At 35.5% G+C, this 144,179-nt stretch overlaps 10 protein-coding genes and 2 non-coding genes across 18 annotated transcripts; 7 read left to right on the top strand and 5 right to left on the bottom strand.

The window, feature by feature from the left end:
• Positions 1-30,322: 30,322 nt before the first annotated feature.
• LOC132621871 (probable sugar phosphate/phosphate translocator At3g17430) lies at positions 30,323-38,599 on the top strand. Of its 3 annotated transcripts, none has more exons than XM_060336340.1 (10): positions 30,323-30,666; positions 31,780-32,076; positions 33,172-33,279; positions 34,370-34,401; positions 34,482-34,532; positions 34,917-34,978; positions 35,072-35,333; positions 36,648-36,913; positions 36,990-37,084; positions 38,151-38,599. In XM_060336340.1, the coding sequence occupies exons 2-10, from the start codon at positions 31,990-31,992 to the stop codon at positions 38,307-38,309; spliced, it is 1,122 nt and encodes a 373-aa protein (XP_060192323.1). In that variant the 5' UTR covers positions 30,323-30,666; positions 31,780-31,989; the 3' UTR covers positions 38,310-38,599. The 3 variants fall into 3 exon arrangements, with proteins under 3 accessions (XP_060192323.1, XP_060192325.1, XP_060192326.1); XM_060336342.1 differs by having other exon boundaries at positions 30,323-30,662; XM_060336343.1 differs by lacking the exon at positions 30,323-30,666 and adding an exon at positions 30,714-30,732.
• An 875-nt stretch (positions 38,600-39,474) lies between these two features.
• Positions 39,475-41,528, top strand: LOC132623794 (protein CHLORORESPIRATORY REDUCTION 7, chloroplastic). Its single transcript, XM_060338608.1, has 3 exons — positions 39,475-39,743; positions 40,436-40,569; positions 40,995-41,528. The coding sequence occupies exons 1-3, from the start codon at positions 39,701-39,703 to the stop codon at positions 41,277-41,279; spliced, it is 462 nt and encodes a 153-aa protein (XP_060194591.1). The 5' UTR covers positions 39,475-39,700; the 3' UTR covers positions 41,280-41,528.
• Positions 41,529-51,564: 10,036 nt separating this feature from the next.
• On the top strand, positions 51,565-54,785 carry LOC132622523 (glycine-rich RNA-binding protein 4, mitochondrial-like). The gene is made up of 5 exons (XM_060337129.1): positions 51,565-51,720; positions 52,875-53,018; positions 53,108-53,176; positions 53,316-53,422; positions 54,062-54,785. The coding sequence occupies exons 2-5, from the start codon at positions 52,883-52,885 to the stop codon at positions 54,545-54,547; spliced, it is 798 nt and encodes a 265-aa protein (XP_060193112.1). The 5' UTR covers positions 51,565-51,720; positions 52,875-52,882; the 3' UTR covers positions 54,548-54,785.
• A 1,446-nt stretch (positions 54,786-56,231) lies between these two features.
• On the bottom strand, positions 56,232-64,397 carry LOC132622733 (protein RIK). Of its 4 annotated transcripts, XM_060337385.1 has the most exons (12): positions 64,166-64,391; positions 62,937-63,153; positions 62,422-62,520; positions 62,280-62,314; positions 62,123-62,198; positions 61,261-61,356; positions 61,097-61,183; positions 60,430-60,523; positions 60,165-60,282; positions 59,528-60,023; positions 57,293-57,533; positions 56,232-56,800 (listed from the first exon to the last, which is right to left on the bottom strand). In XM_060337385.1, the coding sequence occupies exons 1-12, from the start codon at positions 64,225-64,227 to the stop codon at positions 56,676-56,678; spliced, it is 1,746 nt and encodes a 581-aa protein (XP_060193368.1). In that variant the 5' UTR covers positions 64,228-64,391; the 3' UTR covers positions 56,232-56,675. The 4 variants fall into 4 exon arrangements, with proteins under 4 accessions (XP_060193368.1, XP_060193367.1, XP_060193370.1 ...); XM_060337384.1 differs by having other exon boundaries at positions 59,528-60,282; positions 64,166-64,392; XM_060337387.1 differs by lacking the exons at positions 56,232-56,800; positions 57,293-57,533 and adding an exon at positions 57,932-58,064 and having other exon boundaries at positions 59,528-60,282; positions 64,166-64,397.
• A 715-nt stretch (positions 64,398-65,112) lies between these two features.
• Positions 65,113-65,186, top strand: TRNAN-GUU (transfer RNA asparagine (anticodon GUU)). The gene has a single exon. It is a non-coding gene; the product is annotated as a tRNA-Asn (tRNA).
• A 3,457-nt stretch (positions 65,187-68,643) lies between these two features.
• LOC132624355 (uncharacterized) lies at positions 68,644-69,714 on the bottom strand. The gene has a single exon (XM_060339148.1). The coding sequence runs from the start codon at positions 69,712-69,714 to the stop codon at positions 68,644-68,646; it is 1,071 nt and encodes a 356-aa protein (XP_060195131.1).
• Positions 69,715-70,860: 1,146 nt separating this feature from the next.
• LOC132624356 (uncharacterized) lies at positions 70,861-74,374 on the top strand. The gene is made up of 7 exons (XM_060339149.1): positions 70,861-71,098; positions 71,183-71,300; positions 71,748-71,975; positions 72,219-72,313; positions 72,393-72,503; positions 72,742-72,913; positions 73,651-74,374. The coding sequence occupies exons 1-6, from the start codon at positions 70,861-70,863 to the stop codon at positions 72,888-72,890; spliced, it is 939 nt and encodes a 312-aa protein (XP_060195132.1). The 3' UTR covers positions 72,891-72,913; positions 73,651-74,374.
• A 15,038-nt stretch (positions 74,375-89,412) lies between these two features.
• Positions 89,413-89,484, bottom strand: TRNAP-AGG (transfer RNA proline (anticodon AGG)). The gene has a single exon. It is a non-coding gene; the product is annotated as a tRNA-Pro (tRNA).
• A 3,445-nt stretch (positions 89,485-92,929) lies between these two features.
• On the top strand, positions 92,930-105,929 carry LOC132621394 (uncharacterized). Its single transcript, XM_060335645.1, has 15 exons — positions 92,930-93,128; positions 94,066-94,217; positions 94,299-94,359; positions 94,461-95,973; positions 96,075-96,106; positions 98,361-98,493; positions 98,967-99,064; positions 99,443-99,487; positions 100,003-100,108; positions 100,891-101,017; positions 101,701-101,816; positions 102,152-102,228; positions 103,845-103,979; positions 104,677-104,745; positions 105,395-105,929. The coding sequence occupies exons 2-15, from the start codon at positions 94,072-94,074 to the stop codon at positions 105,665-105,667; spliced, it is 2,931 nt and encodes a 976-aa protein (XP_060191628.1). The 5' UTR covers positions 92,930-93,128; positions 94,066-94,071; the 3' UTR covers positions 105,668-105,929.
• Positions 105,930-115,834: 9,905 nt separating this feature from the next.
• LOC132622588 (UDP-glycosyltransferase 83A1-like) lies at positions 115,835-117,954 on the top strand. The gene is made up of 2 exons (XM_060337214.1): positions 115,835-116,338; positions 116,775-117,954. The coding sequence occupies exons 1-2, from the start codon at positions 115,858-115,860 to the stop codon at positions 117,722-117,724; spliced, it is 1,431 nt and encodes a 476-aa protein (XP_060193197.1). The 5' UTR covers positions 115,835-115,857; the 3' UTR covers positions 117,725-117,954.
• Positions 117,955-131,365: 13,411 nt separating this feature from the next.
• On the bottom strand, positions 131,366-134,980 carry LOC132624852 (microtubule-destabilizing protein 60-like). Of its 2 annotated transcripts, none has more exons than XM_060339584.1 (8): positions 133,851-134,980; positions 133,623-133,668; positions 133,444-133,536; positions 132,932-133,051; positions 132,533-132,631; positions 132,068-132,127; positions 131,879-131,973; positions 131,366-131,761 (listed from the first exon to the last, which is right to left on the bottom strand). In XM_060339584.1, the coding sequence occupies exons 1-8, from the start codon at positions 134,732-134,734 to the stop codon at positions 131,632-131,634; spliced, it is 1,527 nt and encodes a 508-aa protein (XP_060195567.1). In that variant the 5' UTR covers positions 134,735-134,980; the 3' UTR covers positions 131,366-131,631. The 2 variants fall into 2 exon arrangements, with proteins under 2 accessions (XP_060195567.1, XP_060195566.1); XM_060339583.1 differs by having other exon boundaries at positions 133,623-133,674.
• Positions 134,981-137,367: 2,387 nt separating this feature from the next.
• Positions 137,368-138,845, bottom strand: LOC132622284 (stress protein DDR48-like). The gene is made up of 2 exons (XM_060336870.1): positions 138,025-138,845; positions 137,368-137,865 (listed from the first exon to the last, which is right to left on the bottom strand). Exons 1-2 carry the CDS (start codon positions 138,712-138,714, stop codon positions 137,779-137,781), a joined length of 777 nt encoding a protein of 258 aa, XP_060192853.1. The 5' UTR covers positions 138,715-138,845; the 3' UTR covers positions 137,368-137,778.
• Between the last annotated feature and the right edge of the window lie 5,334 nt (positions 138,846-144,179).

Consider the following 144,179-nt stretch of genomic DNA (forward strand, 5'->3'; position numbering starts at 1 on the left):
AGTGCCATGTAGCAGAATGAACTTGTCTCCTGAGGAGTCACAACTAACTAAAACATAACAAAATATGCAAGCCGACAAGGCTGCCACTATATACGGGGATATCCAAACGAACTACGTCGATATAGCTGACCAAAACATATATACAACCTACACATGTCTACAGACCTCTAAGAGTATAACAGTAAAATATGACGGGACAGGGCCCCGCCGTACCCCTGGATATGCATAAGTCTATATCAAAGGATTTGTACCAAAACGACTCAAGCTCCGAAACAATGGAGCTCTCCAAGCAGCTGAGCAAAAGTCCTAGGCTGGAGGATCACCAAACTGAGGGTCTGTACCTGCGGGCATGAAACGCAGCCCCCGAAGAAAGGGGGTCAGTACGGAAAATGTACTGAATATGTAAAGCATAAGAACATCAAGTACAGATGAATCATGAAAACCAGTCTCAATAATTGAATGCATCTGTGGCTAACACCTGAGAATATCTGCGTAACTCTATATGACTGAAACTGACTTTATGGCGTATGATAGGCATAGATTATAATATAACTGATAGTGCTATGGAACGTACAACTCGATCCATATATAATACAATAGTGCCGAGGAACGTACGACCTGATCCATATATAATATAATAGTGCCGAGGAACGTACGGCCGATCCATATATTTATATATATATATATATATATATATATATATATATATATATATATATATATATATACATGTAAAACTCGGAAAAGGATACTCTGAACTTCTCTGGTGACATAAGAAGTTAATATAATAAGTCCCTAGGGGTTATGGACATAAAACATAGGAGGTCAAGGATACATATGTCTCTACACTATCTAAGAATAGAGTCTTTGGAACTCGCTTGCTCACTATGTTCGTTCATATGATAAGGATCATGCCAAAATGAAAGAAAGGGATAGCCTTAACATACCTCGTATATTATATAATGGCTTGCTAGCAAATCCTTAGCCCGTAGTCTAATCAATGTCTCGGCCTATAGTAAGAGTTACACCTTCATTAGGCTAGGAATATATTGATATATCATGCATATATTGCATATATTGACTGATCATTTGCGTTAAAATAATTCCGGCAGCATTTCCCCTATTTCTACTACATTCCCAAGTTCACACAACAACCAATCAACAATAACAAACCAATTTAATTGAAACAACTCCAATTCAGCCCAATTACAACACCAATACAATCATATGCATTTTCTTACCTTAACTTAGCTAGAACATATTCTACTACCACCTGCACCATTTGCACTACTTTCCCAACTCAACACAAGGTCAACAACATCAATAACAAGACACAACTCAAGGACATAACAAAATCAGTCCCATATTCACTATTATACACCATTGCTATACATTCTTTCTCTTTACATCCATGGAGTATAACGACCACGACAACAAAAGCGATTAATACACTTAATCCTCATGTTAATCCAGCCTCTTTAACAATATTAGAACAACCATCATGACCAGCCCATACTCCAGCAATAACAAGAGTGCAATAGACGGTATACCGAGCGACAAGCTCGTCTCATAGTTTACAACATAAAGCTTCTCTACACCTTTCTTCCTTTAGAACATATATCAGCAACTACAACAATATATATACATAATTATAACTATAATCCCAGCATTTCAACTCAACAAGAACAACCTCTAACTACAACACAACAATGCCCAACATTCGTTTACGATTTTCGTAAGTTCTTTGTTTAAAACATGCTAAAACAATTAGTTAAATCTGTAACGAAGCTAGGACGATATTAATACCTCAATAGTGGAGGAAAACCTTTCTTGTACCCTTGAACTCCTAGAACACCTACTGGAAAATTATAATTTTTCTTCCAAAAATTTGAAGTTGGCCGTAAGCTACAAAGTAGGATCCATGGCTGTTTGTAATTTCCCCTAAATGAATTTTATCAAGAAGAAGATGCATAGATACATTAGTCATCATCTAATATATTGTATGTAACCAGCCCACTTGACACGTTCCCCACTTAGCATGTCTTTGTCCATGCTCCAATCTTAATCATCCATGTTTAGTGGGGCCCACTTAGTATTTGATCATGGTTGTTAATCTCTCATTTCACTAATGCTTCCACATTAATAGTAGTTAATTAGCAAAACCATGCAGTATTCAAATTGGGATTTAAAAGTCCTTGTCTCATCTCTCAAAAATAATATTTTCCTTGAACTTATATCGATTAACTTACGACAAATTCAACGGGAAAAAAAAGGTTGCATAATGAAGGTACAAAACTACGACGTGTAACATCCTTTCCCCCTTAGAAACATTCGTCCTCGAATGTTTATAATAGGTCTCATGCTATAAAATCTTGGCAGAGTCTCCTCTATAGCTAAGCTATACCTACCAACCTGCTTTCAGCAAACCCACAAATGCCACACAAGGCCACAGTATATCATATAGTCTCATTTACCAATCAATATAGTCAAGTAAGGAATTGAATTACCTGTAGGCATAGGAAACAAGTAAGCATACTTAATCTTCATTTCGTCTTCGGCTTCCCAAGTCGCCTCTTCCCTATTATTATTTCGCCACAATACTTTGACGGAAGCCACATCCTTAGTACGTAACCTTTTAAGCCGGCGATCAAGTATAGCTATGGGCCTTTCCTCATAAGACAACTCCTCCTTTACCTGGACATCATCTACAGGAAATACTCTAGAAGGGTCACCAATACATTTACGAAGCATTGATACATGAATGATTGTATGTACTGCTTCCAAATCAGAGGGTAGGTCCAACTCATAGGCAACCTTTCCTACCCTATGAATAATCTGATAAGGCCCAATGTACCTCGGGCTGAGCTTCCCCTTCTTGCCGAATCTCATCATACCCTTCATGGGTGATACCTTCAGGAATACCCAATCACCAATCTGAAACTCTAAGTCTCGATGTCGATTATCTGCATATGACTTCTGTCAACTCTAGGCTGCCAATAATCTCTCCTGAATAAGCTTCACCTTATCAACAACTTGCTGAATCATGTCTGGGCCTATCAACTTAGTCTTACCAACATCGAACCAACCGATAGGTGACCTGCACTTCCTCCCGTATAAGGCCTCGTACGGTGCCATCTGAATACTAGAATGGTAGCTATTATTATAAGCAAACTCAATAAGTAGAAAATGATTCTCCCAGCTACCTCTGAAGTCAATAATACAGGCCCGCAACATATCTTCTAGCGTCTGAATAGTACGCTCAGCCTGTCCATCAATCTGAGGGTGAAATGCTGTGCTAAGACTCACCTGTGTCCCCAATCCCTTCTGGAACGATCTCCAGAAGTTAGCTGTAAATTGAGCTCCTCTGTTCAATATAATAGATGTTGGAACCCCATAAAGTCTCACTATCTCCTTGATGTATAACCTCGCATAGTCTTCAGCTGAATAAGTAGTCCTGACTGGAAGAAAATGGGCTGATTTTGTCAGCCTATCCACAATAACCCATATAGAGTCATACTTCCGTTGAGTGCGAGGTAAGCCTGTAATGAAGTCCATATTAATCACTTCCCATTGCCAAGTTGGGATCTCTATCTCTTGCAATAATCCACCAGGCTTCTGATGCTCGACCTTAACCTATTGACAATTCGGGCACTGAGCAATAAACTCCGCTATGTCCCTTTTCATGCCATCCCACCAATATAAGAATCTGAGGTCATGATACATCTTCGTTGACCCTGGATGAACAGAATAACGGGCATAGTGTGCCTCTCCCATAACCTGCTGTTGTAGCCCTGCAACATCAGGTAGACACAATCTGCCCCTATACCGTAGTACTCCGTCAGGTGCAACCTTGAATGGGGTCTTTTCCTTTTGAAGAGTTGTATCTCTATACTGTGCCAGAATAGGGTCCTTGTACTGGTGTCTCTTTACCTCTTCTATGATAGAGGACTCAACAACTTCTCGAATAGAAACTCCACTATCTCTAGAATTAGCCAAACGGACTCCAAGGCTAGCTAGCTGATAAATCTCACGAACCATCTCCTTCCTTTCTGGCTGCACGTCTGTCAATCTACCCATAGATTTCAGACTGAGAGCATCTGCTATAACATTTGCTTTCCCTGGATGGTATAGAATATCAATATCATAATCCTTTAGTAACTCTAGCCATCGTCTCTGTCGTAAATTCAACTCTTTCTGTTTAAAGATATATTGGAGAGTCTTATGATCCGAATAAATATCAACATGAACACTATATAAATAATGCCTCTATATCTTCAAGGCATGAATCACTGCTGCTAACTCCAGATCATGAGTAGGATAATTCTTCTCGTGCTTTCTGAGCTGTCGGGAGGCATAGGCTATAACCTTGCCATGCTGCATCAATACACAACCTAGTCCAACACCTGAAGCATCACAATAAATAACATAACCATCTGGTCCCTCAGGAAGAGTTAGAACTTGAGCCGTAGTCAACTTGTCTTTCAGCAACTAGAAGCTTTGCTCACAAGCATCCGTCTACCGGAACTTAGCTGCCTTCTGAGTTAGCCTTGTTAAAGGCGCTGAAATCGAGGTAAACTTTTCTACGAATCTCCTGTAATATCCTGCTAGCCCCAGAAAATTGCGCACCTCAGTAGGTGTCGTAGGTCTTGGCCAAGTCTCTACCGCCTCAATCTTCTGCGTATCTACCCGAATACCATCAACTCCAATAATATGTCCCAAGAATGCTACTGAAGTCAACCAGAATTCACATTTAGAAAATTTGGCATACAACTTCTGGTGCTGGAGTACCCTAGGTACCGTCCTCAAATGGTCTGCATGCTCGTCTTCTGAACGTGAATAAACCAGAATATCATCAATAAATACAATAATGAACGTATCTAGGAATGGTTTGAATACCCGTATCATCAAATCCATAAATACAGTTTGAGTATTGGTCAGCCCAAAAGACATCACTCTAAATTCATAATGCCCGTATCGGGTCCTGAATGCCGTCTTCTGAATATCTGCCTCTTTTACCCGCACCTGATGATAACCTGACCGCAAGTTTATCTTCAAAAAACACTTAGCACCCTGCAACTGGTCAAATAGATCGTCAATCCCGGGGAGGGGATACCTGTTCTTTATTGTTACTTTATTCAGCTGCCTATAATCAATACACATCCGTAGCGACCCATCTTTCTTCCTCACAAATAGTACCGGTGCTCCCCAAGGTGATGTACTAGGCCTGATGAAACCTTTTTCTAACAAATCTCTCAGTTGCTCCTTTAATTCCTTCAGCTCTGCAGGTGCCATTCTATAAAGAGGAATAGATATGGGCTGAGTATCTGGCAATACATCTATAGTGAACTCTATTTCCCGTTCAGGAGGAAGACCTGGAAGTTCATCTGGGAATTTATTAGCTACCGGGATTGACTGAGGAGCCGGTACCTCTGCTTTCATATCATGCACTCGAACTAGATGATAAATATGACCTTTTTTAACCATCTTCCTTGCCTTGAGGTATGAAATAAACTTACCCCTCGGCGATGTTGTATTCCCTCTCCACTCTATAATTGGCTCCCCTGGAAACTAAAATCGAACTATCTTTTCTCTACAATCAACGTTAGCATAACAAGGAGCCAACCAATCCATACCCATAATAACATCAAACTCAGTCATGTCTAACTCTATCAAATTTGCTATGGTATGACGACTATATATAGCCACCGAACAATTTCTATACACTTGTTTATCTACGATAGAATCTCCTACAGGTGTAGCTACCTCAAATGGTTCTATCAACTCAGGTTCTATTCCGATTCTACTAGCAACAAAGGGGGATATATATGATAAGGTGTAACCTGGATCTATCAATGCTATACGTCCCGGGAGAAAATTGATAATAGACCTGTAACCACATTCGGTGACGCCTCTTGATCCTGCCTACTAGCCAAAGCATATATGTGGTTTGAAGGACCGCTAGAACTGGAAGCTCCGCCACGACCTCTACCACGGCCTGCTGGTGTCTGAATACCCTGCCCCATAGGGCGCATAGCTACAGAAGAAGATGAACCAACAGCCGACCCCGTATGCTGAGCCATACCACCTTCACCACCTCTATAAGGACACTCCCTCAACATATGGCCTTGACGGCCGCAGGAAAAACAAGTAACTGGAGCCAAACGACATTTCCCAAAATGGGGCCTACCACACCGAGAACACCGAGGCAACGGTGGCCTCGATTGACTCGGACCCCTGCTCATCTGTGGACCTGGAGCCCTGGAGCTCTGACCAGCTCCTGAATACCCTGTGCGGTCGAATCTCCTACCTGTGAACTGTGGGGGTGCACTATGTGCTGGCTGGGAAGAATATCTAACATGCTGCTGAGGCTGCCCGCCTCGAAACTCACCAGAATAACCCGCTGATCTAGCCCTCTTATGCTGGCCTTGGTCATGATCTCTATCTAGCTGACGTCCCCTGTGTCGATCCTCTACCCCCTGTGCGTATGCCTGTACCCGAGCAATATCCATACCTGGCTGAAGAGCCACTGCCACACAACCATCAATCAGATGACGATCCAGTCCCATCACATAACGATGCACTCTATCTGCCATATCAGCTACAATAGTCGGCACATATCTAGCCAACGAATCAAACTCAAGACTATACTCTCGAACGCTCCTCCCATTCTGCCTCAAATGTAAGAACCTATCAACTCTAGCTCGCCTCATCTCTGGAGGCAGGAAGTGGCCAAGGAAGGCCTCCACAAACTCATCCCATACCGCTGGAGGAGCACCCTCGCCCCTAGATAACTCCCAAGACTCATATCAATTAACAGCTACGTCCCGCAATCGATACGAAGCCAGCTTAACAGACTCAATCTCGGAAGCCTTGATTATCCTCAATGTACGCTGCATCTGCCGAATAAACTCCTGTGGATCATCCTCGGGCTTTGACCCGAAAAACTTTGGAGGGTCACAATTCAAGAAGTCACGAACCCTCAAGCTAACAGACCTATCCGCATGGTCAACCCCTGGTCCATGCCTGCGAGCCTGCCCTGCCACTAATCTGGTCAACAACTGTACTACATTTCTCATGGCCCTATCCTCCGCCCCTGGCTGAGGAGCTGGAGGCTTAAGTACTGGGGCCTCGGGAGCTGGCGGTGGTGCTGCCCCCTGAACCGGAGCTGCTGCTGTTCTAAGCTCCTCTGGAGGTAGTGGTGTCGCAGAGCTCGCTGACTGGACTACAATCTCAGGCATAGACTGGGCATGGGCCCTAGTAACTCTCCGGGTCTGACTAGTATCTCCTGCTACTAATTTTCCCTTATGGGCAGCTGTCGCTTTCTTTGGAGGCATAGCTGAAAACACAATAATTCATCAGAGAGGGATTATCCTGATAACAAAGTTCTATCGCACGATCTAGAGTAAGAAGGAAAGATGACATCCTAAATGTCCTGTAGCTTCATGTTTATAGATGTGGTGCACAACACACCGATAAAAAAGACTCTACTAGACACGGTCTGTAGACACTCCGAGGATGAACCACTCTGATACCACTTTTGTCACGACCCAAACCGATGGGACATGATCGGTGCCCGAGCTGGACACTTGTATGCGAACCTGCTAAATATAATCAGACTGAAACTAAGGACAATGTGGAAATTTGTAAAAACATGTTGTAGACTCATAGTGCCATGTAGCAGAATGAACTTGTCTCCTGAGGAGTCACAACTAACCAAAACATAACAAAATGTGCAAGCCGACAAGGCTGCCATTATATACGGGGATATCCAAACGAACTACGTCGATATAGCTGACCAAAACATATATACAACCCACACATGTCTACAGACCTCTAAGAGTATAACAGTAAAATATAACGAGACAAGGCCCCACCGTACCCCTGGATATGCATAAGTCTATATCAAAGGATTTGTACCAAAACGACTCAAGCTCCGGAACAATGGAGCTTTCCAAGCAGCTGAGCAGAAGTCCTAGGCTGGAGGATCACCAAACTGAGGGTCTGTACCTGCGGGCATGAAACGCAGCCCCCAAAGAAAGGGGGTCAGTACGGAAAATGTACTGAATATGTAAAGCATAAGAACATCAAGTACAGATGAATCATGAAAACCAGTCTCAATAATTAAATGCATCTGTGGCTAACGCCTGAGAATATCTGCGTAACTCTATATGACTGAAACTGACTTTATGGCGTATGATAGGCATAGATTATAATATAACTGATAATGCCATGGAACGTACAACTCGATCCATATATAATACCATAGTGCCGAAGAACGTACGACCCGATCCATATATAATATAATAGTGCCGAGGAACGTACGGCCGATCCATATACTCAGAAAAGGATACTCTAAACTCCTCTGGTGACATAAGAAGCTAATATGATAAGTCCCTAGGGGTTATGGACATAAAACATAGGAGTCCAAGGATACAAATGTATCTACACTATCTAAGAATAGAGTCTTTGGAACTCGCTTGCTCACTGTGTTCGTTCATATGATAAGGATCATGCCAAAATGAAAGAAAGGGGTAGCCTTAACATACCTCGTATATTATATAATGGCTTGCTAGCAAATCCTTAGCCCTTAGTCTAATCAACGTCTCGGCCTATAGTAAGAGTTACACCTTCATTAGGCTAGGAATATATTGATATATCATGCATATATTGCATATATTGAATGATGATTTGCGTTAAAATAATTCCGACAACATTTCCCCTATTTCTACTACATTCCCAAGTTCACACAACAACCAATCAACAATAACAAAACCAATTTAATTGAAACAACTCCAATTCAGCCCAATTACAACACCAATACAATCATATGCATTTTCTTACCTTAACTTAGCTAGAACAGATTCTTCTACCACCAACACCATTTGCACTACTTTCCCAACTCACCACAAGTTCAACAACATCAATAACAAGACACAACTCAAGGACATAACAAAATCAGTCCCATATACACTATTATACACCATTGCTATACATTCTTTCTCTTTACATCCATGGAGTATAACGACCACGACAACAAAAGTGATTAATACACTTAATCCTCATGTTAATCCAGCCTCTTTAACAATATTAGAACAACCATCATGACCAGCCCATACTCCAGCAATAACAAGAGTGCAATAGACGGTATACCGAGCGACAAGCTCGTCTCATAGTTTACAACATAAAGCTTCTCTACACCTTTCTTCCTTTAGAACATATATCAGCAACTACAACAATATATATACATAATTATAACTATAATCCCAGCATTTCAACTCAACAAGAACAACCCCCAACTACAACACAACAATGCCCAACATTCGTTTACGATTTTCGTAAGTTCTTTGTTTAAAACATGCTAAAACAATTAGTTAAATCTGTAATGAAGCTAGGACGATATTCATACCTCAATAGTGGAGGAAAACCTTTCTTGTACCCTTGAACTCCTAGAACACCTACTGGAAAATTATAATTTTTCTTCCTAAAATTTGAAGTTGGCCGTGAGCTACAAAGTAGTATCCCTGGCTGTTTATAATTTTCCCCAAATGAATTTTATCAAGAAGAAGATGCATAGATACATTAGTCATCATCTAATATATTGTATGTAACCAGCCCACTTGACACGTGCCCCACTTAGCATGTCCTTGTCCATGCTCCAATCTTAATCATCCATGTTTAGTAGGGCCCACTTAGTATTTGATCATGGTTGTTAATCTCTCATTTCACTAATGCTTCCACATTAATAGTAGTTAATTAGCAAAACCATGCAGTATTAAAATTGGGATTTAAAAGTCCTTGTCTCATATCTCAAAAATAATCTTGTGCTTGAACTTATATCGATTAACTTACGACAAATTCAACGGAAAAAAAAAGTTTGCATAATGAAGGTACAAAACTACGAGGTGTAACATTATTGTTCTGTATGTTCAGTTCCTGTTTGAGGATGTCCAGGTAGAATAATTATATGGGCTATGATGGAGTGTGAGTCTAGTATATTAGCTTGCCACCCTTTAGTCTTGGTTCTGCTGGCATTATCCTTAGTCAAGGTGTGTGTAGGGGTTAGGACAAGATGGCTAATTCAATATGTTTGGTTTAGTCTTTTTTCTTGCAATTCTAGTGTCCACATTGTACTTAGTCCATGTAATTACTTGTGGGTTAAAAACAAAGCTCAATCTTGATGCACTTATTGTGTTTCCCCTTTGATCTTATCTGCATTTTTATTTAATTAAGGAGTCTCATCTGAGTTAGAGAATAATTCCCAAACTGATTAGATTGTTTTGATTTAACTTCTCAGTCTGAATCTTTGTTCATGCTTTGCACAACTAGTTAGTTCTTTTCCTAGCACCTAACATAGGCTATAATTAAGCAAATGAACCTGTCTCACTTGTACTTCCATTTAGCTTCCCTGTTTGTGCCTTTGACTGTTCAGTTGTGACTAGAGGCCTTTGAAGGTAATTCTGGGACTATAGGCTGAGCAGGGGAGAGTTAGTCTAATGTGGATTTTCTTTTGGATTTTCTTCATCTCATCATGACTATCTAAATACTTTTAAGTGTTTCATGCAAAGGGTCTAGTTTGTGGTTCATGCTAGTGTGTTGTGTTGTGAATTAAGGTTAAAATAGGCCTGTTGAAATTGTGAATGGTTTAAGTCCTGTGTATCTCATTTAATAAAATTAGGTTCATAAGACAAGTTTGAAGTCACAAGCTCATTGAGCAACCTGGTTTGCCTTATGTCCTGTTTTTTCTTAGTAAGAGTTTGTCCTGGACTGGGGATTGACAAAGGGGAAGGGCCAAGAGGTTTGTCTGAAGCAGGTTGCCCAGTCTGATCATTGTTTGACATGTGTGATTATGTGTTAGTTAAGAGTCTGATGACTTGAACCAATGGATCATGGTCTGTCCTAATTGATCACAAGTGGTATTAAGAAGTTAAGCTTACCTATGCGTGAACCCAACATGATTACTGCTTGTTAATGTGGTTATGTGTTAAAAAATAGTAAAGCATCATGTTGAGCCTCAGCCTGCTTGCTAATGTCTTACCTAGTCATATACTTGTTGGAAAGGTTGAAAAGTCTAGGTAGATTAGACTCAGTCTGGGTATCACATTGTCTTCCCTCAAATTATTTGGTATATTTGAGAGTTTGAAGTTGTCATATGTTGGACCTGGTCAGACCCTGTTTGCTCTCTAATGGTGTTTGGATTCCCAAACAATGTCATGTGTGCTCTTTGTGGATTCCTACTTATTGTACTTGGCAATTTGTTTGGCCTGATTCTTATTGTCTCACTTAAACCTTGTCTAGTTGATAAAACTGGGCACTTTGGGGTTGTAATAAGGTATATTGAGACAAAGATTCTAAAAAGGGGAATAGGGATAGTTTGGACCTCTTAAAAACTAGCTAAGTATTTCAGTTTGATCTAATTGTTACCTTGATGCTTGTGTCTTGTCTGATTGATTGTTTCACTTAAAGAATAAGTTTGGATAGGTTATGTGATCATAGGATTGTTAAGTCTCATATTGGTCAAGATGATTATTGTGGGATAGTCCTTCTTTTCTTTTTCCCTTCTCTCAAAATGATTTACTCCCCTGCTTTCCTTAAAATCCTTGTGAGTCTATCCAATAGAGATATTGGTCCTTAAGCTCAATTTGTTTCTTCTCTCTGTGTTTATGAGTTATGTGTGTCCCTGGAATTTGATGAAAGCATTTTGTGTGATAAGTTCTGTCAGTTTTGTCTCTCTTAAGACTTGTAGCTGTTCTGAGAAGTTAACTGTGAGGTTAATAGGCCCAGTTTTCAAAAAGAAACTTGTCTGATGTTTGTTTAAAACCTTGAGGTCAAAGATTTGCTAGAATACAATATGTTACTCCTAAATTTGACTTCAAATTCTTTTTCTCAAATCATAAGACACCTGCACATATCTAGGGCATAAGTAGAACTCCATCATGCTTTAAAAAACAGAACTTGTAGATGGTTAACTAGTTGCATTATGCATTTCACTTAGAGGGACTTGTTATTGTAACTTTATTTTGGTTCTAGGTTCATAACATAGGATCAACTTCTTCCTCTTTCTTATTGATAAAAGTGAAAACAAAGACATTTTCTACTTAATTTCATGGTTAAAATGCTTGATCTCTTGTCTTGTCCACTTCTGTGTAATCTACCCCTGGGAAGCTTTGCACCTGGTTCCTCTTTGCAAATCCAAAATTCTGTTTTTCATGTCCTTGTGTGATGACTGTGACACTTATGGTCTTTGGGTGTTAAAGTTCTAAGTTCTAATCTTCAAGATCCTTTCCTGAGGCTATTGTGTGATGGTGAAAAGTGATGTGTATCCTAGCTTAGTGTTATACAGTTTGAAAATGTGTGGAGTGTTTGTTTCTTTTCAAAACCATTTTCTGTGAAGTGTTTGTTTCTTTTTTCAAAGTCATTCCTGTGAAGTGTCTTTCTCTTTTCAAAACCATTTTATGAAGTGTTTGTTTTTCCTTACAAAACCAGTGTGAGGGGTATTTTTGTTTCCCTTCCCAACCATTCTGTGAAGTGCTTGCTTTCCTTCCTTTTCCTTTTCTCTACTACTTTGGTCAGAATTGTTTGTGACATCTTTGTTTGTGTTGGGCCTGTTTTACATCCGGTTGCGCTATCTTGTCCATTTTTTATCTCAAGTTGAGTTACAAAAGCTTTATGTTATTTGAGTTCACCATTGTTTCACAAAAAAACTTGTAGAATTTAATTAAAGAAACACAGAGATGATTTCCTATTTTTGGTTCTGTAACCTCTGTGATGTGTATGTGTTGGTCTCCCATTATGTGTTGACTTAGTGCATCATTTCTCTATCCCCAGGCCATGTTTTAAACTAAGTAGCACACACTTTCTCTGCTTTGTCTTGTTGTTTGAAATACTGTCGGAACCCCATTTGTCTGAGATTGTGTGTGGCTGCTTCTTTGCTGATACTCTGTCTTGTCCTCCTCCCATGGCATAGCGCTAGTACCAAGCTGTTGTGAGTTAGTTGAGGTCCCCAGCCCTGTGTTTTACTCACCCCATCCCTATGTGACATTGCCATTGACACTTTTCTATTTTGCATCTGTGGAGTGAAACCTTTTATATGATCATGCTTTGGCCTTGTCTGGGCTCCTGCATCTGTGTGTGTATGATTCATGGCCTCCAGACTCTTCCTCCAAGAGCTACATCTCTTTTCTGCATGTTAGCTTCCCTTGTAGCCTTGCCTTTGCCTCCTTTACCCCTGGGGTCATGAGCTGCCTACCCACACCACTTTGTGCTACTGTTTTCCCTGTGGGTTTTGCAGGACACTCATGTTCCTTTTGACTTGTTTTTCTTGTGTGCTTCTCTTCTTTTCTGCTTCTCCTTCTGGTTGAAACACCTTGTGTGCTTGCTTGTGTGTGATCACATAACCTCCAAGGCATTTCATTTTGCTCAACATTGTTGCCTACATTTGATCATGTACACCTCTCTCCATTTTAATATGCATGTTGGACTTGCCAGCCTATGTCTAGTCTTGTTGGGTTTTAATTGGTTGAGGTTAGCGATCCCCTGCTGGACATGAGATGCTTATACAAATATTTTTAAGGTTAGCTGTCATCTGGCTTAACTATTTGAGCCTATACAAGTATTGTGGTTTGTTGTATTTGCCCTTTGCAACTGCTTGTTTCCTTCCCTTTTGCCTTTGTTTGCAACTGCTGGGGCTGCTTGCCTTTGCCCCTTCAAAAGAAGTTGTACTTGATTGGTCAAGTGTCATTTGTGACATCAAGGTTTCCTATAATGTTCTATTTTTTTTAGTGTACATACTTGTATATTGCTCCATGGTTGCTCATTGAAATTGCATTAACTGCTAGCAGGTTACTTGCATGACCATAGCACTTTTGGTTCTGTGCTCTCTCTGTCCTCTCTCAATAAGGCCCAAATGAATCTAAGGCCAAGTGTGGTAATTCGGGGTTGTCTTAATCTCCCGGTGTTAGCCATGCCTGGGGTTCCTCGAAACCCCTTGGAACTTGTGCGACATCGGAAATACGGAATCCAGACCCAGTCCCCGTGCCATGCCTAAGTCTTAGGATAATTTGAGTTTTGTTGGAGTAGGCAAAGGGGTAAGTATGGACTTATATATATATATATATATGTGTGTGTGTGTGTGTGTGTACTTTATCTTATACATGTGTGTGTATTTATAACTTTAGTCATTTACCTTAGTGATAAGTTCAGCGGTTATAAACTAACCGTTTGTTTCTTTCTTTTTCTCTTCTCCCCCTCCTCCTACCACGCGGCCGCTCGGGTCACAAATGCATAAAACCACCCCTTGGGCCCAAGGCCCAAGTGGGAATACTACTTCAAAATAGAGTCTGGGGAGACAAAGAAGATAGTGAGGCGCGCAGAAGGCCCAGCCATGGGTGAAAATGGCCAACTAGGGGCTTGGTACGCCCCTAGTCTAACTTAGTCTCTATATATTTTGTTGACTTATTCCCAACTTGATGTACTTGTAAAAATGTGTGTACTCAAACTCATATTATAGTGGAAAAAACTTATGATTGGAATTAGATGTCTTAGGACAATAGTTCTTATGTCGTTTAGTCGACTTTAGGTCCCCGTACGCGATTTTTCAAAACCACGGACTCAAACGTGATTTCTTTCCTTTTCTTTTCTTACAACTAAGTATCAAAGTGAGACCTCTTTTCCAAAAAACTGCTTCCAAAACAAATCACTATTGATTTTCTAAGTTTAATAAGCAAATCATGTTTTATATAATAAAGTTATTTCATGAAAATGAGTTAATTAATTGAATTCCTACTCCAACTGAATTTCCAAAATCAGCTTTAATGGACAGGTTTAAACAATTGGGTTTAATTTATACAACTATCATAAATGACCAATTTGGCACAATATTGGGCCAGTTTTCAGATACTTAAACAAAAAATCAGATTTCACCAAGTATGGATCTCATTTCGGGAAGACAAACTTACTCAAATGACTACCTTATTGTAGCTTCCTACCATTTGTAGTTACCCTTTTAAATATTACCATTTGTAGCTACATTTTGGCAAAACAGTGTATGTTTTCGAGTGTATTTGTTGCCAACAAATACATGAGAACATGGTTAAAAAAAAAAAAAAAACACAGGATCCTTGATTTTAGCTTTTAACGGTAGAGCTATTAAATTAGATATTAATATATTTTTTTGATATATTTTAGTGATTTCTTTTTTTTGCTTTGATGTATTTTAGTGATTTTTTTGTTTTTTCTATAATGTATTTTCGTGTCTTTTTTTTTTATGTATTTCAGTGATTTTTTTTTTTGATGTATTTTACTGATTTTTTTTTATGTATGTCACTGTCTTTTTTTGATGTATTTCAAATACATTGTGTACATTCCAACTACATATGAAGCCAAATATATTCAAATTTTCGTGTATTTGAATGGATTTCAACAAATACATTCAGATACAAGAGAAAAAAATTCAAATGCACGACAAATACATTAAAAAACAGTGTGTTTGGCTATTACCAAAATACACTCAAAAAATACAAAGAAAAATACATTCAAACATAGTGTATTTGTGAGATGTAGATTTTTGAATGTATTTGTATTTGGCTTTTAACAAATACACACGGCGAGATCTGAGACACTACCACCACCAAAAATCCTAATCTCTCCACCACCACCAAAATCCTAATCTGAGACACCACCACCACCAAAAACCCAAATCTTAGACACCATCACCACCAAAAAACCCCTAATCTTTCCACCACCAAAAAAACCCTAATCTCTCCACCTCCACGTCATCTTCTCCGCGCTATCTCAAAACCAGTGCCATTGCCACCGCCACCAACAATACACACGGCCATATCTGTGCCATCGCCTCATCGGATAGAGTGAAAAGAGAGAGAGAGAGAGAGAGAGAGAGAGAGAGAGAGAGAGGGTGAGCACAGAGGGAGAGGGAGAAGAGAGAGAGGGGCGGCGGAGAGAGAGAAGGGTGAGCACAGAGGGAGAGGGAGAAGAGAGAGAGGCGCGGCCATGGTGTGGTGGTTGAGAGAAGGGAAGAGTGATTTTTTAGGGTTTTGAGAAATGAAAATTCTGAAATGGGTAATGATTGGGAAAAAAGAAAGATATATGTTTTTGGGTATGTATTTTTTATATAGCTACCATTTGAAATTTAGAAAAGTTAATTAGCTACTAAATATAATTAAATAAAAGGGTGGTTAATATTAATAATTAGGTCTTAAAAGAAGCTACAATGAGTAAAAATTTCTTTCGGGAAAGTGAGACAAGTGAAGGATTGTTTAGCACAAACGCTATTTTGGCCCAAAGTTGGCCCAAATTAACTTATATTTTCAGACGGGCTATACTCGTTCAAAAATATGCAATCCTTTTATAAACGATTAAAGGACCTACGCGTAATATAAAGTCTCGGATAAGACTGAAACGTACCAATACGAGTCCACCCGACCCCCGGTGTATGAGTATAAAATAAAAACAATGTTTTCCTTTATACTTATTCCTTATAAAAGAAACTATTTATACTCGGATGATATAAATCCAAAGCTATGATACCCCTATAAATAAAGGGGATATATTCTTCCAAAAAATATATGATATGCATGACAGTTCTTTTTTTTTTTTACGGGAAAATAAACACAAGATAAGCAGTCTAAACAAATACTCATACTGAAATTCAAAGGTCAACCGTAAAGTACGGATCCTTAATACTGGGGTGCCTAACACCTTCCCCAGGGGATCATCAGAACCCTTGCCTAGAACTCTGGATTACGAAGGTTTTTTCACGGTATTTGAATAAACCCTTCAAAATCGGTTTTCCTAATTTCCTAAAAATTAGGTGGCGACTCTTTTTAAAAAAAAATCCGAAAGAGCGACAACGAGTTCGTAGTAGCCTTTTTGCGCCCTAAACCCGAGCGAAAAAGCGAACCGTTATAGCAGGTATAGCTAAAATCATAGCTAGAGTAGTTTATAATAAAGATCATGCTGATAAAGTCCCATTTGTGTCCGTTAATCAAATTAGTAATACCGCATTTCTAGTAACTGATGGAAACAGAAAATGGATAATAGACACAGGGGAAACTAATCACATGGTCTCAGATATTAGCATGCTAAAACAGTCTACTATAATTGAGAATGTAAATCCCAAAACAATTGTTTATTCCTAATGGTGATGTTTCACTAGTAACACACAGGACAAAGCTCAATATCTGATGAAGTACAGTATCAGGAGTGCTTCATTTACCCTAGTTCAAACACAATCTGTTATTTGTGTCTAAACTAATTCTGCTACATTTTTTCCTGATTTTTGTGTGTTTCGGGAACTCTTCAGTGGGAAGGTTAAGGAGATTGGTAAAGAAAATGGTCTATACATGCTGCTAAATCAGGATTTAGGAAGAAATAAATATCTAGCTTTAAATACTACACGTAGTGCTCCAAATATAAGCATAGATCCATGGCATAGGAGGCTAGGCCATCTTTCTCCCACAACACTGAAGAATTTGTTTCCAGTTAGTACACATGATATTACTACTAAACTTGACAAATGTACTCTATGTCCATGTGCTAAGCAAATCAAAAATAAATTTCCTGTTAGTAGCATTCAAACTAGCAATCCTTTTGAGTTAATTCATATTGATCTTTGGGGTCCATATAGAACTGCCACCTATGATGGAAATACGTTCTTTTTTACTGTGGTTGATGACAACACAAGAATGACATGGATATTTCTATTAAAGCTAAAATCTAATGTATGTGTATCCCTAAAATACTTCTTACAGTTTGTGCACACACAATTTGGTAAAACTGTTCAAGTTATTAGATCTGATAATGGAACAGAATTTGTGCACTGAATTGTTCAAATCACTTGGGATTGTCCATCAAAGATCATGCCCTTACACCCCTCAGCAAAATGGGGTAGCTGAGAGGAAACACAGACACATATTAGAAGTAACTAAGGCCATTAGATTTCAAGGAAATATTCCTATTAGATTTTGGGGTCAATGTGTTCTAAGTGTTGTGTACTTGATAAATAGAATACCAAGTGTTGTTCTTGGAAAAATGTCTCCATATCAGAAACTCTACGACAAGAAACCCTCACTTAATCATCTAAGAGTGTTGGGATGTTTATGCTATGCCAAGATACTACAAGAATATGACAAAATGTTGTCAGGGTCAAAACCTTGTGTGCATATGGGATACTCAGAAGTCCACAAAGGTTATATTCTTTATGACCTTACTAACTGTTCTTGGTGTGTTAGCAGAGATATAATTTACAGGGACGATATCTTTTCTTTTTCTAACAAAAATGTAGAAATACCACTGTTTGTTGATACAACTCAAGGTAGAACACTATGTGACTCAAAGATGTGAATGTTCATCCTAGTGTGAAAAGAAAGTACAGATGATAATCAGTCGACTGAAGCACAACAAAGTCTGGATGAGTATGTTACTCAAGGGCCTGAAGTACAAAATGCAGAACCAGCAATTGGAAATGATGCACAACCAAAAAATGCAGAACATGCAGTAGAAAATGTTGCACAACAGCAAAATGCAGAACTAGAAGTGGAAAATGCAGAACTTCAAGTTCAACCCCTTAGGGTTGATACCACTACAAATCAAAACACCAGAAAGTCCATTAGAGGCAAGAATCCACCTGTATGGATGAAGGACTTTGTGGCACTGAATATATAGACAAAGATATTCCTTACTCACTTGACAATACATCACCTACGACAGACTATCCAACAAATACCAAGCCTACATTGTAGCTACATCTAGTCTAGTGGAACCTACCATATACTCAGATGTAGTAAAGGATCCTAAGTGCGCAGAAGCCATGCAACAAGAGATCCAAGCACTACAAAACAACAATACATGGGAAATAGTGTCCTTACCTAAAGGCAAGACTCCAATTGGATGCAAATGGATCTATAAGGTGAAGTACGAAGCTAATGGAGAAGTAGAAAGATTCAAGGCAAGATTAGTAGCAAAAGGATATAGTCAAAAAGAGGTATTGACTATCAAGAAAAAATTTCACCTATTGTGAAAATGGTAACAGTCAGGACAATTCTAGCAATAGCAACCTCAAAACAGTGGTGTACACATCAAAAGATGTATACAATGACTTCTTACAAGGGGACTTAACTGTTGAAATCTATATACAGATAATACAAGGACAATCAGGGGGAGCCACAACTATATTGCAGACTGATTAAATCTTTATATGGGCTTAAATAAGCCCCTAGACAGTGGAATGCAAAGTTGACTGAAGCTCCATTACAGTTTAAGTTTACTCAAAGTCAGGATGATCACTCTGTGTTCATCAAGAAAGGATCAGAAGGGATTACGATTGTCCTAGTATATATGGATGACATGCTAATCGCAAGCAGTAGTTTGAAACTGATTAAAGAAACAAAGACATATTTGAGTCAAGCATTCAAGATGAAAGGTCTAGGAGAGCTTAAATATTTTCTTGGCATTGAATCTGCCAGATCAGCTAAGGGGATTGTGATGCAGCAAAGAAAATATACTTTAGAACTAGTATCTAAGGTTGGGTTATCTGCAGCAAAGCCTTTTAATACTCCAATTGACACAAACATAAAACTGACTACAATACAGTATGATCAGTGTTCCAAAGATAGTTCAGAATCAAGAAAACATATAGAAGATCCACTTGTAGCTCATGTTGCTCATCAGATACTAATAGGAAAGTTGCTTTATCTGTCAGTAACCAGACCAGACATTTCTTATGGGGTTCAACATCTAACTCAATTTCTGCATAATCCAAAACAGTCACACATGGAAGCAGCTCTTAGAATTGTTAAATATATCAAGGGGCAACTTAGGCAAGGTGTATTATTATCTAGTGAAGACATCAACACAATAACTGCATACTCTGATGCAGACTGGGCAGCCTGCCCATTAACAAGAAAGTCTGTTATAGGATTTATGATCAAACTGGGAAATTCACTGATATCTCGAAAATCCAAGAAACAAACAACAATCTCAAGGAGTTTTGCTGAAGCAGAATATAGGAGCATTGCTTCTACAGTTTCTGAGCTAATATGGGTTCAAGGATTACTAAAAGAACTAGGATTGGATGCTCAGCTACCTATAGAAATGCACAGTGATAGTAAAGCAACTATTCAGATAGCTGCTAACACTGAGTTCCACGAAAGAACAAAACATATTGAAATTGATCTTTACTTCATTAGAGAAAGGCTACAATCAGGGTTCATCAACATCGAAGTACTTATCTACTTAAGAACAACCTGCAGACTTATTCACAAAAGGACTCAACAAGCTTCAGCACTAGTAGATATACTGTCCAATTTAGATGTTTTAAACTTGTTCCAACACCAAACTTGACGGGAAGTGGTGGGGCATGAAATGAAGAAAATAAAACAAGAGGGGCAGATTAGTAATTTCTTAGAGTTAGTTAAAACTGACTTAACAAGAGGGGCAGATTTGTAATTTCTCAGAATTAGTTAAAACTGAGTTACTTAAGTTAACTAACCTTTTCAAGTTATGGTTGAGATTAATCAATGTATATAAGGTTAATTACCTCATTGTAATTCTCAGATGATTGAATACAGAATACACATTTTTCTTCTTTCTAAACTCTATCTTCTTCCCCAATTCATATTCAGCATTTCCTCATGAATTAGTCATCTCAATTACAAATAATAACAAGTTTCGTTTCCTTTTTCATTTCCTCTCATTATGCCATCCGAAATAGTTTTGGTGGACTTCATCATCAAGAACATAGAGTGTAAAATTTGGTTTGAACTTTCTCCGTTGTGAACTTTCTCCGTTGTGAACTTGTTTGATTGAGTACAAAATATAAAAAGAAAAAGAAGTCTTGAATTTTGCGGGTTTCAAACAAGTTATGATGTTTCTGTGATTACGAGATCCGGACGCTAAGGACAAAATGAGAAAACTGAACTTAACTATTTCAAAGTATAGAAAAGTGTCTTTGTTTTTTCTTTTCCGGAATTATGTCAGCCTGTTTCCAATTAAATTCATCAGGAGGGTATTTTGATCATATTGATTGTTCTTTGTACATTTCTTGCTTTGTGTTAAATGCCTTGTTTTTGGGTCATTAATGTTAAAAAAAATCAGTCAACATTCTCTGAAGTGCCAACGGTGTCATGCTCTTTAGTGGTTAATCTAGATCATTATAATTTACTTGCTCTTGATCTTAAATACTTATAAAGATACCGGAGATGAGGATGCAAAGATGGATGTGTGGACAATATTAAGAGAGATTAGATTAGAAACGAAGTTATACAAGACATGATTGTAGACATCAAAATTTTAATTGAATTAATTTATACAAAATTTGGATTAAATTCTAAGTTATTGACATGTTGACAAGTCAAATTTTGGTTAATAAAATCCGATTAATAATTTAACTCAAAATTATACGACTTGAATGAAATCCAAATTGCATTTGGGTTGGTCCATTAAGTTGACAAGATAAGTCCAACCCATGTTTTTCAAGCCCAAGGTCCGCTAGAATTACTTGGAGATCAAAATACTCTCAAGCTCAAGCTCGTCCCTATATAAAGGGGTCACATACCCCATTTTGGAAGACATCTTGAGATCTTAAAAGTGGCATAGCATCTTGACTAGAGGAAAAGGAGAGCAACGACATCCACATTAGTCTTCTCCAAAGGTCTTCAACAAGAAGGAGAGTTCGAGAGACGTCTTCCCTCAAGAACAATCCAAACTGCTGCTCAAAGTTCTTCCAAGATTCAACACATCAACAGAAGTTCATCCTTCATTTTGAGAAAGACGCTATATTGGCCCTCGAATCAAGGCGAACAATATGGAAATTAGAATCAAGGGATACATCCAGAGTTGTACTCACAAACTAATCAATTAAATAATTTTTTCTTATATTTGTTTTATGATTGCAGTTTTTTATTATCTGCTAGCAAAATTCATCGCTAACAGATTTTTGGAACGCCCAGTAGGACCAACTCTGCCCTTCATCTCTTTATCTCCAAAATCAAATTTGCAAATTCTCAGATCTACTGTTGTGATGGCCTCAGAGAAAATATTTGATGTTCAATCTACAAGTCTTATTCTTGTTGCTTGCCCAAGACTCATAGGATGTTCAAAGATGGTGTTTTGGAGGGATCGAAGTGTTTCACCTCCTTGAAGACGTTAGACAAGAACAAACCGACAATGGCGACTGCAAGATTTGGGGGCAACACTTCATTTTCGTCGTCTGGAGAAGTTCCTCAAGCATGCTCTAACTTCTACGAGTCCGAAGACTTGGTGGATTCTTCAACTTCTAGCTTGGTGAGTGTCATGATGACCAATGCGACCAATGGAAAGGAACAACTAGCAACAATGATGCAAACTATTAAGGCATTGAGGAAAATCCGTACAGGACAAAGATCTTCAAATAGCCCAATTGATGAACAAGTTGGAACTCTACAGCGCTAGCGAGTCAAGTCACATCCCAACACCACAAGAAAAAGAGGTTGAATCTACCACCAAGATGCCCAACTATGAAAATGCAAATCAAGTTGATTCAGTTGCAACATTTTCTATCCAACAACTGCAAGACATGATAACAAACACCATCAGGGCTCGCATTTTGTGGAGACTTGCAGTAATACTGGTACACATGATGATCTTCTGGTTAGCAGTTTATGCATTCTTTGAAGGGAAATGCTTTTGATTGGTATACCGATCTCGAGCGAGAATCAATGATAGTTGGGAGCAACTTGAAAAGGAGTTCCTCAATCGCTTCTGATAGAATTGACAGCCACCAAGCAACGAAAGGATGAACCAGTGATTGACTACATCAACCGCTGGCGAGCATTGAGTTTGGACTGCAAAGATCGTCTCTCAAAAATGTCTACGGTTGAAATGTGCATCCAAGGAATGAATTGGGGCCCTGCATACATTCTTCAAGGACTTAAGTCACGAACTTTTGAAGAATTGACAATGCGAGCACACGACGTAGAGTTGAGCATTGCGACTCATCGAAAGGCTTCACCAGTTTTTGTTCCAAGGAATGAAGAGAAAGAATTTAAGCGACCATCAAGGCACCAAACTAAAGAAACCATGGCGGTAGGAGCAACATCTGTAAAAGTCTCCGCTAAACAAAAAATGAAGGGAAAAGTTGCAAGTCAACATCCTCCGGAAGAAAAGCGTCATCCAACATTAAAGGAGTTAGAAGCAAAAGTTTACTCTTTTCGAGAAGAAACTAAGATAGAAAAGGGCATCCTGGTGCTCCAAGCTCCCGCTATGCGCGGGGTCTGGGAAAGGACTGGACCACAAGGGTCTATTTTATGCAGCCTTAACCTACAATTCTGCAAGAGGCTGTTTCCATGGCTCCAACCCCTGACCTCCTGGTCACATGGCAGCAACTTTAAGAAACTAAGATCAAACTTGAGTAAATTTCCAAATAGTAACAGAACCACATCTCATTAACTGTGCAAAGAAGGGGTTTCCTCTACTCTTTATATGATGCTAAAAAAATGATCCCAACATATTCCCAACTTTGCACTTGTTTTGGAAACAGTTTATGCAAAGGTACCTAGCAACATTCATAATAAACGCCAACAGACACTCAAAGAGAACCTCAGGTTTTTGGTAGATGCTATATCACAAAGTATAATAATTACTGAGTCAAAATGTCCTCCCACCCTACTGTGAACTAAAATGATGTAAACCAATAACAAACATACCTGATCCCTACAATTTCATAAAATTCATCTTCCATGCTACGAACCATGTACTTATGGAAATTGTATGTAAGTGGAAGCTTATGATTCTGCATATTATTGAAGCAAGGGTCAGGAAATAAAATAAATAAGTGAGCTTTGAGAAAAACAACAGTTGCTGATTCTTGATTTGGGTAAGCAATAAACTTGCTATAAATGTGTCCTCTTATATCTGGCATTACTTATAAGTATCACCAGACAAATAAAACACCCTTTTCCACAAACACCTCCAAGCAACAAAATAGTACAACGATACTGAACTTTGGTAACAAACATAATTGATGTTCCTTCGATTCTTGACAAGTTGCTGACCCTCAAGGTCATTGAACTTCCTGCATCAAAGCGACCTCATGAAATGAATAAAGTCAATAATCCCAAGTACTGCAAATTCCATCCCATCGTGAGACATCCAAGTGAAAAATGTGTCATCCTGAAAGAGAAGATCATGACATTGGTTAGGGATGGAAATATAATCATTGACGATGAAGACACAGTCGAGACAAACCATATGAGTGCTTATCTTCACAATAAGAAGTGCCCAATGCCAGAAACTCAAAGATATAGGCATTTTGTTGTGTCTCCGAAGATTGGACAAGGAAAAATCATGCTACAATTTGGGATCTCTGAAACAGTTGAAGTTCTCACATTAAAGAAAACTCAAAACACTTGCAAGGCGGATGGCCACTCCAACAAAAAGGATTGTGAAACTTGGACATTGGTTTCTCACAAAAGACATAAGCCTAAAAAATCTTTGAAGAGTCAAATCCCAAAGGGAAAAGCAATCACAAATCATTTGCAAACATGGGAAAGCATAAAGTCCGACGTCAAGAGTTAGTGCGACAATTCTTCATCACAAAGGGTTCGAAATCCGATTACACTATTGGAGTTCTTACCCAAAATGCTCATCGATGCTCGAGCTTAAACTTCACTTCACAACGCTTCTCGACGCATGAGCCTAAACTGTAAGTTGAAATGCTTCTTTCCGCACGAGCCTAAACTGCAAGTTGTAACGCTCCTTTTCGCATGAGCTTAAACTGCACATTTTAACACTCCATGATGCACAAGTACAAACTGCATACAGAAAAAAAACACTCAAATAAAATACTCTTTTTGAACTATGTATTGACTCGATCCTCTTCACCGAGGTATGTAGGCAATTTAGAATTTCCTTCTAAGTGCAGTCACATGAGTAAAAAAAAAAACTCACCTTCAATGCGGAGTCAAAGAAAAGTTGCTTGCACGAAGTTTCCTTTGCTGCTTTTCGCACGCTTGGAGATTTTAAAGACAAACTTCTACAACTCTAGAGGATGGAACGACTTTCCATGACGATCTTCTTACATCAACTTCTTCATAGTAGATAGATTTTGGTGCATCAGCAGGTCTACTCACTCTATCTGGGGGCATATCTACTTAGTTCATGTACTCGCTCGTCATAGCTGCAACAAAAAAAAAAAAAAAAAAAAAAAGGTACTTCAAATGTATCTCTCGCCAAGCTAAAGAGGGACATGCACCATCAACTTTCTCGCCAAGGTTGCAAAGAACTACTCCAAGTGTCAATCTCACTAAGCCGCAAGGATAGGGTTCACCATGAAATTGTGCTATGAACACCGCAAGAAAAATGGAGGCTCCAAGTTGTGTCCACAAAAAACTACTACAAAGGTGGACACACCAAATGATTCCTCACAGATCACGTGGACATCTTCTTAGTCTGATATCGAGACCATTTGTGCTCCTTCATAAACCTGCAAAAAAAAAAATCCACAACGACGACACCATAATGCTTCAGTGCAGGATGATGAACATTGTGTCATTGTACTTCTCCACCAAATTTTGAAGGATGACACAATATATGCTGCGGGAAGGATGCTAGCTCTTTGTTTCTTCACTAAGTCAAAAGAAGAAGTTGTGAACACCAAAGGTTAAAGGACGATTAATTTTCCCGATGCCTTCACAAAATTTTCAGAAGATGACGTCACATGTGATTCTTTCGCCAAGTCGCAAGGATGAGATTCTCCATGAGCTTTCTCCCCAAAGTTGGAAAAGGCTACTCCAAGTATTCGCTATCAACGCTGCAAGGAAGAAGGAAGCACCAAGTTATTCTTCGCCGAAGTAAAACAAAACTCCCAAAGAAAGATGCACTAAGTTGTCTCTTACCGAAGCCGGACAGGGTAATGCAGCAAGTTCCATCGAAGTCGAACGGACAACACTCCAAGTAGTTCCTTGCCAATCAACGAAGATGAACTATCAAGGTCCTTCCATCGCTGCAGGGATTTTGTTCAATCTTATTGCTTCAAGAGTGGGTTGTGACATTGCGTGCATCTACTCAGTCTGATATCGAGACCATTTACATCCTCGTGCAAACCTACAAATAAGAAACAAAACAAAACAAAAAAAGAGCGTCCATGAATGTTGTCCGAAATAGAAGTGCCAGATTGTGTCATCAATTTTGAAAATTTATTCCAGCCAATCTGGAAGGACTTTTGTTTTGACTTTTGGATTTGTCGTAGCCATCGATGTCTTCTTTCTACAGAATCAAGTCGCTCGTCATTAGGACACTCTAATCTCAAGATATGGAGTTTTCCATCAGACTGCACAGTGTTGGGAAAAAACAAAAATGCATATTTGGAGCTGAACTTGAAAAATTAATTCGCGTCAATACAGAAGGAGTTTTGCTTTGAATTTTGGATATGTTGTATTCCTACAAGTGAAGCATCTTCAGAATCAAGCCGCTCGTCATTTGGATACTCCAATCTCAAGATATGGAGTTTTTCATGAGACTGCACATTGCTGAGAGAAGAAAACACAGATTTGGAGCTCAACTTGAAAAATTAATTCCCGTCAATCCAGAGGAGTTTCAGTTTGATCTTTGGATATGTCATAGCTTCCAATGTCTTCTTTCTACAGAACCAAGCCGCTCATCATTTGAACACTAGTACACCAAGATACGAACAATTATACATAGATGTGTAAAACTGCCAGATTAGCGGCGCAAGACTTTTTTCCTACTTGACGTTCATGACTTCGCTCCCTCACGTACCACTCCGTTATGAAAATTGGGCAGTTGATGGGATAAGAAACATTGCAGCCTTCAAATAAAACTGAAATGTGCTCAGAGCCCTTATGAAAAAGGGAAAGTGCTTACATATTGTTTGTGAATGGGCTCTTTAAATAGCTTTTCCAGACAATAGAAATTTATGGAAAACTTCACTTACTTGGAAATAAGAATATGATTTGCTGTAAGAATATTTAGCTACTTAATTGAGGAAGATTTTTAAGCACCAAATCAGCTTTATAGCCTGTTTGGCCAAGCTTATAAAAACAGCTTATTTTAAAAAGTATTTTTTTTAAAAACACTTTTCAAAAAAGTACTTTTGACTAAAAGCAGTTTGTGTTTGACCAATTAATTTAAAAAGTACTTTTGAGAAGCAATTAATGTTTGACCAAGCTTTTAAAAAGTGCTTCTAAGTGTATTTTTCTCAAAAGTACTTTTTAAAAAAGTGTTTTTGGGCAAAAACTATTTTTTTAATTTCTGAAAAACTGCTTCTGCTACTCCCAAAAGCACTTATTTTCTCCCAAACACTTCGTTTTTTTTAAAATAAGCACTTATTGAAAAAAATAAGTACTTTTGGGGGAAAAATAAGCTTGGCCAAACAGGCTATTAGTTTCCGTTAAAGCTCATTTGCAATTAAACTTTACAACATGTAATGAGTTGTACTTTAGCCATTTGATTGATTAACTGGTGGAAGATTTGGAATACATTTCATTTGCAATTCTACGGGACATTTTTTACTGCAAATTCATTGAGGACAAAAAGTAAGTTGCTAATTGCCGGAGTTACAACTTACAAGTTTGTCCTGGTTCCCTCTTGATAAACCGGACAACACGTAGTAAGAAAGAGAAATGGCTCCCATCTGCACATTTTTTTTCAACAGTGAAAAAAAAAATCACGGGTACTTCAAGTCTCGTCTAAAATTTTGGCAAGCCTACAACCCGACAAGTCTTGAAGTAGGGGGCATCTATAGACATCAAAATTTTAATTTAATTAATCCATACAAAATTTTGATTAAATTCTAAGTTATTGACATGTTGACCAAGTCAAATTTTAGTTAATAAAATCGGATTAATTATTTAAGTCAAAATTATATGACTTGAATGAAATCCAAATTGCATTTGGGTTGGTCCATTAAGTTGACAAGATAAGTCCAACCCATGTTTTTCAAGCCCAAGGTCCGCTAGAATTACTTGGAGATCAAAATACTCTCAAGCTCGTCCCTATATAAAGGGGTCACATACCCCATTTTGGAAGACATCTTGAGATCTTAAAAGTGGCATAGCATCTTGACTAGAAGAAAAGGAGAGCAACGACATCCACATTAGTCTTCTCCAAAGGTCTTCAACAAGAAGGAGAGTTCGAGAGACGTCTTCCCTCAAGAACAATCCAAACTGCTGCTCAAAGTTCTTCCAAGATTCAACACATCAACAGAAGTTCATCCTTCATTTTGAGAAAGACGCTATATTGGCCCTCGAATCAAGGCGAACAATATGGAAATTAGAATCAAGGGATACATCCAGAATTGTACTCACAAACTAATCAATAAAATGATTTTTTCTTATACCTAAATAGCCCTTAAACTTGGCAGGTTTTGTAAGATAGATACTCAAACTTAGCTAGTGACCAGAGAGACACTTAAACTTAGCAAAAGTGTATCTTTTAAACATCTCATGTTGACATGGCAAGTTGATTGTTTTGCACACACATAGTAGCGCTTGAGAACCCAAATTGTGATTCTTTTTTCCCTCAAAATGTGTATGTAATTGATTTTTTACATTTCAAAATAAAAATATTATTCCTTGTGGGTCCCATAGTTTCAACTTACTCCTTTAACTTTAAGTATTAAATCAATAAAATGATTTTTTCTTATACCTAAATAGCTCCTTAAACTTGGCAGGTTTTGTAAGATAAACACTCAAACTTAGCTAGTGATCAGAGAGACACTTAAACTTGGCAAAAGTGTATCTTTTAAACATCCCATGTTGACATGGCAAGTTGATTGTTTTGCACGCACATAGTAGCGCTTGAGAACCCAAATTGTGATTCTTTTTTCCCTCAAAATGTGTATGTAATTGATTTTTTACATTTTAAAATAAAAATATTATTCCTTGTGGGTCCCATAGTTTCAACTTACTCCTTTTAACCGTTAGTATTATCATATTCTTCTCCTTGGATCATTAGCATGTGTTCTCCATTTTTACAAAGATTAACTACTTTTTCATAATTAGGTTATTACTATATCACCAAAAAAAACATAAAATTCAAGTAGGCTATCAAATTTTATGAAAGAAAACCCAATATAAAAATAAATCTCCCAATATTTTCAAGTTTCATACTGTAAAAACCAAACATTGTGCCCAATTAATGAAGTCATAATGAAGTAAAAGGTTTGAGGACTAAGGTTGAGGTCCAATTTTAAGTAAAGCTTTCAACTCCTCATAACCAAGTTGAGTTATTTTTGGAGTTCAAGTTGGTAGATGGAGCACGAGTTAATGAGAGGGCCGGAGTTTTCTTGAGAAAAAAGATGGAAAAAGGGGGTTGGGGGAGAGGGTGGTGGTGGCTAAAGGCAGGGGAAGGGGGAACTGCCTAGCTAGTGAGTGGGAGGAGGGTTTATTTCTTTTTTCCTTATTGCAGTTTTTCTATATATGCTTTATTTTTTTTCTAATACTTTTAAGTTATATTTGTCAAATTTTTTTCTTTGAAATTACACGTGTCATTTAATAATCGGTCCACATAACACGTTAGAAGCAAGTGTATTTCACACACCTAGCCTTATGTACACGGGTGTCTGAAAGACACACTTCTATCAAGTTCAAGTGTCTATTTGATCACTAGCTAAGTTTGAGTGTCTATCTTACAAAACCTGTCAAGTTTAAGGGGCTATCTAGGTATTAAGCCTTTGTTTTATGATTGCAGTTATTTATTATCTGCTAGCAAAATTTATCGCGAACAATGATGAGAGTGACCACCATGACAATCAAGACGAGGGAAGCGAGGCACATACGTGTAATATAAAAATATTATTATAATTATTATATAAAAAGTTTAGAAGCCGCTTAAATTGGACAGAATAATCAACCAAACAGAGATACATTAATCTTATAATTTAACCGAAATTATTGCTCATTATATTCTTATAACCAAACCACACCTAAAATCAAAAGATTCGATCTTTTAATCTATTAATTACTCCTTCTGGATTAAAAAGAGTGTCCACTTAGACTTTTTTTCTAAAAAAAGAGTGTCCATTTATCAAATTAAGAAAGAATTAACCTTATCTTTTTATATTTACCCCTATTAAATGTTACGTGATCAAATCTCAAGACCTATTTAAATAGGAGCAGTTTAGTCAAATTATCTATTGTTGTCTAGGAGTTTGTATTTTTTTAAGGGGTGTGCAAATGATTAAATTGACAATCTTTTTTATCCGGAAGGAGTATAATTTAACAGCTTATAATAGAAGTGCATAATAAATAAATTTAATATTGAATCACAATAATAATAATTTTTATAAGATATTTCGTTCTTGATGAAATCCACAGGAAATATATGTGAGCGGTATAAATGTAAGATAGAGTAGAAGAGGATTGGGAGGTTAAATTGTACCGACAGGGTAAAAATACGGAGAAAGCATGCGGTGACCTGTGTTTACGTAACAAGTGTAGGTAGACATTTATGAGTTTAATCAGAGAGCGATTAATTAGTGTGGGATCCATTCGCCGTTACTTGCACCCTTCTCCTAATCCTGTGTGTGCTCGATCTCTTTGTTAGTTAAAAGTAACACTAGTACTGATGCAAGGTACTCGTAATCGTGTTTATAGGGCAAAGCAATCGAGAGAGAATCCAACCATCCAAATCAGATCCAACGGCCGAAAATTGTCGGTACGCAATCTTAGTCTTCATTTTCCTGAACTCGTGTTTGTGTATTGGTGTGAGGACATATTATGTGTATATTTTCTTATTTTTCTCCTTTGCTATTCAACTCTTACTATGATTTTCATGCCTATGTTTCCTGGAATATCACTACTTTTTGTTGTTTTCCTGTATTATTGCTATTATTTGTAGTATTTTGTTTTACTTCGGTCACATGCTTACTCGGCTTCGTTTATTTATATATTCTTCTATTGTTTTTTTAAATTTTAGTTTTGTTGCTACTGCTTGAACGTTTTTGAGTTCGCTTATATGTTTTCTGTTTATGCATTGATTCAAATATTAAGAAAATCTGATTGTTGAGAGACTTAGGACTGCTAATTTCCTGTTTACATGTCTGTCCAATTACGTTAGTTCTACAATAAGGTAAAAGTTAAGTTGCAACAACGTGAGCTTGAAATGTTTCGTATAAATTCCGTGGTGTTCGGGCGCACCTCGACTAATTCCATGGGATACCTGTCACCTCTTACCAGCAACGGGTACCACGTAACTCTGTCCGTTAAGGCTAGGACAGATGAGACAAAATCACCGAGTGTTTTTTGTCTCGGATTTGAACCTGAGACCTCATGGTTCTCAACCCACTTTATTGACCACCAGGAATTTCGCATTTACCGCTGGGTGTAGATTGGCAAATTGAGAATCCTTTTCTTAAACCCTGTCTGTCCCTAACAATTAGCTTCTTCCAGATCTTCATATGGAGTCCAAGGTTTAGCCGGATACTCTTATTATTTGCATCTGATAGATTGGCAAATTGTATTTCACAATCGGTAATATCTCATGCATCTATCGAGTGATTGCGAGTGGATATTTATAAATTGACCATTACAAGTAGTTTGGTAGTGTGTCTTCCAGCAAGCGTTTTACCTTTTCATGGAATCCCATGCCATTAAAATTTATATTTTCATCGTCATTGTGCAGTTACGTTCATTCTTTTGGAAGTCCGTATAATCCAGTTTACCAGTTTTAGTGCTTGCTTTGATTTATCAGGTTGTTTTGATAGTGACGTTAGAAAATGAAGATTCCTTCTGATAATAGTAATTTGACATGTGAAACCTTTATCTCCAGATTTTATCAGTCCATGTTTCTATAACGGCATATGCAGAAACAAGGCGGTGCATTACAATCATTTTTAAGGAATGAATACAGCCGTTGAACTGAATTTTCACCTTGTACCTGAACAAATCTCCAGGATCCGAGTTGATTGATTTTTGGATTTGAGGGAATTTCATTGTAATATAGGGAGGTGGAGCCATTTGGATCGCCAAGTGACTTACAATGATGATCAACAAACAGCTTCTATTGACTTACTTTTATCTCTTTGTCTATATTGTGCTTTCATCAGGAGTTATTTTGTATAACAAGGTATGTGCCTTTTTCCAAGTATTTGATTATTGTCTTCGACTTCATTGGATCCATGGTTCATTCTTTGTAAGTTAGAATATGTTAATGTTTATAGCTTAAATGCATTTAAGCAACCTCAGAAATAAAAATTTTAAAAAAAAATCAAACTACAATTAGATTAGAACTGTGATTCAGGCAATCTCTGAGACGAACAACCAAAGTGACAAGCTGCTATCCTTTATTGCCATGAGCTTCCAAGGAAAACTTAGTAGGGGCCAGGGGGTGGGTCACTTACATTCTTAGGAAGCCAGAAGGAGGGTAGTAAAAAAACGCAACTATTTTCTGCTAGTCCAAAATCAACTTTCATAGCCATTCCTAACTGAACAGAGAAGGGACACAAGTTTCCTTACTTTCCGTTCAACTAAACAAAAACATGAAGGGAAGAGCAAATTCTTTATGAGGAATTGATGTTTTTCATTTGAGAAATTATCTAAGACCGATGTCAGTGCAAGCAAAGCTCTTACACGAGGCATTTTGGGGATAAAAAAAATAAAAATAAATAATGTTGGAGATTTGGAATCCAATGATGTGGATGGTGAGTATTGTTGATTTAGATTTGGCCCCATTTGGTAGTAGAAGGTAGAAAATTCTTGTTCAACTGTTCTCTAGTGTTTGTTTGTGATTTATAAACTATGAAGCTATAGTGATCCTGTAGAATAAGGCGTACATGTTTCAGAGTGCCACTTCCTCACTGCACTGCGCCCTTGTCGCATAAGCATACTAGTGCCTTGTCTTTTCCGATATCATGCATTATAGGAGTGAGCACACAGCAGGGGTTGTCTCATAAACTTCATTTGTCCAAAACACATCCAAATAATTGATTTGTATGTATCTTGCCTTCTACTCCACTACCACAGCTCAATGTGAAGTGGCATTGGTCTTGGTGGGGGTAGGGGGTTTTCTTTTTTCACCAGTCTGTATTTGTGCATCGTAAGCTTCAGAGAAGTTTCTGTTGGATGCATTTAATCTATGACTTAGGTGTAATTCTTTTACTTTTCGATATCATCAATACAAACTCACTATTTTTCTTCTGCCATTTATTTTATGTTTTTGCAGTGGGTACTTTCACCAAAATATTTCAATTTCCCATTACCAATTACACTTACCATGATACATATGGGCTTTTCGGGCTTAGTGGCTTTCTTTCTTATCCGTGTCTTCAAGGTATGGTAGTTAAGAATTACTGAATTACATTGACATTTTTCTAGTACTCTTTCTCATATTTACTCTTTTGGATGATGACTTATTGCTACCTAATTATTATTGACATTGTGGTCGAAATGTTTGCTAGATTGAGATTGCTAGGTATAAGTTACATATCAACCAGCTTGCTTTCAATAGGTTAGCATGGTACCCAATTTAGATGATTTGTGTTAAAAGGTCCAAGATTTTCTTCAGATGTTGTCACATACTTATTTTGTTCTGATGTTGTTATTTCGTTGATATTATTGTATCTATAAATACACCATGACCATTCAGCTTCCTGATAAAACCATTTTGTCCCTCTTCAATTCCCAATGAACAACATGCTCTTGACCTATTCTTTAACTGCTATCTCTTTAATGCATTTGTATCTCCCTGCCAGGATAGAAGTGCCTTGCCTAGTGTCTTTTCCGATTAAAAGGTCCATAATTTATCAGCAGCTTGTTACAATACTTCGACAAGTAGAAAAAGTTATTTCTGTTGAATTATTTTTGGGGACCTAGAGGAGGAAGGTATATCTATGGCCTGAGAATTGTTTTACTCTGCATTGGCAGTTTGGTAATCCTATCTAATTTAGCAAACAAAACCTAAGCAACTCGCATGGAATTAGAGTCTAGTGCTGGATCTTAATTTGAAAGGAAAGTTCATGGACAGATTTTGACTATGTTAGATTGATCTGAGAGTTTATTGGTCTATTTTGAGGCTCATCCCTAGTCACTCTTCATCAGGATATTTAACATTGTTGATGAATTCAATTTTTGTTTGAGGAAAGTACTGTGCTGGTGAAAATTTATCCTCTTTTTACACTACCCTGTGACCTTGGAGAGAAGGTTGTGGCCATGCAAATGAACTTCCTTGGAGAATTCGTTAAGTCTCTGTTTGTGTACTAAAAGGATTACGGGTGTATGGTCGTCTTTAGTTTCTGAATTTAGTTCATTTCTTACTTTTTCTATATTGGCAAATTAATTTTTGATGTCTGATCTTAGTACTTTGATTCTCGTATTTAGGGTCATCTGGCTTTCCCTTTTAATTCATGATTATCTTTTTGCAGGTTGTGTCACCTGTCAAGATGACTCTTGAAATGTGAGAATTGCACATTTGAACTGCTTTTATTTTGAAACGCATCTTTATTCTCATTTCTCCATTTATTATCGAATTTGCAGATATGCAACATGTGTTATTCCAATCAGTGCTTTCTTTGCTGCAAGTCTTTGGTGAGCTCTCTACTTTGAGGAACTCGAATATTTGTTGGCCTTTCTTGCAGGTTATGTCATTCATGATCACTTGTGACTTGTTGGTATTATTTATTCATTTGAAATTGGAGAGGTTCCTGTTAGACGTACTCTGTTATATTTTTCTTCATATTCATCTACAGCTTAAAAGTTAGTATAATGTGCTACTAACAATGTTTCTTCATAAAGTTTGATACTGTTGACCATTAAACTTTCTTGTCTCCTTGTTCCTTGTTCCTCACACTTGGAGGTTCTTAATTTCTAGGAGAGAATTATGGTTGTGGATGATTTCTGTTTCAGTTAGTGAGTTGAGGCTATGAGGTTGAAATAGTTTATCTCTGAAAGGTGCATATTTTGTACTCACAGGTTTGGCAATACTGCATATCTATTCATTTCTGTGGCCTTCATCCAGATGCTCAAAGCTCTGAGTATGTCTGTATACTGTACTCTTTTCTAATTACAAATTCCTGTGCTTGGGAATCTACTGAATGGTTGTAGCTTTCTCTGTATTGAAATGGCAGTGCCGGTGGCCACATTTGTCATGGCTGTGATTTGTGGAACTGATAAACTAAGATGCGATGTATTCTTGAACATGTTTTTGGTCAGTATTGGTGTTGTAATATCCTCCTATGGGGAAATTCACTTCAACATAGTAGGTACAGTTTACCAGGTGACTGGGATATTTGCCGAGGCTCTTAGGCTGGTGTTAACTCAAGTTCTTCTCCAGAAGAAGGGATTAACACTCAATCCTATCACCAGCTTGTATTACATAGCTCCATGCAGGTATTCTTCCTCAATCTTCAAGGTTGACTTATCTGTTTTCATTTGGTCAAGCCCGTGTTTTGTTCAGATCTATTTGATGAGTTAGAACTTGGCTGTCAATGATTCCATGTCTTCCCCGTGTTCACCACCCACCTGGGATTAGAGAAGAAAGGACAACATGCCATAGGACCTTTCCTTAGATTGGTATCTTTTAATGGGTTGGAGTAGTTCTTGATTACTCCCGACCACAGTAGCTGCTGATACATCATATCATCCTACTGCACCTCAAGTCTGTTGAAATGTGAATCACATTATCTAAAAGCTTAAGCGGTTAGAGGAAGGATACTTCTATACACCTATTTATTTATTTTAGTTTTGCAGTATACTCAGATGTAACACAGACATTGAACCTTGACATTATACTGTATCATTCATTTGCTACAATCTTCATAAACAATAGTAAACAAAGTTGAAAGGTCTTGCGTCACGGTTAGTAGTAAACTTGGTATAGAAAATTTATGGATTTTATGATTAATGTTGTTCGCTGCTTGTGTTGCCAAAGTAGATTTATGTGTTCATAAACGACCATTCTAAATGAGGTCAAAGTTAAAAATTTAACAGATTGTCTGGTGCCAACAACATGTGCTGCCTTTTGGGTGACCATGGCACTTTACATAACATTTGTAGTCCTCATAACTTTTTTGTTATTCCGCATTCGTTTTTGATTATCGACATGGAATCGTACTTGAAGGACATATATTTGATGAAATACGGCATCTAATATTTTCTTGCTTTATTTACTTTAGAACTGCATCCTTTGTGATGGATAGGCTTGCAACAATAGGGGTTATGTTTCTTATACCATAACTTGTAGAATATATTTTCTTGAAACAAGAAATATTATCTTTAAATTTCTGTGAATATGTAGTCCTCTGTGTAAATCTCTTTCCTGCATGCCATGCATTAATATATCTTGGCATTTGTGAAGTCAAAAAAGTGCTGTTGATGTTGACAAGGTGGATATCTACTTGCTAGTTTGATTGTGGCAGTGTTGGCAACTGTAATGTGAATGGTTTCCTCTATGCATAGAGATAGAAGGTTTATCTGTATGCTGTGATATGTAATGGCTGTTTTACATATTTGCTTACATTTTCCTCCAAAGTGAGGTATAGTTTCTATAAACTACTGGCTTTGAAGGAAAACATTCTCTGTGTTCGCAATGAGTGAGACAAATTTCCTGTATTTCAAATGGCAGTCTTCTGTTGTTTTGAGTCTCATGCAAGTGATATTGCACTGCTTCTTGAGGTACTTATCATTTAATGTTTTAATATGCAGCTTCGTTTTTCTTTTTATCCCATGGTATCTTCTGGAGAAGCCTGAAATGGAAGTCTCACAGATCCAATTCAATTTTTGGATTTTCTTTTCAAATGCACTTTGTGCACTTGCTTTGAATTTCTCAATTTTCTTAGTGATTGGTAGAACTGGTGCTGTAACCATCCGAGTGGCTGGTGTCTTGAAGGATTGGATATTAATTGCCCTGTCAACTTTAATTTTTCCGGAGTCGACGATTACCACTCTTAATATTACGGGCTATGCCATAGGTAAACTTACCATTCCTTATTTATTGGAAATTTATGCTAACAATCACCATGTTGATGAAATTTTGTTTCTGGTTAGCATTATGTGGTGTCGTGATGTATAACTACATAAAGATCAAGGATGTACGAGCAGCCCAGCTTCCTGTAGATAATATCATAGATCGAACAGCTAAGGTCAGCTTTTGTTCCGACTTTCAGACCATGTCTTCTTTTTCATTTTTTAGATTTCGTTGTTTTCCTGGTCTGTTTTCTGATTTCCCAAGAGGAACATAAGCAGTTTGGATGCTACTTTTGTTTCTTAGGGAGTCGGTGTTATCTTGTTTTAAGCATCAACAGTGAAATATAAAACAGTTATCATCCTATTGTGTTTATAATATAGAGCTTGTTGCACCCAAGGGTGTGGCTTAGTGGTCAATGAAGTGGGTTGAGCACCATGAGGTCTCAGGTTCAATTCCCAGTAGAGACAAAACAACACTAGGTGATTTCTTTCCATCTGTTCTAGCCTTGGTGAATAGAGTTACCTAGTACATGTTGTTGGTGAGAGGTGACAAATATTCCGTGGAATTAGTTGAGGTGCGTGCAAGTTCGCCAGACACCACGGTTATTAAAAAAAAATAAAAAAAAATAAAAAAACCAAATACATAGGCTGCTTAGAGAAAAGCTACATTATAAATATTTCACGAATAACAGATGCTTATAAATACTTAATGCCAGCAATAGATAAGCTTACTGTTATATATTCTGCCTCTCCCATTTTTGTTTCACGCTTTCTGGTTGAGGTCAAGATTGTTATTGGCTTGTTCTATTGTTTTAGGTCTTTATCTTTTTCCTTTTGTGAGGGTCAATGGTGGGGTTTTCTAACCCAATTGCTTGCGTGCTTGTCATATTTAAAATGGAAGACCATGAAAAGAAATATTTGATTAAGTCACATGCACCCAAGGGCGTGGCATAGCGGTCAATGAAGTTGGTGAAAACTATGGGTGCACAGAGTTACGCGGTATATGTATTAGGGGGAGGTAGTATGTACCTTGTACCTGGTGAAATGTGGAGGTGCACTATTGAATAGTTGATGAACATTTTGTACCTTGGCCTGGGCACATCCTTTAAAAAAAAAAAAAAAGATCACATGATTGCTTAATTGACCGTCTTTGTTTGTGAGAGGTTCGGCCTTCATATGATTTTCCTTGGGAGTGTGTTATACTATTAAAAGTATGTCTTACCTGCATTTTACCTTCTACAGGAGCTTGAGATGGAGAAGAAGTCATCTGATCTGTACTTGCCAGATGATAATGCTGATAGTACAAAGAATGGTTCTTCAGATTCAACAGTGGATGAGGAAGCACCTTTCATACCATCAACTAGGGTCTCTCATCTTGGGCGAAGCAACCTCTCATCGTGAGCATTATAAATTCCTCGAAGTGTCATTTTTGGTGCAGTTTCAGTTGTCAGATTATAGACCAAAAGGATTGAAGAGAGCAGGTCTTGTGTATACACCACACCCTCTTACCATTTTGCCAAGAGTTGCACTTCTTTGCAAAGTGCTTAGTGCTTGCTATAAGGTCATATGTTGTAATATTTTAGGGCTGTTGACATTCAACGAACTGTTATTCTTTTATTCACATAAAACACACTCAAGCACATGCGCATATTGGTATCATACATGCAATTGGATCGTGCCTTGGCAATCTAGATTTTGGATGTGTTTTAGCTGAAAAGTCTGTTGTGCTGTTACTCGCCCAAAAATTGTCTTCAGTGAAGACACATGGCAACCAGTTGAGTTTAATAGAACCAATTTTTATTACAATATCTGTCAATGCTAATGAATAGAAATCAGTCTAACCGAATTTTACATAATCCAAACAAATTGAATCTGACTCAAGTATTCTGTTTTAGTTTTTGTAAGTGTCCCTGTAAGGTAACCATTATTACGGAAGAACAGTGTGGACGGTGTAATTTGACTTCTGAAGTTTGTTTCAGAAATAATTGTTTCAAATTGACACAGTGATTTGAAATTGTATTTCAGCTTCAATTTTTTTCGTTTTCGAACTTCCAACACACAAATTTGTAATCCTTTTCAGAAAAACTAGAACTATCTGAAAACAACTTCAATTTTCACTCTTTTTAACTTCAATTTCAATTAAAAAAATTCAGCTTCAATTTGCTTTTTGTCCAGAAGTAAAATAATTTTCATATTTGATTTCGGTTTTTTTTATTTAACCAACTATTAGAGGAAGCACCTCCAGGCTCTAGCTCCGGGTCCAATTTATTGGATGTCCCGAAAGGGCCCTGTTCTAGCTTCAAATGTTATACAGATAGCGTTTACCGACCACTTTTTGATCCCGCAATCGAAAAATAGCCATTATTATAGAGTTCAAATTCCATAAGTGAAATTCGGACAATGTCTCAGAATTTCACATATGAAATTTGGAACTCTCGTGACAGTGTATATTTTCAATTACAGGGGGCTTAAAAGTGGTTATATGTGAATTTTACCCTCAAATGTTTGTGGCTTTTTCTCTTAGTGGAGTAAATGCTCGGCCCAGAATTTCCCAAGCCTGTACACTTCACTGATTGGGAAAATATAGCAACAGTTTGGATATATATAGATGAGGCTGAAAACCATCATCTTATCCACCCCCATCGTCATCAAAGTCTAAATGCAACTATTCTGACATGTTCTTAGTCTGCTATGTTCTTAACTATTCATTGTTGTTTAATCTGCCTATTATACATCAACAGTAGCTGCCACTAACTGCTGTCAATAAAGCAGAAACTTATTTTCCTTGACTCATGGAGGCACAATTGTGGTGCAATAAAACGTACAATTGTATAGGTAAGTTCCCATTAAATCCTTGCACTTCCTTAGTTTCTTTGGGTTGAGTTTCAACCCTTTTCCCATTTTTATGTAGTTAAACAGTAACATCGGCACCTTTTTCTGCATTATTGATGATGAACTAAAATTTGTATTATGTAACAAGTTAGAACATCCACACCGGTTTAGGTAATAGACTGTTGTCTCTCGGGCAATCTTCACCTCCTGATTAGCTTTTAGTAGAATTTATGCCAAAGGTCTGTTTTCTCGACATGGTAACAAAAACAGGCACGTTCATATTCCTGGTTTACCCAATATTAGATCCAAGAAGGAGCTATAATATTAGGTACGAAATCAGACGAACCTATTAGTTTTTGCATAGACACTGTACGTATTTGTATTAGGAAATTCATTAAATATGTATACTATTTAATTGTGAACTCAGTAACTAAAATGAGCCATGAGTTTGGTGACAAATTCAGAAGTCCAATAACTTCAAATTCTAGTTCCGCCTCTGGTTAGACCTTCATTTTATATTGTTCATGCTTCAAAGGATATGCAGGATGTTAAAGCTCCACATTGATTGACATTATAAATTATTATGTCATTACATGATGTTGGATAGTTCTCACTTCACTAGCAGCCCAAAAAGAAAAAGGACCTAGCCAGTAGTAAAGTACACTCACAATAGTATTGTTATTCTTTCATGGCAGGGACAGAGACATCGAGACTTCAATATCCACTCCCATTTTTACACAGAAGTTTGCAGCTACCCTTTTTTCAGCCCTTTAATTCCTCATTTCTCCACAGTTTGACTTGTAGACCCATCCACCTCAATGCAACAAAGGTATCTTTGTCTTTCCCGCTGTATTAGAACCGATTAAATAACTTCGAAATTGGCCCAACAAGTAATTTGTGGATTAAACACGAGAAAATATTTTATATATTATAGCTTTAGTTTTGAATCCAAGACTCCAATACCATATTACATCTAATTTAACTTGTATACATGATGTGGAAAGAATATATTAACTTACTTTTTTAAGTAACTTGCCTAATTTTTCAGGTTACGAATTTCACTTTTTAACTACGAAAGTATTTTAACTTATTTTTTCGGGTAACTTGGTCATATTACTAATTTCACTTTTTATCAATGGCTGTCTACATTTAACTTTTTGTATGTACGTTAAAACTCCACTTCTGTTTATCTATCTGCAACACTTCACTCTCTTAATTGTCTCTCTTTATATGTTGTTTGTGTAAATTAATCAGACATTAGCTACAAGACGTAGAAGATCAAACATAGAGACGGACACATATGTGCTAATGGAACCTGGAAAGCCGGAGGAGTTTGTAACTGAGGACGAATTAAGGGACAGGTTAAAGGGTTGGCTTGAAAATTGGCCAGGCAAAGCATTGCCACCAGATCTTGCAAGATTTGAAGATACTGATGATGCAGTTCAATACCTAGTAAAATCTGTGTGTGAACTTGAAATTGATGGAGATGTGGGTTCCCTTCAGTGGTACCAAGTTCGTTTGCAACAAGACATGACATGAATAGTGACTAAAATGAAGCCTATATATAATATGCCAGTTACAGTTTCTTTGTTACTTGTTCATTAGTCATTGGAATAGGATATATAGTTAGTTGTTGTTATATGAGTATTGGAAACATATTCCTCCGAACCGTTTCTATATATGTATCTTAGTTTAACTGGGGACGCAGTTTGAAAACAATAAGGGAGACTTTTGAATTTTTTGATCTTACATTAAAGATGTATATATTGGATCCAAATGTTCTTTGAAGGTTGTCGTCTTAAACACGTCATGAGAAATGTTAATATTAAAGATGCATGCATTAAATATAGAAAGTGGCATTCGTATTTGAAAGAATTTAAAAAATATATATAGAGTAAAACATATACATTTATTAAAATGGAAGAAGTATTTTCTAATTCTCTAGTTATTTCCACTACTGTTTTGAAAGTGTTCTTGGATCTTAGAGAAGATTTCTTGCAATTCAATGTCGTTGTATTTTTCAATATTGGCCTCACGTATAATTATGTTATATCCAATGTCAAGTTAGGGGTGTGCGGGGTAGATGGTGTCTTGTTGTTTTTTTTTTTTTTTTTTCACTCCAATAATTTGAATTTGCACCACATAAGATTCATTGAAGGTGAAGCGCTTCCTATCCAGATTGTTTTCAATCTCAGGGTTCAAACTAAAGACCTCTAATTAAGAGAATAGAGGGATCCATCTCACCACGATTCTTTATGATATGTATGTACGCAGAAGGTGTTAGAGTGTGTCGTAGACTGGTTGAGATTATAGATTGTACTCCCTCAGTTCACTTTTACTTGTTCATTATTAACTTTGCACGCCCTTTAAGATTTAAGAAATGACGTACATATATTATTATGGAAAAATTACTTGGTGTAGGCTGTTCTAAAAGGTAATTATTAATAATAACTAACTTTTGATTTATTTATATTTAGTAGCTAAATTAATTTTCTAAATTACTATAGGTAGCTATACCGAAATACATATACCTCTCTCTATTCTCCCACACTACACATTTCAGATTTTTCATCTTCTCCAAACCGTAAAAAACTTTCTCCCTCCTTCCTATTCACTAACACAACCGCCGCCGCCCCACTACCGGAACTCCGTCGCCGCCGGTCATCTTCGTCGGTTACCATGTAAAGTCACCACGGCGACACCGCCAAATCTGAGACACCACCAGATCTGAGAAAATACAACACTGCCACACTATTTTCCGGGCACTGCCACACTTTTTTCCAGCCAGATACGCCTTTCACATCATCTATTCTCTCCGTTCCAAACTCTAACTAACGTTCCATTGTTGAACTTCCATGACTTCTGGTGTTCAAAAAATGAAGCAGAAGTTGTTCCATGGCTTCCATTGTTGAAGTTCTGTTGAAGTTGTTCTTCTTTTGCTAATGCCTATGACTACTTGTTGATGTTTTTTGGATCCGGTGGTGCTTGTATACACGGTGGTATTTTGGGTGGTATTTTGTGTATTTCTTCAATTTTTTGAGTCTAAATACAGTGCTATTTTGTATTTCACCGTAAATTCGACCGTTTTGATTGTATTCTTCCTTATTTTGTATTGTATTTTTCATTTCATCATTTTTTGAGTGTAAATACATTCAAATACAATCGAATACATTTAACCTTGCGACGCCCGCCGGCGACCTTGCTGATCAGAGCTTAAATACATTCAATTACAGCCAAAATAAAAGGATAGATTAATATATATACACTCTAAAATGCACAACTCCGTCGTGTATTTAAATGCACTAGAATATAATCATTTTGAATACACATGTTTTCAGAGAAATTAAGGTTGCATGTATTCAAATACACGCAAATACATGTGACATCTGAAATACAGTTAAATACAGCGAAATTGCCTAAATGTAGCTACGAATTGTAAATAGCAAAAAGGTAGCTACGGATTGAAAGCAAGAATTAAAATATAGTTATTTATGTAAGTTGCCCTTTTAATATAATATTCATTTTAATTGGTGTATAGTCTTAATAGACTTGGGAAATGATTTGAAAATGAGTAATTAATGTTAAGGGTAAAATAAGAAAAAGAAAATTTGTGTTTGTCTTGATATGATAAAGTGGACAAGTAAAAGTGTAAAATTTATTTTTAGTATAATTGATAAGTAAAAGTGAACGGAGAAAATAGCTTGGTCTTTTTATATGAACTTGTACATAATTAAAATATATTATGTGTTCTGATGTCTGAACAAATGCGGAAGGAGGATGACAATAGGATTTTTAATGAATTGAGCCATTTAAGAAATCATTGAGAAGAAAACTCTACTGTGAAATATTGACAGATGATGGCAGGAGATATGATCCTTTGTTTCATCAGCTGCTTTGCGTAAGACGCAACCTTTGTCAACTTGCATCACGTGTGCCGCACGTGCATTCCGTACGCTGTCGAGTTTAGAGTTTGTTATGTTGTTTTCGTAGCTGAAATACACAAATTAAGGAAGAGAAGAACCTTATTTCTTTTGTTACTGTCTACGTGTCAAGCATTTGTTGGTCCTCTTTTTCATATCAGAGCGTTTGGAAAGCAGGCTCTCTTTATTTTAAAGGGAGATTGTGACTTAACTGTTCAATAGACACATTTTAATAAGTGTTGAAGGGTCTAATAGGAACAAGCTTTAGTTTAGGTGTCAAAATAGAAAATCATGGCAACTTTGAGGGCCTGCTTATCCATTTGACCAATAATATAAAGCTAGGCATATATAAGATGATGTGACATCTCTTTATGACCAATATTCCTATTTATCTTTTCTCTCAAATTTTTGGCTTTTCCCTCTATTTTTCTACTTATTTTTCTCTTTGTCAATTATTGCACCAGTGGTGGTTACGTATATGTCTATTTATCATGTTGAAACATTTCTTTAAAGTTACATTCTAAAAGGACTCCGACATGGGTGCTGAAACGTTTCTTTAAAGGTCTATACATATTCCAAAATTATAGGTGCTTTAAGTAATCTGTAAGTGGGTGGTTTATTAGTCCAAAAATTCATACTACAAATAAAGACCACAAATGTATCAGTTTTCCTACATTCTTGTAAGCATTTGTACGTATAGGGCATTAACTTCACAAAGGTAATCACATGACAGTATCTAATCTCTTGAAAAGTTTGTTCGTTTAGCCTCCTCTTTTCGTCTGATAAATTAATCTGTGTGATTTCAAATTTTTGGGTAATTGGATGCGCCTGTCTCCTTTTCTATGTCTGTTGTTAATGGCACATATTAGATCTGTTTATTATATGAAATTTTTATCTCACTGATACTAAATTGAAGTGAGGTTGCAGAAATATCACCAACAGGTGTTGGCTTTCAGTAGAGAGTATAAATATTATTTACTCCGCCCCAATGACACATTTCAGATTTCGAAAGTCGAATACGCTTTTCTTAGACTGCGATTTTTTTATACGCCTTCTAAATATTTTGGTTTATCAATTATTATGACATATCGTATTTTTTACGTAGTTTCCAAATATGTAAAAAATATTCAAAAAGCTTAAAGATTTCATGTACGAATTTACGATCAAAATTTAAAAGTTTGACTCTCAAAATTCAACTGTGCCGCATAAATTGGGTGTTTCAAGTGGTCATAAACAGATATAACAATGAAGTTTTTGAATCACAAGAATAAAGTTTGCAAGGACTGCAAAAGGGAAATGGTCCCAGAATGGATAGAAGCTTATGTGAACTCCACGGGACTCAAACAACTATATATTACAGGAGATCCATTGTTTCAAGGAAAGTAAGCAACCTTCGATGCCTGCAAGAACTTTAGAACAACGGTTGGCATTGTCGGAACTTTAGTGGTCTAAATCTACTTCATGAATTGCACCTATAGATGTGCAATTTTGAGAGAGAATATGACTCTTACTTGGAAAGTACTTAAGCAGAACAATTGTAAGTTAGTTGTATGTGAATATGTACTACATTTGGCAAAAATAGTTGTGAAATTTGAAGACCTACGAGTGAATATAACAAATAATAAAGTTGGTTGTTTTGTTTCCTTTGTGTTTTTAGTTTTGTTAGTTCGATTTGTGTTTCTAATGCAAAGTTAGTTGTCTTTTTCTCTCTTTTTTCTTTTGGGAAAGGAATTCAATAATGAAAAATACATGTAGTTAAACTATACTCTAATTAATATCTTTGTGATTTAATCAATATAATGAAATTAAAATTTATCTACTCTATTTACACTACATTTTTTTACAAAAAATTAAATTTATTAATATCTTTTATAACGCGCGGATAAATTCACTAGTAAAGAATAACCACAAATACATTGAAGTTAACCAGATTAACTAGGTATTACAAATAGAAAAGCCAAAGATTCACTCCTTTATCTTTAAAAAAAAAACAGAGCCTTAAAGAATATTTCCATATGTTTTCATACTTATATTTAGTTCTTCATTTCATCTTTACTTTAAAAACGTACAAATAAATACTCATAGTGGTAGAATTTACGCCTACATCACGGGTTTTAGACAACATCACTTGGTGCAAACAGGGATGGCCTAATGGAATTGGTGTCTTTAATCCAAATCTGAAAAAGAAATGTCAAGTATATTCAATAAAACTAGTTTATGCGTGCGTCACACGTGCATCCCGATCGCCGCACTGTTAAGAAAGTTAATGATTAATTTGGACCACCCCACATGTAGCTATCAATTCACCTAGCTTTACAATCTTAATTTAATTTATCATATGACGACCACCCAAGTTAGATGTTAATCTATCATCACCTACCAGTTCATCCCTTCCCTACTCCAACACCTCTATATAAAGAGGAGAAAATGTTAATCTATTATCACCTACCAGTATTAAGACATTGAAAATCCTATTGTTGCCTTTTCGATCAACCCCAAGTACTGATGACTTACTTTTTTATATTTTCAACTATTCTTTAGTTGAGTTTCCGAGTCCGTTGCATTTTGCACCCCTAACGTATGTCCTCTTTTGTGATATACACCCTGTTCTATATCTTTTTATAATTCGCACCCTAATCTCTTTACTTTCTTGCAAAATAATGAAACTACTCTTTTTATAAATTTTCCACAAGGGCAAAATTGGGATACAGAAAATAAAAAAGAAAATGACACAAAATTAAGAAGAGCCCAAGAAGATTTCTTGGTGTTTATGGTTTGTATTGACATTGCGACACTTCTTGATGATCTTGAAATGGCACTCCGGCAACACCCATTACTCCCAGTGGATACAATTGCTTCCAGAGAAAATACATTGTTCATTTGTACATCTGATGCTATTATTCCTCCGAGCAAAAGGAAGATAACTCTACAGGATGCCAGGATCTATAAGACCACCACGGTTTTTAGCATTTGGAGTATCATGTTACCCTTTAAGAGAAAACATTTCAAGATTTGGAGGTGTATCACAGAAGGAAGCACATCCACTTACAATTTCTCTGCTCTCTGTATTTTTGACGTAAGCAAATATATCACAACCAACGACTTTTCCCTTGGATTTGTCGAAGAGAATAGGAAAGAAAGTACGTCGTTTCACTCTAGATTGAGTTTGTAGATCCTTCCATTAATCACAAAATTTTAATTGCACACCCAAAAAAAAATATTGCAGGACTGAATTTAGCTTTGAAGAAAGAGGCGCAAATTGTTTTGAAGCAACTGTTATTTCCTTAGCTCATAAGTACATGCATCTTTTTGTACTAACATTATTAAGATTTGATGCAATCACAAGAAGATACTCTAATGGCAACACTAATCGTAAGAGAAGTTGTACTACTCTGTTGAACTACTCCCAAATTCCATGCCAAAATCAGAGGAAAAACAAATATCAGACTATTAATGATGACGAGGGCCATTGAGTTGAGCATATTATTTGAATTCTGCATCCGTCTTTGCACCCAGGATTTGCCACCCTAACTATTAATGACGATGATGGCCATGGTCGTGTTGAAGCAGAAACAGCTTGAGTTTGTTGGTTTTTTTTTTTTTTGGATCATTTCTATTCTTATTATGACTATTCTAATTTTGCCCTCGTGGAAAATTTATAAAAGAGTGATTTCATTATTTTGCAAGAAAGTAAGGAAATTAGGGTGCGAATCATAAAAAAATATAGGATAGGGTGCATATTACAAAAGAGAACATACGTTAAGGGTACAAAACGCAACAGACTCTAAGTTTCCACCTAGTTACTATTGCTGAACAAAAGAATTTGTGAACTTTCATGTAAGTTTGCCAGCTCCCGCAGCTACTACTACTCCTTTCTACCGAAAGTTGTTCTTGATTAAGAAGAACCTTCACGAATGATTCACTCCTACCATCACATGGCTTCTTCTTTGCATCCAGATTGTGTTCTGACGAAGTGAAAGAAATGGAGAAGAAGGATGGTTTTGTCTCAGTGATGCCACAAAAGATGTTGTCCATGCACACCACACATACTCCCAATTTCTTGGGGCTGCACCAGAATGTTGGCATTTGGGAAGAATCCAATTATGGGAGGGGTGTTATTATTGGGGTTCTAGACACTGGGATTACACCAGGCCATCCCTCTTTCGATGAAAAAAAATGTGAGTTTAATGAAAACGTAACATGTAACAAGAAGCTCATTGGTGGAAGGAACTTCTTGGGTGGCTCTATTGATCCCCCATTCGATGAGGCAAGCCATGGCACACATACTTCAAGCACGATTGCTGGAAACTTTGCTGATCATGCAAATGTGTTTCAGCAATGTCAATGGCACATCAGCTGGCATGGCAGCTCTTGCTCATGTTGCCATGTATAAGGTGTTTTCCGTAGTCACTTGTGAAGAAGCTGACATACTTGCTACATTTGATGCTACGATTGATGACAGTGTAGACATTATCTCAATCTCCACTGGTGGATCTTCTCTAAACTTTTACGATAACAATAATGCTATTGATTTTTTGTCTGCAATGCGGAAAGGTATTATAGTGATCGCCTCTACTGGTAACCATAGTTTAGGCAGCCCTAGATTGTTTAACGAGGCACCTTGGATTCTCACAATTGGTGCTAGCACCCATGATAGAAAGATAGTAGCAGTAGCCTTGCTAGGAAATGGTAAAATATATGATGGTGAGTCACTTTTCCAACCTAACGACTTTCTTCGTACCTTATTTCCTTTCAGCGAAGTTATGATCCTTTGTTTCATCAGCTGCTTTGCGTAAGACACAACCTTTGTCAACTTGCATCACGTGCGTCGCACGTGCATCCCGTACGCCGCACGTGCATCTCGTGCACAACACGTGCATTCCTTGTGTGTCATGTGCATCCCGTGCGCCGCACGTGCATTTCATGTTAATTAGTAGAAATATTTTGAAATCACACACACACACACACACACATATTGTAGTTGTTAAATATGCGTGTGAGATATACATCTAGTGTAAAAGAAAATTAGTGCAAGCTCAAAATGATGAAGAATGATCCTATTTCAGCAGACTTAATAGTTAAACTCAAAATTACTGAATATTGATTAAACTTGCTACGGTTATTTCTTGGAATAGTTTGCTGCATAGTAGACAACTACTATGAACTAATTTCTAGCTTAATTAAATATCTTTTGAAGAAAAAAAGATTTATACACCTAAGTCTACTTTATTAAAAAATAGGCCCCCAAAATTTAGGAGCCTAAAGTACTTGCCTTAGTGGCTTGTGTATTGAGCCAGTGCGGCCGGGGGTGCAACTTTCTTAAATGCAACAAGAGATAAGCTCAATGAGATAGTATAGTTTATGTGAAAATCCACTTAATGGACGTTGCTTATCTTATTTTCGTAGGTTCAGTATTGTCCATTCTATACGAGAATTTTTCTTGAAAAACAACGTTAGTATTTCATAACTAGGGAATTTATCCGCGCTTCGCGCGGTCGTACAAAAAATTCTGACTTAAGAATGAATTTTTACTCTCTGATCAATAATATATTTTTATATTTTCTCTATTCTCCAACTGTAATATTATCAATTGTTCTAATTATAAAAGTTAATAGTAACTGGTAAAAGAAAATTAAATTCAACAAATTTAACATCGAATGAGAGATGATACATTCTTAAACAATAAGCTAAAATATGTACTTCCTTATAACCAATTGTTTCTGAAACACTTGAAGAACCTAAAGTTCCAATACGGCATCTATTTTCATGGATACCAGTAAGTTGGGACCTTTAAACTGCAATATATATATATATTCTAGTGCACTGTTTTTCTTGTGAGACGAAAGAGAAATGTTAAAATGATAGATGAAAATAAAATAGTAAATAAATTAATCAGTACGCACGGTCATTCTTTGTATGAATATTTGGTAAAACTCCTTTTTATATTTTGTTTTTTCATTATATTTGTTCATTTTTTAAATATTCATATCGCATTTGTAAGATTGTTGCATACTCATATTCAAATATTCATATTGGAACTTTTAGGTTCTGCAGTTAAATCTGTAACAAAAGATAAATGTTATATTAATGGTGCAAAATAACAAAGTAATAAAATTGTCAAATTTAACATAAATAATTTACCTTGATAATTACTCAAAGAAACTTGATGTGCATGATCCATAATCTTTTTTATCCATAGTAGAAATATTAAATGACAAAAAACAAGTTGTATTCTAAAGGTATAAACATATGATATTCAGTTTAATTTTGAGTTAAACTCTATCAAAACGTATCACTTTAGCTTGGAGCGTCATGTTTTACGTAAATGTCAAACACCAAAAGAATGTAGTAACACAGAGGGCGATACAAAATTACTGTTCTCGAGTTCATTTGAATTCAATATTTTTTATGCAGAGCATAGATTTATGTATAAAAATTCACTAAAATGCAACAGGTGGTTGGGATTGAGTTATAGAAGAATAAATAAAAAGAGGAAAATAATATGAATTGATGTTTAAAAAAAGGAACGGACTAACTAACCCCTTCGCTAGTGAGCACAGTGTCCACCTTTAATCTCAAAACACTTGAATTTCTTGGTGGAAGAAGACGCAGATGATCATACAATTGCTCCTTCCGTATTACTTTTATGTAAAAGAGAAATTTGAGAATTGGTAGCACAATTCTTCGGTAGAGGAAGAGAATACAATTCTATTAATTTTGTCCAGCAAGTAACTGATTTTAGTTTATTGTGGTATTTATTACTCTCTAATGGAGTAATCACAATAGAGTTAGTGACCAAAAAATATGTATGCACTGGATCATTACAATCCATATCTGTAATTGATGTAGGAAATTAAATGAATACGTTTGATCCATATGCATGGAGACGTCTGAAAGTTTCATGGAAAACAAAAATAATATTTGTAACTGTGAGAGATTAGTTGATTCTATTAACTAATGAGATTATTATTGAAAATTATCTCATAATATAAATAGTATACCGTTACAATTTTCTAAGAAGAAACCTAGAGGACTAAAGTCTTTAATTCGTCTCATCTTTAAAACGTCTCCTCATTAATTAATTATTTAGCCATTTTTATATTTTTAAGAATAAGTACTTGAACTGAAAAATTAGGAGAAAATAGCAAAAAAACCAAAAAAAGATAAATGCAATTCTAGGCCATAGAGAGATGCCACATCACCTTATCTATGCATAGTTTTATATTATATATAGATATGGTGCATAATTATTTGGCATTCAATAAGACAAGTCCAAGTAAAACAAATATATATAAAAGATGTATATAGTTAAATTTAATTAATTTGAAAATTGAATCACAATTAATTATGTCTTTTGCCTCAATTTATATAGCACACTTTTTTTAATCTATTTTTTTAAAAAAGTCACAATTTTATATTTAGAAATAGTTTAACTTTAAAATTCTCATTTTACCTTTGATGAGATTATCTGTAGTTATACAAATGTTTAAAGCTTGTTTCGGACCTTAAATTTCAAAAGTTTTGCCATTTTATGTAACACACTTTTCTTTTTAATCATTTCAAAAAAGAATGACACACTACTAAAATTACCATTAACTTTACATTTTCTATTTTATCTTTAATGAGAAGCTTTAATAATCACACAAATATTATGTCAAATTTAAGGCCACATATTTGCAAAAGTTCTATAGTCATACAAATATTATAACATATACAGATTTGAAAAATCTTTATTTTTTTTTTCCTTAAACCCAGCTCAAATTCAAACTTTACTGTATATAAATCGAAATGAAAAAAATATTTTTCTTTCTTAAATTTCACACCAATCAAATAGTGCCACATAAGTCGGAACCCATGAATAGCATAGTTTGATATTTCTAGAGGAAAGGAAAATGGAAATAAATCCAGTTTGGGACTGCCTTTCATCCAATGGCCCAGATTGTGCCAAGGTTTTATCTTTGTATGGCCAAAATATTTAACAATATTTATACCCACAAAGTTCTAAAACCCTACTGCTGAATTCAGGTTTAAGGGAAAACATTTTCTTCAACACCTAAAAGGTACGTTTCTTCTACAAATCTTCCTATATGTGTTTCAAATTAACTTAATCTTAAAAGGGTACATAGGGTATTATTATTTCAACTTATTTTAATCCTTGTTACTGTTTGTTTAGTTCTAATCAAAAGGTTAGGGTTTTACCCATTTTTGTTTGGTTTCTTGAACACCATTACTAGTGTACTACAATAAGGTATAGTTATGGACTTTTTTTTTTAATGGGATATTTTCAAAATAAAACAGCCTTGGAAAAATATTTACACCACATAGCCCAATATATACAACATTATACCTGGGTGGAAAGCATTATGCATAATGTATCAACCTTGTTTAAAGTGTATAAAAGGTGTTTATACACAAATATGTTGAAGATCGGGTAAACATACACAAAGTATAGGCTACATGGTGTAAATATTTTAAAAAATAGCCACAGAGCGTAATTTTCCCATTTATTTACTATGATAATGGAATCCTTGCCCATGTTGTGTGGATTACGTGGGGTTTTACAGCTCCTCTCTATTTAGAAATGTTAGTTTTGAGATCAGTAGTGAGCATATTGGCCTGTTGATTGCTTATTAAAACACAGTTTTTTTAAATTTAAAAAAAATTGTTAGTGGGTTTTGAATAATAGAGCGATTAGTTCATGGCCTGTTTATTTTAGTAATTTCCTGCTCTATAGTTGACAAATATGGATGAGTAGATATGTGCTCCCTTTGTGCTATTTTGTATGACTATTTTTTACTGAACATGTTAATGGGACTTAGTTATTATGTTCTTGTTAGTAGAAGAAATCACTGAAGTGTTTGATATCAAAATGAATTTGAAATTCTTGAAGTTGTGAAAGTTGTATTGAATAATTTTCTTAGTTGGATGGTTCACATATTTTGGAACGTCCTGATATGGAAAACTATCATATGAATTGGGATGCAATATGAGGTCAGAGAAAGAAGCCATCCAATTCTTTTCTTTACACTGTTTCACAAGTCACAACATCTAGTGCCTTTCACCATTCAATGGTGGGACTGATTCTATAACTAAAGATTTCTTTTGAATCTCCATTTCACAAAAAAGAAAAAAAGAAAAAGAATCTTCTGAATCTAACATCTTAACGTTTAATGTATGTTTAATGTTGACTCATGGCATTCTGTTATTTTCATAGGTTTAAAGATGGCTTTGTTCAATAGAATTGGAAATATGCTTAAACAGAGTGTTAGCAAGCACACGAACTTGGAACTGTGTGCCTCTAGAACCTCACTTTACCAAGCTATAAGAAGCATGTCTTCTTCAAAGCTTTTTGTTGGAGGTGAAATTATTTTGTTCCCAGTTTTATGGAGTTGCTATGTTCTTTTTCCATCTTTTCGCTGATCTATAATGGCCATGTGTCCACTGTAGGTCTCTCATACGGCACTGATGAAACTTCTCTGCGAGAGGCATTTTCCCAACATGGTGAAGTGATTGAAGGTATTTGACTTATGAATGTACCTCTGATAACCTAAAATTTAGCAGTGTACTCCATGTGTAGTTCACGGAGCGTATAAAATTAATTTGTCCTAAACAAATAAGAAAATTTACTAAACAATAATATCTATGGTTCATGCAGCTAGAGTTATTTTGGATCGTGACACTGGGAGATCCCGAGGGTTTGGTTTTGTTAGTTATACGTCTGCTGAAGAAGCATCAAGTGCCTTGAATGCCTTGGATGGCCAGGTAATGATGCTCAGGTTTCTTTGTGAAGGACTGGTGTCAGTTATGCTCGAAGAGTGACATACACCTTCAGTTTTTTTGTATAAGTTGGTGTATTAAGACAGGTTTTGATAAGTTTCTATAAAATGCTATCCATCTTATTCCATTCTCTCAATTACTATTGATAGTTATCTTTAGCGGAGGGGGGTGGTTCCCTTCCAGTCCCATCCAATAGATTCTGTTACGTGAAAATCTGTGACTTCATGGTATTGTGCATTTCTTAAATATTAAGAGCAAATTGGTTTTGTCACTTTCTTAGGTTAAATGATGTGAAATATTTGAACCAACTTTTTAGGACCCGTATCAGGTAATAATTTCATGTTGTTGTGCCTTTCTTTTTTATTCACCGTCTGCCACTCTGTCAATTACTTGAAGAGATTGATTAGTTATCTTTAGTGCCAAGGGGTTGTTTCTATCTAGTTCCAACCAATAAGGTTCTACTGTTTCAAAATTCCAATAGAACTTCATCTTGTTTTCCCTTCTTTTATATCTTGGCTAAATTACTTTTTTTTACTTTCTTCAGTCATTTGAGAATGAATTTTTTATTTTTTTGAAAATCTTGTGGTGCTAGTATTAGGTAAACTTTGTTGCTTAATTTTGCAGGAACTCCACGGGAGACGGGTAAGGGTGAATTATGCCACAGAAAAGCGTCAGGGAGGATTTGGGGGTGGTTATGGTAGTGGAGGTGGATATGGTGGGGGAGCTGGAGGTTACGGATCCGGCAATTATGGAGGTGGTGGTAACTATGGTACCAATAACAGTTACCCTGCAGGTGGTGGCAACTATGGTGGAGGAGTGGGGTATGGTAGTGGTGAAGGTGGAAACTATGGTGGAAGTGTCGGACAAGGTAATTTTGGAGGTGGATATGGTGGTGGGAATAGTGGAAATTACAATGCTGGTGTTTCCAGTGGTAATGATCTGTTCAACAACTCTGAATTTGGTGGGAGCTCTGGGACCTCGAACAATGGTGAGCAGCTTGGTGCAGACCAAGGGACTGAATCTGTGAACGATGATTTCACGCCAGGTGCAGAAGGAAGTCACAGAGATGACAATGATGAGCCAAATGACTATGCCAACTCTAGGGGTTGATAATATGTCCTTCCATGCCATTCAAGAACTTTGGCTTTGGCACAAGTACATGTGCTTGAGGCATAGAAAGTATATTTTATTTTCATCTGGGTTGCTACTGATTGCGTGCTTCACCTAGTTTTATGTATGTGTAGGATTAAATGATTTACTCTTTTAATATTATCGTTTCTCTGTTTTGAAAGGTGTATAATTTCATGGAGCTCCCAAGTATCGATTTTATGCATTGTGCAGTGCTGAATCTTTTGCCACTTGATCGTTTCTTCAGATGTTCAGTGGTGTTTGCAAAGTGGATAATCACAATTTTACATGATCATGTTAGAGAGATTTCATTAGATAAGCAAAGAGGCTTTTTTGTGATGACCTTCTCGTCCTTATGGCTTTAAATGAAGATTTGAGGCATTTTTGCGTGTACTTAATATGCAATTAGAACAAGAAAAATATATGTTAAATTGATTAGGAGCCCGTTTGGCTTAGCTTATAAGTATAAGCTGTTTTTAGCTTTTTGGAGTATTTGGCTGGTCAGTTTATAAGCCGTTTTGTGTTTAAAGTAAGCCCAAAAAATAAGTTGGCCCGTTTGACTTAGCTTAAAAAAAGTACCTTATAAGCTGAAAATAACTTATAAGCTGAAAAAAATAAGTTGGGCTATCTCAGCTAAAAGCACATATATGGCCGGTCGGCCGTAAATAATTCCACCCTCTAATCTAATTTTTCTCAAACTCAAATTATACCCACTACACTAATCTCATCCATTAGCCAACTTAAATAAGACAATTTTCAAATAAAAATTCAAACACAAAAATGTGTGAAGTGATTTTTATATATAATATGTGTCATTTGTGTATAAAATATGTATCAGTACCTATTTGTAATGTATATAAAATATGAATCAGTAAGGTATGTATCATTTTTGTATATAATATGTATCATTTATGTATATAATGTGTATCAGCACAGTGCAATTGTCCTGTATAGAATAGAAAATTGTATCATTTTTGTATGTAATATGTATCATTTTTTGTATAGAAAGTGTATATATAATTCCAGCATGTGTATATAAACTGTATCGGTCTTGTATAGAAAGTGTACCATGTGTATAAAAAATGTATAATAGAAACCGTATCATTGTGGTATATAATATGTATCACTATTGTATATGTAAAAAAAAAAATATCATATCATTATTGCATAATATGTGTATAATAAATGTATAATTAACGTATAATTTATGTAAAATAAATGTATGATTAATTTCAACATATGTATATAAAATATATACTTCTTGTATATAAAGTGTATCTATAATTCCAACATGTATGTATGTATGCTGTAGCAGCCTGTGCTGTTGGGCCGGCCAGCCTAGGCATTATTTTGAGCCGACCGGCCATTTTTTGGCATTATTTTGGGCCGAGCAGACTCTTGAGGGTATTAGGCTCAAATATTAGCCAAATGTGACATTACTTTGGGCTATTGGACAAACAGTGTCCTTTTCCCTTTTTTTTTTTTTTTGACTTATAAGCTGGCTACTTTTTTTAAGCCCATCCAAACAGGCTCTAGTTCCCATAATAAGTTACAGCCGGTAGAGTTACACAATCTTGGATCTCAGAGTTGTTCTGTTCCAACTTTTTCGTTTATAAACACTCATGACTTGCTGATTACCTGAGAGTTTCAGATGTCCACATATTGATTAAAAAAAAGAAAGTGGAACTACTGCCATTTCTTTGTTTTAGTAAAGTAAAGACAAATTCCTTCACAATTTCAGATGAAACTACAAGCACCAGTAGCAAATAAATTTCTGGTTTCAACTTCCAGGAGGAAAGGATAATGGAATTACAAGGTTGAGCTGTCTCTATGAATACCTAGTCCTCTGAGATGGGACATCAATTGCATTCGAGTATTACCTTCTTGGCATAATGCTACAGAACCTTCTCTCCTTTCCTCTTCCCCTTTTGGTTCCACCACCCCTCCCTCCCCTTTTTTGAGGGGGGGAGATGGGAAAGGAGGGGTACATTTTAAATATATCACAGTAGAACGAATATCCACCAGCCAATTCCTGGTCAACTATAAACTATCATTCAACTGTGCACATTCAACTTTTACCAAAATTTGCAGAGATGTGCAGTGGTCATTATCAAATGGCCCAGAATGGTTTCGGAGCTGCTAGCACACTTGAGCTGCTTTTCAAAGGTCCGTCAGTTGCTTCATCATTATCATCATCGTCATCATCCCCATATTCCATTAGCTGGACTAAAGTATCTGAAATGCACAAGTTATATCATACCATTAAATACAAACATATCGATATTCCTCAACTGAAAATGGGAGCAGACAAGTTCAGTCGGATAACGACAACAACTACTACTATGCCTTGATATCAAGCAAAATTGGGTCGGCTATATGCATCCTCACTAAACATCTCGCCCGTTTAAGCTCATCTCAGACCAACATAATACAGAATTGAAATAAAAACAAAAAGTGCAACATAGAAATAAGGGGTACAAGAAGTTCAGTCAGATCTAAGTAGTAGTTCCTATCCATGTGAAGAACAGCAAAATTTCACCAGGTAATGGAACCATTGACCGATCTATACGATGTTAATTGGAATATAGGGGTTTTCATATTTCCACTTGGTAACAAGAAATGCAAGAAAAGGAAGGGGCCAATGAAGGTAGGTAGGTCGCTGATAGACGAGCCAAGCAAGAGTTTATAGAAAACTTCAGACCAAAAGGCTTGAGTGATGGCAAATACCTGGAACAATTTTACATGGTGCTTTATTAACCATATTGTTCTCCTGCACTTTCTGCGATGATGATCGAAACTTTGGTGGCGGTGGTGGTGGAGGCATCATTCTAGGAGGTGGCGGCGGCAGCATTGAACTGGATAATGGCTGAACCAACTTTTTCGGAGCCGGAATACCAATTTTATCTCTATCACCTGCATCTGACATTCGTTCCTGAAGCATTGGAAGCTCCGGACCCTGCAATGAATTCTGGCAACCAAAGAGGGAGGGAAAGTCCCATCTAGAAAACTTAGAAATTCCAGGGAAAAAGGAGGTAAAACTTTGAGTTTTTCAAGAACATACTTGAACATTCTTTTACTTGTAAATTAGCAGGCAAGGGAAGTTTAAAATAAATGCATGATCCTAAGAATTATTTATCTCAACTTGAATAACTTGGACTTGAAGTTTAAGATATGCAACTTGACTTTTCTTCTATCACTTGCTACAAGGAGCTTAGATCATTACGTTTGGAAAATGTAAATATTTACAGATACCAATAGAAAACATTTTCTCTTTGGAGTAAAGTTGAGATTGTTTGAAAGCCCCACAGGCAGAATTTATGAGCTCGATCTTATTACCCTTTTAGTACTTGAAGCAAAGTTGGTTAATAACGTGCATTTCATATTAGCATTTAACATTTGTCAGAATGCCAAAACCAGAAGGGGCATGGTATCTTTGCATCAGCACCATAAAACTGAAATAGAACGCAGCAACCCCATGCCTCCTCCATATCCCAGAATCCTGTGAAACATACAAAGGTCCAACAGAGTTCCACTATCAGCCTGTTAGCTTCATACAAGGTCAGAGAAATTACCTGGAATATCAATAGAAAAGGTTAGACCAGAAATACGTATATGCTTTTTAACTAAAAAATATCTTAGAAATTTGAGTTTCAAATGCTCCATTTAAAACAGCAATGTCATACAAATTTAAAATAAGAACCAAAAAAGTCCTTTTCTTTAAATACACACAAATCCCCCTTCCCTCCCTCTTCCAAACCAAATTTGACAGGGAAATGTTATAAAATAATGAAAGCAACTAACGAGAAAAATCAAACCAATAAATTCCTAATTCTTATAACTGTGTGGGATATAAGGGCTCTTTAAATTAACTAGCACTTTGGAACTTTAGATCCAGATCAATATGCAGCCCATGCATTGGTACAGATGCCACATGTGGGGGTGAATAGAAACTAAGATGTAGGGTGAAGGGTACACTAAGTTTAAGAGACTCAAAAATAGGAGAATCTGATAAATCCCGATTTTGGCAGTCATCATGCTACGCAAGCTGCACATCATCACAAAAAAATAAAAAATAAAAATAAATAAATAAATAAATAAAAAAGCTGCACTTCATCCTTTCATCAATACCATTTTTTTTTTTTTTTTTTTTTTTTTGATAACCATCAATACCCTTATATAGTGGAAGGCAAAGTAAAAATACTATAATATACACAGCATACTCCTGTGCAGAAGATCACTCAAGCAGTGAGAAATAATGAAAGGACACAACTTCGGATATAATGAGGCAGATGTGCAGGCTATATCTACGCCATATAGTACCACAGTTTATGTAGGCTTGTTTCAGAACATTTTGAGAAATCACAGGAACTTCGTAAGTTGGTGAAGAGGCCCTCCAAATGAGGAATGGGAATCAATACAACTTCAGTGACCTCTCGGCGACAACTACTACAGGAAACTTGTTTCACACAAACCAACATCTTTTTTTAGTCATATCTTCATTCAAGCAGTCGATTAGCCAGATTCCACATAGTGAATGGTCAATGAATAGTTAAACAGCAGTACTTGGAGGGGCTTTTGATCCCATTCAGATTAGTGATACATGTACCCCTCAATCTACAGTACTAATTTTTTTTTTTTCCTTCCTTTTTTGAAATGATATCATCTACCATTTTAGTCGTCATCCAAAAGAAAGGCTTATTGGAGGCTTGGAGAAAGCCGTGCCCCAATGCATACCTCAGCGAGCAGAAAGAGATAACAGAGGACTCTTGAATACTCCAGTTTAGGTTCATTTGCCAGAAATTATAACAAGAAATACTTTCAATGTTCATTCCCCATCTCTGGTCAATCATGAAGGCTTTATGTACTTGACTCAAAAATGACCATTATAATTTTCTCATCAAAAGCCAGTAAAGGGCAATTGCCTGGTTATACCTTAGTATACGTCAACAAGACTAAGCGTACCTGATTTACAGTTGCTTGAGCTTTTCCAGCAGCCGGCAATTCCTGAAATTTACGCTTCTGTGCAGGGCGCTTGTCCTTCTCATAGCCTATACTTGTCTGTGAAGTGAAGCTTGCTCCTGTTGTTGTCGGAGCTACTGTGGCAGTGACTGGATAAGTCGACTGCCTAAGAGCCAAAGCAACTTGCTGCAGAGCAGTGGCTTGGGGATATATACCATCATAACCAATATAGCTTGTTCTACTTGTAACTAATTGATGAGGATAGACCCCGGTGGGAGGTTGAGATGGCACAGAATGCAATGAGCCTAGAGATTGAGGCACTGTACCCTGAGAAACAACACTAGTCACACCACCAACTGCAGTCACGGGAACTGCTGTTGCTGCAGCTAAATTGGCTGCAGGTATGTTATTGACTTTTGATTCACTTCCAGAACCCTGAACGCTAGCTAATGGTTGCAGTGGCGGCGGAACAGCACCATAAACCTTACAAGAAGAGACTCTATGGAATAACGGTCGCAAAAATGAAGATTCAGGACTCGGCCCAACAAAAGAAACAAAATAGCAGCTCACATAAACCTCTTCTGAACGAAAAGTGAACAGGTTGCAATCATAATTCATATACTCAGAGAAACAAGCATACCTGGAAGCACCACACTCTGCACAAATAGTATCCAAAAGATTTTCTGCCAAAAGCTTCGCACGCTCAAGACTTGCACTGTTATTGCTTGAAATGAGTAAATGCAGAGGTTGGTGCACATCTGCACATTAAAAGAATACATTTATGAGGAATAACTAATCTTTTCTCATAGCCAAGAAATCGACCCAGTGGCACACGGTTGAAAACTAATCTTATGACGCTAACTATGGAGCACGGGAAAAAAATGCATCATGAATCGAATAGGCACCTTCACGCTGCCCTCCATCTGGATATCCCGAACCACGTCCTCTTAGCAATACAGTTGCTCCAGTTTCATTCATAATGTGATTTATATACTGATCCTGCAGTTAAAAAAGCCAACCACCAGAACAGAAGAAAATCTCTCCAAATGGACGAGATGTCAGAGAGAGCTCAGAACATTAGAATCTCTTGGCTTTCTATCAAGAAGAATAAATTTTAAAGGAGCACATCAAACATCATAATGCATGCCAAATGAGATAATTAGCCAAGCAAGGGAAGAGGAAGAAGGGAGGAGGGGGGGGGGGGGGGGGGGGTTGAGGGGGATAGATTACACTGAAACCACTGGAAAGAAACAATCATCTAATTACTCAGACCAGAATCTGATTAATAAAGAGAAACAATTGATGCCAACATCTGATCAATAACAGATAAGTAACGACTGAATGAACTTTCTCAATATCTGAACTTACCAGAAAATCACAAGAAATAGAAGAAACTGACAAGGCAACTGGGTAGTAAATCACACAATAAAAGATTCTTGCATTTTATGTCTTTAACTATGCGAGAATTCATCCATTAAAAATTTTCCGAAAAAGTTAACCCGCGATAGGCAACATACCACAATAACTCAATAAACCAGGGAAAAGCAGCAACACTAGATAGAGGGAGCTCACATTTGGTCCACGAATGCGCACTGTAATATTTGCTGACGGATCAGCCTCAAAGCCCAGGTACACACAGGTACTCAGCAGATGATTGACCTGATGGTAAAAGAGTTAGATGGTTCCAGTAATTTTCTAGCATCAGGTCCCGTCAAACCTCAGCAGATATTACTTACCTTTAATCCATTGTTAACAGTACCTTGCTTCAGCATTTCCTCCACTGCAGCAGCAGCACGATCAACTGCTTTGATCCTCTCAACTGTTGTTTCTAGCTGAACCAACCACAGTACATGTAAATACACCTTAGTAATCTTCACTCAGTAGAGTAAAAGGTCAAAACATAAAAACTTGAAAGATTACAGATAGAAATCCCACTATAATGAATATCAACTTTTTCTTCATAATGTGACCCAAGATGAGTTCAACTTCCCTAGGGGGGAGTGCTTTATAAAATACAACATAACCAGAAACTTAATGAGAGGCCCCCTTTTTCGTTTCTCCACTCAACTTTTTTCTTTAAGTTTGTTCCTACGATAGCAAAAAGTTATTAGTGGACTTCTAACTTTAAACTTTTATGTTTTCAACTCTCACTAACTTTGCCAAGTCAAACATGAACATTAAATTTGGGCTGGATAGACAAAAAATGTAGACATATAAAAACAAGAAAATAGAAAACGTTCAGAAGATGTGAATAGGATTTGCTTCACACAGCTTTTGCTTTTAAAGAGAACAGCTATCTCAAGATTCTCCAGTCATGTGTAGTATATATTGGATTAAACAGGCAAAAAAGCTAGCAGTAAATGAACTCTTAAACTAGAGAATAGGAGCAGAAGAATATGGGTGGTAACCACTTCAATGGTAGGAAAAACAAAGAAACTAAACTCAGAGAAACAAGTTGACACAAGGCAAATGTATTGAGTAATTAAAAATGCGCAGAAAAATGATTCATTTATGCAATTTAGTGATGCACAAAACTTTATCAGCGAACTTCCTGAACCACATGGTGCATCTTAAACGCAAATAGCTAAAGTTGCTTACATGTGCCCCAGCAGAAATATGAAGGTAGAGGGGCTTTTCACCATCAGATGGTGTGCTTGGAGGCTTGTATTTACCCCTGTAATAGCCAGGTTAAATAATTATTATACTGTAAATAAAATCTAGACAATAAGCAATATAAGACCTCATGATGTACTACCTAGTTATAACCACAGCACCCGTGCTCTTCTGAATCTGCAGAAACAGTATAATAATCAATAAATAATGTGCAGAACCTTTATATAATCATTTTTGCTTCTCGACTCATATTTAGTCTTATTAAACCCATTAACAATATTCACCTCTTCTTGTGTTTGGCGCTTTGTGAGCCTGTAGCGAACAGCCGGATCAGCATCATTAATGACAATTTCTCTCGCTATCAACTCATCCTGAATTTTCGGCTGCAATAACTCATTGGAAAATCAGAAGTGACCCAAACGAAAGAGATAGCTGATTGTGAACAGCAGAAGGATAGTGGAAAAATGACATAAAGATCACGGCTGATCAGTATAAATCCAAAGGATGCATAACAAACACATTAACTGTTAATTTGCAGTAAGACAACCGCAGGAAAGTGAACCTGAGAATTTTTTTCTTTTTGATGATGATATAAGGAGGAAGATAATTGGGAAAGGTTTATTGAAAACAAAAATAATTTCTTCCACCCCCAAAGATAAGCAGCGAGAAGCAAATGTTGGCAGATATGTAAATCATGCATTTGGATAATAACTAATAGAGCTTGGTGGCAACCCTCAAGTAGTAGGGAAAAACTTTCAAACTATAAAATAATAAGCAGCAACTTCTCCAATGATCTTACCTGAATTAATTTCTGGGCAACAATGACGGGAAGCTGCTGCATCATAGTAGCACCAACAGCAGGAAGAGGATTCGTGAAAGCAGCACCTGAGACTGGAGCTACACCAGGTAGTGGGATACCAACAAGAGAACCCATGTTTGCCAATGGAAAAATTCCAGGTACCGCTACTCCTTCTGGAACAAATGTATCTGCTGGCTGATCCCATTTTCTCCTTTTCCTGGAAGATGTTGAAAAGTCATACCACCATAAGAGCTTACTCGGAACTTCTTATTAGACTACAAAGCTGTCACCTAGATGATTAACTAGGAGCATCATTCTTTTATATTAATCAATAATTTCTCCTGTGTGAGCTCACATGCCAGTACCAGGCCCGAAAAAGGCAGGCTTACTTTAGGTACGTCCAACATCAAACCAATCAATTTATGATGAATCAATCAACTATGCCTCAATCCTAAACTAGCTGGGGCCATTTAAGTGAATCTCTATATCCATTCAGGTCTACTCGGCCCCAGTACAAAAATTTTAATGCTTTATTTATAACCGTGGTGTATGGGCCAACTTGCGTGCACCTTGACTAATTCCACGGGATACCTGCCACCTCCCACCAGCAGCAAGTACCAGGTAACTCTGTCCACCAAGGCTAGGACAGATGAAAGAAATCACCTAGTGTTTTGGGAGACAAATAATGCTTATTTTTATCCTCTTCTGCGGCATAATGCAAACAATCCGGCTAATATTTATTTAGCTTCTCTAAATGGCTGAGGAAACACCTACCCTTGCGTGCGAAGATAACTACTGCCATTACCTTAATACTGGTTCTTCCTATAGAGTAACAATTTTACGTCAACAAAGTAGTAGCAATTCAGCTGCCCACCTTTTTCAGTGTAGCATCAGAGCAAAAGGACATTGAGATTAAATCATGCGAAACCTCAAACTCAATAAACAATAACCCAACTCCAGCATCAGGTTAAAAGGTTTAGGTAGATCAATCAGCTAGGCTCAATCCCAAACTAGTGAAGGTAGACAGACAACAATCAATCAAAAATACGTTCAGGAGATAGCAAACAAAATTTAATCATACATGAAAGTTTCATGGCAAGTTCGCGCACAAAATTTAACCATGCGTGAAATTTCAATTTTGACCTAAGTCAATAATATTAAGGAAACTTAGATCTAAATTGAAGTGGATATATTTTCAAAAATAAAATTAAATATAGAATTTTATGCACCTTTGCTTGGTTGATGAAGAGTTGGAGTCTATGGGTTCTCTAGGGCAATTATCCTCCGTCATTGATGAACAAATTTATAATTCCCACAATTGCAATGCTTCTTTTGATTTAACGGAGCCAAATTAGGATTTAAATTTCACACAGACACAGATTTAAGATGCATTTAATGGCTTGGATAATTTGGATTTCGGTGCCAAGGCGACAACAGTCTTGGTCCAGATTGTCCCTTATTTTGGTGGAGTAGGTATATTTTGATCCCTTTAATGTAACTCTGAGCATTTTTAGTCCTTTAAATTTGATAAAGTGGATCACTTTTAGTCCAACTCCTAAGTGGGTGTTTGACCATGAAAACCAAATTTTTTTTGCTCTATTTGAAATTTTGATGGAGTCGTATTTGGTTATAATTTTTGCAACTAATATTTGGTCGTTTGAATGAATTGAAAGTGAAAATAAGGTTTGAGGTGTTTTCTAAATTTCAAATGCAGCTTCATTTGGAATTTTCAAATAAAGTGAAAATAAATTTTTAGTTGTATTTAGAATTTTCATGATAAATGCTAATTCTCCAATAAACTGAATAAAAAAATCAAAAAAAAGTGAAAAGTTATCATGGCCAAACTGGTCCTTAAGAGTGACTACTAAAAAAGCACTAATAAAAACTGAGCTTGGTCCATTTTTTAGTTCCTAGTTTTGGGTGCAAAAAAATTAGGACCGATCGGTACAAAAGTCGGTTGATTTACCGTGTTTTTTGTAGTGTTATTTGGTAGTCCCTGTTAGTTGGACAAGAAGTATTTCACTTTAGCAAATTTAGGGGACTAAAGATGTTTAGAGTTATATTTAAGGGATAAAAATAGACCTAATCCAATAGATAAAGGACAAGTTTGTTGTGACATGCACGTGCAGTTAATCCAATAAGTAAAATTAATTTCTAATACACCAGTAAAGCACAAGCTGGAATAGCTCAGTTGGTTAGAGCGTGTGGCTGTTAACCACAAGGTCGGAGGTTCAAGCCCTCCTTCTAGCGCAACTTCTTATTTTTTGTTTTTTGAGGTAGTTGGAGTATTTCTTTTTTTCAGACAATAAGCATTTTCTAATCTTTATTGGTTAGAGCGTGTGGCTATCAATTTTATTTCTTGCAGGAAAGATATGAGCAGTATGCCATTAGTATTAATGCTGCTGGGAAAGAAGTAATAAACAAATACTAACAATTTTCTTTCAACATGTGGAGAACTACAAAGGAAAAGAATCATCCACATACTATAATTTTTATTATATTATTCTAGCATTCAACTCTTTTTATTCTTTTGATTTAATTAATCTAAAAGTAAATGTTACTTGAAGAGTTCTTTTTTGGACATTAATTATCAAGCAAATTCACTTTAATCTTTATTTTTGTTCTTTCGAACTGTCAATTTTAATTTTTATATGAGAAATATTAACTATAATGTTGCTGCAAAATAAGAAATAAATAAATAAATGAAATTCTTTGTGCAGAAATATGAAGGTCGAAAAGTTATATTATATTATTCTAGCGTTTAGCTCTTCTTTTTTCCTTCTTTTTTTGAGGGTGAGAGGAGAGCGTAAATAGTGTCACTTTTTTCTCGACAAGAATTCTCAAGTTGATTTGCTCCAATCTTTATTTTTTTTCTCTTGAACAATCAATTTCTTTTCTTACAAGAAAAATATGAGTGTTTGACTAACTTAATGTTGTTGCAAAATAAGCAAAAATAAATCCTATAAAAGTAACTACAATGTTTTTATGCACTAATTGTCACCTTGGTTATCTATTAGAATATTTTGCTATAATTTATAAACCAACCAAATAAACTTTTTACTTATTTGGTTTTGATATTTGAAACTATAGGGTTTCATCCATATACCTATAGTTGTTGGACCACACTATTTTTTTCTTTTTCACCTTCCCCCTTTTCGTTTTTCCCCAAAGTTATGGCAGTCGGCTTTGGTGGTATTTTGAAGGAGAAAAGGTGAGGAGACAAGACTGAAAGAGGGATAGTGAGAGATTTTCAAATTTTATATTGTGTGATGATGGATTTTCCAATTATTTTTGTGAATTTTGCTTTTTTCCGAGATGAAAAAGGGTTATCTTTTTTGTCTCTTTTGTGAGTTCAAAAATAGCATCATCTTTATGCTTTCTAGATTTACTGAAGGAGTTTTGATAAGGAGGATAATAGACAAGGTGGAGAAATTGAGTGAATATAGAAATTGAGGAGATGGTGCACTAATTCTGTAATGATAACAGGCTGAATTCTTTTAGCGTGAGTTAGTGTGGTACATATGATTCACTGATCTTTTAAATATAATATTTACTGCAATTCTCGATTGTTAATTACTTGCTTTTAATTGATTGTTTGCATTTGTACACATCTATCCTTTTGGGTTTTAACTCGATAAATGCTTAGGTGACATTAAGTGTTGATTAAATGCTTATATTACATGTTTCTTTCCCTTTTCCCTTTTATTTCTCTAAATATTTTGTATAGGTAAAACATAATGGTTATCTTTTTAGTAAAGTTTTTCACTACTGTGTTGTGAGCTCTCTATGATATTTTCAAGTTTGCTACTATCACATTGCGAACAACCTACGATACTTATTAGTACATGTTAGTGTACTTATACTACACTTCTACACATTATTGTGAAGGTTTGGATCCCAGCACTAGCAATATTCGCAAGTGAGTTTTCTATCGAGATCCAACTTTCAAGGATGAGCCGCTTGCATTGTTTGTCGTGGCCACCATATTATTCCTACTTAGTTTATTTTACTTCCTTTGTCATACTATGTACATACAACGACAATAACAATATCACATATACTCGGTATAATCCCACAATTAGAGTATGAGGAGGATAAAATGTATGCAGATCTTATCCTACCTTGAGGGCAGAAAGATTGTTTTCGATAGACCCTCGACTCAAGTAAAGCAGAAGCACAACACTTATGAAAACATACATAGGAACAACAACAGGATAGTAAGAAAATTAAAGTAGAAGACGTCATACTGTGTACATATTACATAAATTGTATATCTATTCTTAATTTTTCTCATGACAAGCATCACCAGTTCTTGGGTTTAGTATTTGAGTTTCGTTTCCGTATTGTATTTCAACTATTCTTCCATTTATGATATTTTCGATTATAGACTTTAATGCTTTACTTCCGCTTGATCAATTTGAGTTGATGAATGTTTTAGTTCGCATAGCTTGAAATAATTGGGTGTCATCACAACTAAGGGAATTTCAATCTTGCTAATCTCGATCCATTCTGAAGCGTGATAATTGTAGCTATGATATCCCCTAGTAACCAAATCCCTAGGTAATACCCTAAGAATAAATTCCAAACTAAAATCGCAAGAAAGAAATCTCCATGCAAAATCTCCATGAACGAAAATTCTCAGGTAAATCCCCAAGAAACAAATTCTTGCTAAATTCTTTGCAAATATTTCCTGGTAATTTCCCATGTAAGAAATTTTCAAGTGAATCTCCAAGAACAAATTCCCAACTAAAATAGCCGCAACCAAATCTCTAGATAAAATATCCCCTTAAAAAATTTTAGAAAAATGTCCTACTTAAATTTGCTGGTAATGTCACCTTGGGATTTTCCTGCGGATTAATAAAAGATTTCTTTTCATTATTTTTGTTTGTTCACTTGCGAAAGTGGTATTTGCGAATTAATTTTCTAGATAATTTCTCATGACATATTTTTGCGCTAAGTAGCTAAAGTCCTGCTAATTTTCCTAGGAAAATATTTTGCCCAAGTAATAGATTCAAGAATTTAGAAATTTTAGATTTTCGTATGAGAGTCAACTATTTGTGAACATACCATTATTCTTTTTGAGACGTTGTTAAGAATTTAATTATCATAATCTAAGTTGGGGAAAAAAATGAGTTAAGAAAAAACATACAAGTAGAGGAAAACGATTTGATTAACGATGGTTGCTTGCTTTGGAGTTTTAGATGATTGTAATAAAGGGGAGAGAAATAAATTGAGAGACTTTTATGAAATGACATAAAAGAGTGTGTGTGTGTAATACTCAAAATACTGGAAGTCATTTTTTAGCAAATAGTAATAATTTTGTTTTTGAGTAATTGCAAATAGTTAATTTCATTTGAATTTCAAGTGATATATATTTTTTTTTTGGCAAATAAAAGTTCATGCTATCTAATTTCTGCTTTAACCTCGGTCTAGTAGCACCACGCCCATGCACTTCTTGCACAATTTGCTTCACTATAGCTTCAATACTCCTCTACCTTAGTTGAAACACCATGACATTCCTTTCCTTCCAAATCTGATAAGCAGTACCAGCAAGACACATCCTGTAAATTTCGGAAGCTGAACTGTTACCTTTAGAATGTGTAAGGACCCATTGCAACTCACTTTGCCACTCCATGGGAGATCTAGCTATACCTTGCCAACTTAAAATCTTCTTCCATATAGCAGAAGACACAACACACTTAAAGAACTAATGTGCAATGCTTTCATCTTCATGGTTGCATAATGGACAGATGGTATCATCAGTGATACCCCAAGTAGCTAATTTGTCTCTAGTTAAAAGCTTCTCACAAATGATTAATCTCAGAATAAATATCCATTTGGCTGCCCCAAAGTTGTTACACACCACTTTCCTCCAAGGAACTTTTTGGAAAGGCCCTCTCAATATGACATACACCTTCTTTATGGAGAACTTTTCCATCTGGATCAAGTCTTGTTCCTGTATTCCTACATTTTCAAGATAAACCTTGGCTTTAAGAATTTTCCTTACAACCCAAGAAGCGTTACCAGCTACCAGACCCCACATTGATCTCCCTTTGCCGTAGTATATGTGAAGCCATTTAACCCACAACTTATCTTTTTTCTTACGCAAGTTCCATAATAGTTTGCATACAGCTGCTCTATTCCATTGTAGGATATCCAATATGTTAAGACCTCCTGCAGATCTAGGGTAGCACATTTTTTCCCAAGCCAATAGAGCCTTTTTTGATACTTCAACACCTTCGGTCCAAAGAAATCTTCGACAAATGGCTTCTATCATTTGGATTATCTTGTTCGGCAATAGAAATATTCGAGCCCAAAAGGTTTGTATGGAAAACAAAACACTTTTAATTAATTGGACCCTACCAACATAAGATAAGTATTTTGTAGTCCAAGTAGAGATTCTGCCAAGCATTTTATCAAGCAGAGGCTTGCACTGATTCACTGATATTCTCTTTGTGCTCAATGGAACTCCTAAATATCTGATAGGAAGTTCCCCTCTTGTAAATCCAGTTAATTCCAGGATGGACTCTTGATCAGCCATAGGGACCCCTCCAAAATAAATGGAACTTTTCTCCAAATTTGCTTTCAAACCTGAGGCCTCTGAGAATTCCTTAAAACAATTAAACAGCATCTGGACAGACAGTACATCCCCTCTGCAGAATAGCAACAAATCATCTGCGAAACTAAATTGTACTAGGTTAAGTTTTTCACACCTTGGATGATAGTTGAAGTTTGGATCTTGTTGAAGAGTTTTGAGCAATCTACTCAAATATTCCATGGCAAATACAAAGAGGAAGGGTGATATGGGATCTCCCTGCCTCAATCCTCTCTTAGCCCGGAAGGAGCAGTTGGTTTTCCATTTATCACAATAGAATAAGATACAGACTTCAAACAGTTCATAATCCAGTGGATAAAGACAGCAGGGAAGTGTAAATACTCCAGTATTTGTTCAATATAAGGCCATTCCACTGAATCATAGGCCTTCTGCATGTCAACCTTTAGCATGCATCTAGGAGAAATGTGTTTTCTACTATACCCCTTGACCAATTCATGACTCAACACAATATTGTCAGTTATAACTCTCCCAGGTACAAAAGCAGATTGCCCAATATCTACTAATCCATCCATTACACCTTGCATTCTCCTCATTAAGATTTTAGAGATCAAGTGATATATTGAAATATTAATTTCAAGATGTATTGAATTAAAAATATTGGAAGTCATTTTTTAGGAAATAGTAATAATTTCGCTTTGAGTATTTGCAAATAGTTAATTTCATTTGAATTTCAAGCGGTATATTGAAATATTGATTTGAAGATGTATTGAATTGAAATATTAATTTCACTCGTAAATCTTCAACTTTTTTTCCTTTAATTCTAGATTCAACTTTCAGAAATTATTATTTTTTCACTTCAAATTTAGATAGTAACTTTTTTCAAGGGAAAAAAGTAAAAAATACTCCTCTACTATATGAAATATCTTACATTTAGCATTTGTTATACTTTCGATTCATTCATTCTCTTTCTCTTATAAATATTTCTCATATTTATCCTTGATCTGAACGAAACTCTAACGAGTGTAGAATAATTTAAGATCATAATTTTGTCGATGGGCAAACTAATTGCAATTATGGTAAATAAAAAGATAAACCTTATTTTTTTAGTTAAGTGAAAATCAGTCTAAACAATAATGTGTATGAACAGGCAACTGAATTTACATAATATACGTAAAAGTTAAATTATGTAATCCAAATTATAGATTGTAGTATATTTATTTATTTGAACATAAACAGATTATAGTTTAATATGTCTTAAATTCAACTATTTTTTTTTAATAAATAGCATTACTTGTTTTCATCAAACATCCAAGATACAATAGAAAAAGATATCCAATTGAGGAGATGAACTACAACCTATTACGAATTATGAATTTCACTAAAGTTCTAGTGACATTTTTTCTTATTGTGACTCTTTTAGAAAATGTTAAAGTTGTTGGTGAGAATGGCTTATCTTGCAGAGGAAAATGTGTACTCGCATGTATATTTTGTGAAGTACCTGGTTGCAGGGACGATTGTATGAAACAATGTCATATTAAGACTTCTCCAGAAAATTTGAATTGTAATCTTGCTTGTTCAATTGAATATTGCTCCAAATCTAAAGAAGGTATAATTTCATTTTATAACTTTCTTTATTTTAATAATATTTTATGTTAATATCACCTAATTTGTGGCGATGGACTTTTTGTAGATTCAAAAATAATGAAAAGCTGCTTAGAAGAATGTTCAACAAAACTTTTTGTAGATTCAAAAATAATGAAAAGCTGCTTAGAAGAATGTTCAACAAAATCTTGCACCAAGAAAGACATGTATATCTTATGCTTGTAATTTTTGTAAAAGCAGAGGTAATAAAAATAAACTACAAACAAAAATATTTATGTCATCCACTACTAAAAAAATGGGCATTTTCGACCTAAAAATTTCGACCACACTCTTGGTCGAAAAAAAATCGACCACGGACGGTCGAAATTTGAAGAAGTTAATTTTTATTTAATTTTTTATAGAATTTCGACCACACCGGGTCGATTTTTTAATAGGAAAAATGCATTTCGACCACGTGTGGTCGAAATTACTTTTTATTCAAATAATAAATGGGAAAAAAACATTTTATACATAATTAAATTATATATATATAAAACAATTAATTAAAAAAAAAAAAAACTAATTTCGACTACATGTGGTCGAAATAATTAAGTCAAAGTCGGTCAAATCTGACTTAATTATTTTCGACCACATGTGGTCGAAAATTTCAAAAGATTTAGACCAGATCTAGGTCTCTTTAATTTTCTTTTCATTTCCCCCCTTCTCTTTCACTCTCTTCTCTCTCCCTCTCCTCTCTCTACCATCCCACCACCCGACTGCCCCACCCCCTCCTTAGACGGTCAACGCCGCAGCCACCGCCATTTCGGACCAGCAAAAGTCGCCACCAGACGCCGCCGCTGTTTCCGACCAGCAATCGTCGCCACCAGACGCCGCCAGCTCAGGTATTTTTTTTTTCTTCCTCAATTTCATGAACACAACCCCCAAATTGAACTAGTGCTCAAACTTGTATTTCAATACCATGTTATCAGTTACATTACCTTCTATATTTAGTAGATTTGATAACTTTATTTAGTGTTCAATAGTTGTTTTGGGGTTTATATTATGTTATTTTTTTTAGGGATTTGAATTAAAATAGAATGAAATATTGAAATTGAATGTTGTTGTTGTTCAATTGATGGTTCTAGGGTTGAAAAGGTTTTGGAAGCGGTACATATTGCAGCCAATAAGAACACTGTTCCAGGAGACGTATCTTCAATGGTCCCTGGTGGAATCAGAATGGGTACATAATATTTCCCTATGAGATTTTCTTTACCATTTCGTTATTCTTCCATACAAACTTGACGAAAATTGGTATGTAGGAACTCCTGCACTCACTTCCAGGGAATTTATTGAGGAAGATTTTGTGAAAGTTGCTGAATTCTTTGATGCTGCTGTGAAGATAGCATTGAAAATTAAGGCTGAAACCTCAGGTCAATAAGCTTCCAAATATTTCTGAATACCTGTAATGGCACAATATTAGTCCATAGACTTCCATCTCACTCTTTATGCATGTGAATCTCAAAGTACCAGCCATTTCGTTTAATTTGAGTAATGTGCACTACATTTTTTCTAGTTCTTGATTGGATGATTCTCTTTGGAGGTTGGCACCTCAGTTGCTTAACCAAAAAAAACCTCCCTTTACCATATTTCTTACCATTGTTGTTCCAGGAACAAAGTTGAAAGACTTTATGACAACACTACAGTCTAGTGCTTCCATCCAGTCTAAGATTGCAAAACTCCGCCACAACGTGGAGGAGTATGCAAAGCAGTTCCCTACAATTGGGTTTGAGAAGGAAACCATGAAGTACAAAAACTGAGAGAGTGCGTATACATACACAAGGTACATTGTTCAATAGTATTTTGTAAGTCAATAACTGCATCTTGGAGTGTGATGAATAGAAGTGCAATTTGAATTGTAAAATGCCGTTGTGCTTTATTTCTTGTAACATGAAATCATCAGGACCATTTCTTTGCTTTGAGATTGGGATGTTGGAATTCACATAGTGACGTGTTTTTATAAGGAAATTATTGCTGGTATTCACTTGAGAAATGGTTCAAAACTAATTTCAACTGTCAGTGACTCGGTGCATGTAAATAAAAATTCTTTCAGCAGTAGAAAATCAAAAGAACACTTGAACAATATTGTTTCTACTGGAAACACCCATCTGTATATTGGTTTTCTCATCATGGAATGTTAAATACACTTCCTCTCTTTTGGAAGATAAAAGGTATTGTATATTTGTATACACGATTCATTAAGTTTCTTGACATTCAAGTGGAAGATACTTGCTATTCTATGGAGGGATAAAGCACTTCAATCTAGATTTTTCATTAAGACTCCTAGGATAGAATCCAAGCAGATATTTGAAACAACTGCGGGTTTTTGGAAGTTCAACTGCTATTTTGAAGTCAATATGATTCATCTTTTATTTATTTTATGATACCTTCTGTCTCTACAAATTTGCAAAGTTAGTATGAATATTTGTTGCTTCTAGTCATTCTTTATACTTACCAAAACAATAATAATATATTTTTTGTACTATATTAGACTATTAACATTGTATCCTTCAATTTCAGAACGAATTTCAGCAACACTCTGAGGAGTTTCGAGCCACTCAGTCAAGGAGCACGCCGATGACCGACGAAGTAATACAGCAACAGTGGATTGAGAAGGTTGCTCCCCCAACAAGGCATGGGACAGTTTATAGGATGCCTAATGGAGCCTTTCGTCGATACCCGTCGGCCCTTGAAGTCGTAGGTGTTGCTGATGATGGGGCAGTTGATCCTAAGGAGTATGAAGCTATGAAGCATCAAGTTGACCTGCTAACAAGAACACTTAATTCCTCGGAGGCCAGGATGTTGGGTATGCAAGCCCAAATTAATAGCTTACTCAATTCGCGGTCGTTTGCGATTCCCCCGTGTCTTGGGGATGCTCGTAGGTGACAGACCCCTAGCCAACCCGACCTTCCCAAGGTAGACGACGTAGGTCACAGGCTGACATAGATCATGCTCTTGTCGATGAGTCTAGTGGGGAGGATACGGATCATGTCTCTAATACCGAACGTTGACCTTTTTGATTAGTGTGCTTTTGGATTCTAATTCGGCTATGTTTAAATGGATATGTATATTATGTTTAAGAGTTTGAATGTAGTTTTAATTTGAATTAGAAGTACTTTTAATTTTAAGATGTTTAAGTGTTTGAACGTAGTTTATGATGTTTAAGTGTTTGAATGGACAATGTTTAAGTGTTCAAGTGTTTGAACATTGTTTATGGTTGTTGTGTTGCATTGTTGATGAATTGGATAACTGTTTTGGTTGATGAATTTGGTTATTTGAAAATTGGCAGGTGGGATGTCAAAAACAGGCAAATGCTGGAAAAAATATTTCAGATTTTCGACCACAGGTGGTCGAAAGTCAGCCCAGATATTTCACAATTTCGACCACATGTGGTCGAAATTGTACCCAGAAAAATACAATTTCGACCACGTGTGGTCGAAATTTAGCAATATGGTTGCCAGATTTCAACCACATGTGGTCGAAAATCTGGGCCCAATTTACAATTTCGACCGCATGTGGTCGAAATTGTGAAAATAATTTTTTTTTATAGTTAAATATAAATAGTGTTTTCGAGCACACGTAGTCGAAAAAGTTAAATATATAATTTAATATAAAAATAATTTTTCGACCACATGTGGTCGAAAATAATTTTCCCTTAATTTCGGTAGAATGTGATTGCAACCACGTGTGGTCGAAAATTTCGACCTACCTGTTAGCGACCTACGCGTGTGATCGAAAAATTGGTCGAAATAAAGGCCTTTTGACCTCGTGTGGTCGAAAGTTTTGGTCGAAAATCCCGGTTTTTTTAGTAGTGATCTATCTTATTGATTACTCCAAATGCTTTGATCTAGATTTGCTTTTGATGAAGTGGAGTAACATTATTGATACTTTCATTTTTTTTTATTTTTCTTCCTCTCTCATGGAATCGCAACAAAATTAAGATTGATCTTTCACTACCATGTCCAGATTGCCTATAGTTAATCAGATTGCGTTACAATCCGTATGCTAACTTGACTTAATGGATAAGTGCGAAATTAATCATCAAATCTATATATAATATAAAGCTAGGCATAGACAAGGTGATGTGGCACCTCTCTATGGCTTAGAAAGCTATTTATCTTTTTTCTCCTTTTTTGACATTTTATCTTTATATTTCCTATTAATTACTTATTTTCCTCTTCCTACAAAAAAAAATGTATTAATGGTCAATTATAAGGGTTGTAACATTTTATTATGAATGGGTGTAATTGTTCTTTTTATTAGGAGAAGATAATGGTGAAGGGTGGTTAAGTGACAATAATTGCACACTCTTCTTCTTCCCTTTCATTTTTTTTACCACTTACTATAATTTTAATTACCCTCCCATTAAAAACTCCAAAGCTATTAGGAAGATATGATCACATTCTTGAAGACCCTGTTATGGCTTTGGACTCGGAAAGTACTGTATTTTTCTTTACTTATCTTATCCCTACCCTTATGTAATTGTCTAAGTCTTCTCATTTTTTTTTTGTTGCCACATGTTTACTTATCGAACAGGGGCCGGTAAGATTCGACGTATCTGTGCGATTACAGATAAAGGGAAAAATCTCAGACGATAGGTATGGTGCAAATTTTGTCCGAAACTATTTTTTCACCATTTTTTCTGTAATCTATGTCTCTTTGGAGCTTGTTGTTACAACTCGGAATTTCGGGTTGCTGAGCGGTGAATAGACTAACGTAATTTAAGGTGTATATGATGTCCCTACAAGTAAGAAGGGATACTTAATGGTTCTAATTAAGATTCCAAAGACATTTGAGGCAAGGGAGAAAAGTTCGTCAAAATGAAACTTCACTGCAGTTTTGCGAAAGGGGGGTTCGACGGTCGTTCTTTGTACCGACGGACGGGTCGACGCTTCGTCAATTGTGCCGTAAAATTGATTTATTGCAACAGATCGACGCTCCGTCGATCAATTCGACGGACTGTCCTTCTCACCGTAGAATGAAAGGAAACGAAAGTTGCTCACTGGAAATTTCACGACTTCGACGGTCAGATCGATGCCCCGTCGATCTGATCGACGCTTCGTCGTTCGTATCGTATAATTGCCCGACTGGTCAGATTGTTTTTATATATGGACGGCCCAAGCTTATTTTTTTCATTTATCACCTTCTCCAACCTTCTCCACACCTCTAGAACCTTCCCCACACTATATCAACATAAACCCATGATAAATCAAGACTAAACACCAAAGATTAGTAGAATCAAGTGTAAGGATGTTCTCTAGGGCTTGTGGAAGTCAAGGATTCCTTTGAAATTAAAGCTAGGGTTTTCTCCAAGTGAAGTATCTTCATTCAAAGACCGTTCCTACACAATCAAAGGTGAGTTTTATGCTCATTTCCAAGTTATTAAGAATATTGAGTGGTTGAAAGACTTGGATTAAGGAGGAAAGTAGAAAATGGAGCTCAAATGTGAAAATAATGGTATTTTTGAATAGTGACTTGACTCGAATGATAGTTCTTGACATATCATGGGTATAATCTTGTTATGAATGATATTAAGGATGTTAAAGAAGCATTATATGTGAATGAATTCGACGTTGGGTGGTAATTATGGTTATGGATGGCTTTGAGAGGGAATTTTGAGAATTGAATAATGCCCAGCTTAGCAAAGTTATTGATTATGATACTATGGATGTTGTTATTGATGTTTGGGAGTTGTTATATTATATGGAGAAAATTGTAGAAACAAAGGAAGTGCTGCCCAATTTTTGTTAGCCCTTAGTCGCCTTAGCTTAGCTTCAAGTACGTTTCCAGTTATCTAATCTTAGTACGAATTCTCTTGAATGTGGAATCGTGAACTTGGAGGGTACCGTTTAGTCGGCAAATTTAAAGAGACGTAAAGGTATGTAAGGCTAGTCCCCTTCTTTCAAAGGCATGACTCCTATATTATGATTCCTTCTCTATATTTCCATGACCTTCTTACATCCCAAAAGATGGAAGTTAAAGATTCTTAAGAGCTTCTTATGAGGTAGAGATGATCTTATGAGGTAGAGATGAGATATGTTCTATGATAATGATGATGATAATGATGCTTTCATGAGTTTGATAATCCTATTTTTATGATTTCATTGATGTTACTTCTGGTTGTTGTCTCACCTCATGATAGTAGTTCTTCCAAGGCGAGACATAGCGATGATGATTATTCCATGATGTAATCGGAGGTTCCCGACCTTACGTCACTCCGATAGAGTTATAGCCTTTACTTGAGCTCCCATGCGCGCCTCATATTATGTATATGTATGATTACACCGCGCCTATATGGCCGGGCAGTCACCACTACGACAGGCGTAGTGTGTAGCTATGATGATGATTACACCATGTCTAGATGGCATGGGCAGACACCACTAGTGGGTGGCTCGAGATATTTACTCCGGACGCGGGCTAATGATGATCACACCGTACCTATATGGTCGGGCAATTTATATATGCATACTTGATATGATGTTGTTTATTATATAAGTTAGCATGCATGACTCCGCCTTAAGAGGCAATCAGTTACAGGTTATCTCTTTATCTTGTATTCTTGTATCTTTTTATCATGTTATCATGTATGCCTTACATACTCAGTACATTGTTCGTACTGACGTCCTTTCTTTTTATGGACGTTGTGTTCATGCCCACAGGTAGACAGGGAGGCGGCCCAGATTCTTAGGAGCTATATCAGCTTATACAGGGGCACCCTACTACTCCGGAGGTGCAGCTTATTGATGCATTCTTTTGTGTTCATATTTGGGTATGATGGGGTCCTGTCCTGTCCTTATGTCTCAGTACTCCAGTAGAGGCTCGTAGATACGTATGCGTGGGTAGTAGATGTCTCATGAATACACCAGTGTATGTTTTGTATATCATTTTTGCAGCCGTGAGGGCTTATATGTATATATATGCATTGCCTTGGAGGTAATGTGTCTACAGGTTGGGTATGATTGTTAGCATGATGAGTGGTCACTACAACATTGTGTATCTATAGCTAATTATAAAAATTTCCGTGGCTAAACACTCTAGCCACAATTTTTTGTTCCGTAGCATTCGTAGCAAAATGTAGCGTAGCTAAAAGTTAGCTACAAACTTTACATGGGCCGTGGCTAAGGACTATTACTTATTGCTACGGAATTTTTTTGTGTTGTAGCTATAACGGTAAAGAGCTTCTGCCACAAAAAAAAATATACTTATAACAAGTGATTTTATTCTTTTGCCACGACAAATAAAATTTGTAGCTATCTTCAAATTGTAGCCGCAAGGTATTGCATTGTAGCAAAATATTTAATTTATTTGCCACGTAAATGCAAAATTTGTGGCTATTTGTACAGTCTAGTCTCGTGGCAATAGTACTCATATTTAGTTACGAATCAAGAAATTCATAGCTATGATTTGAAGTATTTGCCACAAATATTTTTATATTGTAGCTAAGAATCTATATTATTAGCCATGAAATATATAAAATTATAGCTAAAATGGTTCTTCATTTACTACGGAAAGTGAAATAATTTTATAGGGCAATTATATATATCCAGCTACATGTTCAACAATTCCTTGATTACAAGTTAAATTTTCCACAAGCATTGTTGATAACAAGAATTTTATAAACAAATTCATTTTTTTATTCCAAAACACGTTTCAACTTACAGATAATTGTACTTGATCTAAAAAAAAGTTACTGATAATTATATTTTTCAATTTCAAAATAGTCATAATACATAATTTTTGTATGACACCATCTTGTTTGAGTCCAAAGCTGTATAATCTTCCCCTTTCTCTCCTTCCACGGTCTTCAACTGCACCTTAGTTCGATCAACATTTGTCTTAGTTTGTCACTTATATGCTCTCATTCCACAAATCTACCTGTTAATAATGATAAATTATTTTAGCACTAAAAAACATAAACAACTAATTATATTTGTGTGGACATAGAATTCAAGCGCAAAACAAGTCTTAGATAAATCTATTACTAACAAATTTAACAGAGAAAAAATGTAAAGCAACAAAAAAACGACTCTAGTTGTTATTAATTATATATAATTTTATTATCTTTGTAAAAATTAATTAGAACTTTCATCTAATACTTATTTAATAAGAATTATATTATAATTAGTTTTCCTATGGACTTAGATATCAACCATATTAAATTATTAATTTGTGTTTTCTTCACATATTATTATATGCATATTTTTTTATCTTTCTTTAATTACTTCTTTATATACAAATTCTATAATAAAACTAACTTATATAACAAAGAAAATTACCTAGTGGAAATAATGATAAATATTATAGACTTTACTCTAAGTACATAGAAAAAGTCGACTATACGCATGACATAAATATTATTCTAAATTTTGAATTCCTTTATAGCTTTTTTCATCCTCTATGAAGTTGTTGATTTTGTTATATATTTTCCTATTTTAATTTTATTAAATTCTTAATTTCTAGTGTTTAGTTAAATTTTTGATAATTTTTAAGATAGCATTAGATCAATCATGAATAACTTTTATACTAATTTAAAATGAATATAATTACCAATCTACGTAGATAAATACATGCACATAGTTGTTTAAGTCTGTTTTATAGTCAGATATTCAGATTTAATTAAATATAACTACAAGTTATATAGTTGTTTTATAGTCAGATATTCAGATTTAATTAAATATAACTACAAGTTATATAATTGTATTTGAAAATTACAAACAATATTTTATTTAATATTAATTATGACATACTAATTAGATTTCTTATACACTCATATATTAATCATATTAAATATTTATTTTTTAAAAATAAATCTTAAAATATTTAAAAAGTGTTAGTATAAACTACCAAATAATTGTCACAATAAAAAAAAGATTATTCTTTTTTTTGGTCAAAATAAAAGATTATTCATTACAAAAATTATATTAAGTTTTCATTTGTTAGATTCACTGTATAATTTAATTTATGATAATTAATATGATCGATGACCATCATAGTGTAATTGGTAACAAATTATTGTTACGAATTAGATATAATTTATTATTTTCCAAAGTGGAGCTTACAACTAATACTTAATTAATAAGACTTATAATATTATTAGTTTTACTATTGCTTAGATATCAACCGTATTATTCTAAAATATGAATTCCTTTATAGCTTTTTTCATCCTCTGTATTGTTGATTTTGTTATATACTCCCTTATTTTAATTTTATTGAATTCTTATTTTATGTTGTTTAGTTAAATTGATGACAATTATTAAAACAACATTAGATCATAGCATGGATAACTTTTATACTAATTTAAAATCAATATAATTACCGATTAATGTAGACAAATACATCCACATAGTTGTTTAAGTCTCTTTTATAATCAAATATTCAGATTTAATTAAATATAATTACAAGTTTAACCAAATTGTATTTGAAACTTACAAACAATATTTTATTTAATATGAATTATGATATACTAGTTAGTTTTCTTATACGCTCATATATTAACCATGTTAAATTATTTACTTTTTTGAAATAAATATTGAAAAAGTGTTATAAACTATCAAATAATAGTCACAAGAAATACAAGAGTATTCATTATAAAAATCATATTAAATTATCGTTTTTTTAGATTCTTAATTTAATTTATGATAGCTAATTATGTAATTGGTAAAAGATTATTGTTATTAAATAGATACAATTTCCTGTTTTTTAAAATTATAATTCGAGCTTACATACTTATTTAATAAGACTTATGATATAATTAGTTTTACTATGTGTAAGGACCCGTTTGGTCGTTTAGCACTTTTGGTCTCGTTTTTGCTTAAATACACTTTCATACTTTTAAAAGGTACTTTTGACTTGCGGGAGTGGGTGGCACGGCGATTTAATTAATGGGTAATTTTTGAAATATATTTACTTAAAGTGTGTGAATAGTCTAGTCATATGGATTTTATTTGCACTTACATGAGGTATGAGTTGGTGCATAGGGTAATTTACTAAGTGGATAAATTTTTGCCTTATACATACCGGTTGAGTAAAAAGATTATTTTGGATCATGATTTTAGTTGGGGAGTAATAGGACAAGCCCATAATTAATTTAAAACCCTATAACTTATGGCCCATAAATAGGAGTAAATATATTGGAGTAGGGTTGAAATATTAAAAGGTAGCATAAAAAAAAAAAAAAAAAAGTTCAAGAAACGGTTTGGGCACATAATGAACGGCAACAACCACTGAAAGGGTTCCTCGTTGCAGACCAGAAATTTACTTAGAGAAATCAGGTAATTTTCTTATCTTGGGTCCTTTCACTTAAATAGCTAATGATTAGCCAATTATAATTTCAATGATTGAGATGCAGATGATGTGTAAATGAGTATGCAGGACAAAAGTTTAATGTTAATGATATTATTAGCTAATTGCTGAAGCATTATTAGTGTCATGTGGAATGAAATAAGATCCTTGGGGTCATTACACGATTTTCACTTACGTACTAGAATCGTGAGAAATTGTTGATTTATGATGGCATAATCATTACAAAATTATGTGAGGGCTAATGATAATATAATGTTTACTATTCATTGGATAATGATGGTAGGAGTAATGATTAAAGGGTTTCTACAAATTTGCTAAGTGCAGTTATGTAACTTAGGCTACAGTAATCAGAATTTCTTTTTCACACGTTAGCATGGTTGCACTTTAATTCTAATACATAGGGTATATGTAATTGAATATTTTGGTAGTGAAAAATATGAATACCTTCAGAATCATGGTATTTAAATTATGAAAAGTTAATTTTTTTTGTCCGAATTTAAGAAATTGGAGTAATTAAAGGTTTTGAGTCCTAGTCCTAAGAAAGGAGAATTAATGATTTGATAGTCCATTTATGGATGAAATTGACCATTTTAAAAATATATGATCCTTAGACAATGGGTGAAATTATTTTTCAATAAAAATTTCAATCTTGCCCTTGTGGGCCCAAGGCCACTTTTTGGGGTGCGTTTTTGGGTTTCGAATATAAATATAGCAATATGGGTGTCCTTAGATTCGTATTCTAACGTAGATCGCATATTTTATAGATTTTGATCGTTCAGAGGCTCTACGCAAAGGGAAGGAATTAGTTGATTGTTTCGTGGCACCCACTCGGCATTGAGGTAGGTTACGGTCTACTTTAGTTAGACTCTGATTAGAGAATCGTATGTAGTTGTAGAAAGTGACGGGGATAGCATGATAGGCCTTCGGGCATGAAGTGGAGGTGAATTCCAATTAGGTTGATTTTGTCAGCTGTTATGTGGGCTTGTCGCCAAATGTGTTATTTCTGTGATTATCACTTGTTTGTATCTCTGTCACATACTATTCACTCATCACATGAAAAGGAATGGTAATAATGATAATTGAACAGAGGACAGTAATATGATTTGTACTTGTTGATTTATATTGGTGATATTGTTGAGACTGATATCATGCATGACATGCTTTCCATATTATTGTTGTGATGATTGGTGAGGTGAGTGATTGAGAGACTCCGAGGTCTTTGCCGGAGATGGAGAGTGACAGAGAGATTCCGAGGTCTTTGCCGGAGATTGAGAGTGATTAATAGCCTCCGAGGTTTCTGCCGGAGAGCACGAGTGGTACATGGACTTCGCGGGTCCCCCATGGGTCATGGCTTTGAGGCACTGCCCTTAGCATGTGTGTACGAGAGTGGAGTGAGAGAGGTGACTGTTGCATTGCATTGCATTCATCCACTCATATATTTGACTGATCATTTGGTGAATTATATCTGTCTTGGTTGATTTCATGATTCCTTTACACTTTACTTGTACATGATACGTGACCATACCTGTTTGCTCTATATGCTACTTGTTGGTTTCAACTTCTTCATGCGTTATCTAATCATTGTCGGCCTATGATGCTTACCGGTACAAGTGTTGTACTGATACTACTCTTGCTGCACTTTTGTTGAGTGCAGAGTACGATCCAGGTTCCAGTTCTACACCCCGTGGTTGATACGCGAGGGTGACATCTTTCAGTCATTCAGGGTGAGCTACTTGGTCATCCGTGGCCCCTGAAGGACCTCCTCTATTTATTTCTGTTTTTCTATTCGACAGACAATATGTAGCCTTCGGGTATTTTCAGACTTATATTCCGTACTATGTTAGCGCTCTTGTACCTTTTGATCAGATTTTGGGGTCGTCATGACATCTCTAGTTATGATAAGTATTTAAGACTTGATAATTTATTTTTATTTAATTTTCCGCTTATTCAACTTGTTATTAGTAATGTGGTTCGCCTACTCGGAGGGATAGTGTAGGTGCCACCACGACTCGCAAATTGGGTCGTGACACTATGACTTAGATATCAACCATATTAAATTCTTAATTCTTAGTATGACTTAATAAAAGAACACTATATAAAATTAAATATGATTAATAATGTTAGATATAAAGATTCTGTCTTAAATTGTTTTGCATAATCTAGGGAAAAAACCATCAACAAATTTCATTTTCATCAAAAATTTATTATTTTAATATACTCTTTTTAATTTAGTGGCGCAATCATAAATTTATCATTGTTTTGTGGCTTTGTAGCTATGAACGGTTATTATCGATAAAATTATTATTATATTTATCAAAATTTGATATACCAAAACTACCGCAAAGTTCTTCAATATATGAGCACTTATAAAAAATTAAATTAGATATGCGAAATTGCTATAAATACTTAACATAACATCTCTGCAACTATTAAAGTCTTCAATATGAATACTTTTTTTCACAATAAGTGATTAATATAAGAAATTACTCTAAGCTCTTATATGAAAATAATAAAATAAAATAAAATAAAAGTAATACTGTTAGACCAATTCTCATCATGATTTTCGTAACCGATGCAAAAATATTTATCTTTTGTAGCTACAAAATTTTGGTTAAAATACTAGTATTTCAATGAGAGCCTCATGTGTATATAAAACTTATGGTTAACTATGAAGTTTATTGTCGCTGACACTCTAAATTTATGGTTATTCATTTTGTCATGACTAATAATTGTAATTATTAAACAAACTATTTTCACTTTTATCTCAAATATAACTTGAAGAAAAAATATTCATTTAGCCACTAGATTTTGTTTTGAATATTTTAGTGTGGCTAAAAGATTATTATTGCTATAATAAACTTTAACTCGTGGTAAAAAATAATGATTAGCTACGAAAATTTTAGCACAACAATGACCCTGTGGCTATTTAATTTCTTCATGACAAACTATTGTAGCTATTAGTAGACTATTGCCACGAATGTTAGTACTCGAAGCAAACAATATTTATTTAGCTACAATATTTTGTTTAAAATAACTTTCTGTGGCTAAAAGGTTAGTATTGCTATAACAAATTTCAATTTGTGGCAAAAACTAATGATTAGCTACGAAATTTTATTATACCAAAAACTTTGTAGCTATATCATTTAACTATTGCCACACTTGTTTATAATTTGAAGCAAGAATATTTATTTAGCTACGACATTTAGTTTCAAATAATTTATTGTGGCTAAAAGGTTACTATTGCTACGCTAGCTTCTATCGTGTGGCAAAAACTTATGATCAGCTACAAAACTTTATTGTAGCAATAAAGTTGTAGCAATTTAGCTAATTATTGCCACGATTGTTAGCAATTATAGCAAAAAAGAGGAATTAGCTTTGTCAATTTAATTTTCGTGGCTAAGAAATTTTACGAATTTGTAGATAGCCATGAAATTTAAATTTTTGTAGCTATTACTAGCTATTAGCCACAATTTTTGAATTCATAGCCAAAATTTCGTAGCTATACATGCATTATGTTGTAGTGGGTGCTCGGTAGTCAGCTCCGAGTACCCGTCATGGCCCACTGGTTGGGTCGTGACACATGTGTCTAACAAATCTTGAAAATGGAAGTACTTAGTGTGATACTTGCTGAAAAGGTTAGCCATCAACAAACTTCTTAAGTCTCACGGAATTGTAAACATTTTTCGTTAGTTGTACCTTTGTTCTTTAAAAATTTATCTGAATAGTATTGAGGTCATACCATAAAAAAATAAAATTTATCCGAATGATATTGAAGTTATTGCATTAACACATAGTGCAAGAGAATTTTATAAGAATCACAACAATTCTCAAGGCATATATATGGCCTGAGAAAAAGAAATCTAGAATGTAAATTAACTATAGTACTTGAGTTTGTCTTTTCTATCATTGCAACAATTGTTTCGTCTTGATTTTCATTATTAAATCTTCACTATCAATGAGGTGAAGAGCACTTTGTTATCCGCTCTTCAAATATCCAAAGCTGCAACAACGTAGCACATTTTGTTGTTTGTGGTGATTCACTTATTAAGGTTCTCTCAAGTAATTGTTAATTCTTTTTATTGTTACTTCTCAATTGACGAGTTGTCTTTTTCTTAATTTTTTTTTTCTCACTTCATTTATATGCTTAATTACACTATTCTCTTTTAATTCGTTCATAACAGCTATTAAGGGAATCATAAAGTGGTGACGGTACATGCTTGGCTTGGTATTAGGTGCTTGACTTAATATTCAGGTTCTAATGTTGATAATGTTGATTATTTGACTACATGAGCCATGAGATGCCACTGGCATTTTCGCTTGCATGATTTCCGTAGAAAGCATAACATGTACTACCTAAACATTATCCATGGAGATTTATTTGCCCCCACTCCCCTTTGCTTATCTATGCTTTAAAGTTTCTTATTCGATTTTATAGTAATGTATTTTTTCCTTTTGTTTTTTCACTATTTGTTGAATTAACTTTTTTCACTCTTATATCAAGCCACAATCAATCTAAATTTAATAATGGCGTATGACTGTACAAATAACTTGTGTGTGCTATCCTAAAGCCTCCGTAATTTGGTAACACGAGCGCGCGCATATATATATATATATATGTCATTGCATATTATATCTAAACACATTATCATAAAAGAAAACATATTATATTGATATGACCGATTATGATCCTCTTCATTCTCATAATAAAAGAATAGTGGTTTGCTTATCATTTCGTAATACTTTTTTCTTTTTAATGTTAATTATATCATCTTTTTTTGATTACTCATTTTAGTTTAAGAGTGCTCTTGAAAGAATAAAGAAGGGTTTGATTCATGGGATTATAATAATGATCAGAGATTGCGCATTTTTTCCACGGGATCAAAGTCGTGAAAGCGGTTTATAATGTCGGTGATATGTAGTAAAGATTCCGTTTTTGTGCAGTGGTGAGTGAATACTTGCAACAATCAATAATGGAAAGGAAATATCCTTTCAATTTGAAAAAACAACCTTTTATTCAATTTGATCCTTTTTCGTTGTTGCTTTTCCTCACTATTATAGCAATATTTAATGTTTGTTTGAACCTAAGATCAGTTTGTTTTGGTCTTTGTTTAAAGTACGCAGTAGATATTGCATTTGATGAGAATGTTCCCAATTACAAACAGATTACAACATTAGTGGGTTAGTTGAATATACAGTAGTATGTTATCATTAGTTAGATGTGGTGCAGCGGATGAACTGCTCATCTCTTAACCAGAGGTCTCATGTTCGAGCTCTAGGTATGGAAAAATCCTTGGTAGGAGGCGTTTTCATTCGAATGAGACCCTACGCGGCGGGAATTCGGATATAGTCGGACTTCAATGAGGGTACCGGACACCGGGTGGAAAACAAAAAAAAATCATTAGTTGAATAAATTTATGTTTTATTCAACCGCGCGAAGCGCGGATAAATTTACTAGTTATTGGATTAAAATAGTGTAAACCGTCCAAATTTTGATTCATTCATTAATTTTGCTAGCAGTAATTGCACCTCATTGTTCGGATGCTCTTGCCAATTCGTTTACAAATGCATATGCTTAGATGGATTGAGATCAAAATAAAATTCATGCCCAATTTAAACATTCACAAGTCATCTTTTCAATTTCAACTTTAATAGTTTTGTTCCTAAATTCAACTCAAATATTATCTAAATACATTTTTTGTTATATTAGGATGGGGTGAGCATCAAATCATTTGTCTGGACGCAAATTAACAGCGACACACACTCGACATTCCTCTCTAGCATGCTATTTCTATATTTTAGATTACCCTAATACAAAATAATATCAACATAGACGACGAATCAATGGATTTGTTCCCCCACTGTGTGGAGACATAAAGGCCTAATCCAAATCCGGTTTAGGAGGAATCACTTTCATATTTTAAGCCAACCAGAAATTGTCCAAATACAATAGATGGATTAATAAAATATGTCGAGGGTCATCCCCTTGGAATTAGTTCAGTCTTTAATCCACATTTATAACCTTTGTAATCTATAGCACATTATGAGAACTAATCTGCCATTATTATTTCTTGGCCATGATGTTCGGATTATTCTTCCTATATATTTCATTTTTTCTAGAGAAATACACTTAAAAGAAATATTCTTCTTTCTATTTTTTGAGCTGTGGGTTCTCTACCAATATAAAAAAATTCTTAGTTTCTGCTCCTAGTTTTATACTAGAAGAGCTTGTTGAGTCCTGAAGGATATGCCTACACCGCCTGAAATATCCTTAAAGATAGGGTCATAGGAACACCTCAAGCTACAAAACATTCTGCGATTTCCAATAATTTCCAACAAAAAAATGAGTGGAAGGTGCTTCGAGTTGCTGCGATGGCGTATGGTTGGAGATTGAAGAATATACATTATTTTTCCTTTTCTTAATTTATTTTTAAAATATTAATCTGACAAGTGAATCTGAATTTTATGTGAATTAATGTGTCCGCAATGTCGGGGCAAGTAAGTGTTATTTTAGCTGTCACCTAATCTACTGATTACTGAAGAATCAGGTTCGTCAGTCACCTAACAAGCAGTAAAATTGCGGAATATAAATTACAAAAAAAATTATCGTGGAAAACTCCTTGCTCAAGGGAGTAAAAAATTATAACCTACCTTGGTACGATTTGCCCCAAAAACTTCACTAAAATCAAGTAGTGTTAAGGTTACAATCCAATAACCAGAAGACTATAAACTTAATACCTTTCTCCCTACAATTCACCTAATTGTAGCTACCACTTTCAAGACTAATTCCCTATTCTAGAAAGCTAAAACAAACTCGAACAATTGACCACCTATTACAAAACTTAAATGAAAGAGATGCTACAATTTAAGAGCACAAGACTCATACCTAACAACTCAAGAAGTAAGCAGCAACTTCCTCTGGAACATGTTCTCTTCGTTGAACAGTTTAAATCTCACAAAGCACTCCTCACAATGATTGTGATGCTTTATATAAAAGCAGGGATGACCAAATTTCCCATGACCCTGATCTCCCAATCACAAAGGAATTTGGTTAAGGAATCTAATCCTACTTGGACTTGGTTTCCTTATTTGTTTTTGACCTCCACACGTTTTACTCCTATTTTGCAAACCTCTTTTTATATATGCAAGTGTAGCAATTTTTTCCATGTTGAATTCGTATTCCTTCATCCACCTATTTACCCCATAAACCAAATTCATTAAGGAATCCTTCTTACACTTGGAATCTGTTTCATTACTTCTAATCAACAGTCGTTCCAGTCATCTGCTAAGGACTTGCTTCTTAGTGTAATACTTCTACAACCCAGTTACCAGTTCCTCATAGACTTGCTAATGATCTGGTTCTTTTGTAATGTTTGTTAATCATTTTATTTCAGCTCAACTCAAAATAAGGAACACGCATTCTCTGAGAAGTTAAAAATATTATATTTCAATTTCAATAATTGTAGGTATTTCGATTAAACTCAAAATAGGAGGATCGAAATGTCAAAACTTAACGAATAAAGCAATTATGTTATTTTTCAGTCTATAAATTAAATATTTAAATGAAATCAAAAGAATAGTTAAAGAATCATCCTAGCATAAAATTCACCAAATTTGCCGGTTATCCCAATCAAATAATCAACTATACTATGTACATATTCATGGGCTTTTTACCCCTTGAGGATAGAGCTGCCAAAATTGAAAATACAAAAAGTTGCAATGCCTCATCTCATTAATCTTAATTTTTTTTGAACTAAATGAAAACCAATAAATTGCATTAGAAAATTGTTGAAGGACGTGATTTTTAGTCGACTTAAGGAACAACTAACCATAAACAACTTGATAGAAAATCATGAACATGAATATATTTTAATTTGTATATTTTGCAAATTACTACTCCTATTATGACAGATCTTAGCTTTTGTGGACGGTTTGAGCAATAACAGTAGATTTTAAAGGAAAATAGCCAAAAAAGAGTAGAAAGGGGCATTCCGAGAATTGAACTCGGGACCTCTCGCACCCTAAGCGAGAATCATACCACTAGACCAAATGCCCAAGTTATGACCCAAGTAGCAACATATCTACCATTAATTGAATTTGTCAGCCTCTAGGGCTGACTTCTCTTCTGTGTGACTCCAGTTATATTGGACTCTATCATATTCATTTTTTTTTAATTAAAATTTTATGAAAGGAAAGAATGGTTGTGCGTTTAAAAGTTAGAGTTCAACACATATTAGTAGAAAAGTATTTTCACGAAGGAAATAGTTAAAGGCAGAATTAATGATATCGCAATATATATTTTCTTTACCTTCATTTATAACTTAAATATGATAAATGAATAATTACTCTTTTCATTCCATATAAGTGATCTTGAAGGTTTCACATATCCATGAAAAATCACTTGATAACATTTAATTAAAAGAGTTATTTAACTAAATTATTCTTAATCTCCTGATAGAGAAATATAAAGAAGTATTGAAAGATTTTTTAGCAATTTGTTCAAATTACTTATTAAACAAAAGTACATTTGAAAATAAAAATTTAGGGGAAGTTACATAATTACAAGAAAAAAGTAAAATATTTTGTAATCTACAACAATTAACTAAATTACATAATCTACAATATATACTCTAATATTTAGGGTATATGTATGATACACCATAAATAAAAAAAATGGTGCTATGAATAAAAGACTAATAATAAGGAGTTTCCTTTATTAATAACATTAATTACTTTTCTAAACATCTCAATATACTCAGCTAGCATTAATTCATAAAAAAGTATACTACTATTTATATGATATATATTATACAATTCCTTGAACAAGTATATATATTCTTGTACTTATATATTACGTATATATATATATTTGACCAAATACATTATTGTATATATTAGGCATATTTTTTTTTATTATATTAAATATATAAAAATATAAATTTAATTGAGTTAATTTTCCTATTTCATGGAAGAGAGAAAAAAATTGAATAATTAATATGTGATGGCAGAAAGGAAGCCAAGTTTTATGGGATGGGGTGTCAATTATCAATTAATAGCCTATTTTAGTTGTAATCTATAAGTAATTATATTATTCTTTCTATATATTGTATATTGTATATTTTATATGTTAATGTAGAGTACATTGGTTGGCACATAGAGTAATATATTCATATATTAGGTATATCGTAATATTATATACTATATACACAAATAATATTATTATATTATATACTATATATAATATACAAACTTAAATATACTAATTTCTACTATTATATTCACAAATATTTTGTTATTATCTTTTCAGTTAAATCTACCAATTTGAATATACCATATACTTGTTAACGTTTATTTTCATGTACATTTCTTATACCATATACCATTCTTTTCATGTACTTTTCTTAATATTAATATATTCAAATAATTTCTTTTAGTCACAAAAAATAATTGAATCATCATCATGTGAAATTAAAAAAGAAGAAGAAGAAGAAGAAGAAGAAGAAGAAGAAGAAGGAGGAGGAGGAGGAGGAGGAGGAGGAAACGGAAGATAAAAAGTCTTTTTAAAACGGTAGATTGAATATGGAATTTGAAGTTGATTTTGTTATGTTTATTTGAAAAATTACATTCTAATGATTTTGAAAAAAAGAGAAAGTAAAAAGTGGATATGCATTAATGGTAGTAACTTCTAATATTAAGTATTATTAATATTTTAGGAATTTAAAAAAGTTGTATTTTTGTAATTAAGAAGTTAAAATTTTGAATAAGTTGTATTTATGTAATTTTTTGAAAGTAATTGTAATCTTTTAATTACCATTTGAAAAAGTTATATTTGTGTGACTTTCCCAAAAATTTAATACCTTCTTAAGTTTTAAGATTATTCACTCTGAATTATATTTGAAAGGTTAAAAAATCACATATAAACCGAAAACAACAATAATTTAGTGTAATCAATAAATAAGGATAAGTTTTTGCGGTAGGAGGAGTTATGACCTATGATGACACTTTCTTTAAAATTTAAATTAGTCACGAGGGGCCAGAAAAGTTGGGAACTTTAAAACCACTCAATCTTAATTCTATAGATTTGTGAGGTTCTCTTTTACTTCTCGTGATGGCCACACTATTCACATTGGTAAAAGCACATATTTCTCTAAAAAAGTACACAATCTTTTTGCTGGTGAAGTATTTATAATTTAATAACGCATCTTTTGGAGTGGTAAATGACAAAAATGTCTATTGCTCAAAGTTTTAAGAGTGGAGCTTAATTTTTAAAGCAACATTTAGGATGTAAATGATTTTCTCCGGATGCTCATTAACCCTTTTATCCTAAAATACATAGGGGGTCATTTGTTTTGAGCTATAGGCCAAAATATTTTTGAATATAAATCGGAATTATTTTATACCATGATTGATTTTCAGTATTAAAATTTGTACAAGTTATGTGAATTTAATACTGAAAATCAAACATTGTATAATCAATACGGGTATAAATTATATGAAAATTTGTATATTTTTTTATATGAATTACAAGGTGAGATAAGTAATACATGTATTAGCAATACGTGGATAAGAGTATCTAAAGACGAAAATACCTTATGGGAGGAAATCTCCAAAAAATAATTTTCATAATTATTTATACACCTTATAATAATTCTTATATTATTTAATCTCATCATAATAGTCCTTATATTATCGATCTCCATACAATAATCCATCATCCCTTCGGATAAAAAAGAGTGTCCACTTAGCCTATTGTTCTTGAGCAAAAAAGAGCGTACACTTATCAAATCAAGAAAGAATTAACCTTATTTTTTCAGATTTGCCCCTATTAAGTGCTATATGATCAAATCGCAATACCTATTTAATTAAGGACAGTTTAATCAAATTACTTATTTTTTTCTAGGAGTTAGTCTTTTCTTAAGAGGTGTGCAAATGACTAAATGAACACTCTTTTTGATCAGAAGGGTGTATATTACAAGTTTTTTTTTTTTGCGCGGATTGCCCTTCATTTGGGGTGGTCTTTAATTTTTGCCCTTTAAATTGGTGGTCTTTAAGTATTGCCCCTCGCCTAACACCCTGAGGTTGTGGGTTCGAACTTTAGCTCAGTAAAAAAAAAATGTCGTAAGGCAGAATTTTCGCGGGACAGAGGTTGCAAAATTTTGCAAATCTGCCATGCAAATTCTGCCTATTTGGGCCTTAAGGCAGAATTTGCATGGACACAAATAGGCAGAATTTGCACGGGCACAAGTAAAATTTCTGCCCATGCAAATTCTGCCTGAAGGGCAGAATTTAAAGATCACCATTTTGAGGGGTAAAAATTAAAGATCACCTCCAGCGAATCCAGGATTGCCCTTATAAGTTTTACAACCCCCTGCATAGCCCGGAATTCGCCCAAAAAAACTCCTTTTAAAACACTTACAATCCCCTAAGAGTCCTTTTTTCTTACAGAAAGAAGACCGGTTTTAATTAAACAGCCCAAGTATTTAAGCTTGCACAAGGGTAGTCGCGTCTTTCCATGAATGTAGTCAACTTACACTCATTAAACAATCAGTGGCCTTTCTTTCTCCATACTACTCAAAAGTGAAAAGTACATTACCTTTTTAATTTCCTCCACTTTTCTGTTCCCCCATATTCAGTTCTCCTCCAATATTAAATGAGGCTCTTATTTTAACAGATTTTGAGTATCAAATATCTCCAATCAGGTTTAATAAAATGCTTTCCTATCAATTTGATTTTTTTTTTTACCAGCATTTCTCTTTGAGCTCTAAATTTGATTACCTGTTAGTACTGACATATTGTTATTCCTTTTAGCTATTACTGCATGTTCTTCTACCCCATTCTTCTTCAGGAGTCTTAAATTATGGTTATGCTTTTCAACTGGTTTAATTTTTTCTTTGATGTAGTATGTTTTTAAAATTTTGGGACGAAATGGGCCCGAAAAGAGCAAGAGTGTGTACAAATGAATGAAAGAAATTTAACATACATGTATTTTATATAGTCAACTGTCTAGCATACAACAATGACAACAACTACATAACCAGTGTAATTCCACAAGTGAGGTCAGGGGGAGGGTAGGATGTACGCAGACCTTACTCCTACTTAATAAATCAACGGTCTAAACATAAATGTCATAATTGAATTTAGGATCTTTGAAGAAAATTATTTTAGCTAGAAAGTGTAACTTGATCCCTGATTATTCCCAGGGATCATTACTTGAAATTGGTTGAGTATGAAAATTTCTTGTCTACAAAACTTGAGAAATAGTATTCTTTATGCACCACCCTCTTGCTTGAAGTTGTTGGAAACTTAAATTCTTTCTTAGGTTAGAGAGAGGACCACTTTCTACAATGTCAGTTTAAACTCTCAGGTTGAAGTTACCTTTAGTTAATATCTGAAATTACCAATCTTAGTTTTGACCAGTTGGAGTTTAGTCCTTAATGTATTATATATTAAAACCAAGTAACTAAATGAACCAAAAGCGAATAAATGGAGTTCCACAATAGATTATCACATTGGTCTTACCTCATAAAACTTTCATGCCCAACAAGTTTGGGACTGAGTTGTAGTAGATTGATAGATTGATGCCATGTTTGTGGAATTTGGACCTTTATAAATTAATGATCTCTTGAAAAATGACAGGAAGATATGAGCACAAGCACATTACCAGATGCATTATTTGGGAATGTTAAATACCACCCCATCATTTCTTCACGCAGACACCATGACCCTATTCAATTTTTTGCTGTTAAGTCACATTCCATGATCTATAGAAGGCGATCCGGTGGGAAAAGGTTTGATATTATTCTAGTTTATAAAGTTTAAAACTTTTTTGATGCAAGCAAGGTTAAAAGTGGCAAGTCTTATTATTTCAGAAAAGTTCTGTCCGCGGATGCCTGCCTCTGCAAACCAAGACATGTTGTTTTCTCGAGCATGGTTTGCATTTCTATGCCTTCTACGAGTATCTTTTCATTTGTTATTTAACTGATTTAGGGTGCTAGCGACCACTACAATTGAAACTTTCTTTGTTACTTCAGGATGACTCAACCGAAGCTCTCACGGACTTCCTTGATGATGGGGATGGTAATTCATTAGGGAGTAGCAAAGTAGTAGGCATTGATGATAATGAACTGTTGTCAAGTAGGAAAGCTCTCTCTGATGCTCAAGCCAGAAATGAAACCATTGAAAAGGAAAGAGATCAATTGCTTGAAAAGTTAGCTCGCTCTGAGGCAAAACAGAAGGAGTATTTGTCCACCGTAATGCATGATAAGGATTTGGCCATATCAGAACTTGAGGCAGCCAAAGACCTATTTAACAGGAAGCTAGAAGAGTCTTTGGAGGAGAAGTTTAAGTTGGAATCTAAGTTGGTCCTGGCAAAGCAAGATGCTGTAGAACTTGCAGTTCAAGTTGAGAAGCTTGCTGAGATTGCTTTTCAGCAGGCAACTTGTCACATACTCGAAGATGCACAATTACGAGTTTCAGCTGCTGAAACTTCTGCAGCAGAGGCAGCTTTTCAAATTGAAGAACAATTAAGGACTGCCTCTGAAGGGGCCATAACCTCTGTTCTACAACAGTCTAAAGATGCCATAGAAAAGGCTTTAGCTGTAGCTGAATCAGCTGGTGACCATACAACAAATGCCATGGCTGCATTTCTAGATAATATGGATCGGGTTGATGAGATCATACCACTCGAGTCCCAGATTATCAAGTTAAACAACACTGTGAATGACTTGGAGTCTCAATTACTGGTTTACAGAAATGAGATTGACAGATTAAAATTAGAGCTAAAGCAAGCACGAAAAGAAGCAAAAGCACACGAACTCCGTGCAAATGATGTTGAGAAGTTATTGCTTGGGTTTCAGGAATCAAGCAGAAAAGCAGCTTTCCAACAGGAGGAGGAAATAAAATCATCATTAGAGAAAATGAGAAAAGATGCTACGGAAAAAAAGAAGGCAGCTTCAAAGGCATTTAAGCTTGAGCTAGAGAGGATCAAGGCTGCTATTGAAGCAGCAAAAGAAACAGCACGTTCACAAGATGAGGCATATATGCGACGATGTGAAGCACTGCAGAGATCTTTAAGAGCAGCTGAAGCTGCTTCGAAAACGTGGAGGCAAAGAGCAGAAATGGCTGAGGATTTGTTACTAAGGAAAAGTTCTTCAGAAGAAGGGGATGAGGAAGCTATTTATTGTGTTAATGGGGGAAGAATAGATTTTCTTATGGATGATGATTCACAGAAATGGAGACTTTTAACTGATGGTCCTCGCAGGCCAACACCTGAGTGGATGGCAAGGAGGATACGCTCTATCCGTCCCAGGTTTCCACCTAGGAAAACTCATGTACCTGAAGTCGTGACATCAGGATTTAAAACTTTGGACTTACCGAAACCCGATGAAGTATGGTCTATTGCCCAAGAAAAGCTAAAGGAAGGAGATGCGCTAGTTGAGCATGTGATTGAGAAAGAAGTTATTGAAAAGAAGCGGAAGGCTTTGGAACGTGCTCTTCAACGGAAGACAGTTAAATGGCAGAGAACTCCGGAAGAAACAAAATTAGGTGCAGCTATTCATGTCAGATGATCTTATTTTATTTCACTTGCGAAGCAGTGTTTTCAAGCGAAATGCTTAATCATGTATAATTTGACTTGTTGCATGCAGAATCAGGGACGGGTACTGGACGAGAGATTGTGGTCAGTATACCAGCTTTCATTTTGATTTTTTTTTTCCCGTATAAGATAAAAGTAATTCATTTAATAATAGCAGTACCAAGGGGGTACTGCAGAAGTACAAAAAGAATCTGGACTTTATACAAATATTATACAATAGCAGACTCAAACAAGTCCCGAAACTCAATTGTGCTGAATACAGGATTTCCCCTATGCCAAGACTCTGTAAACACTTGTATCTTACATAAGAAATCAGCTCCTTCTTTCCGTTGAAACATATTCTGTTTCTCTCTCGCCATACTGTCCAAATGATGCGTGAAGTGATAAATTTCCATATCTTCTCCAACCTTTTCTCCAAATTCTGTGCCTGCCATATATTAAGTAGATTTTTGAAGTTCTATGGCATCACCCAGTGTACATCAAATATGTTTAAAAATAACGTCCAGATCTTCCATGTTGGCTGGTACAGCCTACAATGCCACAATAAGTGGTGCATGGATTCAGCTGATCCTTCATGCAGAAAACACCCGTTACATAAAGTAAAGCCTCACTTCTGCAAATTATTCCGAGTCAAGCATTTAGCATGAGAACCAATCCACCTAAAACATGCTGTTTCAGATGGGGCTCTCTTATTTTCAGGGCCAAAGACATCCTGATTCATGTTGATTTGTTTTGACTTAGTTTTTGGCTTGCATCAACTTATAATTGATTTGACTTGTAAATGTAAGTTTCTGTTGTGACTCGAATGAATATTGTATCTTTTCCCTCTCTCTAACTCTATTTGATAGATTTAAGAAAAATATAACTGCTCATTGATATAACTTCATCTATTCAAATGCCAAGCAAACTGAAGTAACTAATATCCTTCTTTGAAAACTAGCTGACACATCAGTTTGATTTACATAGATTTTTTCATTTAAATATTGTTTCTAGTTTCTACCCTGCAATAGCTGTTTTATAAACAGAACACAGAAAAAGCCCTTGCTTCTAAATTTTTCCAATTTAAACTATTGTGAGAAAGGTGATGTCAATGTGGATATGATATGTCATATTGACAAGTTTATAGAGTTGTTACATGCTATGAAGTATTCTTACTGGAAGTTTAGATTTCATCCTAACCTGGACTGAGTAGAAGAAATAGTAGAACCATGGGCCACAAAAGTCTACACCTAGACGGCCTGATCTCCTAAGACCCTGCTATGTGAGAGGCTTGTGCACTGGATTTCTTCATTGAGCAGAGAATTTCCACTTCAACGGCGCATATTATTTCACTATTTTATTTTCTACAGAAATGTAGAATATAATACAGATGATTACATAGGTATAAAGCTACCCTTCATCTAAGTATACCCTCCTTTTTTGCCTCCCGATTTTCTGTTCCTGCAATCAATGCTTTACTTTAACTGGACTCTTAGATACTACCTACTACTGAGTTAGTGGACAAGAATACATATTTAAAGGTGAAAAATCAAAATTCCGCAGTGAACTTAATGGTTTAACCATATTTCTTACTTCATCAGTCCTAACTAGGATGTCCACCTATCCTTTTTTACTTTATCCCAAACTAATGTCCATAATCTTAAAAGAAAATCCTTTTAAGAATATTTTAACTCGAAAAGTTATATGGAACCACGTGTATTCTTTGCAAAAAAAAACTTCTCTCTGTTCTATTCTTTGCAAAAAGACCTTTTCTCTATTTTATTCTATTCTAGATGAACAAGGAAACAGTATTGTGCACCACATGTTTCCCCAAGAGTAACAAAATCTCTTTTTTATCGTTTTCCTCAATAACCAAAGTCAAACGAAGATGTTCAATTTGGGAGGAGGAAGTTATATACTTTGTGTTTCAACCGATAATTATCGTCAATGTTGTTGTTATTATTATTATTGTTGTTTGTTGTTGTTGTTATTATTATTACTTTTATCATCATTATTATTGTTATGTCATTGTCATCATCATTATCATAATGGTCATCATTATCACGACCACCAGCACTAGCACCACCACCACTTTCATCATCATCTAATGGCTAGAAATTCACTTCAAGGCTTTCAAAACTTCTATGAGTCAAAAAAAAAAAAAAAAAAAACTTCTATGAAGTTCTTGTTGCAGCCAATGTTTATCTGAAATTTTCGTCCTCTTCCAAGGGCTCACTCAGGATACGTGTTTCTTCATTGGCATTACATCACTATCATTACTGTTGCCTGTATTTCTTTTTGCATGCCAGTCTCTTTTTTTCAAGCCTTAGTAGCTATAAAGCTCTCTTTGATTTTGAAGTTCCAAGGTTTCAATTGGGAAAGCTGGAGAAGACAGTGGTATCTTGAGCTTGCTAGTAAAGCTGCTGATTTGTCCCGCTGCGGTATCACAGCAGTTTGGCTTCCACCACCAACAGAATCAGTTGCCCCTCAAGGTTTTGACCTCTTTGATCAGTTTAGCTTTAGAAGACAAATGGGAACTGCTAATAACAACATATGTTTCACATTTTATCATTTTCAAGATGATTTTTCTTAGTTCATCTTGTTATTTGTTTCGGAAGAGTTTTTAATAATTGAACAATCTCCATATAAATTGAATGTTATAAACGAGGCGAAGAAATGCTTCTTAACCTCCTGAATTTACTACCTTATACACAATTATTTGGTTAAATAAAATTCAGGGCTGCTTCTTTTTGGTGCACCCATGAGGTTATTTTTTGTATAGATGATTGGGTGACTTTCATAGAAAATCATGTATTCTTGTAGGATTTTCTATTTTTTGGTATACTTCTTGTATATGGGCTAGTTAATGCCCTTTTTGTTAATAATATTCTTAGTTCGTCGGAAAACAAAATAAACAATTCAGTGCTTCTCTTGTTCTGTTGTAAATAACACAGGATTGTTGCAGGTTACATGCCTTCTGATCTTTACAACTTGAATTCTGCTTATGGTTCGTTGGAAGAGCTTAGAAGCTGCATAGAAGAGATGCATAACCAAGATCTTTTGGTCGGTATCTAATTGGTGATTGACTTGTTATTCCTGGCACTTTTAGTTTAATATTTTGTATTCAGACAGTTACCGTGATCCTTTAATTGAGCATTACATGTTTTTTCTCATGTATTCTTTTTGCATGAAATGAAAAGCATCAACAGCTTGAAAATACATGTCATATCTTGCAGTTATGTTTTAGCTTCCGTTAACTAGTAATATATGTATGCTGCTGGTGCATCAAAATGGAATTTCCTATATTTCTGCTGCTAGTGCATATTACGTAATCTATTACACCAAATTGGTGATTTCTGAATTATGTAGAGGTTATTAAGTTGGCTGATAGGCGCAGAACAATGTGGTTTATCATATAGCTAATTCTATTTGTGTTTACAGGCCTTGGGAGATGTTGTTTTGAACCATCGATGTGCTCACAAACAGGTAATCATTTTCTAAATTGCTGTTCTTGTTTCTTAATAAATCTGTGATTATTTTAGCTTTGTTTTGTTTGGAAATAAAATGTTCATGAAGGAAACCTTTCAGCGCTAGAAGAAAGTATGAGTTGTTTGGAAGTCATGCTTCGAACACCATTCCATTTTGCTTGCTGAAAGTGATTTAAATATCATTTGACATGGCATTTTTAAGTTGGTACAAGTTCTTCAGTGTATATAGTTTGCTTTATCTATTACGAAGGTCTTTGTTCCATAATTTCCTATGTCCTCTCTGTATGTCTGTATGAAAGAACATATTCTTCTAAACTAACATTGCCATCTCTACCCAATATTTTGTGGGTGTGTAATTCCTCTGCTCCTTGAGATTGTACGTTTTGTATAAAAAAATTTATAAGTACTGCTTTGGAGTAAGTCAAAGATGAACTAACAGGTGTAATGATCCTTTTGACTCAAACTAATGCTGCAAGTCTTGATAGACACTCTCACCTGATTGGATGATTGTAGAGTCCAAATGGTGTTTGGAACATTTTTGGAGGCAAGCTTGCATGGGGACCTGAAGCAATTGTGTGTGATGACCCAAATTTTCAAGGCCGCGGAAATCCTTCAAGTGGTATGAATTCTCTCCATGAAACATATGGGATCTTTTTGTAAATATCACATGCTTTATTGCCAGATGAGAAAAGGTTTATAAGAACATTAAGATATAAGAGAGCTACTACAACTTAGTTTGTGCAATCTTAGATATTTTAAAGTTTATGGAGATAAATACTGTCATTGATGCTCTTTTAAATTGTTTTCATCTTTGCACCATAAGCTTCCTATTTCAGCCTTCGATATTTCTTTAGTTGTCTATGCAATTGAACAACACGCTATTTCAGTGTCACATTCTTTGTCCAATCTTTGATTAAAGCAACTACCACAGCTATTTCAGCTAATGGGCTCCTTTTTGGCTAAACATTATAAATGCTTGTTGTTGTTCTTTTCAATTGTTTACACCTTTGCTCATATACACTTCTTATTTGCGCCTTTCACCATGTACTTTATTATGTTAAAGGACTGGCCAAAATATTCTTGTATTGTCACATCTTTTATTGTATTTTCTTGTCTGAGAACACCAATGTGTATAGCTTCTGCTCAGATTAGTATAAGTTTTTTGCAAGACAGTAGAGTATGCTTATGACTGTGTAGCATGGTGATGGCGAGGAATTATCTAGAGTTTAGTCCAGTTTTGGTGCATAACTTTTTTGATTCCTGGATACTCTCTAAAATTGATGTTCTTCACCTGTATATCAAATTTTATGAGCTTCATAGATTTATGAGAAGAGACTATAAGTGTTTGCTTCTTACAGGATTTTTCTGGTTACCCCCTCTTTGTTTGTGTTTGAAGTGTAGGTGATATATTTCATGCTGCACCAAACATCGATCATTCCCAGGAATTTGTACGAGAAGATATCAAAAAGTGGCTAAATTGGCTCCGAAATGATGTTGGTTTTGATGGGTGGCGCCTTGACTTTGTGAGGTGGAGCTGTAATGCTTGTTGGTTTTAATACTATTGAACTTATTACTTCTCTTTCCCATTTCAAAATACAAGTTTAGGTGTCTGTAAACACTTACATCATACTGGTTATAAAATTAGAGAATCAGAAAAGAAAAAACAGAAGTGTCTTGTTGCAATATGTGGTTCTATCACATTACCTGCTTGTTCTTTATTCATACTAGCTTTTCCTTTCTGAAGTTTGTTAGCTGCTAAATTTTTTCTATATCTGTTTGTCTGCCTTTCTTTCTGTCTCCCCTTAAATGGACGGTGGAAACTAAATGAAGATAAGGTGGAAACTTGTAGTCACATATTCAATTCCTCAGAATTCTTGAAAATGGTGATCATATATCAGACATCAGACCTCTTGTGGAGCTATTTTGCATCTCCAATTTGATCTCCATTTTAATTCATTATCCTTTAGCTATCGTCTAAGAACTATGCTGTGGCCCCGAATGAAAATGTAAGGGCCATTTTGAATGAGATCTTAGGAGGGAAACTGACAGGGCACTGTTATTAATGAATTCCTGGAGCATTTAACTTCAATTTCAGTAGGTACTCTGGGATATTTTCTTAAAACTGGCTGATCTATTCAATCCTTGGTATCTTTCTGCTCGGTAAGATGTCTTTTGTCATTTGTAGTAATACGGGCTCTTACTTGTCCGCAGGGGCTTCTCAGGGGGATATATAAAAGAATATATAGAAGCATCAAATCCTGCATTTTCTATTGGCGAGTATTGGGATAGTCTTGCTTATGAAGGTGGAAACTTGAGTTACAACCAAGGTGAGATTCTTGTTATATGTAACCATGGATTTGACTAATTGGTCAGCTTGGATTGTCAAAGAAAAAAACTTTGGGTTATGACATTGACAACTGATTTTTCCATTTTATGCAAATTCTTTTAACTGTGTACTTTTGAGATTTGTTCGAGCAAATTGCCAGAGGTGGTTTTGCTCCAAATATGAGTGCTAGCCACTATCATTTCTCTACTCTGTTCAGTGTTTGTACTATTTAGGTGTCAATGTCCTTGAACATTGAGGACATGCAACTTTAAATTTTATGTGGAACATCCACCAGGCCTCTATAAAAGTAGATTTGTGTTGTTCTGATGCATCCAGATGCCCATCGCCAACGCATAGTTAACTGGATCAATGCTACTGGTGGGAGCTCTTCAGCATTTGATGTCACAACAAAGGTACTTCTGTTAGAGCATCTTTTATTTTTAGGTTTCCCTATCCCCTCATATGATTAAGCATCTCAATCATTTGGCAATGATATACATGACCGTCCTTTTTTTCCTATGCCTCCGTTTTTTGAGTCAAGTAGATTAATTAATATGGTACGTGGGTTTGGATGAGTATCAAAATGGTTATGTATATGTAGGAGTATGCTTGATTGCTAGCAGGTTTTTTGTGTACTTTCATACCCTTGTCCCACTGGTTGGACAAAACTTTTTTTTGAGACTGGTAACATTTTATTCACAAAAGCACTAAGGGAGTGCAAGCCTTCTTTCACTGGTTGGACAAAACTTATTCTATATTACACAATATTTTCAAGGCCAATGCAGTTGAATGTATAAAATAGAATAAGTATTTACCAAGATTGAAGTTGAGGAGAAACAGCCCTTCAGTTCATTGACTGTTTTTCGTGTCAATAATCACATATTTGCTGCTTTTATGTATCTTAGAAACAATGATTCTTTTGGATAAATTCAAATCCTATAAACTGCGAGAAACCTACCACTTCAATTGGGTCTTAACACATTTGAGACAATATAGTGGATAAGGAGATCTATCATGTGGTTGGCTTGTGGGCATGTTGACATTTTAAGACTGTCTGGAAAACCTGTGACTAACTCTTATCCGTATATTTGTGTGACCATGAAGCGGTTAAGTGATAGAATCTAAGGTGCCATATGTCTGTTGATAAGAGGAAGAGGGTAGTTGGTGCCTTCCTGATAGTTGGGCTGAGTGACTCATCTAAGTTTATATACCTATAGCTGGTTGTAGCCTTACTGTCAAACCTGTACTTTCTCTTTTATCTCTTTTACCTTTTCAAACCATAAGTGACCTTCTAAAGATAAATTATCAACCCTCTACTTTAAAGACATCTGAGTTAATTCCATGTTTGCCTTCATTTCTCCCCTGATAAGAGGTATTTTCTCCATTTTTCCTTATCCCACTTCTAGCCACTCTCATTTCTGACTAGAACTTTCATCTCCAATTTGTTTGTCTGTTAAGCAAATTCAAAATTTGACGTGTAGCAAATGGTATTTTGTTTTAAATTCCTAAATGTTTATTGTATGTGTTCAAATTATTTTTGAATAAACACTTGAATGATATGATGCATAAATTTCCGCCTAATTTCATGTAATTATATAGTTTCATTCCTATAATTGATTGCACGTGTGTAAATTATTTTTGCCACATGAATTACATGACACATTGAAACCAAGGGTACTTTCTAAAATGAATCAAGTCTCTACTCCCACCTTGACATTCGTATGAATCAATCATGAGATTATAGAGCATTCGTGGGATTATAGAGACGTTGACCTTCAATGGGTCCCCTTACTAGTTCTGGGAAATTATAGTCCATGTAATCTGTTGTCCCACGTAATCTACTAGTGAATAAAGCAACCTTTAATAATTCATGCTAAGGTATCCATGGGTTAATATTTTCATTCTCCTGATTTAGATTATATTGCTTCTTTCATTCTCCTGATTTAGATTATATTGCTTCTTCATGTTAGTGTAGGAAGGTTTTAATGATAGCTTTTCAGCTTGCTGGTGAATGATATTTTTCTGGCAGGGTATACTGCATTCTGCTTTACATAACCAATATTGGAGGTTAATTGATCCTCAAGGCAAACCAACTGGAGTGATGGGATGGTGGCCCTCACGTGCTGTCACATTCTTGGAGAATCATGATACTGGATCCACACAGGTCCTCTCTCTTTCTTGCTCTAACAAACACACACGTAACACACAGATGTACATGTCTGCTTGTGCTCTCACTCGTTCAGTGAGACACATGCTCCAATTTAAATGCACTGCCATGGAGGTTAAATATGTTGACATTCTATATTAAACCGACACTTTTTTTTTTTGATAAGAAACCTTCGTTCAGAGTTTTTGGCTCAAAACATCCTTACATTTGGCCAAAAGATTAAGTAGATCCCTCTAATATGCCCTCCAAATTTTATAACGCATAACAAATGTCTTTAGCAAAATTCATAGTTCTGAGCTATAATTTTTTTTCTGAATGACTTGAATTTTAGTTGCTATGCACTATGTAGAGATGAGCTTACATTGAGCAACATGAAAAATGATGATTCATATAGCCGAATTCAACTTGCTTGGTATTGAGGAGTGGTAGTTGTTTGTATGCACTATTTATAGTAATTTTTATCTGCTTTGTGAACAATGATGATTCATATAGCCGACTTCAACTTGCTTGGTATTGAGGAGTGGTAGTTGTTTGTATGCACTATTTATAGTAATTTTATCTGCTTTGTAAACTGAAAAGTGATTTGCTTTCATGCATTTGACTCACTGAATGCTGCAAGTTGGATGATCTAATTATTCTGATTCTGGCACAAATATTGTTTCATGTAATGACAAAAAATATTCCTTTCTTTCAGGGTCATTGGCCATTTCCACGGGATAAGCTTACTCAAGGATACGCATACATTTTAACTCACCCTGGAACGGTAATCTTTGTTTTCCCTTATTTTTGTGGTAGATCCTACAAGTAGGAGAAGAGAAAAAATCGTTCTTCAAAGTAAATTGAGCGGCTAAAGCTCTCTTGATTTTCCTTTTACCAAATAACCTTCAATTATCTTTCACCCTTGTCATTCAACTAGTAGCTTTTAAACTAGAAAAGGTCTCGTGAGATCTAAACTGAGTACACGAGTGAGCTAGCGGAACCGTGGACTTTAGATTTTTATGAGAAAATGAGAAGCATCATGTTATTAAACATACTGGAAGGATTTACCACTACGTACTACCTTGTTAAATTGAAGATGGACTCATATCGCCTAACATCATAAGAGATTGCCTCCAGCAGTATGTAGTCTGTTGTTATACACCACACACCCACACATGTATCCGTGTATACAAACAACACACACACACACACACACACTAAGAACTATCTAACTAATGCTCTCTTGCTATAACCTAGTCTTACTGGCTCTTACCTCCCTGCCAATTTTTGTTTCTTTATGCATGTATGTATGCATGCATGTTCACAAGATTAAAGCATGTCAATATATAATTCCAATATGGCTGGTTATATGTATCCTCAATATTGAGTTAAAGCTAAAAGAGATCCTAATTCTTACATGCATTTGTTTGCAGCCTGTAATATTTTATGATCATTTCTATGATTTTGGAATTCGGGATGTCATAAATGAGTTAATTGAGGCGCGGAGACGAGCTGGAATCCATTGCCGGAGCCCCTTAAAGATATATCATGCAAATAATGATGGTTACGTTGCACAGATTGGAGATACCCTTGTGATGAAACTTGGTCATTTGGACTGGAATCCTTCCAAGGAAGTTCATTTGGACGGGACCTGGCAGAAATTTGTTGATAAAGGACCAGAATATCAAATATGGCTGAGGCAATAATACTACAGAATACAAGACTTGCATGTTCTTATTGGGATTCTGTCTATTTTATTGCTGTTATGTTGTAATTATAATACATCATACCTCATATCAGAGATTTGGAATTACTGCATCAGGCAATGAGAATAAAAAAACTGATGCTGGGGCGGGCCTGTCGTTTGACAAGGGTTGTTTCTGTTTTTATTGGTTGTACTACTCTGAGGAGTCTTGATCATAAAATATGGGTTTGATTAACCATTTTTCCATCCATAAATTTCTAAAATCATAGTTCTTGGCATTGAATTTGCATACCTTGAGTAATGATCTAATCCATGACCAATATGAGCTCGAAATTTCCTTCGAAGCTCCCAAAACTTCTTCAAGCGACACTCTTACCTGCCTCATTTCAGAAAAAACCTCAAAATGACTATTTCATTATATTCTATTCATATCTCAATTCCATTTAATATCACTTTAATGTTATTGACATAACAAATGACGTTCTTAGTCTATCTCTAAGCGAAGTGGGTTGGCGACCAAATTACAAAAAAAGTGTTAAAAGAGGAGAATCAAGTGCTGACGTCCATCTATTTTGAACCCACCTAGAGGTGGAATAATAAGTTTATTAATTCTCGTACACAACTTCGTTTTCCTTATGTCAGCTGGGACATTTTTTTTGGATCCGATCTCTTAGTTTATGAATTCTAAAGCTGTCTTTACTCTGCTTGGACTTCAACCACAGTATCAAAATTAGACCGAAATAGGACGAACTTGACTAGTATTAAATAGTAGGAAAAAAAATTGTCGTTTGGTGTAACAGAAATGTTACAAGATTCCTCAACTTCAATGTCGCACAAAACACCAAAGCTATGTTGGGTCCTATCCCCTTATTTTAGGGAAGAAAACACTTCCCTTGTTTTGAGGAAGAAAACATCTTCCTTGTCTTTGGAAAATTGTCAAGTGTTTGCATGAGTCACTAATGACATCAATAGGTTCATCTCATACCTATAAATAGGGAAGCTTTCTCATTTGCTAGATACACCAAAAAAATTGAAGAAGACAACACATTCCATAGAGAGAAAAATCTAAGAGAAATACTCTTAGTGAAAGGCTTAAGAGAAGTCTTTGAGAGAATTTTTAGAAAAAATTCTTGAGTGTAATTGGGATTGGGGTTGTGAGGTTGAGTGTTGTAAACACTTGTAATATTTCTTCTTTAATAAGATCTGCAGCAGCAACGTGGACGTAGCTCTCACATTGAGGGTGAACCACTATAAATCTGTGTGTGCTATTTATTCTTCGCTTACATCACGGCGTAAGTAGGTTCTGTCTAAGGAGGTTGGTGTTTAAGTGGTCCAGCTGTGACCCTCCAATCTTTCCTGGGAACTTGCTTACAAAGGTCGGATTTGGGATTCAAAATCCTAACAACTGGTATCAGAGCAACAGGTTGTGTTGTGATTTGGAAACGATGGGAGGCGAAGATGGTACGACGCATGGCATCGGTAAATTCGATGGTACAGATTTTGCGTTCTAGAGAATGCAAATTGAAGATTATTTATATGGCAGAAAGCTTCATGAACCTTTGAGTCCGAAACCAGAGGAGATGAAGCAAGCAGATTGGGATCTCCTCGACAGACAAGTTCTGGGAGTCATTCGGCTGACGCTGTCGAAGAACGTTGCTCACAACGTGGCAAAGGAGAAGACCACCGCAGATATGATGAAGGTATTGTCTGACATGTATGAGAAACCTTCGGCAAATAATAAGATATTTCTCATGAAGAAACTATTTCATCTAAAGATGATGGAAAATGCTCATGTTGTTGCACACGTAAATGAATTCAATACCATTGTAAATCAATTGTCATCGGTAAAAATTGATTTCGATGATGAAGTGCAAGCTCTAATCTTGTTGGCATCCCTACCAAATAGCTGGGAGCCAATGAGAGCAGCGGTTAGTAATTCTGTCGGCAGTGACAAACTAAAGTTCAACGATGTTAGGGATTGTATCTTTGCTGAGGAGGTGCGCAGGACAGATTCTGGAGAGGCATCGACGAGTTTTGCTTTTAATGTTGAAAACAGAAGCAGAAATTATGACAGAAACTACAACCGAAATAGGGGCAGATCGAAGTCAAGGAATGGCAGGGGTCAATCCAGACCAGGACGAACACTTGAGTGTTAGAACTGTGGAAAACCAGGTCACTTCAAGAAGAACTGCAGGGCGCCAAAGAAGGAGGACAACAAGGGGGATGGAATCAACGCTGCTACGGAAGACATTGGCGATGCGTTGTTGCTATCGGTTGACAGCCCGATAGACTCTTGGCTGCTTGACTCAGGAGCGTCCTTTCATACCAACCCACATCATGATATAATGACAAACTACGTGGCTGGGAATCTCGGCAAAGTTTATTTAGCCGATGGAGAGTCGCTAGACGTTGTTGGCACGGGAGACATTAATTTGAAGATGTCAAATGGATCTTCGTGGAAGATTACAAAAGTTAGACATGTTCCAAAGCTGATGCAAAACCTGATCTCAGTAGGTCAGCTTGATGATGAGGATATGATCTCAACTTTGGTAATGGGTCTTGGAAGGTGGCGAAAGGTGCTATGGTAGTTGGCCGAGGAAAGAAGATTGACACTCTCTACATGACGACTAGCTGTCGTGATACTGTTGCTGTGGTTGACAACACAAAGAAGACAGATTTGTGGCATTGTCGACTGGGGCATATCAGCCAGAAGGGGATGAAGTTATTGGTGACAAATGGCTTAATTCCGGAGCTGAAGACGGTGGACCTTCATACGTGTGAGAGCTGCATTCTCGGAAAACAAAAGCGAGTAAGCTTCTCAAATGCAGGCAGGGAGTTGAAGGTCGAGAAGCTGGAATTGGTGCACACAGACGTGTGGGGACCTACCACTGTCCCCTCTCTTGGAGGATCACACTACTACGTGACCTTCATTGATGATTCAACCAGGAAGGTATGGGTTTATTTTATGAAAAATAAATCCACGTAGTTTGTCAAGATGGAAAGCCATGGTCGAGAATGAAACAAACCTCAAGTTGAAGTGTTTGAGGTCCGACAACGGCGGAGAATACACTGATGGTGATTTCAAACGGTACTGTGCCGATAATGGGATCAAGATGATGAAGACTATTCCTGGAACGCCGCAACAAAATGGAATAGCCGAAAGAATGAACCGAACGTTAAACGAGCGTGCTCGGAGTATGAGAATACACTCTGGACTGCCCAAGACATTCTGGGCAGATGCAGTCAATATCGCGGCCTTCTTAATTAACCGAGGACCGTCAGTTCCCTTGGATTTCAGAATTCCAGAAGAAGTCTGGAGTGGCAAGAAGGTAAATCTTTCATTTCTGAAAGTGTTCGGCTGCTTATCATATGTTCATAATGATGATACGACTAGAAGAAAGCTTGATCCAAAATCAAAGAAGTGTTACTTTATTGGCTATGGTGACTGTCACGACCCAGCCCCGTGGGCCGCGACTGGTGCCCTACTTGGGCACCCAAACGGACATACAAACTAAATCATCATTTTTAAACAGAGTTGAGAACGAATATTATCTTGCGCGATTGCGCGTACAAAACATTATATCAGAATCAGAAGAGGCAGCGGAATATACATCGCCGAACATATGCACATATATCAAAAAGCCGGCAAGGCTATCAAATATGTCAAAAGCCGACAAGGCTGTCAAATGGCACAACGGCCCAAAACGCATATACAAATGCACGCCGACAAGGCTGCCACAAACATATACAAAATGCACGCCGACGAGGCTGCCATAACGAATAGAGTCATGCAAACACATCCGTACAGAAGTAGGCACACACACCCACAAATACGTCTACAGACCTCTAAACAGACAAACTGAATCATATGGCGGGATAGGGCCCCGCCGTGCCCCTGAACAAATACATGTATACATAGCGAACGAATATATACCAAAATGTGTGCTCTGAAATGAGAAGAGCACTCCAAACAGCAGAAGAGGGTGTCCTAAATGGGTAGATCACCAAACTGTGCGTCTGTACCTGCGGGCATGAAACGCAGCCCCCCGAAGAAAGGGGGTCAGTACGAAATATGTACTGAGTATGCAAAGCAGAATATACAGAAAGCAAATCTGAGACATAAACGAAATAGAAGTACCAAACATAAGTGCAAATCCAACATATCAAAATTTGCTTACTTTCAAAAATATGTAAGTAATGCATAGGGTACAGAAGAATATGGTCGCCCACCCGACGATGGCGCCATAACACAGCATAACACCAGAAAGTTTCAAATCTCCGTATCCCCGTCACATATCACATCACAACATAACACCATACACAGCATAACACCAAATATAGGTGGAACCCGACCCTCATTAGCGAGTAGCTCGGAGAACCATAACACAACATAACTCCGGAGTATATCAAAATGCGCACGATAACAGAACCGGCCCGGGAACCGGCGAAAGATATAACAGAACGCACGAGCAGAGTCATGAGTAACCATATGCATAAAATCATTATCATAGACTCAAATATAAGTAAATGACCATACTTGAAATTCGAAATGATAATCATACCAAATTCTTTCAAAAGTCGTCCGAATTACATAAAGGAAAGTCGCGGGACCCACAGATGGGTATTGACCCGAATCGGGCCCGCCTATGGAAAATATACTCATTATATGCCATATAAACTTCTACAACAATATTGAAGCTATCCGAGCCTTTCGGTGAAAGATATGGCGTTTCGTAGTTACGGAATTCTTTAAAACAACTATTTTTGTACAAAGTTTGGAAATCAATTCTTTCAAAAACATAAAGGTTCATATTTCATCACATCATACATAAGAATGCCAAGAAATATATATAAGGATCATAACGTGCTCGGATTTCGAATTTGGAATTTCCTCGAGGCTCGTGATATAACCTATTGAAAACTAAGGCATGCCAAAAGAAAGAAGAGTTGCGCTTTACATACCTCGTACGCACTCCAAGATAGCCAATCTAAAGTAAATCCCAATCTACGCCTCGGGCTCCCCAAGGTCTACAAATATGCCAACGAATATCCAATATTAAACATAGGCACTTAAGCCATTCATTCCAAACTAACATTAAATTCTACAGAAAATTCGGCAGCATTTCCCCTGTAAATAGGCCAACCCGAGAATTTAACTCGCTCAAAATCAACAGCAACAACCACAATAACCAACCTAGCAACTCCAATAACCAATCTGAAAGACAATATTACATTAATACTCTCTTTTTCATCATTCGACAACTTTCCAAATATTCAATTCAACGGCTTACCTTCAAGCCAACATCAACGCCTATACATTCAAATACTAACCCAAACCCATACTAACAACATTCAAGAACATTCTAAATAATTCACATAATATTTCCAACGATCTAACAATTTCTCCAAATTGGGCCGAAAACAGCCCCTAAACTATAACATAACGATGCCCGAAATTCTAACGAACACTTACAACACACCAATCAGCCCATATACACTTCTTACGCCTTATTTCATGCCATCTTTTCAGCAAATTTCAGGGAAATACAACAGCAGCCACACGACACCACATCATCTATTCATATGCAAGTAAATCACATTATTATCTCTATAATCCTTACAACAACCCACAACAATTTTAACTCCAACTCTAACCATTAAATTCCGTCATTCTCATCACATAATCTATGATTACAACAACCAAAATATTAATTCAAATCAATCCATCAAATTTCAATTAAAAACAGCCCCTACGGCATTCAACAACATTCCAACATTCGTGCAATTCATGTTACCAAGTTACAACTATGCTTCAACATCAAGATACATAATTTCACACATACAATTTACATTTGCATATTCCCCACACGTCCAACTTCATCATCAAACACATAGAAAAATGATCAACTCTTACCTTAACAAGTTGGCTTTTTCCACTTAGCTAGAATTTGTGAAATGAACTAATACTTGTTCTCGTTGCTCCAAATGAATTCTCCACGTTATTATCACCTTCCTAAGGGCTGAAATACCTAGAAAAACTGATTTTTGGATCAACAAATTTGAGCTCCAATTTTGCTAGCCATGGTCGAATGCCATGGCTTATGCTCTCTCTCTCTCTCTAGCTTGTATATCAACGTTTCCTTCACGTATACACCATATTAAACCTTTAATCCAAATTGATAACATGAGTAGGAGGTTGAAATTACCTTTAGAAATCAGAATCTTCAAGAATCTTGTTCCTCTTTCCAGCTGCTTGCTTAACAACACAAAAAAAAACTTAAGCTACAACTTCTCTTTAACTAATATCATGTCAAGGGTCTAGGATTTAGCTTATATGATGGCTCAATTAGAAAGGGGGTTTGGGAGAGAAAATAAGGGTTTTGGATCTGTTTTAGGTCGTGTGAAATGATATAGGGCAAAGTGGTGACTTATCTATTGAGTTTAATGGGCCTCATGGGCCGAAATGTGAGTGTTTGGGTCGGGTCCAAACTTGCTGCCCTGCCAGCCCAACTTGCATCGTCCATATCTCCTTATCCCGATATCATTTTGACGAGCGGTTTGTTGCATTACAAACTAGACTCGATGAAATTCATTTTAGGCTTTTGAAACACCTTAAAACTCCTCATATTCAAGGAGATATGCCTCCTACAATATAGACTAAAATTGGGTCCGAAATTTTACTGAAGTTCCGATTCATTTCGTTTAACTTCTAATCCTCTTCCAACCTTATGTAACCTCTTATGCATACATATACACACTTATATACATCAATAAAAATCCATATACACATCTCGAAGGGTCCAGAGAATCACAATAACCTTAAGCATAACTAGAGAACTCACAAAGCTTTGACGAAACTCCAATCGCAAAAGTATATTCATATCTTTTGTCCATCCTCTATATCATTACTAATAATTTCAAATACTTTAAAAGGTCACTCGCATTACCTCATATACATACTCATAACGCGATTTCAAATCCTTTAGGTTACCATGTCACCTCGGGATACTTAAGGCAACCATATATATAACGATATTCTTACTAACTCGATTAACTTTCCTTGAACCTTCATAACTCATTTCTTTTTCTTGTTTTACTTCATGTAACACGGATTATTATGGAGTGTAACAGTGACACCGAGCTTGGTTACCGATTTTGGGATGAACAAAATCGGAAGATCATCCGAAGTAGGAATGTTGTCTTCAACGAAGAGGTACTGTACAAAGACAAGTTGCAAAAAAATTCAGAATGTCAGGACAAGGAATCGGAAATAGTCAATTTGAGGGACTTCCCGACACCTGAGCCGCAGCCAGGTACAGCCGAGGCAGAGGAACAAACAATCCGAGAAGGTGCTGATGAAAGTGTCGATTCTGAAACAAATAAGCAGACGCAAATCACAGAACTGCATAGATCATCCAGGATCAGGAAGCCGATTCACAGGTACTCTCCATCCCTCAACTACATTCTACTCACTGATAGAGAGGAGCCGGAATGTTATGAAGAAGCAATGCAAGTCGATGAATCAACCAAGTGGGAGCTGGCAATGAAAGATGAGATGGATTCACTATCGGCAAATCATACATGGGAGTTAGCCGAGTTGCCAAAGGATAAGAGAGCATTGCAAAACAAATGGGTTTATCGGATAAAGGAAGAACCTAATGGAAGTAAGCGTTATAAAGCAAGGCTGGTTGCAAAGGGATTTCAACAGAAAGAAGGCATCGACTATACAGAGATCTTCTCTCCCGTAGTCAAGATGGTGACTATCAGAACTGTTCTTGGACTGGTAGCAAAGGAAAATCTACATCTGCAACAGATGGACGTGAAAACTGCATTTCTTCACGGTGATCTAGACGAGGAAATCTACATGCGACAGCCGGAGGGATTCAAAGTCAAAGGAAAGGAGAATCTGGTGTGCAAACTTCAAAAGAGTCTGTACGGACTAAAACAGGCTCCAAGACAGTGGTATTTAAAGTTTGACAGCTTTATGAAGAAAGCTGATTTTTCAAGGTGCGAGGCAGATCACTGTTGTTACTTCAAGAAATTTGAAGACTCGTACATGATACTGCTACTCTATGTAGACGACATGCTAATCGTAGGAGCAAACCTACAGGAGATTGATCGATTGAAAAAAGGGTTATCGAAAGAGTTTGCAATGAAGGATTTGGGAGCTGCAAAGCAAATCCTTGGGATGAGAATCGACCGAAGCAAGGAGGGCATCAAACTCTCACAAGAAGAATATGTGAGGAAAGTTATCAAAAGGTTCAACATGCATGATGCCAAGCCAGTCAGCACTCCCTTGGCTGGACACTTTCGGTTGTCAAAGGATCAGTCGCCGACAACCGAGGATGAGAAGAAGCAGATGGACAAGATACCTTATGCATCTGCAATCGGTAGTCTTATGTATGCAACGATATGTACAAGGCCAGACATTGCACATGCAGCGGGAGTTGTCAGCCGATTTATGAGCAATCCGGGAAAGCAACACTGGGAGGCTGTGAAGTGGATATTCAGATATCTGAAAGGAAGCTCGAGTTCAGCTCTGTATTTCCGAAAATCAAAAACAAGATTGCAAGGGTATGTTGATGCTGACAACGGTGGTGATGTTGATAGCAGAAAGAGCACATCCGGGTATGTTTACACCTTCGGAGGTACTGCAATCTCTTGGGTTTCCAAGTTGCAAAAGATAGTAGCTCTCTCTAGTTGTGAGGATGAGTACGTTGCTGTGACGGAGGCTACAAAGGAAATGATGTGGCTACAATCTTTTCTGCGGGAATTAGATCAGGACCACGAGGGAAGTGTGCTATATTGTGATAGCCAAAGTGCCATTCATTTGGCAAAGAACTCGGTCTACCATGCTCGAACGAAGCACATACAACTCCGGTACCATTTCATTAGATCAGCTTTGGAAGATGGAGCGCTAGTGCTTGAGAAGATCGCAGGGAGTCAGAATCTAGCAGACATGCTGACAAAGGCAGTGACGATAGACAAACTGAAGCTATGCTCAGCTTCAGTTGGCCTGCACGAAGTATGAAACTAGGAAAGAGCTGCTGCATCGATCAAAGTGTGAAGACAAATTAAAATTAGTCTTCAAGTGGGAGATTTGTTGGGTCCATCCCCTTATTTTAGGGAAGAAAACACTTCCCTTGTTTTGAGGAAGAAAACACTTCCCTTATTTTGAGGAAGAAAACATCTTCCTTGTCTTTGGAAAATATGAGTCACTAATGACATCAATAGGTTCATCTCATACCTATAAATAGGGAAGCTTTCTCATTTGCTAGATACACCAAAAAAATTGAAGAAGACAACACATCCCATAGAGAGAAAAATCTAAGAGAAATACTCTTAGTGAAAGGCTTAAGAGAAGTCTTTGAGAGAATTTTTAGAAACAATTCTTGAGTGTAATTGGGATTGGGGTTGTGAGGTTGAGTGTTGTAAACACCTGTAATATTTCTTCTTTAATAAGATCTGCAGCAGCAATGTGGACGTAGCTCTCACATTGAGGGTGAACCACTATAAATCTGTGTGTGCTATTTATTCTTCGCTTACATCACGGCGTAAGTAGGTTCTGTCTAAGGAGGTTGGTATTTAAGTGATCCAGCTGTGACCCTACAATCTTTCCTGGGAATCTGCTTACAAAGGTCGGATTTGGGATTCAAAATCTTAACAAGCTATTGGATAATTATTGCATTTAAGTGATATGAAATGACACTGTAAATCGTAAAGAATTTCCCTATCAGTGGGGGTTAGCTTATGATAATATGTTAAGTACCATTTCATTAGGTTATCAATTAATACGTAATTACTAAATATTTACTTTTAATTTACTACATATCTGACCTGATAGCTTAAAAATTCTTTACACGTAGGTACTTATAACCTGAACTCTCAATAATTCTAGGGAAGAGGTCCAAGTATAATACTGAATTTTGCAAAATGGTCAAAATATGCCCTTCGGTAATGCTTAATAGTTGAGGTCAAATTTGACCTCCATTAATTTGACCAATCTTGTAAGAACAGGAGTATATTTGACCCCAACTATTAACGAAGGACAAATTTGAACCATTTTGCAACGGTTAGGGGCTAATTTAGACCTTTTCCCACAATTCTATGACCATATAAATTTACAACTCTCTCCACCAAAACATATACCTCCAAGTTATCATTTGAACATAAAAGATTAAGAAAACAAGAATGGGCAAACTGCACATACTGATGATACCATATCCAGTACAAGGCCATGTTATTCCCTTGATGGAGCTAGCTCAATCCTTAGCCAAATATGGCTTCAAAATCACTTTTGCCAACATTGAGTCCACTCACAAGTGTATTCTAAATTCTTTAGCAGGAAAAAATACTTTGCATGATCAGATTCATCTGATTTCCATTTTAGATGAATCAGAATCTGGGGAGGATAAGAGTGTGCCTGGTAAATTATCTGAAGCAATCTTTAAAATCATGCCTGGGAAAATTGAGAAGCTAATACAAGAAAATAATGCATCTAAGGATGAAAAAATTACTTGTGTTATTGCTGATCAGAGCCTTGGATGGGCTATGGAACTTGCAGCCAAATTGGGAATTAAGAGAGCAGCCTTCTTAACTGCTGCAGCTGCTAATTTGGTTCTTGGTTTTAACATTCCAAAGTTGATTGATGATGGCATAATTGACAATGATGGTGAATACTTTCTACTAATTTATGTTTCTATGTTCGGATTAAGGTCATATCACCGACTATAAAGAATTTTTACATTATCAATTATCATGTGATATGTTATCCCATGCCTTCCTGAAGCTTCTTAGAAGGGCGACGCAAGGCAAAACAGACTTTCATGTGATTACTTTTTCCATCGAGAGCCCGTTCAGTACGTTTAGACTAGATTGCTAGTGCCGTACCGGTGGCTTTTGGTTGGTGAAAAGCAATCACATGAAAGCCTGTTGCTTTGCGTTCCTTTGCCCTTTCAGGATACTTTAGGAAGGGGCCACATAACCTGTATGGGGTTACTATTTTTACCAGATTGACAATAATACTTATCATAGAGATTTACCCGTATCATCAGTGCATAAAACTTAAACTCTTTATCCACAAGTGAAAATTTTAACCTATAATGCAGGGACTCCAACAATAAAGGATCATACTTTTCAGTTTGAACCAACTATGCCTATTATGAATACATCAAATTTAGTTTGGACACGCATGGGGAATTTGGCAATGCAGAAAATCATTTTTAACATGATGGTTCACAACAACAAAGCTGTGAAATCAGCAGATTGGCTGATTTGCAACTCAACATATGAACTTGAACCAGGAGCCTTCAACTTAGCACCTAATATTGTGCCTATAGGTCCTCTTTTGGCAAGCAATTGTCTCGAACCGAGGACGTCCCCTCCAGTAGTACAATCTCGTATTTCTTCTAAAGAATCTCCTAATTCACTGGCTGGATCGTTCTGGCCTGAGGACTCAACTTGCTTAAACTGGCTTGATCAACAACCATTAGGCTCAGTTGTGTATGTTGCCTTTGGGAGCTTCACAATATTCAATGAAGCTCAATTTCAAGAATTAGCATTGGGGCTTGAAGTAGCAAACAAACCTTTCTTGTGGGTTGTGAGAAGTGATGCTCTAGATGCAAAAACTGATATTTTCTTGAAAAATTATGTGGACAGAAGAGGGAGGCAAAAAGGGAAAATTGTGAGTTGGGCACCACAGCAAAAGGTTTTAAGTCATCCTAGTATAGGTTGTTTTGTTAGCCATTGTGGTTGGAATTCCACAATAGAAGCAATAAGCAATGGAGTTCCTATATTGTGTTGGCCTTATTTTGCTGACCAGTATATGAACCAGAGTTATATTTGTGATATATGGAAGGTTGGATTAGGACTAAAGAAAGAAGGTAATGGGATCATTAGTTGTGGAGAAATTAAGGTTAAGGTGGAGCAGTTGCTAGGAAATGATGCATTCAGGAAAAGAGCTTTGCAACTCAAGGAAATGACTATGGGATCAGTCAAAGAAGGTGGTAGGTCTCACCAGAATTTCATAAGGGTCATTCAATGGGTTAAATCATCATAGATATTGAAGAAAGATTCTATGTTTATGCTTTCTATAGTACAAGCATGGAGCCTCTTATTTGAGGACTTAAATTCATGCCTTTTTATGTTGTTGTGTGGTTTTATCATTTTGTCACCAAGTGTATTCTACTTTTGTAAACTCCTTTGTCCAAGACGGTGTCAGAACCAACGATGTCAGTTCCCATTTTGGTAAAAGTTAGTCTTGACGTTCAGTTTTTGGACTGCTTGTTAAGACGTAGCCATCGTTTGAAATGTGATTGAGAAATAACCATTTTTAAGGCAGAAACAAAATTTGGATAAAAATACCCCTAGCTAAAATGTGAACTCGTATAGGGTCAAATAGTGGGAAAGATGATCCTTCTGCTTTCTGTTTCACTTATTGTGTAACTATTTAATTTGGGGCCTGACATTATGTTAAGACAGACAAAGAAAGAAACCCAGCAACAAATGTTAGATGAAAGAACTAATAGTTCTCTGTCTCCATTTACTTAACAAGTTAACTTTATTGTTGTCCAATTAATTGCCTGAATAACACCGATCACTTTCAAGAATTGAACCTAATACTTTTTCATATCATCTTTGAACGTTGACGTGTGATGTGTTTCAGACCCAACAGTGTATCCCACTTTTCATGTGGTTTAGTCAATGGACTCACTGTAGATGAAATGAACATCTTGAAATTAAATCAAGCAGAGATTCATCACAGTGCAAATATTAAAGAGTTCAATTGTGTTCGCTAAATAATACCTTATGATCTACTAATATTTTATTTGCTAGAGAAAATAGAGTAGGGAAATCGAAAAGTCATTTATGTTTATCTTCATTCATGTTATAGGGACACAGTGCACATGTGACAATTAGTAGTGGTAGTACTAGTTGTCACTTGTCACAGCCGTCCATAACAAAGCACGTGGAATTGTGACACCATAACATGAAAGGCAACGCCTGTCTATTCCACTCTGATATCTCATGTGAAATCACTCAGAATCACACCCCCACCCCTGCACCTGTAAACTCTGATTGTCATCTATAACATTCACCAACTCTACGCACCCTGCTCCCAGTAACGAGGTATATGATGTCAGATTTAATTGAATTCCTTTAGTAAATAAATTATACTGTGCATAATTGCATATTAGAAATAATTTTCTTGGTGTATAAATAACAACAACATATCCAGTGTCTGCTAAATCTCTTTTAAATAGAAGCTTCTATAGAATAAAAGTTAAACGACTCAAAAATTGCTTTAAATGGCAGATTGAGATATATTCCCGTGTAACATTTTTGGGCTATTGCTCGGAGGCGATACTGATTTCTTTTCCGTACTAGGAGTAGTAGTATTTTTGTTACGTCTCCTTATTATTAGATCTCTAGTACTATCTGATTGTTTTTTTACCTTATCTTATTATCTTGCTGTTATTACTGCTTATTAGTACAGTGTTATTATTGATGCTTTTTCATTTCTTCTTGAGCTGGGGGTCTATCGGAAAAAACCTCTCTACCCGTCACAAGGTAGGGGAAGATCTGTGTACACTCTACCCTTCCCAAACCCCACCTGGTAGAGTTATACTAGGTATGTTGTTGTTTTTCTTTTTAACCCCATTATTAGAATTCTTAATTTAACAATTACCAGGCCCCCTCTGCACTAAGTCATCACCTCAAACAACAAGCAAATTGTGAAAGTACAGATTTATACATAGTCAAGTTGCTTTGAAAATTACTGTTGCAATAATATTTCAGGCCACAAGTGACACCATTCGTTTTGGGCCTAGACTTGCACTACTTTTAAAACACGTCATAACTCATATGTATCTATTGTTTATATCCACAATCTTTCCCTTGTTGTATCTATATGTGAAATTTCCCTAGGGTGTTACCTACAACCTCCTTAAGAACTCAACACTCTCGATGACGTTAATTTGTCTCACCAACATCTCTTTGATGTAAAATTTTCCCAAGCCAAATGAATGCAGATGTCCACCATTGTTTAACATTGCATGCCAAGTGGCTTTATACCATATGTAATAATCTAGTCCACTAGTGACAACTTTAAAACGATGTCACTAAAATCTTGCTCATATACCCAACATTTGTTTCGTAGTTTGCAATTTGGAATTTGCCTATTAGTTACACCACATAACCATTCACAAAAAAAATGCGGTTAATGATCTTATAAATAAGACAGATTAGTAGGCCTAGCACATGACTATTGAAAAAGTAGCTTAGAAGACAAGTTAGCACATACTCTAAAACTAGCTGGTACATTTTTTTTTTTTTTTGGGGGGGTCTTAATGCAGTTTCCATAGTAGAATGGGAGAATTAAACTGTCCAGGCATGAAAATAACAATGAAAGGAATTTTTTAAGCATAATAATTCATCTGTTTACCTAGAATGAAAATCTTGGGTATTCATTATCACCCTTTCCCATTAGGGACATTACAGAAATATACGCTCAGCAGCGCTAAACAGAACAAAAAAGAAAAATCTCTAAGTGAACCAATATAGTTCTGCTTGCAAAAAGAATCTTAAATTCTTCGGATACTATGGTGCCGTTTGAACATGGTTTGAAATTCCAAATTATGCCTTTTTGAATGATTTGGGATTTCATCTCATGGTTTGAATCATGAGATGAAATCGCATGTCCAAACGCTCTCATAGTTTCAAACTATGATTTCAACTCGCATGTCCAAACGCCTACTGGGACTAACGTGACCTTGAAAGCTTGACTAACCTACCTACCCATTCATTAATTGAAAACTAATAATCAAAAAAACAAAAAACAAAAAGGAGCAACGAATTAAGAGCTAAAGATATAAGTACTAAAGCAATCTTGGCGTAACTAATAAAGTTGCTGCCACGTTGACCAGGAAGTCACAGATTCGAGCTGTGAAAACAGTCTCTCGCAGAAATATTAGGTAAAGTTAGTACAATAGACCTCATGGTTCGGCCCATCCACGGGCTGCCTCTTTCTTTAATTATAATACGTACTAGACAACATTAATATCCTGGGACTGACCATTAGTATATTTAGAGCCATCATCATAAAAATCTAGCAACTTTTGTAAAACGAAGACTTGGGTTCTGAGAAGAACAATATAATCAGCAGTTTCTTCAAACAACTGATCAGCTTTTATATCACCATTAATGTTGACTGGGAGAAGTTGCTTCAAAGCTTCCAATTTTTCCGAAATTGAACTGTAATTATTATCACCGGTACTGCTAATTACCTGATCAGCTAAATTTGGACGTTTCTGATTGGTGGATTTTCTTCTTGCTCTTCTCATGGAATTTTGTGGCCTTGAACCCATTTGGGGTTGAGGGGTTAGAGGGAAGAATAAAGAATGGAGTTTTCTGTTGAACGGAATTGGTGTTAAATAGGTACTTATATAACGATAGAGGTGATGAGTTTGGGGGGCCAAAATAAATGGAAAGATTTGAGCATTTGCCACTTGTTTGTGTAGGAACTACAATACTGCCACCACAAGTGTTTCATTAAATACTCCCTCCGTCCCACGATAAGGCCCCGTTTGGACATGGTTTGAAACCATGTTTGGATATACAATTTGAATATTTTAAATTATATTTTCTCTTATAGACATAAAAATTCACAAATTGTGAAAACTATCAAAACATTCTCAATTCTTATACAATCTTACCAAATGAGCAAATCATAGTTTATAACAAAATTAGTACACTATTCGAAGACTTTTCTAAATAATGCAACATCAATTAATCAAACTTTACTTCAATAAAATCAAAAATTTAACATGAATAGTAACGTAACTACTATTTAATATAATATTTCCGTTGGTAGGCATAAATATTAACTTATGGGTTAAATTTTTTATTTAAAAAAGTTGAAACCATGCTTTTTTGGATGATTTGGGTTCAAACCACGACTAAATTTTGATGGCCAAACGCTGGTTTGAAACCATGGTTTCAAAATTGATGGCTAAACGCCTACTAAGTGTCACCTTAACTAAAAAAAATTGTCCCATAATAAGTGTCACCTTAGGAAACCAAGACATAAATTGGCTAGTTTTTTCCAATTTTACCCTTGGACAAAAAGACAAGTTTAAGTAACATCTAAATGATGATTGGAAAAGCCACATAAGAACTTGGTATTGTTGGATTCCCAATGTCAAAATGTTCACTACTTGTGCATGCTCTAATCAAGAGGAAAACTATTTTTATTTTTATTATATAAGGGTAATTTGGTAAACTTCACATTGCATTATTGATTTCTTAATATGCGTGTTTTTGGCTAAGTGACACTTATTATGGGACGGAGGGAGTATATTTTAGAGATTAGCCGTCCCAAAAAGATTGTATTAGTTTGACTTGACACGGAGTTTAAGAAATAAATAAAGACTTTTGAAATTTGTGATCTAAAATAAGTCTTAGATATTTGGGTGACTCTAAATCATCTCATAAAGTTAAATTGTTTTCAAATATAGAAACATGACAATCTTTTTGTGACAAATTAATAAAAAAAGTAAGACAATCTTTCTGAGACGTAAATGATAACAGAGCATGATAAATAAAATTAGTAACATAAAAAAAAGAAAAAGATAAATGATCTTGAATTATATACAAAAATCGTACATATTTTAAATATTTTTAGGTCATTTCAGAAAATAAATACAAATAATAACTTATACTAAATGACACTAATAATTTGTAGAAAAGTTAAGTTTTACTTATAGCTTTAAAAAAATTATAACACTCATCGATATAAGCTATATTTGGTAAGCTCTTCAATATACCTGTACACGATCAATAACTTTTGTGGCACGTTAATTTTTTTAGCTTATGTTAAATCCTAAGAGATCTGTATTTTGCACTGAAGAAATCTAAAAGTAAACACATTGAAAATTTCAGCCAATTTTAATTTAATTTATTAAGGATTATGTTTGATTATTTCCTTCTTTTCCCACTTTGATTATTTCCTCAATTGTACTCCCTCCGTTTACTTTTACTTATCTACTTTGGACTTTTCACGCTATTTAAGAAATAATAAATAAAGTGTAAAATTTGTCAATGTACCCATATTAATTGGTACATATTTTTATTGGATTTGAAAAATAATTTGAAGTGAGTAATTAATATTATGAGTAAAACAGGAAAAAAATAAATTATCTTCTCTTGATATGCTAAAAGTGATAAGTAAAATTGAAAATCTATTTTTGAAATACTGGACAATTAAAAGCGAGGGAGTAGTTTTTTTGCCACCCATAAAAATATAACAATGGAAAGTAGTATAATTTGGTCACAAAACGACACCAATTTTGGTGGTATGTTTCAATTTGTTTGAACCTATTTCCTTTTTAATCCGTGTCAAAATAAATGGCCTCTTTCCTAATTTGGAAACAAATTCACTTTATGAATGATTTACAGTTACACAAATTTTCAAGGCTTATTTTGAACCACAAGTTTCAAAAGTCTTCCCTCTTTTTTAAATATCGTGCCCAGTTAAATGAGTTCATATAAATTGAAACGGAGGTAGTATATGACTCGAAAAATTAACGCGGGAAGATGGGCACAACTAGCGAGCACGGAATTCTTCAGGGGAACAGTAAAGCTGTTTTTTTATCTTCTATGCCCCATGTTAATGAACAGTACCTTCAACTTTTGTTTCCTAAATTACCCTCGTCAAATATCCAAACAAATTCTACTCTTTTACTTCCTCACATTTTTATATATATTATGCTTACATTGTAATTTTATACATCACAGTTTCGTTTTCTGTTTATATTCTATTGTAGAACACACCTTTTTTTTTCAAAATCTTTTTGGCAGAGAATGTATATGATTTTTGAATAGTGAACAAGGGGAAAAAGGCTAAATTGACGTGTGGCGTGAATATTAAGAACTCCAATCATACTCTCTTTATACAAATGATTTTTGTTCTTAGACGTCATACATGACATATAATTAAAAAGAAAGCCAATTCAACATGCATGCTCTAAAGATCTTTATCGTGGAAAAACAATGAAATGTTATAATCGTGAATATTGTTCGTACATTAATCCACTATAACTAATAACGACAAGGGTAGAAACACAATTTCAATAAAAGATTAGACAAGTACGTAGAAACATTGAACTTGACCATCAGAAAATGTGATTAAAACACACACTATTAGTAGAATTTTAGAAGAGAGAAAATTAGTGTCACCTAACTTAGGAAGATAAGAAGGGCAATAAAGTCAGTACAATGGAAAGGAAAAAAGGAGTGAAAGAGGGGGTTCATGGACTCCTAAAATGGTGCATGTGAATGTGAGTATGGGGCCAGCAAAGCCTAAAAACTGTGTAAGAAAATAAAAGAAGGGAAAAAAGCACATGGGATAAACACATGCACAAATGGACGGGTGAAAGCACAACGCCAACATGGCTTTTCCACTGTGGTGGCAAAGTGTGTCTGTATCTACTCTTTTAATACGTATAGTTTATAAAATTTCAGAAAATATAACATATGCTAAATATATGGACTACTTGTTAATTCAAAAGAGTAGTTGATCCAATTAGTTGCAGAGCTACAGTGGCGGATTCAGAATTTTCATTCAAGGTGTCCAGAAAAAAAAAGAATCTAAATATACACTGTAATTTTTTACCGAAAGTGTTCAAAAGTTAATATATGCACGTAAACACAGAAAATTTATCCTATATATACACTGTAATTTTTTGCTGAGGGTGTTCACCCGAACACCCTCGACAACACATAGATCCGCCCCTGGCTACAACTCCCTTTGGCAGCATCCACTAATTCGGAACTTAATTTGAAAGCCATATTTCGACCTGGTCTGTTTCAGGATGTTGCTAATAACCAACGAATGACAAGTGTTTTTCCTTGTGTCGATCCTATTTCAATGAGAACTTGATGAGTCGATCCACCTACACGTCTTGCTTTTACTATTATATCGGGAGTTACTCCACGTATTGCTTGACGTAAAATGGATAGAGAAAGGGTTCAATTGAATATCCCCTTATTAAAAAACTCAACTGTATAAGTAAAGTAATAATTTTATACATATAAACTTTTGAAATTCCTTAACATAAGGAAAGTTTCCATTATAATGACGAAGAAATATTGATTTATATCGCAAGTTGAAATCTTTCTGAATCCGCTTGTCAAAATTCTTGAATTTATTACTGAATCCGACAATATTTAATATATTGTGGTGTTCGATTAAATTGGACAGAAAAGAAAGGCCTGAACAGTGAACAGTCGTTATAAGCGCTCTGCTATCCTTTTTTCTCATGAGGTAATTTTTAGAGTTAGAGTTAAATGAGTCTGTGATAGAATTATATCTGAACCAGTACGAGTAAGTATTTACCGTTAAGAGTAAAGTATCATATCGGAGAGCAACGAGAGTGCCACCAATTTGTACGAGCCTTGGGCGAACCTACTTAGGTATATTACATACCAATAGCTGCTTGAGCACTTATTATTTTGGCCCAAACGATGTATTTTAATATAAGTAATTAATATTAACATATAGATACATTGATCAAATATGTATTCTGTGACTAGTAGCAATTCAATTCTTTAAATTAAAAGAATATGAACATTCATAATTTAGAAATTTTGAGTCAGCTACTAATAATATGAATAAGAATGTGATGCCTAATCACCAAATCGGAGAAGGATGGCATGTGTCAAAGTATGGACAGTGAAGTAACATGAATGGAACAGCATGTTCTGCACATTCCCTGAATGCTATCTGATCATCTGTCCACAACCCTTCTTTCTTTTCTCTTCTTTGCTGTTTCCTTGCTACTTCCACTTATCAGAACGTACTAATCCCAATTATTAATTAATACTTCTACAACTATGAGTTAAATATGTTTATCAACCCACTAATCGATAAAAGCATATGGGAAAATCACATTGTCCTAAATGGATAGACTTAATTTAGTCACATGTCTTCATGTGATTGATTTCCTTTGCTATGTATATACGGCTTGTAAGCCACGTGTGACTTTTGCACGTTGTGTCACTTGTGATTAAATAATTTGGTAATATTGTAATTCAATCTCATGATAACCAGGTGTTCTTTTCTATTTATGCAAGTTTTAATAGACGCAAAGTTAAACACTTTCTTCCGCTACTAAAAAATCACTATTTTCCTATTAAAAAAATTTCAGTGGTTATTTCCTACTGAATATTGGTGGAAAAAACATAAATAGTGAAATTTTCACATGGAAAATTATGAAGTTTCTCATCGTTTCAATAAGAACATGTTTCCCACCATGCATTTTTCCAGTGAGATTGTTCGGTGCACAAATTTTCCACTAAACGTCGGTGGGAAAAATCTCTTTTTCTAGTAGTGTTAATCAGCACAGAAAACTCCTCATAGAATGGTGAGCCACTGATGTTAATTAAGGATAAGAAGATGTTTGAAAGAAGTGAAGGAATTGAAGCCACTGTATAACGCACTCAAATAAACTTTCGTTTTCAACTGGGTAATTCGTTTACCTTTTAGGAACTTCAAGGATTTTTATTAACGAAACCTGTGGCGAGGTACAAAAATTCACCAAAGAATTCTTTTTAAGAAAATTGCTAAAAGATCACACTTGAATCTGCTTGATGTATAACGTCTAGTAAAGTGATGATAAAGAAGTTCAAAACCTTATTTCAAAGTTTTAATTTTCTATTAAACATTTTATCTCAATATAAGTACAAGAATTTTTTTCTTTTTGTGTCTCCCAATGAAGAATAACCATGACTTCTAAATTAATCATTGAGATCAAATTAAAAACTTCCGACCATTTTAGTTTTTTTTTTTTTTTGACGAAGATAACTCATGTGTAGTTTTGAATAAGCTGTATATGTACAAATTAATGTATCAACAAGTAGCAACTGATCCATCAGCAGAACAGAAGCATGTTTTAGGATCCATCAATAGCAGCATGTGCCTCACAGTTTGAGTGTGTGCTTTATTCCTTTTGTTTTTGGTCTGTAAAAGAGCACAACTCTCTCCCTCTCCCGGGCCATAGCCTGCACAATAATTTAGGCAATAGTTTCACAATTCGTATATGAATTTTTGTCTGGTAATGTAGGAAATAATTTCTTAAACTTTCCTTTTTTTTTTTTTTTTTTTTTTTTTTTTTTTTTAACTTTCCTTATTTCAAATTGACTTTCCCGTCTTTTTTATTTTTTATTTTCCATCCAGTATGCGATATCTATATTGAGGTCTCGACTAATCAAGATTTGCGTCATTTAAGGTCCATTTAAGGGGAAAACACTCGAATAACAGATTTTTACATATCCAGAGCTCGAACCCGAGACATTTGATTCTTATTACTTTCAAATGCTGGCTACTTATTAGTACATGTATATACTATAATCATTATTCTTTTATGTAAACATTATTTACTGGCATGTACATTTTAGTGAAGTCACGGAGGGGAGCTTTGGAGTAATGATAAAGTTGTCTTTGTCAGATTTATAGGTAATGAGCTCGAGCCGTGGAATTAGCCATTTATATTTGTGTTAGATATGCTAGCCTACATCACACCCTCTTGAAGTCAGGGGCGCATCTACCCTTTAGGGTGGGGGTGGCATGGCACCCCCTAGATTTTTTTATATACTTATTTGTAATTTGTTTAAATTAGGTTAAATATTTGATCCTGTCACCCCCAGTCGTAAATTAGACAAAGGTGACACGACTGGTAGACACAAGTTTTTGGTTGAATGAGAAAATCTTAATCTTTTGACCAAAAAAAAAAAAAAAAGACACAAGTTTGAATCTATCTTGAACATTTTCCAACTACCATTTTTCTTTGTGCTTTTTACTTCCTTTATACCAGTCATTCTCTTTTCGGCTCTCCCAATTTTCTATTTATCTTTTTATTATTTATATTGTCTTTCCTTTTTTTCTATTATTTTATCTGTGATCTCTAGTGAGAACACACAAATAGAAACTTCAAAATCCCTTAAATTAAGCATTTCTCTTAATCTTAAATCTGTGAGCATTTACATCAAAAAACTTGGGTCTCAATGAGAATTTTGAATTGAGATCAAAATTCATTTTTTTTTAATAATTTCTTTTGTTTATCACTCTCTCCGTCCATGTTTACTTGTCTATATTTGACTTGCGACACTCTTAATAAGCAATAAATAAAATGTGAAATGAATTGGAGTACTTAATAATAAGGGAAAAATAGGTATAAAATGGTAAATTATGTCTTGATTTTTCAAACTATATAGATTACAAGTAAAAGTGGACATATATTTTTAGTATAATGGACAAATACAAATGGACGGAGGGAGTGTATTATAAACTTTATGTTATTCTATAATTGTTAAATTTAATTTAAATCACTTTACTACTTAAATTGTGACGGAAATTTCGTAAACACTGCTTAGAAAAAACATGAAATTTATGATTTATTTTTGAGAACTTGTAGTTTATCTAATTCTACATTTACTTATGAGATGTATTTACCTATTGAAGAGATTTTCTATTATTTTTCTTATTTTGATTGGTGTAATTCCCTTATTGAAGATGTTATTTTACTTGTGCAAATTCATTTTTTAATATACATAAGAGATGCAAGTCTCTTGGTGAAAATATTGATTTTACTTCCTATGTTAATGGGTGTGATTCCTTGTTTAAAATGTTAATTATGTTCATTTCTTGATTTTTGAGATTTAATTTCATATTTGCAAATAAAAAAGCCTATTAAATTGATCTGAATAAACTAAAAAGATATGAAACCGACCTAATATACGTTCTTAACAAAATGTACATTAAAAAAAATTATAACACCAACTACCTTCAAATCTTAAATCCGCTTCCGCCGGAAGTGCATCCCATTTCCGATCCGTGCATGAAAACGCAAATACTTCGAAGTATCAAACTGTCCCTTTTTACATTTAATTTAATGAAGTCTGACGAAATAGTGTCGGATGACACATTCGGAACTGTTGGGACCAGGGGCCCTAGGGAACATGGTTAAATGAGCTTTTTTTGGTTCAACCAGGTATGACCCACTTGTTTTGTCTGGCATGCAACAATGATGTGCCAGCAGCATTTCTTCTTTTTCCATTTTCCACCCTTTGCCGTTTTGGACTTTTCTTTTCTTTTCCTGTTGAGTTTGCAACTCGCGTGCATTGCTATTAACATCAAGGACGTACATATTGCCTTTTCCATCCCTTTTTCTTGTACATTTAAAAGATGTTAAATCAGAGCATGTTTCTTGCTTTTACTTATTCTGATACTTGAGCAATTACTCTAGATTTACCTGCTCTTGAAAAGATGCATGTTTGTTAAGAATTTGGAGTCCTTTAGTCTAGTACTAGGGAAATTAGTTTTTATAATATTAGATTGAGAAGAGAGCTAAATAGCAAGAATTCATATAACCAACGCCAACATGTTTGAAACTGAAGTGTAATAATAGTAATTGTTGATTGTGTATTTGAAGTTAAACTTTTTTATGGTACATTTTAAATTTAGGGAAATCTACATTGCTTGACAAACACTAGTAGTTAATTATATTTAGTAGTTATAGTTTGACTTAATTACTTCTCATAGCTAACATTTATATGTTAATAACAATTATTAACTATAAGGTAAAATACAATGAAAAAAAGAATGTATCCCCAATTCAGTCATTCTCTCACATCTGGTCTCTCTCTCCTATATTTTCTATCACTTTTGTCTCTCATCTAAATCTTCTCTTCCCAAATTGAATAGATTGAGATCAAATACCATTATTTTCTCAATTAGGAAGCACAAACACCTCTGGTTGAAAATGTGCCACCAAAAACAAATCTCGGGGATCTACACGAGAGTTGAATGGTTTAAGTTTTAATTTGTTTTGTTTCTTCCTTTCTTATTTTCTCTTTTATTTTAGCTTATTGTACGACTCAGATCTGAGCAAAAATGTGGCGGTGTTGTTGCTGCTGGTGACCGGCGGTGTGGTGTGTCGCTGTTTGGTGTGGCGGTGTTGATGCTGTTGGTGACCGGCGGTGACAGTGGTGTTTTCGTAGATCTGGTGGCGTCGGTGTCAGATCTAGACGGAAACAATCAGATCTGACTGGATTTAGTGTATTTTGTATTTTTAATACACTTTATTGTCCAGATCTGAGCGAAATGAATATAGTGAATTCGAACTGTATTTTATTTTTTGTAACTCAGATTTGAGTGTATTCGTTTTTTTCTAGTGTAAAATACCATGTTTCTTTGTATTTTTTGCCTGTATTTCGAATAAGATCTTTTCTGTATACAAATGAATACAATGAAATTGAAGTGTATACAAATGAATACAGTGAATTTTATTTCTTGTATTCAGTATGTGAGTGTATCCGTTAAATTTTAGTGCAAATTTGTGTTTGGGTGTATTTTATTTCTTGTATTTTGAAGAATATTTTTTTGTATACAACCAATTTTAAATATAATAAAGTGAATACAGTTGAGTTGAATTCATTTGATTTGAATACAACTTAGTTGAATACATATGACTTGAAACAGCGAAATCTGACTCAATCGAATTTTGAATACAATCCAATTTTTTAATACAATCCACGCGAATGTAATTAGCTAAAATGTAGTTTTGCCCAATTTAAAACCCCTAAATGTTAGTCATTTATGTAAAATTTCCTTAAATTTAAAATTGCAAGCAATCAATCCCATATAACATCTTGTTTAAAAATCACAAGCAAACAAATTTGGACCTAATTAATCAAGTTGTTAGAAAGAAAATAAGTGGCATCTGTCTTTAATTATTTGATTATGAAATTACATGCCACAAGGCAAACAATCGAACATCCTGGAATATTTGTTACTGCAATTGGCAAGAACCCCTGAAATTGCGACTGCCATTATTCGAATTCTTCATGCACGTCCTAAAGATCACAAATCATAATGAATCTGAACCTAAGACCTATAACATTGGACTCCTTATAATTCTACAGTACTTCTTGATATTGTACTTATTGGGGGAAAAAAAAGGAGTTTTGAGGTAACAAATCACTCTTTTGCATTATTGGACGCATTTATGCTGTCAAAGAGTCTGAGATAATAATTTTTCATGTGTATTATTTGACATTGAAAAGGGTAACTGCACTTTTGATCAATCATTTGTTGGTGAATTCTCCCTGTGATATTTCACTAAATATATTTAAAATTAAATTAATCAAGATGTGTATTTTTGGTCTGTTTACAAAGAAAATATACCAAAAATAAGTAATTAAATAGTTTAACAGTTGATAGTTCGTTAAACTGGCGAGATTCACAAGCAAAAGCATCACAAGTGAATATTTTAAAAATACGATCCAGATAAAAATCATAGTCTAAATTTGTCAATATTTCAGGGATGAGAAGCACAAATTTCCAACAAAAATAGGGAAGCTGAAGCAGCCAAATAAAAGAGAAGCAAGATTAGAATCAAGAATTTGTTTCTTTATCTGATATGAACAGCGCCAAGAACCTTTTGCCACTCTTCTTGCCCAGGAGTTATTTGTGTCCATGTTTTTCACTGCAGTCTGCAACATGGTAATCTAGCATCATCTCTAAGAAACTAACAAGCTCATTGCCTTAATAGTTGTGATCAACGCTGATCATAGTTGCTGCATATATAGTTTGATGTCTAGTTACATGTAAAAAAAAGGTAGGCGATTAAATGACAAGCTTACAGGAATAGTAAGTTCAACGTTCATTTCAATTGGAGAGGATCAAAATGTTCTCATTCATAAGCATAATCACAGAAGTACTCTGGGTTGTGCAAATAGAGAGTTGTTGATTCAGATAGCATACCATTGTGCCAAACTAACTGTTTTCTTTTCCCTTTCCCAAAAATTGATACGATTATCAAAAACTATTGCTTCATATATATACCATTGAATAAAAGAATATGAACAGGTGATGATGCAGGCCCAAATGCAGGACTGCCTCAGTCTTTGTCATTGCTGCATCCCCCATTCACTGTTGTTGTGTATGTACATATCATTCCAAGACACGCAGCACTTTATCTTCTTATGTTGCGGTATATGGAACTTTGGCTCTCTTGGAATGGTAGGATCTTTTGTTGACCTAATGCAGACCACCAAATTTCTTATTTAGAAGCAATTCTTAATTAAAGCTAGTATATTCCTATTAGAAGAAGCAAAAATTAGCAAGGTAAATAAAGTAAAACTGGAAACTTGTTACCTTCTAGGAATGAAAGGCCTGTCAAAGTAGGGCATTGGTTGAGCTTTTGGAACGAGCTCCTTTCTCAGCCTCCTAATTTCTTCTTCCTCAGCCATCTACAGAAAGTAATAGTATAGTAAAAAAAAGATCAAGAATGAACCAGAAAAACTACATATACGTATTTCATCCCAGAAAATATGCTTAGCTTACCTTCTGCAGTCTCTCTCTTTCCATCTTGTATTGTTCAATAAGGCTCATTTTTTCTGCCACCTGATCCAAGGATGGAGAAACCAGGAACATAAGTTACCGTGCCTCCACAAATGACAGCCATTTGCAGGTCCTGTCCTCTTATGCATGCGGTCTCTTAGGTTATTTCTTTACATATTGAAAGCATTTCTCATATGCTTTCCTAATCGAATAGAACGTTGAACAAGAATCTAAACTAGCCCTCTTTCACCCGAAGAAGTTTGCTTGGGTCCCCCCTCTTATCGGTGCACTTCCTTTGAGAATCTCTTTACACAGACTTATTTTTACATGCTTCATGTGAAATATTCTCAACAAAAAGAATCAAGATATCCTAGCATCATTTGCACGAAAATAAAGCTACCCGTTCACTAAAAAATTAATTTAGGCAGATGAATAACCAAATTCTATTAAAGAATAAGCATAGTCTACCTGATGGTCAAACTCAGCACGTTCAGCAGCCCTAATGTCACTGTGCAGTACCAGATCAACTGGCCTTGTTATCTCTTTTACTGGGGGCTTTGCCAAACACTGAACAGTTGAAATCAGAGTAATTCAGTTTTCTTGTCGTAACAGGCTGAAGTATAACCCAAGTACAAAGATTTTTGCATTTTGAGAGAGGTAATGATAACATACAACTTCCTATAACATTTACTTTAAATTCTGTTTGATTTTGGTTCAAAAAAATTCAGTTTCCAAAATACGGGATCAACACGAAGCATTCCCTTTTAAGTTACAGGCATAGTTAAACAAGATAATTTTGTAGATCAATGCATTCACATATAAAGTCCTTAATGGTTAGAAATGACTATGGTGAAAATCTTATGCTACCTCTGGCTCGTCTGTTGTCCATGGAAGGCCTTGTGCAATCGGTATCCGCTGTTTCTCCTCTTCCTCAGCCATTTGTTGCATTTTCTTTAAAAATTCGTCCTCCTTACATTTTCCCCTTTCCTGCAGCAATAGCCAAATCTGAGCAACTCCTTAACTAAATTGATAAATGATTAATTGGATTCAACATGACATCCTAGACTGAGAAAGCTATATATATATATATATATATATATGCAGTTCAACAATGAAAGGAGACAATTAACTGTTGGGTCCAATACCACCCTACTAGCGATAGGGACCAATGACCATTACGAATATCAACAAAGGGAATTTAGACCAATATTCAGATTTTCTTGTAGCCAACTAAGTTCAGTCCCCATCTTTCAGTGTCCAGTTTGTGGCAGCAGCCAGCGCATGTCAACTAGATACATGCAACTGAAAATTTGGTCATATTTGCCCAAGAAGCAACCAATTAGACAAGGTTAGAGCAACCAAACACACAATTCACAAACCTCAGTTCTAAGTTTGAAGGGCTTTTGGGAGGTCGCTTTGAGCTGCCTTCTCTTCCAGTTTCTTTGAGCAAATGTTCTTGATGATCCAGCACTCTGCAGAATTAAGAAAATAAGAGCTTAGAGTTCAACAGAATTCTTCTACATCTATCTGTGATGGATGATAATAAGAAGATTCTTACATTGCGTCTGCTCCTTCGACCACCACCTGAAGTCCTGCTTGAAATACTGAAGCTTGCAATAGCAAAAAGATAGTATATTTTGAGCACTCAAAAACAAAAATTACATCTCTATCCTAAATAGGAATCTGCTATATGAATGATAGTTGGTTGACAACCAACAGTCAATTTATGATGATGAATCCTTATAATATTAAAAATAACAGAATAAATGAAGTTTCAAGTACTAACCATCCATGGCTGCTATCAAATGAGGAGGCACGACGGGAATCCAAGCCTAAACTCTCGGAGGTGAGGAAAAAATCAGATGGACAAAACGAAGAAGAAGATACCTGTGTCTCAAGAATCTTGGGAGGCTGTAAACCAGGCAATGCCCATTTATGTCCCTTGCTAAAATCTTCTACTTCCTTTTCGTCTTTTTCCACTTTCTCCTCACACTCATTTGTTTTGGGTATTGAGAGAAGCTTCTCAAAAGCCTTAACTAAATGCTTCACTTTTCCAGAACCAGCTTCAGGTACACTTTGTCTTGCTTCTTCCAACACCCTCTCCCTCCTCCTCTTTATAGTCCCAACACTCATTTCACCTGAATCCTCGTTTGCCCTTTCGGCTAATTCATCTGTTACACAACAATCACCCAATTCAACTAATTCACTGTGAATGTTTTGAATCAACGACTCAATACTCTTTTGCTCCCCATCTCCATTTATTTCATCCAACTTATCAATTTCATACTCTTCCTGTTCATTTGCACCACGATTCTTAAAGAACCCTTCTTGAGAAGCCCTGAGAGTCTCATAAGCAACACAAAGACACTTCTTTTTCTCAGTACCAGCCTTATTATTACACTTACAAACCATTGAAGGTTTCACATTATTCTTCTTCGCGATTACAAACTTCCTCTGACGAATCTTGTTTTTGGGGAAAGGTGAAGCCAATTGATTTGTGTTGGTATTTCTGGAAACTGATTTCTGTGTTTTCGTTGCTGATTTTGCCATTGATGGTGATTTAGAAGATTTTGATAGAACTGGACTGTGTTCCACATTGGGGTTCGAATTTTCGAAATTCTTGCAGCATTTTTTAGGCGTAAGCCTAGTGGATTTGCAGTTTGAATCCATCAAAGTCACTGTAAGGCAATGTGAAAGTTGATGCGTTTTGTGTATTGATGAATGATTGTTTGGTTAGGGTTTTCGGGTTCTTGAATTCATTGATCAACGAAGGGAAAGGAAGAAAAGTTGAGCTTTTGACGCTTTTAGATTTTGTAACGGCTAGTTTTCTTTGGAGCGTTGAATTTGTTTTTCTAAATCATTTTTGCAAATTTAATTAGAGAGTGATCCGAGGCTGTCGTTATGGCAAATTAGCCATGATCCAGGTTTTTTTTTTTTTATGACTATTTCCTTCATTTCAATATAAATGAAAATATAGCACTTATTTTATGATCCAAAATAAATGAATTTTTCAATTTTTAAAGAAGTATTCATTAATTTTCTTCAATACTACTCATATCTGAATGATTATCAATAGTTTTTAAGAAAAGTTTGAGAAGAAGCAAAATGATAATATTGATAAATTAACCTTTAATCAATTTCTTTAATTAACTTTCTTAATGAGGGCGTCACATCTTAAAAATTTATTTATTTTGGATTGGAGGGAGTACTCCCTCCGTCTATTTTTACTTTTCTTGTATTGACTTGGCACATCCAAGAACAATAAATAGAATGATAATTTTATTATATCACCCGTAATTATTATTAAGTCATCTAATGATTCAAATCAATCAAACATTTAATGATTAAAATCAATCAAATATACTTTAAAATTTTGGCAGCAATAACATGTGTTTGAAGTTTCTTACTTAATAATTAATAATAAAGACAAAATAAATATGAAATGGTAAATTATATTTTTTAGTTTACAGGCTAAGTAAAAATGGACTAACAGAGTATTTGTCTTCATCCAATGTAGGAAATAACTGTTGGGCTTTGGCTCCTCGTTTCACGTGAACTAATACTCCTCTTCCTAGATCACGTGTAGATATAAGAATATTATATTTTTTCAAAATACTTAAAACATATATTGTGCATGCTTGCTCAAAGTATCATATGATCGATGAGATAGTAGTGCACCTCTCTAATTGAGGTTAAAAATTCAAATCTTATGTCTATCTTGTTATTTTTTCAAGAATACGGCGCATTCACGGAAAGGGATACGTCTGTTATCACTTTTTGCATTTTAATTTAGTACTTTTTTCCAAAAAAAATATTTTGGTTTGTTTGGTTTATTCTTAAAAAACAAATTCTATTCTCCTTTGTCACCGTAGAATTTTATATAATTAAATGAAATGTGTATATTAAAACTAGTAGCAGTAGATGATATATATTTATATATAAAATTTCAAAAGCGTAAAAAGTAAGAACCTAAAAATTGAACGGTCAAATTTATATCTTGGATCCACTTCTTCATAATAGTGCGCTAATCTTCTCGAAATTCTAAATTCTTAATTTCATTGTTTGTTCTTTTATAATTTTTCAAGTACTTGATAAAACTTTTTTTCTCCTTATTATGGCTATATAAGGTAATATTAAATAAAAAATACTTCCGCTATCCCAATATACATAACTCTTTCCATTTAAGTCAGTCCCAAAAATAACGAGACCTTTCTATATTTAGTAAAAATTCAAATTTAGATTCACTTTAATATCCTTAATAAAATAATTTCTAGCCCCACAAAATCCTTGAGGATAAATGGTTTTGCAGCCCTTTATAAGTTTTTTTAACCTTTTTACAAAAGACATTCAATTTTTACACATAAGAGATATGAAAAGGTTATGTTTTTGTATTCAAATTGTAAATGGCAGGAGATTTCATTTATCAATGGCTTAATCCATCCACTGGACCATGAGAATGCTTATATGATTTGTTTTATATATCACAAGTTTAAAAAATCTTTCTTTATTTCTTAAACTTTGTTCCCGGTCAAAATTCTTTCCCCATACAAAATGGGATGGAGGGAATATATTTTTTTAAAAGATTTTGACAAGGTTTTTCATTGACCAATTTGTGCTACTTATCAACTCAATTTTCAAACAAACTGAATTAAGCGGATCAAAATGGCATGAGCCAATATTATTGACCAACCCAAATTTAAATGGATCATATTTTCATAAGATAATTTTGCCACCTAGTCAAAGTTTGCCAAGAAAGGCCAGATAGAAGTTAAGCGATTTTAATTATTGTATTTTCTCACTTTTACATGTGAAATTTTTTGCCACTGTTGCTTCCTAGCAAGGGGAGAACACAAGAGAGGACCTATGTGGCAATTCAATCTTTGTTGCCTTATCATGTGTCTTCTTCAGCAGAAGATGAATTTAGAAGTACGTAACTCATTACTATTTAATTACAGGTAATGTCTAACTTCTTCAGATAATTGATGAACAAAGAAGTATCATAACGGCACTAACTGTTTTTCCTACAATTTTTCCATTAAATTAGTCTCCATTGCAGTTAACCTTCTAACATTACAATGTACCTTTATTTTATTTTACCATTTTTGTCAAGTATATATTAATTTAAAACAAATCGGATGTATAAGTTTTTATCGTATTTTCCATGTGATGGTACAAAAAAAAAAACAATGTAGAACTCTTGAAACTTTGAAAAGAGAGTAAAAGATGAAAATGTTTTTCCAGCCAAATGACTTTGGTAGGTCACAACTTATGCTTTTGAATGATGTTGAGATATTGACACAGTCTTTCTGTGGCATTGTATCGCCTGAAAAGTCTGGGATTTTATTCAAGTAGAGAAGAACCAGATACCTACTAATACAATTTATTAGTACCAACATTTACTTCTATGAACAGACAAAACATGTATGATGAAGACATGCCTACTTTTATTTACTACTTAAAAAGAAGGGCAGCCTGGTCAGTGCACAAAGCATCCCGTGTTAGTGGTTCGGGGATGGATTGCACCCCAAGGGTGTGATGTAGACAATCAACGAATAACTAGTAATATGGCATGAATCTGGAGCAGCTAACGAACGCACTCTGCTTAATCATCAGTGTTTGCAATGGAACAAAACACTGTGAACACATGCCAACTTTTATTTACTAATAACTCCTAATAAGGCATGAATCTGGCGCAGGTGACAAAATCACTCTGCTTAATTGTCATCGGAGTACTTTTTATTGCGACGATTTTTCTTCTTCTCCTTGTCAGAGCCAGAGTCTGAGCCCGAGTCATCATCACCCTGCCAATTTATGAGATCAAATCAACGGAAGCTGAATAAAACTCTAGGTTGCATTCGACTGAATTAAGATAAGCTACTAAGAAAACATAGAATTGAGATGCATACAGTTGTTGTTATGTGATTCAAAATTAAAGAAGAGTAATCTAATCAGGTACTTACATATTTCTTGCGACCATAGCCTTCATCATCATCGTCGCGTTTCCCATAGCTAGGCTTCTTGTAATCCTCTTCCTCAGACCTTCCATAACTAGGCCTCTCAATTGTTGAACTCCCATACCCTTCGCTCTTTTTCCCATATCCACTAGATCCATACTCATCAGAATCAGTCTTTCGCCCATAACTTGACCCGTATTTTGAGTTTTTCTCGTCGTCATCATCATCATCACCACTCTTTCTTATGTTCCCTGATCCATAACCTGATGCAGTTTTAGTGCTCCCATATCCACCTGATTGATTATTTCCGTAACTAGACCCGTATTCCGAACTTTCCTTTCCATACCCGGATGTGGTTTTGCTGCCATATCCACCCGACCCGTACTCATCAGTACTGTCCGTGTTTTTTCCATAACTTGACCCATATTCACTCTTCTTTTCATACCCGGATCCATATTCCGAACTCTTATTCTTACGTCCAAAACCTGATTCATCATCCGAATCAGGCTTCTCGTACTCACTCTTTCGGTTATACCCGGATCCATATTCAGATTTGGGTTCGTTGTCATCATCGCTCTTTCGCCCATATCCAGATCCATGTGCCTTTTTAGGTTTCCCGTACTCAGACCGACTACCATAACCGGTTTCATCAGATTCAATTCCGCTACCACCATACTCACTTTCTCCATAAGACATGATTGTGTTAATTAATTTTTAGTTTTTTCTCTAGCTTTTGTTCTTGACTGATAAAATGGAGTTAAGGTTCACAAGAAAATGAATAGTTGAATTGAAACATATTATAAGGAGGGAAAGACGGTTAGAAGTCGTTGAAACAGGAAACGAGGTTGTTACTCCTATTTTGTGAAGAGGAGCTGCAATCCAGCACACGTGTGCCTTCTGACATCACTTAAAGTCACGGTCTAGATTATTTTGTGGAACTAGATGGTTTCATAATCAACGACAAATCATTATTTTAGTTATTATAAAATGTGACGGGTACTTGTAGGGAACCCATCTGAATTCAGAACAAACCCTTTTCTTTAGATCTGCTTCTGTTACATCTATTATGATAAAAAGGGGCCATTATTTGGTATTTGAGATACAATAACCACATGATAATGCTAATAATTTAGAATAACTATCTCATGTTTAATAATTCTGAGACCTACTATAAGTTTAGTAGGAAAAAAAAATGATCAATTAACCCACTAAATCTTAACTCGTCTTGCCATGCCCCATTTAACATTCTTTTCTACTTTTTCCCTGCATGGAGCGTTTCTTAAAATTTCTTGTGTTTATTCCCTTCATTTTGCAGTGTTTTACTTTATTTTTAACTTTTTATCTTTTTCTTTGGAATAAGTGTCCCTTCAATCATATATTACTTTGAAAATCGTAAAGATGCTTGAAAAAGGAGTTAATAAGATTAAATACTCAATATAATTCGAACAAAAATTACATTTTACGAATAGAGTATAAGTAGCCACTGTTAGTGTTAATTTTCTATATCTGAGCATGTGAGAAGCTCAGCCATGGAAATCGTATCATGCAATAATGAGGAGAAGAGAAGAGGAAAATGAACTGAGATATTTTTCTATATTCAACAATGATTACATGTGGTGTGTTTATAACCACTTTACACACATACACATGATCCTCAACAAACTCTCTAACAAACTAACTAATCATTGCAATAATAGGACAGCAAGTACTTCCTATAACTTCCGTGTATACCATTATTATACAAGTGATATACAGACCCTGGGAACTGCCTATGTATATTAATTGTATATCAGTGTATATCTACTAACTTAATACTCCCCCTCAAGCTGGAGGGTGAAAAACATCAAGCACTCCCAGCTTAGAGAGAAGATAATGATGCTGAGCAATGCCCAAGCCGTTGGTCAACAAATCTGCAAGCTGTAGTTTTGAGCTCACATAATCTGTCTTGATCAAACCACTTTTCATTTTCTCCCTCACAAAATAGCAATCTATGTTTTTGGTTCTTTCATGAAACATGAGATTGGATGCAATATGCAATGCTGCTTTGTTTTCACAACATAGCTTGATGGGCAGTGTGACTGATACTTTCAGATCCTCTAATAAGCGAACTAACCAGACTACTTAGCTACTGCAGCTGCCATACTCCTGTATTCAACTTCTACTGAACTCCTGCTTACTGTGTGTTGCTTTTTTGACTTCCATGAGATCAAAGAATCACCTAGCTGCACAACATAACCTGTAACAGATTTCCTTGTATTAGATAAGAGGCCCAGTTTGCATCACAGAAAACTGTGAAGTTGCTTATGCTGTTTCTTTTCAGTAGCACCCCTTGACTTGGTGCTTTCTTCAAGTATCTCAACACCCTCATAGCTGCTTCCCAGTGTGATCTTTTGGGACATTGCATGAATTGACTAAGTATTTGCATGAATTGACTAAGTATTTGGACAACAAAACAGATATCTGGCCTAGTAATTGTCAAGTAGATTAATTTTCCCACTAGCTATTGATAACTATGAATGTCCTCAAGAAGTGGATCTTCTGCCTTCTTGTGATCATCCGCATTTTGAATGAGTGCATCATACTCAACTGTAGTGAGTTTCAAATTCATTTCTATAGGTGTACAAGAAGGATTTGTGCCACTTAAACCCATTGCTGATGGCAGCTCTAAAGTATATTTTCTTTGATTCAATAAGATACCAATCTTTGATCTCAACACTTCAATGCCCAAAAAATATCTAAGTTGTCCCAAGTGTTTGAATTTGAAGTTAGTGTGCAGTGTTTGTTGTATCAACCTTTGGTTGCTTCCTGTGATCAAGAGATCATTCACTTACACCAGTATTACTATAATGATATGGAATGATCATGTGGACTTTGTGCAAAGCCTGTTGTAAGCAAGGCATTAGAGAGCTTGACATTCCATTGCCTAGATGTTCGTTTCAACCTGTTGACACCCAATTTTGTCCCGCCTTTCCTCCGAAATACCTATTTACGCTTCCAATATTTTTGGCAAATTAAAAAATATATTTATATTTTACTCTTATCAATACTGGCGTTTCATTAATCTATTACAGTTACTAGCTACTACTACTACTACTATTATTATTATTATTATTATTATTATTATTATTATTATTATTATGTTACCAGTACTATTATAATTCACATTTTTTATCATTGCAACATTTTTTTACCAGCTTACGCACACACATCGCATTCTACCTTTGCATAATTAAATAATAGTGTTTATTTACCGTGAATTTTCGAAATATTGTTGCACGGCTATTACAACGCCATTTTTTTTTATTATCTGAGCACTAATAATTGCGTATTTTATATTGAGCAATATTTTAACACCAGTTATTTAAATAAGTCTTCTATTTAAATGTAGTAGCCCAATCAACTCATACAATTTTCTGACCAGTCCACATTTTATTCCCAGCCCACATTTTAATTCACCCCAGCCCAAATAATTAACGACCAGCCCCATATTTCAGCCAACCCAGTCCATTAAATCACCGACCCATTTTTTTTCTTCAAGCCGCCACCCCCATCGTCTTCTCTCCCTTCCTCTCTCTTCTCCCCTTTTCCCCATCCGCTCCTCTCCTTCATCATCTCTCGTCCCCACCACCGCCGCCTGCACCCCGCTCCCACTTCCCTCTGTTCCCCACCTTCGTCTTGTCCCCCCGCTCCTCTCTTTCTCTTTCTTCAACACAAAAACTAAAAAAAAAACCTATAAATAAGTTGTTGAGTTGAATCAAAAGAGAAAAAAAAAAGGAAAACGGGCAATCCCTCGAAATTATACAGGTTTTAAAACCCCCAAAAAATTGCCTTGCAAAAAACGGATCTGGAACCCCGAAATCCCCTAAGAATCAAGGCTTTTGAATCGCAAAATTCCCTTGAAATTATGTTCTGAAACAAGCTCCTTTTTGTTGTTTTTTTTTTTTAAATCTTCGAAAAATCTCTAAAATATAAGCCCTTTTTGCCGCATAGAATTCCTTAAAAATCAGTTTCTTTAGCAGTCGTAATCTTATTTTAATATCAGGTCAAAATACTAGCTTCAATTCGTATTCGTTTGCCCTGTTGTTGTCGTGAATCCGAGCATCGCAAGCTCGGATTTGGTAGTCTTCGAAGTAGAATCAAAACCCTCGCCTCACTTCGCTGCACTCAAAAAAGGTAAACTTCATGCCCCTTTTCATTTTCTAGTTCTTGTGTCTAGTGTGTTTTCTGTGTTTAATTAAGCTGTTTAGTTCAACTGTCGTTAGGATGTGCTCAATGGTTTATATGACGCAATTTGTTGTTTCATTTGGTTGTTTGTTGTTATTTTACTTTCGTTCCGTTTTAGTTTAGTTTAAGACATGTTTGGATGTTCTTGATTAATGTTTAATTTGCGTTATACTTATAGCATGCCTGTTAGGTTTTAGTCTTGTTTATGCTTAATCTTGATAGTTTTCTGTTAACCTGTTTTGGGCTTCATGCTTGGACAACCGAATGAATAATTTAAATGTGGGATTGATTGGAAATTGTTGCTTGCTTATAAGCTCATTTTTTTAATTTGGATTAGGCAGTTGCTATTTGGCTAAGTGTATGTTAGTTAAACATTGGTCTGTTTTCTTTGCCACTTAACTTGATCTTTGATTAATCATATTTACACCCCTATTAATTAAGAAAGCATGTATGTATATGTGTGTGTGTGCTATTTGAGTATGTTGAAGCCCATGACATGATCTGTGTGACTATGTGCTAGCTTTGGCTGTTCTGCCACATTAAGTGTAGTAGGAATAAAAGATAATAGTAATTTTTTGAATTTAAGACATGTCCCAGTTCTGAGAGGAGGTTATTGTTCTCAACTGATTAGGAGTTTAAAAGTTCAAGTGTTTGCTTGGTCCTAGTAAGCATGAAAAGGGGAAGGCTACATATGCTTACTTGTTAAAATATTATTTGGAAAATCTAAATGCCAGGCTAGTAAATTAAGATAGCCTTCATATATAACTGGTATGTATGACTGATAATGAAACAATAACAAAAATGGCTTTAAGACTTCTTGTCCTGGTTGGTCACTTAGTGTTGGCCATTTGCCCACCATCATAATATCTAGAACTGAGTGTAGCATCATGATGTCTGATTTAGTTCTCTTTAAGAAATCCCTTAAACTTGTTACATCACTGATGAATCTTGTCAAAGTTTTCACAAAATGAGGCTAATATCTTTACATTAAGACATAAAAAGGTGATACATCACATTCTTTTGGTATAAGATGGTTATCAGTGCCTCTTTTAAGTCTAAGTCCCTTTGTTGTTATTTGAAATATCAAACTGTCATGGTGAAAGTAAGATTGGTTTTGCTATACTTGCTGCATACTGTCAGGTGTTATAAATTGTTGAGATTAAAGAAAAGAATAAGAAATGTACTTGCTGGCTTCTGGTAAAAGACTACAAGATAACTCAAACTTGGAAGTCAATTTATGTCCTTATTTTGTCTAAACAAAGTTTAGTTTCTGAACTGGTTTACCTCAAGTGCCATCTCAGATGTCTTTCACCAATTGGTTCAATTGTCTAAATGGTAAAATAGTTAGCTGCTCGAACAGTTTAACTACCCATTTTTTCAGTTTTATCTCTGAAGATTAAACCCTTTTTTTTCTTCTTTCATATAAGCTACATTCAAAAGTAAATAATCCCCTTCTACAAATATATTAGGCAAACCAACTGTTTGTTATGTTAGTTTTACCAGTTGAGTAGACTGTTGCTCCCAGTCTTGAAATTAGAACTAAGTGTATTTTGGTTGAAGTATAATTTTCTTTGAAATCTGTGTTTGTAACCTCTGTGGTTGTCACATTTTGGGATAAACTTGTTGCTTCCTTGTCACCTTTAATTTTGGCCTGAAGAGTTTAGATTGAACAAGACTTTTAGATGAATTTCGAAGTGGTTGGATGGGGCCTAAGCATCCTGAACTTGGTGTTAGAAGCAACTGGGTACTAGTTTGGTTTTAAATACTTAAATGGGTTATGGAATAGTTTGATTGCATTGTGCTGGCTTGTAGGCTTTGTTTAAGTCAAATTGCTAAGGATGTTTATGTAGCATGTTTGATGATTGCCTGATCCATCTGGAACCTGTGAGTGTTTGTTTGATATTTGGGTAGCTTGAAGTAACGTCGGACTGCTTCGA

Source organism: Lycium barbarum, chromosome 12 (genome assembly GCF_019175385.1).
Source record: "Lycium barbarum isolate Lr01 chromosome 12, ASM1917538v2, whole genome shotgun sequence".
NCBI lineage: Eukaryota > Viridiplantae > Streptophyta > Magnoliopsida > Solanales > Solanaceae > Lycium > Lycium barbarum.

Bases quoted from the DNA above. Each gene is read 5' to 3' on its own strand.
- LOC132621871 (XM_060336340.1), top strand. From the start codon at position 31,990: ATGATGATCAACAAACAGCTTCTATTGACTTACTTTTATCTCTTTGTC. The intron at 33,280-34,369 runs GTATGGTAGTTA...ATCTTTTTGCAG, and splicing joins TTCTTATCCGTGTCTTCAAG to GTTGTGTCACCTGTCAAGAT. The intron at 35,334-36,647 runs GTATTCTTCCTC...TTTAATATGCAG, and splicing joins TATTACATAGCTCCATGCAG to CTTCGTTTTTCTTTTTATCC.
- LOC132622284 (XM_060336870.1), bottom strand. From the start codon at position 138,714: ATGTCTTATGGAGAAAGTGAGTATGGTGGTAGCGGAATTGAATCTGAT. The intron at 137,866-138,024 runs GTAAGTACCTGA...ATAAATTGGCAG, and splicing joins GCTATGGTCGCAAGAAATAT to GGTGATGATGACTCGGGCTC.
- LOC132622523 (XM_060337129.1), top strand. From the start codon at position 52,883: ATGGCTTTGTTCAATAGAATTGGAAATATGCTTAAACAGAGTGTTAGC. The intron at 53,177-53,315 runs GTATTTGACTTA...TGGTTCATGCAG, and splicing joins ACATGGTGAAGTGATTGAAG to CTAGAGTTATTTTGGATCGT. The intron at 53,423-54,061 runs GTAATGATGCTC...TTAATTTTGCAG, and splicing joins TGAATGCCTTGGATGGCCAG to GAACTCCACGGGAGACGGGT.
- LOC132622733 (XM_060337384.1), bottom strand. From the start codon at position 64,227: ATGACGGAGGATAATTGCCCTAGAGAACCCATAGACTCCAACTCTTCA. The intron at 62,315-62,421 runs GTGAATATTGTT...CTGTTTCTGCAG, and splicing joins AGCGCCAAACACAAGAAGAG to ATTCAGAAGAGCACGGGTGC. The intron at 57,534-59,527 runs GTACGCTTAGTC...TTTGGTTGCCAG, and splicing joins CTCAAGCAACTGTAAATCAG to AATTCATTGCAGGGTCCGGA.
- LOC132624852 (XM_060339583.1), bottom strand. From the start codon at position 134,734: ATGGATTCAAACTGCAAATCCACTAGGCTTACGCCTAAAAAATGCTGC. The intron at 132,632-132,931 runs GTAGCATAAGAT...TCAACTGTTCAG, and splicing joins GGACAACAGACGAGCCAGAG to TGTTTGGCAAAGCCCCCAGT. The intron at 131,762-131,878 runs GTAACAAGTTTC...GGTCTGCATTAG, and splicing joins AGGCCTTTCATTCCTAGAAG to GTCAACAAAAGATCCTACCA.
- LOC132622588 (XM_060337214.1), top strand. From the start codon at position 115,858: ATGGGCAAACTGCACATACTGATGATACCATATCCAGTACAAGGCCAT. The intron at 116,339-116,774 runs GTGAATACTTTC...CCTATAATGCAG, and splicing joins TGGCATAATTGACAATGATG to GGACTCCAACAATAAAGGAT.
- LOC132623794 (XM_060338608.1), top strand. From the start codon at position 39,701: ATGGAGGCACAATTGTGGTGCAATAAAACGTACAATTGTATAG. The intron at 39,744-40,435 runs GTAAGTTCCCAT...CTTTCATGGCAG, and splicing joins TAAAACGTACAATTGTATAG to GGACAGAGACATCGAGACTT. The intron at 40,570-40,994 runs GTATCTTTGTCT...TAAATTAATCAG, and splicing joins TCCACCTCAATGCAACAAAG to ACATTAGCTACAAGACGTAG.
- LOC132621394 (XM_060335645.1), top strand. From the start codon at position 94,072: ATGAGCACAAGCACATTACCAGATGCATTATTTGGGAATGTTAAATAC. The intron at 94,218-94,298 runs GTTTGATATTAT...TTATTATTTCAG, and splicing joins AGGCGATCCGGTGGGAAAAG to AAAAGTTCTGTCCGCGGATG. The intron at 95,974-96,074 runs GTGCAGCTATTC...TGTTGCATGCAG, and splicing joins TCCGGAAGAAACAAAATTAG to AATCAGGGACGGGTACTGGA.
- LOC132624355 (XM_060339148.1), bottom strand. From the start codon at position 69,714: ATGGAATATTTGAGTAGATTGCTCAAAACTCTTCAACAAGATCCAAAC.
- LOC132624356 (XM_060339149.1), top strand. From the start codon at position 70,861: ATGAATTTCACTAAAGTTCTAGTGACATTTTTTCTTATTGTGACTCTT. The intron at 72,314-72,392 runs GTACATAATATT...ATTGGTATGTAG, and splicing joins CCCTGGTGGAATCAGAATGG to GAACTCCTGCACTCACTTCC. The intron at 72,504-72,741 runs GTCAATAAGCTT...TTGTTGTTCCAG, and splicing joins AATTAAGGCTGAAACCTCAG to GAACAAAGTTGAAAGACTTT.